General features: G+C 45.3%; 1 protein-coding gene across 1 annotated transcript; it reads left to right on the forward strand.

Moving 5' to 3' along the window:
- Positions 1–11,859: 11,859 nt before the first annotated feature.
- On the forward strand, positions 11,860–95,508 carry IGSF11 (immunoglobulin superfamily member 11). The gene is made up of 7 exons (XM_015876114.3): positions 11,860–12,125; positions 88,452–88,615; positions 89,429–89,636; positions 90,441–90,596; positions 91,557–91,679; positions 91,902–92,052; positions 92,705–95,508. Exons 1-7 carry the CDS (start codon positions 12,047–12,049, stop codon positions 93,153–93,155), a joined length of 1,332 nt encoding a protein of 443 aa, XP_015731600.1. The 5' UTR covers positions 11,860–12,046; the 3' UTR covers positions 93,156–95,508.
- Positions 95,509–110,702: the final 15,194 nt, after the last annotated feature.

The raw sequence follows: 110,702 nt of genomic DNA on the forward strand, positions 1-110,702 counted from the left end.
TGACTGGATGATCTTGAAAAGTGTCCAAAATACTCCCTGCTTGCTTAGAAAGCTCCAAGTGTTTTCAGCCTGAGCCAGTTATGCAGCTCTGTGTTATGTGAGTGGCAAATGTGGTAGGTAAATGCGGCTGATCTGGGAGTTGCTGGTATACCTCAGTGGTATGAGGAATTTGGCATGATTTCTTCCCTGCCCCAGCCAGATGTGGTGTTCATCCACGTGTCTGCTGCAGGTGAGATTTAAGAAAGAAAAGCTTCTCTTTTCCGCAAGCTACAGAGATTTTGCTCTGGGCACTTGGTGAACGCTCCTCTCCCAGACCAGCAGGCACTTTATGATGTATGGCTTGAATCTACCCAGCAGACTGGACAAGTTCTGCTTCCATGGTGCATTTAGTGAAGCAGTGCTGGGGAGGGTGAACCCACATGCTAGCTGGTTTGGGCAAGAAGAAAGCCACTGCTGATGAGAAATGAGCATAACATCCAGATGCCCAAGCAGACAGAGGGACACACAGGGTTTGGTATAGGTTGTGTAGAAATGAATTTTTACTCCTTTTGACCCGTGTACAGTGTTTGTCTGTCTGGCCACTCAGACTCCTTTATGTGTTATTCATAGCACTATTCGATGTATCGACAGCTACCTTCCTTGAAAGCTTCAGGGAAGGGATAACTCACTACCTTTGTATGTGGCAAATGCCAATAATGAAATCGGATTCGACAGGCTTCCCTTTCCAGAGAACTCTGTGGATTCACAAATATGTTATTAGCATGTTAGCTTTTGCCACTTGGAAGGGGTTTCAAAGTCAACATAAAAGCACAGTTTTTCAGCCCTTCCCATAGCTGATTTTTCTATAGGTGTCTGTGCAAATTCCAATCCACGTGTTAATGCGCATGCAAGGATGTTGCTAGGGAACTCGTGAGGGCTAAATGAGGAAATGCTGTTAATAGAGGCAGGCGAAAGAGCCTCAAAAGTCTTCCTTTGCAGCTTTCCTGCTGGTTGCTGTTATATAAATAAAGGTGATTGTGGAACTGGGTTGGGTCATCTCTGGTATCAATGGGTCTTCGTGAATAGAAGCCAAAAAAGCCTTAGTTTGGTTCCTGTGGTAAGGCCCTGCTGTAGCTCCAGCCCAGGCAAGGTACTGGGCACCGTCTGCTTTGGGAAGAGTTGGGCAAATGCTTTCTCTCTGGGTTAGTTTGTGGGGACTCTGTTCTGCCTCTTTGCACTGTGCATATTTGGCACTCAGCAGTGGGCAATTGCAGACCTTTCTGAGCCCCAGACTGGGGCAGCATTTTTCCATACTGAAAATACTGAGCAGTGTCTAGATCGAAAAAGGAGGTGACTTTCCGCCAGTGCCTTTGCATGTCTTAGTGTTCAATTCAGCTCTAATGTAATCTTGTGTGAGAGGTTTTTCTCCCTTCTTCTGTACTGTAGGAACTTTATAGAACCCAAAAGATGCAAAGCGAGTGCTTACATCATACATTTAGAAGAGGCCAAAAACTTTTGGCTCAGATTACATATACATACGTTTAATACATGATCTTCCCAAATGAAGTCTTCTTCTCTTCCCTTCCTAAAGGCACATGATTTCTGTAACAGGGATTGATCACATCGGGTTATGGAGTGCCGAGCTTGCCCTCTTTTGGAGGAACACGAAAATGTGTACATATATATTTCCCAAGCATGTGGCTATGTGGCTCATCCTGAAGGAGCTTTGATAACTCTGTAGCCCATCACATGCAAACAAACATAGGAAAAACTGGAATATTTTAGTGAAGTTAAAATGTTTGTTGAAACAATTCTCCGCTCCCCTGCTCCCTAGTGTTCAGCTCCAAAGATTTTGTTTTGAATCTTAAAAAAGGCTTTGCGTGCCCAAAAGATGCTCTGTTTTTTTCCATTTCTTAGCTGATCTAATAAAAAATCCCTTGCAAACTTTGTCTCATCTACAGCCTAAAGCCTTCACAACTGCAACAATAGTACCACTGTGAACACAGTTGCCTCCATTTCAATGAATCCAACTGTGGAGAACTCAAAGGGAATTAGCTGTGCAACCATTTAAAAATGACTCAAATGCATTTCTATGCACAAAAATGTCATAGCATTAAAATCACGAGTCTTTTCAGGACATGTGTCCCTTTAATGCAGCTGGGAATTGCCCTTCTGTAATAGCATGAACCTCTCAATTCTAACCCTTCACAACCATCAGGCATTAAAGATGAGAGAGTTTTTGTTGTACAGGGTTTTTGTGCCTAGAAAAGCACCAGTAGCCCAAGGCTCAATCTGAATCTTGTCTGTCCTGAGTGGGGATGATTTGGGGAGAAATGCCTTTGAAACCAAGGAGTTATTTGTAACACTAGAATACATCTCAGTGAGGAGGGATTAATGGATAGATAGAGTAGAGCTGAGCTGGTGAAATATACATGATTAATTCAGTTTTGACAGGATTATATAATTTATAGCCTGGATAACACCTCCAATTAGGCATATCACATTCTTTATTTGTATGACTGTAAAGTAGAGGAATGCTACACGTGAATGTCAGCTCCAGCACGCTTGTTGCTGCACAATCAGAAATAAAGATCCAGTGTGACAGACAGTACCTGAAATGTACTGAGACTGCTTTGGAAAGCAGTGAAATATTGGACCTGTGAAACTTTAGCGCAGAATGAATTCTTGATCAGTTCCCTACATTCCCCAGCTTTTGTCTTCACAGTTGTTCCCTCCCATCATGGAGGCCAGGTTTGGTCCCAGGAATGAGTAAGAAGAGGAAGGCTTTTTAAGAGGCCTCATTGCAGTCATGGTCAAGGGGATAAGGAAAACCAGCTGGCTGGAGCTTCTGGCTCCTAAGAGGGCATTAACTACTCTTGCCATTTGTCCGTATCTAGAGGCCCAGTGAAGGCACTGAGGGAAAGCAGGCTTAAGCTAAACTTCAGTCCATTCACACTCAACAAAATTGTTAAATGGATTTCAGCCCAAACTCCTCATTGCTGTCGCTGCACCGAAGACCTCACTTGTTATACTGGCGGGATATGCAAGGCTGCTGTGGGAGCTCCACTGTGCACCTCATGTCACGCCTCGGGGCTCCTGTTCACTGCACAGTTTGTACTCTCCGTGTTAGTGATTTAGGAAGTATCGCTGCATAAATCATCATGCAGGGAAATAACTTCACATCTCTGCCAAGTGTCTGTTTTCCTGTAGTCTTCCCCAGTATTTCAGGCTGGAATGGTAATGAGCAGAGAAGACCGCAGTGCTAAATTTGTGTGGAAGTGAGATGCCAACTCCTTAAGAATTCATTTATTGGGCTGCAGGCCAAGGCATATTCTGGCCTTTGGTTGCATGTTACATGCTGCATTTACTTAATCCATTGCAGAAGGGTTGAAATTTTGTCTCTAACATCATGAAAGCATAATTGCATAGCCCTCTAGTTTTAGTAGCAATACATAACAAGGAGTGGGGCGAACAACACTATCAAATAGTTGATAGTGTTATTTGTCTTGGGAGGATGAAGGTCTGCTCTGTGGCTCTGGAATCTTTCTGGGAGAGGTAAGATAAGGACTATGCACCTGTCTCTTCGCAACATCAAAGTCAGATTTATGATGTACTTCTGAAAAATCTGGTTTGCATCTGCTTGCTTTTGCCTTCCCAGAGAAAGCCAGCTGCCTTGTTCTCTATCAGGAGAAGGATTCATCCTTGGAGATGACACCGCCTTGAAACTGTTATAGAATATAGTATCCCTGGTAACTGAGGTTGATGAAGAAGAAATCTGTGGTGTGTTAAACCAGGAGTTGAGTGAGTGGGGGTGGATACTTCAGAAAAAGCATATGCCACACTGAGAAAACTTTAGTTGGTTAGCAAGCCCTGTGCCAGTATGAACTTGCTGTGATTCTCTATGGATTAAATCAGATTGAGATCAAGTACATTTGCATTGCTGTAGAGGTTTTGATTCTCTACCACATGCAAACAAGGAGAAGATGGGGGACTTGGGCTTCTTCAGCCTGGAGGAGAGAAGGGTCAGGGGACCAAGCAGCCGTATGTCCTTGCATACGTGGAGGTCGTCAAGAAGGCAGAGATGGGCTCTTTATTGAAGATAATTAATGGCTGGAACAGGTTGCCTGGAGAAGTTGTGAAGTCTCTGTCTTTGGGGTTCTGAAGAACTGACTGGTCTAAGCCCTGGGCAGCCTAGTCTGAGTTGAATGTTGACCCTGCTGAGATTGTTAATTTGCCAATTATTCTTTTTCTTCCCTTCAACTGAGTTGCCTTATAGCCAACACTCTTAATTCAAAGCTTTAAGAAAAAAATAAGCTTTTCAATCCCTTCTCTACTGGAGAAGCACTAGGACTAGAATATCTCCACAAAATGATGCAACCTGAATAAAAACACTTGCTCTAAAAATTCAGTTAAAAAAAACTTGAATACGATCTATGTAAAAGCTTAACTTTTAGACATATTTGTACACAGTGAATGGTACTGGGAGCAGTAACTAGGACTTTTCAGATTTTTTTTCATATTCATATTCCAATTGTACCCCAAGGGGCCACTGGTAATAAGACCCCCCCATAGATTGGTCCAGTGCATGCCTTTGAAGAACATACAGATGAAGAAAAAAGTGAATTTATTATTAAGGACTTAATTTAGCTAAATAGAGCGGAATCTATGCTACCAATCTAAAAACTCCAATTGGTTTCCAGAAAGCCTGATCCTCCGTAGTTCTTCAGCTGTATATGATGGACTGCATGTTCCCCCAGAAGAATACACAGTCTCTGGCTGACCAACACCCATTTGCTGTTATCTCCTGTCTTTTGAGAGCTCCCAGTTTTCAGAAGGATAGCCTTGGTGGAGGTCACACTTTCCCTGCTCCTGATGCAGCATAGGGAAATGCAGGCATGGTGTGATAACTGAGACCTTGAAAGAAGGGACAGTGGATGCAGCGTAGAGGAAAGCAGAAATGGTGTGATAAGATAGAGGGTGCAAGGTAATGCTGGGCACCCCAGCTTGCTAGAAATTAGATGAAGAAATGTGGGACTTGGAGCTGGGCAAAAACAGTCCTAGGGTTATCAAAAATAAAATAGAACAAATTCCAACATGTATAAAACTCTCTATAAGCAGTAAATTTGGATGCAGTGTGGACTTACAGACTGAAGAAGGAGTAAGGTATAAAAAATTGTATAAAAACATCTCCATATGGATCTTAGATGGAGGAGAAAGAACACATCAGCACCATCCTACTCTCTACAAAGAGAAAGAAAGGGTGTTTGACAGCAACAGTGTGTAAAATAATTCCAGATGAATTAGCACTCAGATTTTTTTTAGGTAATAATTTTCCTTTTTTTTTTTTTTTTTTTTTTCCCCTGCAATAATAAGATCTGGGAAAATCATAATTCTTTGATTAGACTGTTAAGATTTCAATTATGCTGACACTAAATTCTTGGATTTACATATAAGGTCCATTTCCATCGTGTCTATAATGAGATTTTGGATGCAATGACAGCAGTCAAACAGCTGAAAGATAGCTATGGGAAAACCAACAAAAACCAAACAAACAGAAAAGAAACAGTGATTGGAAGGGGTGATAACTTCCTTGGACTCTGGTTGTGCCCTCCAGCATGAAACATGTTCCCTGTCCTTCGGAAATGTGGTACCCACTAGGCCAAGCTCCTTTTGGGATGATGCTTTTTGGGAAAACCAGCAATTGGGAGGCACCAGAGACAGCCACCAGCTGCAAGTCAGATGGCACTTAGGGAAGTGCATGAGATGTAGCTCTCCTCTGAGGGTGGAGGTGAGCAAACATTTAAATTACTGATTGTATTAGTGAACTCAGGGCTCTGAGTGCTCTGTCTGGGACCCAGTTAAGATCCTCAAAACTTCTGTGTGCTCTTCTTAATCTATGGATATGCTCAGTCTTTGCTCTGTTGCAGCCAAAGGCCCAAAACTGAGAAATTCTTTTGCCAGTGTGACCCATTCAGTCCCAGAGCATTTTGCTGAGATAAGCAAAAAGGCAAGCCATGTAGTAGGTTTTGTACTGCTGAGCAAGGCACCTCGCTGAGACCACTGCTCTCATTTCTCATACTTTACCCGTTTTGTTGTCGAAAACATTCATTTCCATTCACCTTTAGGAGTTTCATTTGCATAATCATTTTTCTTGCAAGGCTTCAGAATTGGCTGATCTGGACTCTCCACTTTAAAATATCTTAACTGCGCTTTTCAATATGCACACAATGCGGTGAGATAGAACAAAACAATCTTGTTGTGTTACCATAGAGACGTGCAGGGTCCAAGAAGGGTTCCTGCTCAGAATCGGACTGTTAAAGGGACAAGAGGCTGTTAAAATTTGATGGAGGGTTTAATCCTTGACCAGGCACTGATATAAATCAGCTCAGTGTGGGTGAAATGAACTGGCAGTCCCTGTGGTTTGCCTTACAGACAGCACTCCTCGGTCCAGCTGGCCCAAAGGGGCTGTCGTCTCAGTAGTTACAGCAAAAAAAAAAAAAAGGGGGGGGGGGGGGGATGGAGGAAGGGGGGGAAAGGTCCAGGAAATTCACTTGAAAATGTTAAATCACTTTTAGCTTTTCCTTCATTTCTCTCCTCCTTTTTATTTGAGCGCTAATTAAGAGATTTCCCTTTGCACTTAGACAACCAAACTTTGCTTTTTAAGCATACATTTTTTAAGCAATGCTAAATGAGCTGCTGGGCTGACAGCTCCGCTCTGGAGACCCAAGTCCTGCGTTCCCAGTTGCAGGCATAATAGTTGGACTGTAGCTGCATTCCTGCACTGACCTGTGGAAACCACGCATCAGGCTGAGAGGATGCTGCAGTCTATGAGCCTGACAAGTTTCCAGTGTTGATGCTGTAGGTGCCAACTATAATGATGGTTCTGTGCAATGGAGGGAGAAGAAAGTGCCTCTCTATGTACATAAAGGAGAGCAAAAATTGGTTGAGAGTAAATTCAGCAAGAAAACCTTCTGGCAGTTAACACTCTTTTTGCTTGGGACTCAATGTCTGGGCTCTCTGTTTGAGCATGAGAAGGGTGCTCACAAGCTTTGCTAACCAGGCCCTAGTGCAATATGGAAAAGTGATGCTCTGTCCTATGGTAGCTAACTGTAATGGGCTCTGGAATCACAGTCCCCAAACTGGCCTTTGAAAGAGCACTGATGAACTTATGTCATAATTCACCTTCTACCTTGTGAAGCTGTGGTGGGTGATTGGGAAAGGCAAACCTGCCTCATGTTAGAACTGGAGCCAAAAGCTCCCCAAAAGCAGCCCTCAGTTCAGGCTCTTTGGAGACTCTGGCTCCAGGGTTGCCCTAAACTCTGTCATTAATGGAGCCACCTGCCCATGGCCTCATTACGCTGTGAAGATGATAAGGTCTCTAAGAGAAGGTGGTTCTGCTCTGTCTCTCTCCCTGAAACAAACCATTTCTGATGTAGGCTAATGGGAATCATGCACACCCTGAACTGCGCAGGGAGCCATGGAACACTGTGCCAAAGCAGTACGCTCAGCAGAGCTAAATTCACCCACATCCAAGACACTTTAACTCCTCAGGACAAATACCACACAGCCCGTGGCTACCGCTAAGCAACAGCAGGCGATGCTGTCAATAATAGCCTGGAAATTTGCATTCCTGTCAGCAGTGATTTACAGGGTGGTTCAAGAGTCCTTTCAGAACAGGTGAAAGGAAAGTCAGCTGGCATGGGGTCAGGACAGCTTCCTCACACCACAGCAGATGCCACTGTGAGGAGAGGTTTCATGAAACTGAAGCAGAGCACGGGCAGCTAGAGATGTTAGCCGGCAAGTTGTGTAGAAATGAAAGCTTACATTTTCATCTTACATTGCTTTATTCCTTACGTTGCTTCTAAAGAGGTTTGGTTTGTTCCCACGTTGTTCCCTAGAATTTGGAGGGGTTGCCCTTGGAGTGTGGTTGGCTCCCTGTGTTGGGGGATCAAGGTACCTCAGGTACCTCTGGCTTTTCTAGATAACTTGTAAAAGTAACTTCTAATCCAATATGTTACTGATAAAGCCACCATGAGCAAACCCAGGTTGGGTCATAAATTCACTGGCACAGACAGTTCAACCCCTTTTTCTTCCCAGGGCTCTCTGTTAATTTTTTATCCCCATGCAAGGAAAAGCAAGTAAGAGACTGAAAGTGTGTTTTGTATAGTTACTAACTGCCAACGACCATCAAGTAGTTAAGAACTGTAGGAAGCTGCAATATATTTTATTAGACCAGTGGATGCAATAAGGAAAAAAAAAAAAAAGCATGCTAAAGATGAGTTTTCAAGCATAGAAGCCCTTCTTCAGGTCAGTGTGCCCAGAAGCTCACTGCTGTTTTTCAGCTACATCAGCTGTTCTAGTAGAAGTTATTGCATCTCTATAGAAGTTATTGAGCCTCGCATATCTTGAGACCATCACAGCTACGGCAACACTGTTACTCAACAAGATTCTCTAAGATCCACTTTGTATCACAGCCACAAGGATATGTCCACGTGAGTCCTAAACTTCAATGTATTTCTTCTCAGTTTTGCCATCTATTTATTTACTGTCACGGCTGTGTGTAATAAATTCTTTCAGCAGTTCTGGAAGAAAAAAAAAAAAAGGAAGAGTGATTGATTTTCATTTTCTGAGCTTTATGGGGTATGCTACTTAGAAGACTTGTCATTACCACCATTTGCTGGCGTTTAGTGGAAGATTTAATTCACCTACTGTAATGATTTGGGGAAGTCTGTCGATGTACAATTTAGAAAGTTATTATGTAAATGGCAGCGTTATGAAATGCTTTTATGAGGGTGCAGCATCCACCGTTTGCTAACAGGGGTTGCAGTGTGTCTGACAAGAGGCAATGGGCGGTCATTAACCACAGCAAGAGCTGCACATCCAAGGAAGAGATTGAGTTGAAGTCTTGGGGACCAGTTTGTTCCAAACACATCTTTGTGGACTGGAAGGGGCAAGAGGGAGATGAAGAGCTTTAAAATGTTGTGTTGAATGACATGCTTTGGCTCTGTAGACATGCAGGGTCACTGGGAGGGAAGCAAGAAGGGAGGAGAGGATGATGTAGGTTTTGTAGAGTTAAGTTTTTGTTTTAACTGGTTTTATATTATTATTATTGAAAAGGTATGGAGATGGAGATGGTTGATTGCATATGTCTCTGAAGGTCTGTCACTTTTCTTTTTAGACAGGATTAAAACAGGTCAATCTGCAAACTCCATTTCCTCCGTCAAAAGGAGATAACCAATTCCACTCTCTGAAGTTATTAATGATCAACTGAGTAAATTTTATCCATCTCTTTATGTCTTGGAAGGACACTTCACTGAAGCTGATTTTGATCAATTTATAAGCAATGTCACCTTCAATAAATTCCTATCTGACAATAGATAATCCAATAACAAACTGGGAGACAGCAAAGGTGATGTAAGAGTTGGCACCTAATAGTGCTCTTGAACCCAACTGCATCCCCATTGGAGTTTTTAGAGCTATGTTAGGAGGGAAAGAAAAAAAACCAGAAGGACCTCCTTGAAAAAAAAGCCTTATTTTCAAATTTGTTTCAGAACGTTTTTCTCCAAGACATGAGAATTGCATTACTTATCATAATTCTTTCAAAAGAAAAGGGAGTGGTTTCATTTGTCTCTCCATGTCCTTGCCCAGCCTAGCATGTAAAGCCCTGGCAAGCATCTTGGCCATCCAATGTAAGGATCCCGTGGGCTTGGGAGTGATGCAACACAGCTAAACCTTCTGGTGGTCACCAGTCAGCGTCTGGTGCTTGGGATATTGCAAACATACCTCCTCTATCCACATCCACTATTCCATCAGTGTCATGGAGGAGATCTACTCTCATCGATGGGAGAACAGACCGATGGAGCAGCAAATACATCTGCTCATAGCTCTAGCATCCAACCAGCTGAGTATGCTGCACCCGCTAAATAAATGTTTGGCATAAGTCTAATACTTTGGAGAAGGCTCAAGGGCAGCTCAAGTAGAAATTCAGAGTTCCAGGAACAATTTTGCATCACCCATGTCCTTTCTGTACTATCTGCAAGCTATTTTTGGAAGTGGCTGCAAGGTGGAGAGTGGGCCAGGGTGAAAGGACTGGCTGGTGCATCTGAAGACTGCTATTCCCTAGGGCAGCTCCATCCTTCTGCAGCAGATTGTTCTTTCAGTTGCTGCAAGAAGCGGCTAAAGTCACTTGCTGTGTCACTGTGTTATTCAGGTATGACTTAGTATCTGTTGCGGCGACCAACACCTGAAGGTGATTAAAATACTTCCTATTTCTACCAGCTTGAGTCAGAAGGGAGTCATTTGGGTCCTCTCTGTGACCACCAGGCTCTTGATTCACATTACGTTCACTGAGCTCTTTAGGAAGCACATTAATTCAGCCACTGTACAGTGTACAGGGCAAACTGCTCTTTGCTGTTTACCTGCCAGCTGATGCACAGCGGGGTACAAGAACAGTCCAAGGCGAGCTGGGATGGCATTTGCCAAATGCTAAAATATATGCTTATTTCCATTAGATCAAGAGAGCTCCCAAGCCTTGGCAGATCAGAAAAGCAGTGCCGCACTCTGAGGGAGAATATGTGGCTTTTCTTCTTTTTGCTTAGTACATCCTTGCATCTCTTCATTCCTTGATGCTGTCTGATGGAGTAAGGATAGTGGCTCAATGCACTGTGTGACTTTTCTTGTGCACACAGTAAAGACTTTGGGGAAGAAGACTGTGTTTGAACAAGAAACCTTCATAGAATCCCACTGTAACTAGAAGTACAGCCATGGCCCTTCTTTCCTTCAGGCACTCAATGTGACACCCGCAAGGATGGGGGGCTCCTGTTGCCACAGCTGACCAATAAGAACAATGTATTCCTCTACTCTTTTTCTGGGTTAAAAATTCAGAGGGCTGTATGAAGGCAGAGCTCAACCTATTCCAACCTATTCCAGTTAGTTTCCCTTCCCCTCCTTCCACAGCCACCAGCTGCTCTGTTCCCTGTTACTTGAAATCATTTCTGCTCTTCTACACTCCCCCTTCTTGGTCACGAAGTGGCTGTATAAAAGGTCATTATGGCTTTATAGGGCAGCTGGGAAGAGAGAAACCTGAATAGGAGGGTCAGCTGGACATGAGGTTGTTGTCAGTGCCTCTAGCTGGAAAGGAGGTGTGGAGAAACTGCAGGAAGGAAACTTTGGATAGTGGAATGAAGCAGCCACATCCTGCGCTGAATTGTTGTTGGGTTTTCCTGCTTGTTTTCTCAATGCAAAATGAATGTGGTGAGACTCAGGCAGGGAGCTGGGCAAGGTGAGCTCTTTGCCTTGATCCTTTTCCCCAGATGGTGCCTAGGATGCCGCTTTTGATTGTCTGGTTTTCCACTTGGCCTCAAGGACTGAAATTACTTAAGCTTGTGACCCCGCGTGACACAACTTCTTGGTGGTTCTTGTGTTGTGCAGTGTTACCGGGCCCAAATACAACAACTGCCTCATTCCTTTTGGAAATAGCGTGGGTTCGTTTTTAGGGTTTTTTGAACGCTCGTGTCCTCCAGACTCTTGCAGACTGGTGTCGATGTGTCCCATACCTTTAAACAACAAGCCGGCAGCACAGACCATCCCAAAGCATTCTCAATTCTCTGCCTCTCTCCATCCCCGCAAGCAGCTCCTGGTGCGGAGAAGCCCCGCTCTGCAGCGCTGATCCGGAGGAGCCTCCGGGCCGCCACCGAGCAGCGGCCAGATGGCCGCGGGGCCCCGCATCATCCTCCGGCCGGGCGGGGCGATCCGTAGGCAGAGCCGGGGGGCGGCGGGATGCCTGGCGGCGCGGCGCTGCTCGGCGCGGTGCGGGGGGTGAGAGCCGCAGCCCCGGCTGCGGGGGCGGCTCGGGGCCGCCAGGCTGCGCTCTCGGGCCGGCCGCGGCGCCTGGCGCTGTCCCCGGGCGGCCGGGGCTGGGGCACGGCGGAGCCCGGCCGCGAGCGGGCGGTCCCGGGACGGCGGCGGCGGCGGCTGCACCTGCGGCGGCGGGGGAAGGCAGGGCTCGACGCCCGCCGTGCCCGGAGGCGGGAGCCCGCGGCCCGCTGCTCCCCTCGGCCGGCCCGGCATGACGCTGCGGCGGCGCCCCGGAGGCGGCGGCGGGCGCTGGGTGCCGGCCGCCCTGGCCGCGCTCCTGGCCCTGCGAGGTGAGTGCGGGAGCGGCGGGGAACACGGCGGGGAGCGGCGGCAACTCGCGGGGAGAGCGGGGAGCGGAGAAAGGAGCGTCGTTGCCCCAGCCCGGGGACGCGGGGTCTCGGGGGCCGTCAGTGAAGTTTTGGTGGCGGTCCCGCCGGTGATGCTCGGGAATGCGGCGGCGGGGAGCGCTCTGCGGGCTGGCTGCTCCGCTCCTCTCGCTGCCTCTGCCGCACCGTGGCTTTTACTACCGTCATTTAGTACTAGTGGGGTTTTTTTACGGTACTGTGAAACTTGCTGTAAACTGTCTGGGCTTCACAGGCACTCGGCTGGCAGGGCCTAGCTTGGCAGCAAGCTCACCTGGGTGCCAAACTCCGATCCATCTCTCAGGCCCCGAGGCAGCAGGGAACTTTGCACGGAGATGCCACCGAGCTGCCTGGGGAACCGAGTGCTCAGGGCTCGATGCCTCCCCGGCATCTGCTTCTTCAGCTCTGAGTGCCTGGCTGTAGGGATGTGGGGAGATCCAGCCCTCCCCATCCAACTCAGACCTTCTGCAGTGAGGTGTGTCTGGGTCCTGAGTGAGGAGAGGGGACGAATGGTGTGTGAGAGATATCCATCATATAGCTTGGTACATTGCTGAGTGCACCCAGAGGTGCTGCGGTAAGGGCATCAGGAGAACCTGCAAAGTGTGAAGCCTTCAGACTCATCTGTTAATGTCTTCTTCCAAGTAGTGCCAAACTTCAGAGCAGGCCTACACACCTATGTCCTATGGAAGTCTACAAAGTCATTATCTTAAGGTCTACTCAGGTCTGGTCAGTTACTTTCGGGAGGTCAGCCTGGCAGTGAGCAGAGCACAGGTTGGCAAGGCCAGCTGGGTGCTGCTGGCAGCCTGTGCAGCCAGAACAGCAGGCAACCTGCTGCAAGGGGCCCCGGGAGAGCGGGGAGGACAGGCAGGATCTCTTGCAAGAACACTGGGGACATCACAGCAAAGGCTGGGCAAAACTTCTGGCAGCCTGCGTTGAGTTGGAGCTGCCTGCTGGAGCTGCTGTGCCTGGCCCTGACAGCCCTGCGGGGAGCATCAATCAGGCTGTGTCCCTCTGGCCAGGTGCAGCAAGAAGTCAATCTGGTGGTCAGAAAGGTGGGTTTCTCACAAGTGCCTCAGCCCTGAAAACACGCTGAGTCCCACTGTCTGAAACCAGTTAGGAGTTGTATGTCTTAACTGGAAACGTCACCTGCTGACTTCAGTGGATGAATTATGGAAGAAAAAAAGAGTTTATTAGCTTTTAATTAAACCAAACAATCAGGTTTCTTTCACACTTCATCTGCTCTCTTTCTTTTTTTGTACTTTCCTGGGTTTGAAAGCACATATTCACTTTCAGGACCTCAATATTGCATGTCTTTTTTCTTTATCTGCAGGCATGGCATAGATTGAACTGAAAAGTTACTGTGCCTCTGCAATGACAGGTATATAAGTGAGAAAGTGTTACTGTTGATGTTCTGCCTCTGCAGGAACATCCAGCAGTAACCAGATTCGAGGTTGAAACTGCAGGGGCGTTTGATTATAGCTTCAGAAAAAAAAAAAAGAAGATTGACTAAATATTTAATTTTCTCTTTTTGGCAGAGGGCATGTGGGGACAATGGCACTAGAAGGGACTAAGCAGAGAAACATACCTTTCATAAAATAGTTATTTATGCCAGTATGATGCTTTTTTCTTGCACTTGCTTTTGAGACTTGAAAATGACTTGAGCGAACCACCTGTGTCTCGAGATTGTTTTTAATTTCTCTTGAAGGAAAAGTCTGCAGGAGATGGTGGTGGATGAAAATAACTGCGATACGCCGTCACTTCTGTGTTACACAACAGAAGTGTGGCTGTATTTTTGGGTTTGGATTTGAAAATAAAATCCTGACAGGCATAAGCAACAGACATAGACTGTGCAGGCTTGAAGAAAATTGGCAGAGATTCTTCTGAATAACATTTGTAGAAGATGAGTGTGTGTGTTTTTGCTCTATATACAGACTGGTTAGGAAGATCAATTTTCCTTTTTATTGAGGCTCTGTGTTGGTTTTGAGGATAGAGGAAGAAGCATATGACAGGATCATGTGCAAAGAGCTGCCCGAATCACAGGCGGAAGGCTTAGAAGTTAAAGTATCAGGAACTGTAAGAATGTATCAACGCAAGAAACACTTAACGCCAACAAGTGGCTGCAGGGGAAGGTCCTCGGAGGTCTTTCAGCCATTCTCACACAGTCAGGCTTTGTAGTGAAATGTCAGTCAAATATTATAACCCCATTTGCTTACGTTGTTTTGTAATTTGTAAAACAGCAATGATTCTTTTCAACTGAAACAGATGACATTGGGCTTATTACATTCATCTTTAAGGCTCCTGGGGCAGGGGTAGTGTCTTTGTTTTCACTCTAAAACATAATAACTTTTGTGAAAATAATACTTTTCAGGCTCCCCAGGGAAGTTTATGGATAGATAGGAGGGAACTCTCTTTAGGGCTTTGAAACCAATCCTGCTAGTGCACATCGATCCTGCTCCATCACCAGAAATAGCCTCCTGCACGTTTTCTGATGTGTTAGAAATCACACATTGGGTACAGCTGAGCTGCAAAAACAACTTTTTATTTATACTGTGCATGGCGTTTGGGTCCTTGTGATACAGTATCGCAACAGGTGGGATGTCAGCATGTTATGGCCTGTTGCAGCTGGATCTTGCACGTTTGGGGAGTGAGTAAATGAGCCTGGTAGCAATGCAGCAATGCAACAACAACTCTGCAGCTTCTCACACAGGCTGTTTTTTCTGGTCTCCATGTGAAGTCTCCTTCCTATGCACTGGGTTTATCCCAGCTTAAGCCATGCATTCAAGTTCTGGCTTTGCAGCACCGTTTTATCAGCCCATATATTCTCCTCAGCCCTAAACCAGGTCCTCAGCCCCAGCAAGGGAGGACCATGGCTGTGCCTTTCTTTTCCATGCTGATGCATTTTTTGGAACAGATTGCCATTGGTGTCAAGCTGTGTGGTTTTGTGACATGTAGATAAATCATTTTGCTCACGACCTGACCTTGGTCCCCAGCGGCAGGCACAGATGCATTAACTACTTCTTGCATCTCTAATGCAGGCATCTTGCCCTTATCTTGGAAACTATTAGCTGGTATTTTTTGTTGCTTGTAGTGTTGTTTGGTTTTCTTTTCAATCTCTATTTCTTCGGTATTGCCTAAAGTCCAATTTTCTTCTGTAAGATTCTGTTCTCTGAGGGATCTTGAAGTGTCTCAAGAATGGCTATATTTAGCTGCTCACTGGTAATACGGGTATGGAAAGTATGGTATAAACAACTCATTAAGAAACTTAGAAATCTTCTTTCCTGCCTCTATGGGGCAGATAAATTTGTGTTATGCTGCCAGCATCAGAGACAGACAAAGCAAGGCTCAGAGAGGCTTCATGACCTGCTGAAGGTCAAAGGATGCTGGTAGTCCCTTGGAGCCTTGGTCCAAAGGGTAACCACAGGAGAATGCTTATATTCATGCAGCAGGATAAGCCGTACTGTAATGGCACTCTTCAGGGATGCTCACTACTACACTGTGGTGAGTCACCTATATTTAGCAGGATGCTACTATCATTGTGCTTTTTAAGTAAAGTGCTTTTAACACAGTTTATTTCAAGGGGAAATGCATGCTCTGAAAATCTGTTCTTTGTAGTTTTCTCCTTGTCGAGCATTAATGCTACTTTCCCTTTGTGAATGTTCAGAGAGAAATTCAGCTCCTGGTTGTTTAGCAGACAGTAGTGTAACAAAGACTATTCCCTTGTTAATACTACCTTGTGTTTGCACAGTCATTTATAAGCATTAACTAATTGAGAGACTCCAAACGTATTCTGTTAGTGCAGTTGATTTGATTTATGGCTTGGAAAGGCTGAAATGTGCAGAGATGATGTTGCTTGTTTGCTGTCACGTAAGACATCTGCCCTGCTCTCCTTTAGAAAAGTCTCAGTTCTCCTGATCACAAACCACCCCACTTCTCTTCCACAAATGTTTTGCATCTTAAGCATTAGAGGGAGAGAACGCTTCTATTAATTATGCACAGCAATCTATTTTTTCCCCATATTTGCTGTCAGCTCTTTGGTTCTGGAGGTCACTTGTGTCCATTCTGGCTTCCACCTTCACTTTTTTGCTTTTGCTGCTTGATCAGGGCTAAGGACAAATGATCTGCTTCATCAGGATTGAGGGGTTAGGCTTCATTTTGGGTAGATATAAGAATTAAATGCTTTGACATTTCCGAAAGGAAATTTCCAAGAGAAATCCCATTTGGGGTCAACCAGCATTGTGCTTCTCTGTGGAACTGTATTGTGATAACACTAAAAACAACAAAACCCAACCCTAATCAAAAGATATTTTGATGTGAAAAGCCAGACTTTTTCATCTCAAAAAGACCTTGAGGTGGATGCTTGCGTATGTCTGGCAATTCTTCCTAGTCCTCTTTTGAAACACAGGTTTGATTTTACAGAGCATTGTGAGTGCAATATGGTTTGGTTTAGTGGAAGCATCCGCAGTAAAAATTGAAGTTGTTCCTATTTTTCATTTCATCAGCACATTTCTAAACAGTGGTGCCAAAACCCAACTTGCAGCTATTGGTGATATCTGTGTACAGTTCCTTCCCATCTATTTTTTACCTCCTTGGCACACACATGTGAAAAAACCACATGCATGTACATGACATTGCTGATGTTCTTCCCTTATCCAGCACACTGCAGGATACGATTTGCACCTAAAACAAATCATAGTGTGAGTATAATTTTGTATTTAGGAAACACAACCCCCTTGCTGATCAGGGCCAGCAGATCACACTCAGCCTCCTACGACTTGTGCATGCGCAGAGCCACAGCTCTCTTCCTGGCAGCACAGCAGCACTTGTGCCTCTGCATATCTGTGTGAAGTTACTTGCAAGACAGATTTCTGCAATAGAGAGATCTGATCATTTGTTTAGGGATAAAACCTTGTGCGTTTTTTTTCCCCCCTCTCGTATCCCTACAAGTCAGCCCGGCTACAGAAACGTGAACCAGATTGCATTTCACAAGCATCAGCAGGAGAAAGCCGATGTATGAACTCCACCGGGTTACATCCTGGCTTTGGTCTTCTTCAAAATGCAGAAGGCAGGAATGTAATTTCAGAGGGTGAACATTTCCAGTCTGTGTGCATTTCTGCAGGCAGCTCACAGCAGCTCTGGGTCAGGTCACACCACCGGTCTGCAGAGCCATGGCCAGCACTGGATGCTTCCAAGGGGATGCAGAGCCCCTGCAGCGAGTGGCTGGTGCCAGATGGGAATAAAACTCCTGTCTCCATTCCTCTTCCTCCTCCATGGGACCCCAGACCTGCCCCCTTGTGTGGAGCTGGGATAACCAGAGCTCAGCCCCCTGTCAGGCACAGGCTGTGGGTGGGCGATGGGGATCCAGCTCTTCCCCTGCCTGGCATCTATTGGCGGCCTCTGCCAGCAGTAAGTGGGTTGGGACGCACTCTCTGCATGCCTACTGGGGAGATTACTTCCTAATCCTCGTTAATTAGAAGTTGGCTAATGCCTGGGAGCTTGAGGGTGTAGTGCTGCTGTGAGCTTTTCTTTTCCTTTCTTTTTGTGTTTTGCTTTTCTTTTCCTCATTTCATTCTACCTGACATATCTGTGGGTACTCCCATAAGCCTTATAAATGGTCAGGCTTCTGTGATTTTTGCTAAGCTCTTGACTTTACTGATAACATGTGCTAATCATTCCCGGTGGTTAATTGTGGGCTGCGCTTGGCATAAGTAGGGGGAAAAAAGAAAAGGAAAGGAAAATCTTATTTTATTCCTCATACCTGGCCACATTCCCTGCTCTTCAGTTGTATTGAGCAACTTCTTGTTATTCTCTCAAAAAATAAAATAAAATAAAATAAAATAAAATAAAATAAAATAAAATAAAATAAAATAAAATAAAATAAAATAAAATAAAATAAAAACAAGGATAGAAACATGAGTTTCACCTTTGTTAAACTGCCTCAGTTTTAACTGTTCTTGATCAGCAGGTGTTATGTGCTGGTGAATGAGGAAACCTTTCTATATCTCCTCTGTGTTTCCAGGTGTGCCACCACAACTAACAACAGCGATCCCAGCATTTTAATGCTTCCATCACACTTTTCTTCCCATCCCCTTTGGTGGACGACTTGCTTTTTGACCACCACAGTCTGCTGAACAGATGTTTTCACTGAGCTGTTCACAGTGATACCAAAGATACTTTACTCAAGTGATTACAGTTGAATTAGAGCCCCTTGGTAGACAAGCAGTTCAGATTATTCTCCCAAGTTTGTATTACTGTCAGCTGGATAATGCTGAATTTCATCTCGCATCGTGCTGCCCACTTGCCTAGCTTTGTCAGATCCCTTGGAAGTCTCTCCCAATCTTCTTTCACTTCAGCCAACTCGCCGTCTCTCTTCCAGATATTAAGGAGTAGATTAAACCCATCCTGCAGCCTGAAGGAGACATGGGGGTAATCCCTTGTAATCAGGGCCAGGGCAGGGGCAGGGGGAGAGCCTGGCACCAGGCGGTAGGGCAGCAGCTTTGGATGAATGGAGAGTTTATCACTTAGTCCTCTCCTTTTCTTCTCACAGTATCATTGGTTTGAAGGATGTGAGTTCCTTTGTGCAGAGACCGAGCTGTTTGTGTCTCCTGTTGTGTGCTTTTAGGGTTTCTAGCCTCTAAGGGTCCTGGGACTGACTGTTCCTGATCCTAGCAATCTTCACAATCCTAGAATCATTAAGGTTGGAAAGACTGCTAAGATCAGTAAGTCCAAGCATCAAAGCATTCAAGAATTCCAGATGTTGCGAAATTGTAGCCTGCTATGACATTTGGCAAATTCCTGCATGTGTTGCTGATGTCACATTTTTGAGGTGTTTTTCTTTGACTTTATCATTTCTTTGCTTTTCCTCCACACTGTGAAGTAGATATCTGCTTCCTGATCAATGAATTCAGATCGCTGTGCTGTGGTTTATTCTTAAGGTAACATTTTTCCCTCTTCAGCCATGGCCATACAGATGGATCTGTGCCCTACACACCTTACTGTTTGATGCCACTGCCCTTTTGCCCATGCTGGGTTTCCAGTCAACAACATTACTTTGTGATGAATTCTGCAGACTGAGATGTGTTGAACTTTCTAACTATTGGTTAGTATAGTTATTTTAGTCTTTTACTGCACTGTATTAAGTATTTGTTGTGTTGTGTTGTAGGGAATCTAAAGTGCCTGCCTGCTTACATAGCTGAGTGTGTGCTTGAGCACTGTTATGTGATGGAGTCTGATGTCTGAATGCCTCCACTAGTTGTGGAGCTGCTGGGCTGCACGCCTGCTTGGCTTTAAGGCCGTATGTTGGGAGCTGGGAGCCAAGAGAGTTTGGGAGGACCTTGGCTACTTGGCAGGGTGACAGCATAGCCCCAGTCTGCCTGCAGAACTGCTGCGTCCTTGCCTTGTCAAGGGCAGCCCTTCCTCCTGCCCCTTGGACAGCTGGTGTGCCCCAGGCCCTATCACAGGACTCATCAACAGCATCCCTTCCCATGCAGTGCTCTGTGTTAGCTTACTAACTTTTGCTATGCTTTCTTCATCCCTTTATCGACAAAATGAGTACAAACTGGGAGGAATTTTCCTACCCACCTTGGTCCCCAGCCCTCTAGCACCCCATCCCCAAGCCAGGGGCCATTACAGGTAAGAATGGTATGCTTTGGAATCCCACTGACTCTCCTGTTAGCCTTCCGGGCAGCAGTCAGCAGTTTGTGGAACTAATTGCCAGGAGGTGCCAGTGAGGTGCTGAGTCAGAGCGAGATGTGCTTGCCAAGTCACTGCAGCAGAAGGAGCCCGCTCGCCTGGCGTGGAGTGAAGCCAATGGACGGTGGGTTTCCTGGCTGCTTTTTGGGCCTCTTTCTCTCATTTCCTGAGGCTGTGATTCAGCAGCAGCAGTGCTATGCAAGCAAGGGAGAACCTGAGTACTGATGGAAGGAGAGCTCTTCTGTTTGCTTTTTTTTTTTTGCCTTTTTCCTTGGTTTGGCTGTGAGCATTGGGGACCAGAGGATGTGGGCTCTATTCCTACCAGCCACCAAGTTTCTGCTGCTGTTTCCATGCTCTGTGCAGTGCTTTGTGTTAATGGAAAGACTAGCAAGCAAGTTGCTGTGCAGGGACAAGTGAACATGTGGCACCCTCAGATATATGAGGGTAACAGTACGGGATGCTGAAAGGACTGCAAAATAAAATGAGTAAGGGATGTTTTCTCTTGTCCACCTTGTGCTGCAACCTGTTTGTTGTTTGGGGTGTTGAAGGAAGATGTCAGACATGCAGGAAGATGAGAGCATGTCCTATATACATCCAGTACCTGATGGACCATACTTGTGAGAGCTTCGCCATTTGTGCTTGGCCTACATGAGCATTGCTAGCATTAGTGTTATACCGAGGATGAATCTGTTCTTAAGGCTCTTGGCCTCTCCTTTGCTGTAGGCTGACTTGGGTTGTCGTCCATCTCCCTGTCTGCAGCACAGGATACCATTCTCCTGCCTCAGACAAAAGTCAGTAATTGTTTGCACAATGGTCTAAATATACGTCTGGTGAATGCTGCCTTTGTAAGAATGGTGTATTATTTTTGCTTTGAATAACTACTTTGTAGAAGGAGATGAAGAGCACAAGGAAGGAGGCCGGCATGTTTTTCCGAACCTTTCATAGTTGCATTGCTCTCCACCCACTCACATTTTTACTGCTCAGTTTTGCATGACCTTCCTCTTCACTGATTTAAGCAGCCGCCATGCTGTTTAGGTCATCAAATCCTCAATGGGATAACCGAGGCCCAGAGACCTCACCCACCATCATGCAATGCTGCTGTGACCAGAACTGGTCTTCTGCCATTTTGAAGGTTATGTACATTGCTCAAGGGAACCTTGGTGTCTATCTGGCCAATTCCAGCCCTTCCTTTATATCCACTCTCTGCTGTAATTTCACTATGGAAATGGAAAATAAATAAATAAATAAGGCTTTGCCTGTTACAGCTGGGACTTTCTGAAATACCTGTGGGAATTAAGCCCTCAATTCCCTTAGGTTCCTTTCAAAAAGTGTAGCTGACATGGATTTATGTTGAACGTAAGCTGGAAGGGGAGGCATCCCCGTGATTTATCATGTCAGCAGTGCCATAGATATACTGGTACTGGAGGTAGTGAATGCCATGGCAAAACACATTTCGCTTTTAAGGTCTATGGATCAGGAGCTGCAGCTGGAGTCTTCAAGAGGAGTCTGATGAAAGTGGAGGCCATGCTCTGGCCTCCCCTTCCCCTTTGTTGAAGGTCTCTTAAAATGGAAAATACCAGTGTGCTGTGTGGGGACTTGGTAAATGCCCCTGACATCCACTGGGTCTGGGGCTGAGCACTCTACAAATCAGTGCAGGATGATGAAGAAGATTTAGATTAGATATTATGAAGAAATTCTTAACTCAGGAGGTGGTGAGATGCTGGAACCAGCTGCCCAGAGAAGCTGTGGATACCCCATCCCCAGAGGTTTTCAAGGCTGGGTGGAACCCTGGGCCGCCTGATCTAGTGTGTGGCAGCCATGCCCTCAGCAGGGGGCTGGAACTGGATGAGCTTTAAGGTCTCTTCCATCCCAAGACATTCTATGACTGTGTGAAGTAATGCAAGACCAACCTTGCTGGCATTTCAAAGGAGTAAACATGAATGAATGAGGCATGGTGTTTAACTGCAGTTAACTGCCAACAGCAGTGACAGTGTTGGCTTTGGAGACAATCAGGAGGTTATTTTGACAAGTGTAGGAACCCTTTTTCACTCTCTTCCTCCATAACCAAATAACCACAGTTTGCATCAGTTTTCTGCAAACACAGAAACTCAGTGACATTCATCACCATCTTAATTAAAAGCAAACAAATATGGTATTAAAGAAAAAATAAGACAACTGCTGAGAGACCAAAGAAGCAGCAGAGTATGACTGTCACTTAGAACAAGTCGTGACAAAAACAAGATGAAAAAACTGTCTTTATCCTCAGTTGTAAGTGAGAAACCCTCCTGGGAGGGTTTCTTTTTATGGCTAAAAATAATTGCAGGCTGTATTTGATGCCTCTTTCTGGAATGCCATGCTCTGTCTTGCAGTGCGTGCTATGATGCCTTGTGGATTCATTGCTCCCTCCTCCATTTGGCAGATAGGGAAGCTGAGGCAGAACCTGCAAAAGAGCATGATCTGTTCTCCTCTGTGAATTAACGTGAAATGGGCCCAAACTGTGGAAATCTCATTTAGCCAACTGTACAAGTTTTCCATTAATTTGGGTCTTGTTCTGAGGGCAGCTTGGATCTTTCTCTCATCTTTGGGAAAGTATTCAGCCTCGGTCAAGACCAAACCACAGTCTAAAATCAGACCAGGTTTCCTTTGCCAGGCTTTTAAGGCAAAAACGTATTACACTCAAACTACATTACAGACAAAAGGCTGTCTTAATGCAATAATATAACTGGACAGTCAAAATGGAGCAGCAGTGGGAGATGCATAAGTTAATGATGCCTTGTTACGTATCCTGTATCTTTTATGTCATGAATTTTATAGTCTGAGTGGTAGTTAGATTAGAGAGAGGTGAATAATTTATAGCCAATAATTTATTTAATGAATTCCTCTTCCATTTCTGTTTGCAAATTGTTTGTGAGCATCCTGTGGTTTCTTCCTCTTTTGCTTATTTGAAATTACTTACTGAATAGCTTCTGCAAGTAGTATTTCACACACCACATGCCTATGAGAAGGGTTTTTCCTCTCTTCTTTTGGGGGACAGCAGTATTACAGCTTCAGGTTAGGTTACTTGGCGCAGATCCACAGAAAAAGTTCATGCCATAGTGTTTCACCAACCTGACATCTTGGAAGTAGTAGTTAGAATTAAGCTTTTTGCAAAAGGTATGAAGAATTAGTTATTACTTTTTAATGGTTAGTCAGATTATCAGTGTGGATAATCAGGTTCAGACTTCACTTTTGCCAGCATGTGCTAAAATTGCTTAAAATGGGTTACTTCCTTTTACATTCACGTCACCAGATTAGAATAGTTGCAGAAACGAACAGGAAGATAAAGGGTCCGCAGTCAGCAGAGTGCTGTGCATATGCTTGACTTCAGGCATATTTTTGAGTAGATGCGTAAGTGGTAGAATGGTAAATGATGAACTTCAGCATATATTTAAGTGGCTCTCTGAATTAAGGTCCAAAAATACAGACCCGAGCAAATTTATCTTTCATGAAAGTGACTGAGAGAAATAATTTTGTTGTGTTTTGTTTTGTTTCTTCAGCTGCAGTTATGGGATAGTTGCATTTTTGGATAGTGGGAGGAGGTGAGAATATAAATATTTCTTCATCTCTCAAGATTTCTCAGATTTTACAGTCTTCTCCACATGCCTTTATTCAATTATTATCTCTCTCTCCAAAAAATAATGGACAAATGTTAAATAATGCCTAAGAAGTGACCCTCACCACAGAAAGGAGAACGTTCACCAGGTCTGTGAGGAATAGTTATGAGTTCCATTAGCATTTTAAAAGGCTGTCGGATGAATAGAAATCTGGAAAGCTTTGCATTTTTTTTTTCTGTGCATCTGTTGAAGGCTACACATTGTAGAAAAGCAGCTTCTGAAGGTATGTGACATACCCTTCAGCTCCGGAACGCAGGTGTTGTTTTGCGAGAGGTACGCTTAAATGATTCATTTTGTGGATTTGCAAACTAGTGAGGCCTCATATCTCTTGTCTGTGCTTCCAGGTTGACCTGTGTGAGGTCTCTTATGTCTAAAGGAAGGTTGAGCATGGCCCAGTCTTTTCCCTCCTGGCAGCAAATATCTCACGTTATGGAAAGGAAGGTGGCTCAGGTCGGTGTGGTCTGGGAAGCTGAGAAGAGAAAAAGCCATCTCTGGGTGGTGCGTGGGTGACGGCTGCAAAGGTCAGCAGTGACTTTGGGGTAGGGAAGGGCAACTGTTCCTGCTGACTTGCAATAGCTAAAATGAGCTCTTTGGAGCAGGCTTCAAGGAGCATGATGTTGTTTCTTGTGCTCAGACAGTGGGCTTAATCAGAAATGCAACCAATCCATGCTCTGCCCAAACCCCAAATGTTCTATATCCCAAGGACAATCTTGCAAAAAGCGGCCATTAGTGTCCATCAACTCCTTATGTGCAAGAGAATTACAGGACGTATTTGAAAAGGATTCTTTCCAAGGGCAAGTTTTCAGACCTCTGGACATACTTATTGCCAGTTAGGCGATGACTTCAGTCCCACTCTTGCACCCACGGAGATCAACAGGACAGCTTCATCTTACTAGGGCTGGGACGATAAGGGAGCATTTGCAGAGCAGAAAGGAGGAGCACCAGCAGTGCGTGCTGCAAGAAGCACTGAGCAGCCTCTGGGCTGGCCTGTTTCCCCATCCACATCCCTACTTACTAGTCTGTGCTCTTTGCTGCTTGTTATTATCTTGTGTGGTCCCAGCTCAAAATCTAGGGAGGACACTGCAAGGGAAAGCTGGAGATGCAATTCTGGGTTTTGTTCTGGCCTTCTTCTCTGATGCTTGTAGGGCTTTTAGCACATTCGTTGCATATGATTGCACCGTTGGTAACCCCAGTGATGCATGTATAAAATTAAAAAGCAATCACCTATACCAAATAAGATAAACAGCAGATGGTCCCAGAGGACTGCAACGTGTCCTTGCACTGTATGTGGATGCCTTTAGGAGCAAAGTTATTGGCACTGCACAAGGTGTACAGAGACAGAGACACTATGTCATAGAAGGGCAGTCATATCTATGACAGGAAAAGCATCAGGAGATTGTTGAAGGCTGCTGGATACTTGTTATTTGGGAACCAGAGCCAGATCAGCTGAGGAAGGTAGGAGATCAAAGGTCACTTTTGAATTTAGGTTGGGCTCACTTGTGGAGAATCTTGGAATGAGAATGGCAAAAGAAGAAGCTTGGAAAGGAAACATGGCCACATCTTCATCCAGTGACTAGTGCCACTGACAGGGAGTTAGCATCTCACAGGAGTTTGGCTTCATGTGGGGAGATCTCCCAAAAGAAGGATGCGTAGAGGGGAGGCCGCCTTCCTAAAATGACCTTAATGGAGGACTGAGGTGTGTCTTACCTTGTCTTCTGCCTCTCTGTGTTGCAGCGTTATGAACAGGGCTTAATAGTAACAATAAAATTATGTCAGTAGTAATTATTGTTATTAACTCTTTTACACTGCCTTGAGAAGGGTCCTGGTTGTGTGGACTCATTCTGCAGTGACTCCAATGGGAGGGTGCACAGTTTCAGACCGAACTGGCCGTGGCCACGCATCGGGCTCTTTGTGTGTCTGTCACAGTCAGCCAGGACAAGTCGAAACAGGCAAAAGGAAAGAAAATAGACAAATTTCCGCATTCACAGCAGCTGGAGTGAACGTCAAACAGATGGGCTCTTCCACCCCGATTATCCTAACCACCTAAATATAGAAATACGGGCTTTTTTTTTTTTTTTTCCCCCTCCTCTTTCTCTTCTTTTCTTTCTTTCTTTCTTTTTTTTTTCTTTCTTTTTTTATAAATAATTTTAAATTACCCGAGGGGGTGGTGTTAGCACACGCTAGGGCAGTGCTAACGAGTGCAAATAGAAGTCATCTGCTGACAGAGTCAGATCATGGCTTCTGCTCACGATTCTCTCCCCCCGCATCCTTGCCTGCTTGTGCTTTTACCAAGGGAAGCACATAGGCTGCCAGTGGCTGATGCTGTCCCCCTCTGTGGGGCTGGGGGACACTTCTCAGTGCATGAGCAGACTCTTATTTCAAATGCTGACTGTGGCTGTGCAAGCACAAAGAGCACCAAGGAAAATGGGTAGGGAATGCATGCCCTCATCTCCTCCTGCACGCAGTTTGCTGAGTAGATGGGGCAGAAATTCTGCAAGGAGGACTTCACAGCTATTTTTCTGGAGGTCCCCAGTGTAAGAGAGACATGGACGCACAGGAAAATAATCAAAGGGAGTGCTATCGAGATGATGAAGGGATTGGAGCTCCTGTCCTGTGGGGACAGGCTGAGAGAGCTGGGAATGTTTAGCTTGGAGAAGAGGAGGCTCAGGGGGAGTCCCATCATCACTGCAGAGAGATCGAAGGGATAACTGTTAGCAGCTGGCTGTGCCTGGGCGCTGTTGTCCTTTTTGTCCTGCAGTATTTGACACAGCTAAAGCAGCAGGAAGGCAGTGTGCTGTGTTATTTTTGGGTATCTTTTTCTCTACTGAGGGCTTGAGTAAGGAAACATTACTAAGGGGATTTCAAGTAGGGAAATACAGTATCTCGACAATACTGTGCTTTCTATTCATCTTCCAGGTTACTCTTCTTTTGCTTTTTCTTGTCTTGTGACTGAATTTCATAACTGTTCCCAGGGTTTTATTCCCTGGCTGGCCATGGGAACAAGAGGAAGGGAAGAACAGCAGGAGGCACTATCTAGAGAACATAGCAGAGCAGTGTGGGATGAGCACGAGGCCCCGTTTCTCATTTCTGCCCTGTTGGTTCCTGAGCATTGTTCTCTTCACCTCTAGGAAGGGAATAACAGTGGCTTGCTCCTAAGGATGCTGTCAGGGAAAAACATTATGCTGATGCTATGTTATAACTGCCACAGCCATGGCCTAAGATATACAACAAGAATAAAGGTTTGTAATGAAACTGCCCTGACCTGGGGCCCAGCCAAGCAGAACTGCAATGTTTTTCCCTTGTCATTGTGTACAAGGATGTGTTGTGCTCTGTGGATGTATCTACACCAGCATCAGTGCAGATATACAAACAGGCCATGAATAAAACTTCAGAGACTCTGCAAAGGAATTCTTTATCTTATGGGCTGCTCTCCATGTGAGGATAGTGCACGGTTTCTCAATGCTTCCAGGGCTCATTTTGCTTGTGTGCTCATGCTCTCCTGCAGAAACCCAAACAGTTGTAACCTTAATCCCAGGATCTGGTGCCATGTGTAACCTTGGCTCCCACAGCATTTACATCTTCCTTGGAGGTCTCTCTTGTGAGGAAGGATTGGCAGCCGTTGTAGGAGGCTGCCTGGGGAAGGTGTGGGGTTTCCACTTCGGAAACAGGCTTCCAAAGATGGGTTCAGCCAGCAGCTGGCAGGGTGGCAGGGCTGTAGGAAATCCTGCCTTGGGGCAGGAGGGTGGAGCTGATGAAATTCAGAAGGCTGCTGTGTGGAGAGGCATTACTTCTGGTGTTTCCAGGGTAAAGTGCATTCTCTTGTCACCTTGAGGTCATGTAGTTCAGTGGTGTCTAGTCCATGAAGCACCCAGATGCTATAAATACCGGGCAGCACAGCAGTTGCCTTCCATGTAATTGCTTAGGACTCAGGATAAGCTCTCCCAGATACGGCAAACGAGGGATCCCAGCGTAAATACACCTAATTAGCTTTGAAGGAGACGAGCTCTGGCAGGCTTTAGTCATTCTCATTCATGCTAGAAAGTATGGCACCTGGCTGGCACAGCATTGGGTCACTCAAGCATCCCTCATCTATGCACTTGAGTGCTCCTGGTGAGCAGCTGAAGGGTGCGGGAGAACCAGGCTGGCTCTGCATGCTGCTGCTTGGCAGAGCTGTCTTGCTTCGGCTTGCAGCCATGGTGCATCTGAGCAGCCTCTCATAGCTCCTTAGCTTCCTTCATGCTGCATGGAGCCAGATCTGTGGTAACCCTGACGGAAACCACTGTCATATTTCTGCACCGTGGTTAATCTGCAAGCAGGATAACAGCATTTTTGGATTTTAAAGGAATAATAATAATGCAATCAAGGAGGCTGGTTGTGCTGCTTGTTTTTAAGGATGCCTGGTATTTTCAGTTATCTTTTCCTCATCTCTGTTTCATGCTCAGCAAACAGGATAAACTACCCCCCTGACTACGGGGAGGAAGGGACTTCAAATGAGACTGGATGGACAGTGGAGCTCACTAGGGGGTGAGAGTCAAGGCTCTTTAGAGTTATCATAGACCTGCAGGAGGAATGCTGAGTTGGGCAGGGAATTGTGGAGATCAGAGCAGGCTGCCCAGGACCTTGAGAGGTTTGGAGGAGAGGGGTGAGTCTTGGACCAGTCAGCCAAACAGGCCAGTATTTCATCCCAGAGGTGCTAGAAAACCAAGGGAATTTGTTTATGAAGGGTGTGGGATGCTACAACACCGGGCACCCTAAACATGCCAAAAGGGACTCAGGAATTCTGTCTCCTGCCTGAGACTTGAAAACATGCCACTAATCTAAGCTGCAGTCACCCGATAAGTGTAAAGTCAGTAGAACAGTAGACTAAATATGTCCTCGGTGTCTGTGTGTCCTGGAGGTTGAGAGAAGCAGTAACAAAACAAAAGGATGTGATTTTTGCTTTTATTTTTAGTACACGTTCAGCTCTATTTTTGCAGTGCCAGGGGATGTGGCATCTGGCACTGCTGCTTTTCTGGCAGCATCTGGGCTGAATACCTGAGCTGTACTGATGCTCGGGTGATTCAACAGTTTGCCTTTAAATCTCTGTGGTGAAAGCTGAAAATCATAAGCAGGCATAAAAAAAGGAGATAATAGTTAATACATTATTGTTTTGTTAATTCATTTTTATATTAGTAACAACAAACAGCGATTTCTTTAAATCCTTAGGTTTTAAATCTCTGCAAAGTAGACTGCATCTTTCATCCATTTCCTGCAGATACATTATATTCCTGAAGTTTTGCCTGTCAGTTCATTGCAGAGTACTCACTATTCTGGTGGTCATTCGCTGCTTATTTGAGGCTTACTGGTGCTCCTATTAACAGAGTTTTGGTGCAGGGGCTGTCTAGCAAAACATACTATGGCACTTCTCCTGATTGCTATGGTATAAGCAGTTCATCATCATTGCTGGCAGCATGGCCAGAGTCTGTTCTCTACTTCAGGATGAAAAATGGGGAGAGAGCACTCTAGTGTAAAGAAAATGGCTTCAACTGATTTTGGAAATACGGGAAGATGTGTGGGTTCAAAAGGAATCAGTGTTAAATTCCTCAGGAGCAGCCCCTGATGGGCAGCAGCTGTTTATTACCTAAGTGGAGGGGTGTCACAGAGTCTTCAGCAGCAAGACTGGCCAAAACCAGTGGGCAAGCTGATGCATGATGTGCTACCAGTACTTCTGATCTGTATCTGAGGAAAAGGAGCCATTGAGTGAAGCAGGGAAGCCGCTTTCTTTTGCAGTGATCAAAAGATTCTCTATGGGCATAAGCAGTCTTCTTCCCTGCTTTTGTTTTTATTCAGAGGAGTGGAAACTAAAGACAAAATAGCTGGACGTGGTCTGCATTCTGCAGAACTTCTCTCACCCAGCCTTTTGCAAGGCCAGACAGTGTGACTCTTGCCAGTTCAATTAGGCCAAATGCACCACAGGTAGGTGCCTAATTCTGGACACCCATGTTCATACGGAGGGGTGTTGGGAAAGGCCCCCTCCTCTTTGAAGAGTGGAGCTGTTTTTTGGGATGCTGGCTAAAGCTTCCAGATGTGGAAGATGCTTGGTCCTACTTACGAAGAAACCAGAAGACCCCAAGGGGGGACCAGGATACCTTTCCTTATGCCCTCAAACATGTGGAAATGTTGGTGTGATTCACATAGAAATGACTCTCTGGGTTTCTGTCTCTGCCCTACAATAATTTAACAGACTTTTGCATATAAGCTTTATTCAGGCTGTCCTTGCTTGCCTTGTTGCTCATAACTCTTCTTACAGACAGGTTCAGTTGTGTAAGTGGGAGGTGGCTGCTCACTGCATGGGCGTTCCTGGGAGAAAGCAAGAAAAGCTTCTATTTAGTTTTCCCAGTCTGTTGCTCTCCAGTTATGTTGAGACCCAGCGCCCTATAATCAAGGTTATCAGTCTCAGCTAAGTGCAGATGCAAGCAATCTCTCTCAGGGGGAATTCAATTTTTTGCTTAAATCATTCACCAAGGGATTGTGACTCGAGAGTAAATCATCTTAAAATCAACTGTGAATGGAGAGTAAATAATTTTTTAAACCACGTATTATAAAAGAATCACAAACAGTAAAAAGGCTAAAATGGGCATTGGGCATTGCTTGGAAAATAACTGAATCACTCTTTCATACAGAAATCAATAGCAACAGGAGAGCATCCTACCGTCCCTGCCCTCCAGTCTCAGGTATTTTAGTTGTGTGAGGGTCACTGCTGAAAGTATGAAGAGGGGTGGGTGCTGTGAGGAACCCCCAGACAGTGACTCTTAATTTCTGGGTACAATATATATATGGAGAAAGGCTTCGTAGCTCTGCAGAGCACATTAATCTTTCCCATCACTGAAGTATAGTTTTTTAATCAATTTATGCTCCACCTTTCAGTGAGCTCCGGGAACACACATTTCTGTTTTGTCTGTCAGTGGTACTTTTTGCAGTATCTTATGGGTTAAAGAAAAGCCCTGCTAGCCCAGGCTACTGGGGGAGTTTGGAATCTGCCAGGTTGCAGGACACATGAAGCCTTGCCTGTGTTTCTATATATCTTTATTTCCAAATATATTTCCCATTGGCTATGAGGTAGTCAAGAAAGAGAAGCAATGGGAAATGTTGAGAACAATTGCTTTCTAAAGCAGAGGGTGAAGGTGGGCAGCACACACGCACATGCATTCAGTGGTTTCATTTCTGCCATTGATTCTTGCTTTCTACTTTCAAATACCTTTCCAGCTGATGACACTGGCAATTCCTGGCAAGCCTAGTTTAAAAGCACAATGTAATGTAGCATTTCCTTTTTTTCTTGTGGTACTGCAATAATTGAACTTTTGAGTAACACCTAGTGAATTACTCTGAAACTACCTCCGTGTTATCCCCTTACCAACACCAAAGGTGAATAAAACCTATTTTTTTTTTGCTTCTGGCTGAGAAAGGAGTGTGCAAAATAAAGGTCATTCTTAGACTCTGTCTTTTCCCAGATTCCTTCACAGAAAAAGTATGTCAGAAAGACCTACTGTCAGAAAGAGCCTATACCTATCTGGTGTAGGCTCTTTTAAGAGGAATTTGAGCTCTTGCTAGAACCTGTGGAAATTTGGAGTTGTATTTTTCCTCTCTCATGTGTTCTTGACCTATACCCTGTGTGTGGTTTGATGGTCACTTCAAGATATGGAGACTGGGGGGAAACTGTGTCCATTTAGCAAAGACTGCTCCTGGATGAAGACTAGGATGAGGAGAGAGATCTGAACCTCAGTCACTGGGCTCCATGGGGCAGCTGCTGTCTCCCAGGCTGTTGGGTGAGTACCTAGAATTAATTTAGACTGATGGCACCACAGGATAGCACAAGCACAGCTGTGAAATTAAAGCCACAGGTCGGCTTGTAGAATTTGCAGTGATTGAAGTCATAATGTCTTCTCTTAATTAATTTAATTCAGGTTTAATTTATTGAGGGTTTGTCTTGATTTATTCCTTCGCTGTACTGCTTGCTCAGATGGCTTGTGTGAAGAGCCACTGTGCTTTCTCACTGCCTGGAAAGGTGTGCTGTCATCAGTAGCCCATGCTCAATCATTACATGGGATTACTCCCATCTTCTCCTCTATGTTTTACCTCATAACCAGGGAAAACAAAACCAAAAGCAAGTGAGAAGGAAGCGACAGATTCACAGTTTCTGATGTTGGAAGAAGAGAGAAAAGTTTCTTAGGACTTGAAAACACCATGTGTTGCATGGGGTTATTTGCATGGGCCTAACTCCTTGGGGTTGTTATTTCTTCACATGCATTGTGCACTCAGCTTGGCCTTGTTTGTGTTTGTGATGTGCTTTTGTGATGAGATCCATTGGTATGTTGTGTACTTCTTACAGGGCTGGGCTGCCAAGCAATGCTCTATGTTACTGAATTTGTTTCTCATGGGGCACGTTGGCTAAGCAGTTACACCCAGTGCTTTACCTCATTAGGCTCTCTTTATCCCTCTGCAAAGAGGTCTCTCACCTTCTGTGTTCCAGGGTTGAGAGAAAGTGTCTGCTCATGAAGCACATGTGCTGAAGTGTGTCCTCTCCTCCTTCTCCTCTATCCTCCTTTCCCCGATCATTCCTCTTCTCTGAGGTTTCTTGTCACCCTTGTTGTGTGGGAGAAGGCCACACCACTCCTCCTTGCTGGGTGCAAGGCCTACATTTCCATTTCAATAGCCTTCTGCAGAGTCTTCCCAATATGAAGCCAGCAAACAAGGCGCCCACTGTTCACGGATGTGATGTTCAGCCAGCCCTGCCAGCCTCAATGCCGCTTTGTCAGCTCCTCCACTGAAAACCAGGGCACCGGGGACTCGCAGGGGGCTGGGGCTATGCTGCTTTCAGGCAGGCTCCATGCCCTGGGCAACATGCCACTCATTTTAAGCAGCCCCAGCCTGTCTGTGCCTGGATCTTTGTGCTCCAATCCAGGCTACTGTAGCTTGCATCTGGTTTTTGAGCTGCGCGTCAGTGCCTTTCAGCATGCTCCGCTTGGCTACTGTGTGGTTTTCAGGCCGCCAAGTGTGTGGGGATGCTGCCCTGAGTCTGAGGGAGAAGCTGCTCTTATTTCCCTCTCCCCTTCATTATTTCCCAGATTCTCTGGGGTAAACATGCAGTGTACCCAAGGTTCTTGCCTCCTGAGTTCATACTGATGCCTTGGGTCGGAGGCAGAGCTGTGCCACATCCCTGGCACTCTGTTTTTAGGTCTATGGGAAGTGTTAAGGGGCTTGGCGTGTGCTTTTGTTTTCCTCCAAATAGCTTCACAGTAGTGACATTTAAATAAATTCTGCAGAGCAGGCGCAGAAGGGGCAGCAGCAGAGCTGGCTTCTCTCTGCTACTTCAAGAAAGGCCAGCTGGAGCACAGGGATGGTGATGAGGCCAGGTAGGCCTCTGCCAAGGCTGGCAGCTGCTGAAGCTGCTGGAACCAGTTAGAAAGTGTTAAATCCCCAGTTCACGGGGGACAAAACTGAGAAGCCTCCCTCTTCTATCACTGCGGGTAAATTACTGATAAGGAAGGGTAATGCTTGCTTCTGGTCACTTCTTACAGTTTGATCTAACTGTGCCTCTATTCCTCTTTCATGGTTTTTCCACTCAGTGCTTCCCATTTGTCCTCTCGTGCTATATTCTTGCAGTCCTCCTTTAGCAGATGAAGACATTAATTCAGCTGAGATGAAACGTTCCACAGCAAGCCAATGGTGGAGAATGTGGAGAAGCCCACCTTGCCTTCACCTCTCTCCCCCCACCATCAGCAACAGAGCAGGACTGGGTGGTGAGAGGGTGGCCCTGGGGTCTGCAGATAGCATGGGACTTCTTTAGGTTGGTGAAGGAGGTCTGGAGCAGATTGATAACTGCTCATCTGCTGATTACAGAAGCACTGGAGATCCAGTGTTTCCTGTTCTCCTGGCTCTGGGGATATTCCTGCCACCTGGATGGACACAGATAGATGGAGACTCTGGGCAAATTGGTTGCAGTACCTTGGAGAGATACCAAGTCACCTTTCCAGCTGGTGGCATAGCTGTGTGATGGTCCTTCCTCTGGCTGCCCCTACCAGAGCTGGGAATCACATAGCCCCCAGATTTCATTAATACATGTGTTACTGAAAGGCTTTCTTATGGGGATGGCATCTGTATCACTATTCTCTGGAAAAAAAAAAAAAAAAAAATAGGAAGACGCTGTGGCTTTATTATGATATTTTGGAAGAGATTGTTTGTCACATGAGCAGGCCAACATTAAAGTATGTGGAAAATTACACTCAGCTTCCCATATGAGTAAAGCCCTTCTTTCTCTCTGCAATGAGGAAGAAAAATGGAGTAGAAAACAAGCTGAGTAAAAAATGTTCATGAATCGGTGTTTGTAGCAGCATGGGTTGAAGAAGCTGGGCAGTCAGTGCTGTCTGAGGCTATAGAGGCTGGTGCACTGTTATGCTCAGCCCTTCAGGGGAGTTATGATAGCTGTGGGCACATTCAGGGAGCTCTGTAGGTGCTCAGAGCCCTGCAGGATCTGCCTCTATATTACCTATGTATGAATACTGTCGTCTTATGAAGCACAAGAGGCCGAGAGGAAAGCAGCTGAATCCCACTGGAATTCCTAGGCTCATGATACTTTTCAGTATGAAAATTCTGGGTAAGCTTTAACACAGATTTTCCTTTGAAATGTTCATACCTCTATGTAGTGCATAAACCGCAGGAGGGAACCATCTTCCTATATAGTTGTGTTTAAACTCTACATTACCCCTTACTGAGTCTATGCTGGTGAAACTCATTCAAGCTGGGCAGCTCCAGCTATACATAACTGGTAATACATGATTGAGTCAGTCTTTTATCTTTTTTAATAACAGAGGTTGCGGGGAATCCAGGGAAAGAAAAATACAGATGCTTCTGTTACCTTAACATTAATGTCTCAGATGAATAGGTTTCTAAATTGTGACATTTGGGAAATGTTATCTTGTCTTTATTGCTCTTGGAGAAGATTGTATTTTTGGTGTGAATATTTCTTTGTGTGTGTGTTGCTTTTTTTAAAGTCCATTTTGCTGGGTGTTGGGTATGCAAAATGCTGAGATAATATTACTGTGAGAACCTTCAGCATTACATTTCTAGATTAGGTGTGTTTAGCTGTGAGGCTGTGATGATAGTTCAGCTTGTCGCATTCCAGTTTTATTAACCAATCTGCACATGGTTATCACCTGGATGACTCATAATTAAGTGTAGGGAAATGCAGAAGTCATCCTAAAAAAAAAACCAACAGGAGCTCTAAATATTGTATAAAAAACCCTCTAAATTCAGACATAAATATAGTCCTGGAAACATTTCCAAATATTCTCTGACAGCTGCAGTTTGCATTCTTAGGACCCTGAATTTGCACTTTTCTGGGAAGGGAGCATCCCTACATTGGCATTTCCAATTAATTCAGCAGGACACGTTCGCTAAGACAGGAAATGTTTCCCAAGAAGGACAGACTCTTCAGCTGCATAAGGATACTTGGACAAATAACTCAAGTTATTTCTTTTTCTCCTCTTTATTTTTATTTTTGTCACATTTGCATCTGACTTATTTCCCCCCCCCCCCCCACCCTTTTGCTAGCAGTCTTGTGGTTTCGGTGCCAGTGTGCCCCCTGTTTTAGATTCAGATACATTTATCTGAGCAGCTGAGGATGGAGGGGCAGGTTCCCACCGGCACAGCAGATGTATTTATATTTATGGCAGCATCTGCATGGGCTGGCTCCTGGCTCATGCTGCCTGCCTTGTGGGAGGGGGACCGGCACTTCCAAGCGTTCATCAGCAGAGAACATTATTCCAGCAGAAGCCACATCCATCCCCACGGCACCATCCTGTCTCTTTTGCAGAGGATGCTGTGGCAGCAGCCACTGCTGCAGCTTGGCAAGTCAAGGCTGCACAGATAATTTGCAGTGAGCCGCAGGGAAAATGCTTTCTTTCTGCGGGGGGTTAATTAGGCTGTGAATCGCAGCAGTGGAGAGGGCATACTTACTGTGCCATGTGGTGCATGTCACTCAAGCTCAGTGTGAACAGGAAGGCACTGCAGGATGTGGGGCAGGGACTCAGCCACTCCAACTTAACTATCCCAGACTTGCAAAGGCTTGGTAAATACATTGCTTTTACTGTAGTGCTCTGCTTGAAACTGGTCTCGGGATGCACTGTCAGAACACAACAAGACTTCTGGAGACAGAAATAATCTGGCAGAGAGTCCTTTTGGGGGAGATGCCATTTGGGCAACCCAAGATCCTGTAAGTACATGTGTTGTGCGCATGCTGTCCTAGTGTCAGGATGCACTTTACCATTGCACAGGGGAAGGTACTATTGAAAGGTTGCTTTGATGCTGTAAGTGTGCATCACATTGTTCCCCAAGCCCATGTTGGACCACTGAGGATTTGGTCATCTGTGCATTCTACTGGCTCACGGACAGAGCAGCAGGGATGCTGCAGAGCAGGACATTGGCTGAATGGAATGTCAGGAAATATTTTCATGTTCTTTGCTTGGTTATCCTTCATGAGGATGGAGAATTGAGTGATGAAGTAGGTAGCAAGTCCCCAAACAAAATGCCGCCCTCCAAAACAGAGGTGTTTGGAAGGAGGGGAACATGCAGTAAGTTGCATCAGGCAGGAAAGGGATTGGGCTGGTTTTATTGATGTGTCTGAAGCCAGAGCAAGCAGCTGATAAGTGAGATCTCATACGCACATACATATGTATGTGCATTCACACAAATGTAGAGCTTTGCATTTCTAGATAGTAGCGTAGTAGCATGACCGTTACATGTGAAAGATCATATCAGTACTAATGGGGCATCACCCAGGAAGAGCTGTGCTTTCAGGGATTGCACGGGAGAAAATCATTGATATGTATTCTTGGAAGACTAAAAAGGTTGCAGAAACAGATCTGACCATGCTGTTTAGGCTTCTTCTTTGCATTTTTATTTATTAAAACACTCTAGATGCAGAGGAGCTCTGCTTATTATTTATAAGTGTTGCTCCCGCCTTGAAATGGAGTCTGCAGGCACTTTGATAAATGTGGTGAAAGCTTGTCTGGTGTCACTGCCACTTCTCTAAAGTGCCTCCTGCATCCTCTGCTGAACTGCTGGTTCATCAGTTTGGACAGCAGCGTTCCTCAGTGAATTGCAGCAGAAGTCTGGTTGCATCATCCCGTGCTAATGGAAACAGAGCAGGAGGGAGCGGGCACCGAGTTTGTCCTGTGAGTGATGGGCAGAGCAGTGACAGAAGGAAGGAGAAAGCCCCACACATTGCTCCATCCTGGTGGGCAAAGCAAAAAGGAAGAAAGAAAGTTCAGCTTTAAAATAAGAAACAGAAATCTGAAAATAGGAATAAAAATATTGTCTCCTCCTTTGGGCTCAGGGAGATGCTCAGAGCTGATCTTGCTAAGGACAAGGTGCACCTGTGCTGAACCAATTGCCCATCAGGGCAATGGAAAGCTTGTCCTGTGCTGGCAGGTTGGCGAACTTAGATCATTTCACCTGAGTAAAAAGGCAGAGGAAGAGAGAGAGTGCTCTATGAATATATCAGCAAGTGAGCAGTGTGATGGGGTGAGGGCTTTTAAATACTAAGGGAAGGTGCTGGCAGAGGGATGGGCTCAATTGTAATAATCTAGTCTGGGAATTAAAGTGAAATTTCAAGCCATTAGTCCAGAGAAGTTAGGGGATAGGCTTCCAATCATAGTAACAGAAGTAAAACACCCATGCAGCCCTTAAGAGGAGTCTTGATCTGTCTGTGAAAGGGATTATATGAAGCGCCAGACTCCGTGTCCTAGTAGATTCTGTCCCGTGCTGCTTTCTATGTCTCTTAATTCCATGTTAACCAAGCATGTTTTGTGCGTTTGAGATGTAACTACGTAAAACATCACAGGCGAAGCTTCTAAGTGCTTTGCAACTTTGAACTTATGTCTTGAGTTTCCCTTTTCTGCCTAATGGCTCCTTTCAAGGTTTCCATTTCACCCAAATACGCAGTAGCAGCATTTCACCCAGCGCCCAGTTTCCACCCTCATTTCACTTTTTTGCAAGCTATTTCCACCAACAAACTGCACCTCATCACTTTTGAGGACTGAAAGCTATTTACCAGCTAAGAGGGCAAGAGTACAACACTATTTTCAGTACCGCAGCCAATTGGATTTTGTCTGGCAATCCTATTTGATGGGTGTGGGGTCATGTCACCTGAAATAGTTTCTGCTCTTTGCCTTCATCTCTGGCTCTCATGCCTGTGCTGCAGCCAAATTATGGTGCCTGGGCTCTGACAACTGTCTGTTTGTAATCAAAAGGGCTGTTTAGCCAAAGCCATGTGTTTTGAAAAGGATTTCGGGCTCTCAGGTTCTTCTTTGTTCTGTCAGTAAAGCGTGCACTTGCAGGATCCATCTTTAGCTCCATTGTGTTAAGAGACATGGTCCGCTTCACCTCTGTAGCTTTGGAGCTCAGTGGCCCATTTCAGCCCAGTTTGAAAGGAGTTTCCAAAATACTGCATTTGCCAGGATTCATCAAAATGGTTCAACTCAAATGTGGTTTCAGTTCAATTATCAGGCAGAGGAAAGCCCAAGCAAGCAGGATGCAATGTGCCAGGCTTCATTGCTGCTTCCAGGAGATTCCTCAGTTATTTGAGGGGCGGGGTAAGAATGGATAAGGGAAAGTTTAAAATCTCTCTCCGAGTTGGTAAAAGACAACAAAGAAGAATGTCACTGTGTGTTGTAGTACCAGCTACAGGTCAGGTCACCGACTGCAGGCTAATCCCTGGGGCAGCCCAATGGCAATGAGAGATATTCTTTTCTTCTTTGGGGTGTAAGCTGAGATCCTGTCTCTGGCCCTAGCGTGGGTCCTTGCCAGCCCCTCTGTGCAGCAGTAGCAGCTACTGCATGGGAAAAAAGGGCTTTTACTTCTATGCCGATATCCAACACAGCAAAATTAGGTTGGAATTTCTCTCTTCCTCCAAACCTCTGTGTTCTTGTGGGAAGGTGAGAGCTCTCCCAGCGATATTCAGCAGTAGCACATGATTTATTGTGATTTCTTTTTCCTGTCTTCTTGCTAAGTAAAACCTTCCTCTTGTTTCAGTATTGGCAACAGTAGGGGTATTGGATTTGGATCCAGCAAGAAGATGAGCAGCCAGTATAAATCCTGAGCAGGTTTTTGGAATAAGTAATACCCCCAATTCATCTCACTGTGTCATATGCACTAGGTGTCTTGGAAACCAGAGATGCGGCTAAAGGAAAACTGCACCAACTGGAGATGAAAGGATTTCCCAACTTGGGTGCTGGAATCCCAGGAGGGATTTCCTCTTGGGCTTTCTCAGTTCATCTGGACATGATACATAGCCTGACCCTTTCTTGCACGTGCTTTGATCTCACGTTTCAGGCTGCCTCTTGGTCAGCTGCAGGGTCAGGAAGGCAGACCCAGCTCTCCCACTTGAGTCTTTTTGTTCACCTCATTTAGTTCTTAATTGCAGCAGCCCAGGAATAAAATAATAAACAAATCTATCAGTAATCTGGATTTAGAAACAGACCTCCAGGGTGTTTGATTAAGCTCAGTGTGACAGAGGCAGCCTGCTCCTCCAAAGAAGGGGCTGTGTTGGGTTTGCGCACAGCGCACAGCTCCTGGCTGGCACTGGTACAGTGCACGGGTGTTGCGGTCGCATGCCACTGCCCGTGTCACTCTGATGTGCGTGACACCCGCCTGAAAACAAGGGGGAAAAACTGGCTTTTTGTTTCCCAGCTGAAATAGCTCTGGCAAGGCGCAGGCACCACCTCTGTGAATGGAAGCCTTGTGTGCAGCCTTGTGATAACCGGTGCCATTGTGCTCATCTCAGTGCTGCCGGTGGCTCTTCCGATAACTTCCACGCAGCAGCAGATGACAGGGGTTCTCACTGGCTTCAATTAGTGCTCCTGGCAGTGATGACAAGCGGCCCATGGAAGTGTGAATCTACTTTATAGAGACTAAGAAGCCAAAACCAAATAACAACAAAAAAGCCTTCTAATCTGATCGTTACACTCAGGCCAAGGGATCAGCAAAATGATCAAGCGAGGAAGAGAAACAACTTCTGGCTACTAGATTCTGTGTCTCTATCCAGGCCGAGTGCTGCACCACAGTGAACATCAATCTTGTAACAAGCTTGGATAATACCCAGTGGTGAATTAACAGGGACCACTGATATCTAAGTGCTTTTCAGCTTCACGTTGCCAGGAATAAGTCTCAGTTCTGGGGGGCCAGCATCCCTTCTCAATCAGGGTTTAATTCCCTCCCATCTGCTGTCTGCACTGCCTGCCTATCCTCTCCCAAGTAGGGCACCATGTGGGTCTGGAGAGAAGCAGGGATGTACTGGGCTCTCTGTTGGCTGTGATATCCCTCAAGGGAGGAATGAGGGGGATCCTATCCCCACACTAGACAACCATAGGAGGATGGTAATGGAGGAGATGTGTGTAGTGGAGATTAGGTGGATCCAGCAGAAGGAGGTGACTTTGGAAGAACCTTCTGTGAGTTGAGATGCCTGCAAAAAGTAGTGCCTGAGATGCTGACCACATCCCTTTCCTTCACACAGCTGTGCCAGGCTGAGGTGGTGACTCCATGCTCCAAAGGGGCTTGTGCTCAGAAGGAGACATTCTGGAGGATGCAAACAGGCATCCACATGCACAACCAGGCACTACCCCCATAGAAACTGAGAGCCTCCACAGTATTTGTGCTGTGGGATAACACAGACAGAGCTGGTGCCATCAAGGACAAAAGCAGCCTCTTTCCCACCATTGCTGGGAATAATAGGAATAATTGCCTCATTATTCCCACAGCCTCCACAGCTCCCAGAGAAAGAGTAACTGGTGTGCAACAATGCCTCTGTTGTACACAATGCCTGCAGCACGTTCCACTGAAGCAGAAGATGGAGATACAATTCACCACTGTGGGTTTGGTCCACTGAACTTTGGGTGTTTTCTTGGTTGGTTGGTTGCTGTGGTTTTTTGAATGAGTGTGGTGGTGGTGCGTGGGCTCCGTACAGTTTATTTACTTATTATTTTCTTCATTTATATTTTTAAATTGAGGTCATGGGTACATGTTCAGTTTTCAGATGCCCGGAGATGTGCAGAAAGCCTGTGCCACCCCAGAACTGGATATGACCAACAGTGTCACAGGGCAGGCAGAAAGGGGAGCTCTGGCCATGCTGCTGCAAAATGAGAAGGTGCCACTTGTTCTTCCCTGCTCTGGACCTATCAGAATGCATGCTCATCTATAGGTCTCAAATATGGCTCAGGAAGGGGACGTCCTTGTCTAGCAGCAGGTGAGATTATGGGGTAGGAAAGGGAAGGGCTTTGCCAAGATCTGCACAGCCTGGAGGGAGCCAAGTGCTGTGACTCATGTTTGTTCAGTTTACCTTGTTTTAGAGGTGTCTCAGAGAAAGAAAAATGTGCTGCCATTAGAAGCAGAGATGTTCCTTTTGTTACCTTTCTGCGCTCTCCACAGATCCATTGCTGGTTTGTGAAGCTTGCTGCAGTGCTACCGCTGATTGTGTTATTATCCAGGGGCACCTGAAATCTTTTGGAGTAGGGTTTATCTTTGTAGCTTAGTTATTCTCTGCTACTTCTTAACGTGAGAAATATCAGGAAACTGTCTCTCAGGCTTTGCTTGAGGGCTTCCAGAAAGCTGTACCATGAAGTCTGTCCATCTTTATCTGAAAATTGCATTTGCTTTCTGAAAATGCTCAGCATTTGTCAGGCAAATGGTTTAAGTAAGTGTTTACATAAACTGAAGAGTTGAATTTCCGGTGGTTCTTACAGTGTTCTGACTTAGCCCTCAGGTTTTCTCCTCGTGACATCTCTGTTTCATTAACTCACACACAGTGTCCTTGGCAAAAAATAGGAAGTTTAGACCTAATGTTTCTAGTCTGTCTTAATAATAATAATAATAAAGCAGTTAAAAAAACCAAACAACAACAACAACAAAACCCCACCAACGCATACATGAATAATTTTTTACCTGAGCCCCAGACCGCTGCAAACTCATGAAATTGAAAACCCCTCCCTTGCAAGAGCAAAGCAAGCCCTGGGTGACACGTAACCTCGGGAAACACAGACTATAGCCAAGCAATAAGACTTCTCTGCCTTTGCGTTGCCATCTGTCTCCTCTAATGTGCTGTAATCCCTTGGATGTTGGATTAGAAATTATCACTGGGCAGGGCTGGACTGAAGCCAAAGTGGGGCTCCTCCTTCAAGTTGCTGGGAAGAGGAAGGCTTTGCTGCAACCTGCTTCCTTTCTGCTCCTCTGCAAGATGCCGCAGCATCCCAGCATTGGGCATCCTGCTGTCGTGGAGCTGGATTTCTTCTTGTGGCTTGGCATCTTCCACCCCTGCCTAATGAGGTGTAGAGGGGAAGGTACTTATGGGTTGGCAGGACCGGTGAGCACAGCCACTTGTTTCTCCTCTGGCCTCTGCTCCCCAAAAAGGATGCTGGATGCTGGTATGCACATGGAAGAAGATCTGGGTCTACCATTGCTTGTTATTAGACTGACTCCCTGGATGTAAATGAAAAATTGATCTTTCCTATGCCTTTTTGCAAAACCAAATATTTTGAGGAAGGAGACAAATTGCTTCCTTCCCACATACCATCTGTTTCCAGCATCCATGTTGTCACTGCAACATGCTTACTGTTAGAATCTTTCTCCTATTCCAGCACTGATGGTAGTACTAGTTCTGGCAGAAGGAATGCTGGTGTTTGACAGTGCCATCCTGAAGATAACTTAGGGATGTATAGGCATTATTTTAAGAAGTGTTTCATTTACATTAAATTCTGAACCAGAGAACGAGGGGTCTTTGCCACTGTGCATTTGCTTCTCTGTGTTAGTGGCCATAGTTGTCATTCAGTGTCATCCATTGCCACCTCCTGGAAGAACTTGCACTACAGAAAAGGGACAGAGAGGATAAAAGGAAAGAAGGAGGACATTTATGGCCTTGAAGGCAGGTGACGTGAGCTATGACTGCATCATGTGCTGCAGGTAGAAGCAAGCTTCCTTGACCTTCCCTTTGTGCCAGTGGATGCAGGCCAGCTGTGAGACTGCTTCAGTGCAGCACTTAGTGTGAGCTAGTTCATTGTGCATCTCAGCACACTAACCACAGCTATGCAGCCTTATCAGTTTAAAGCTTCGGGGCTTGCTTCTACTTGCACTGCACAAGGTGAATATATCCATGGCTTTGACGATACCATCTTATTCTAACCCCTTATTTTCCCAGAGTGCGCCTTACCTACAGCATGTTTAAGGGGAGGCTGCTCATCCTGTCCCTTAAATAAATAAAATGGCTCTAAGGTGCAACATCTGGTCCCATCTCCTCCAGATATCATTCATTAATGTATGGTTGCACGTCAGTCTCAGCATAGAGACTCAGTAGTTACGTTGTGGTTTGATCCCGTGTTGGGTTCACAGTGAGATCTTGAATGTCACAAGGCAGCATTGCAACATGACCATTAATTTTGAAAGGTGCCCTTAAAATAAGATTGATGTCTGGTCTGCTGAGTATCAGGGTTTGGGAAATCGCTTGGTACAGATGAAGGATTAAGCCAGGATGGGGCAGCTTTGGCCTAAGAAATTATACATTAAATGGGTAGTTTGGAGAGTCCATATCATTTTGTGACATAACTGCATTCCACAACTTCTCTGGGCAACCTGTTCCAGTGACTCACCACCCTCATAGTAAAGAATGTCTCCTTAATGTCCCATCTAAATCTGCTCTGTTCAAATCTTTTAAAGTTTTCCATCTCTGGAGGCTCTCAAGTCTAGGTTGGATGGGGCTGTGGGCAGCCTGATCTAGTGGGTGGCAGCCCTGCCCATGACAAGGGTTTGGAACTAAGTGGGTTTTAAGGTGTCTTCCAACCCAAGCCATTCTATGATTCTATCTGTTATGGATATGGCATTGATCTTTATTGTTTAACCAGCCCATTTTGGCCAGCCTGCAAGACCCATTTTTAAGCGCCTCCCATTCCCTACCCCTCTCTGTTCTCAGTGTCAGTGATCACTTGAATCAGAAAATAGTAAAAGCGGAGTCTGCTGGCTCTGTGCTTGCTTTTCTGGATTGCTTTGTCATCTATAGGTGCAAAGAAAAGCTGTTTGCAGTGAAAGGAGTGGGATGGGGATGCCCAGTGTTAGGGTCCTGCCTGATCCTACATGGGGTGAATGGGAGCTGCTTCTCTGTCCCTCTTTTCCCTGCAGTGAGCTGACCATCTGCTCACCTTAATGGGCTGGAGATTAGCCCGGGGGTTAAGTTATCAACATAATTAACCTAGATTTCTCCTCAGTGGCTGAGGCTATTTTGCTTTACCTACTATTCAGGTGGTATGGTGGAATTCAGACTGCTCTCTAGGAACAAGAGAAACCAAAACAAGTGGAAGGGAAGACTTTCAAAGTTCAAAATTAGCCTGAAGGCCCCAAGGCACAGAGATGTGAGATGATTAAACTTGTGCAGGGTCACATATGTTCTTAGCTATGAGAAAGGTATTGCAGAGAATTCAAATACATTATTAATACTGCCTGATCCTTATGCGGAGGGCTTTTCAGCTCTGTGTCTCAAACCAGGCAAGAATCATTAGCTCAGTTTTACAGAAACTTGTTCTTGGAAACTAACATACTGAAAATATATGATGTTCTTGCATGTTTGCCCAAGGAAGACTAAGACAGGTGATATTTGCCTGCAGGATATTTCCCAGCCTGGGTTCTGGGCACAAGGCATGGAGCTGTGGGAGCAGGTCTGACCCAGCCCTGTGGCACTTCCCGTGCCAAAGGATGTGCTTCATGGAGCTGAAGGATGTCTGGCATGCTCTCAGGCTTCAGAGCTGGTACACAAACAATCGCTGTAATTACCATCCCAAAAGCTTTTAATCCCCTGGTTAAATAAAACGAACAAATGATAGTAGGAGCAGGAATCTGCAGGCAGCTTGAGGATGGCAGTGTCATGAGCAGTGAGACGTGCAGGCAAACAAACACATGAATGAAACCAACACGCGCTTCCTGCCACAGACACCTAATCTTGCTAATGATAAAATTAGCCCACAGCTTTGATCAGATCCCACCCAAAACCCGCCGTGCTCAACTCCAGCCTCGCTGTCACAGCGGCAGGCAAGTCAGAAGGAGTTCAAAGAGCAACAGTGATGAGGGTGCTGGAGGGGAGCTGTGGTACGAGGAAAGATTAAAGCGGCTAAGTGTGTTTATCATGGGTAATTGATGATTAAAAGGGGAAACCTAGCTGTCTTGCTGTAATTTGAAGGGTGTGAACTTCAGAAAGAGAGCTGCTCAGGAGGGTAGCAGGAGGTGTTTAACTGGGAGTGATGTGATAAAGCTCAGGGAGAGAAATGTAGGTGGAATACCAATAAAAGCTTCTAATGGATGTGACTTCTAGTCAAGCTTGTGAGTGACCACTGTAAGAGTGTCACTGTTTGTGGGGCTTATGTACAGGCAGGAAAATGTTGGAGTAGAGACCCTCACAGAAGCAAATCATAGAAACATAGAATGTCCTGAGTTGGAGGGGACCTATAAGGATCACTCAGTCCAGCTCTATGTGCCACCAAAGAAAATCCACACGCTATCGCTGAGAGCAGTGTCCAAACACTCCTTGGCCTCTGGCAGCTTGGGGGGTGCCCACTGCCCTTTGGTGAAGAACCTTTCCCTGTTATCCTATCTGAACCACTCCTAACCACCCTCCCTGATGCCTGCATGTTTGCCAGAGGACTTGCAAAGTTGTTTGTTTGTTTCTGACGGAAAACATTGCCTAGAATAGGTTCCTACTGCAAGAATCTCACCTCCATTAATCTCCAGAACATAATGCATTTAACAAGCTCACAACCGCTTGTGGAAATCTATCTATAATGCACAGAAATTCCTCACCTCATACCTCGTATTTTCTCCTGCTCCTTTTTTTCCTGATCCAGATGAACCTACCGTTGGTTTGTGCAGCAGGTGTCCTGAGGCCATGGACAAAGCAGCAATGTGTTGAGCACTGTCCCTGCTCCTACCTGGGGCGGTTGCTTCCCCATCCCCATCATCCTAACACAAAGTGACTCCACTGCGGTGTCCCTGCGGTAACCTGTCTGATGTAAATTGGAGACCTTTAGGGCTGAAGGTCTGCCTCTAGTGTTGGTTTTTAGCTTGCCCAGTTTAATTCTCTGCTGTGGGACTGTTTGCAAATGTTGTTGCAGGTTTTATTTCTGAAGCAGGCTGTGCTGTAATTAAGAGGCCTCAAAATGAATTCAGCCTAGCACTAACAAGATATATAATAAAGTGAGCTTCTAACAGGGCTGATAAGAGAGCTGCGCTGGCCTGGGATGTTTCAGCACTGACACAGACATTTTACCTGACAGAATAATAGCAAGTTTCTTTGAACTGTTTCATTCTCCTCTGTAAGGGGCTGACAGCTTCTGGCACCTCAGAAATTACCATTGAAGGGCTGTGTCATATCTTTCCAGGGAGGTAACAGCACCAATAAAGCCTTAGAAGCTTTTGTCCTCAAAAATTACTTGGCACTTCTGGGGAGGAAATCCAAGAACCAGTGACTACATATAATAGTGCAATCTATTGTAGTATTGATCCTTCTTCCCATGGGCAGGACACACTTGACTTACTGCAGCCAATTGCAGAAAGCAGAAAATCAGGGTCTGTACCAAAATGCTGACTCAGACATCCAATTTTTGAGATCTGGTAGCCTGAGGAAATGAAAGGATCTCTTTCTCAAGTAGAGCTGCACATGATGCTTGGTGACTTGCAACAAGCCTAAGGGGCTGAGGAGGCTCCACCTCTGCACAGAGAGCAGCTTCTGGTGCAATCTGATTTTGTATAGCTTCAGGACATGCAATTAAGCTGCAAGTCCTTGCTCCAGCAGTGCTCCATGAAACTCAATCAACAGGCCTGGGTAAAACTAAAGCGGGTCTCATTACTGTCTCTTTCCTCCCCTGTCTGGCAAGGTCTAGTGTAAAGCATCTTGTTCATCAGCCATGGTCACAACATTTCCATGAGACAGCCAGATGGCTGCCTAGAGGGCAAAGGATCTTAGCATCCCTACAAAGTTATAAAATGCTTGATGGAATTGATGGTCTTTAAGGTCTATTTTAATCTAAGCCATTCTGTGGTTATATGATCATAGAATGATCCCAAACCTACAAGACCTTACAGAACAGTGGCAAGAAGTGGCTTGCTGGCAGGCTGTGGTGGTGGGCAGAAGGGTTGTGTTGTGGGGTGGTTCTGTTGCATGAGAGTTGTGTCATGGTGTGATTGTGTGTGTGGCTGTCCATCTCTCAGGACTTCCAATGGGCTTGACAGCCGTGCAAACAGTACAAGTGGATTTATCCGAGAGGAAGTGACAGTGAGGAAATGGAAATGTCTGAAAACATACCATCAAGTGAAGCCTCGTCATAATATGTCCCCAGGCCAGATCAGAATTACTTTAGTGCAATGATACATTGTTTTGTGCTTTTTTTCCCCCTTCTGTTTTGCTCTCAGGGGAGTGCTGCTGCAGGTCTTGATTGGTATGGCTGGATATGTGGAATGTCATGTGGCCTGGTTGAAAGAGATGCTGGCCAAGGAAATATTAGCCTGCACAGAACAGCGAGCTTGAATGTGCATTTTCAGGATGAGAATGCTTTGGCGTTTTGTAGTAGGCATGTTTTAGAGTTCTCTTCGTTTTCTAAAGAAACTCCAGCTCTCTGGGGCTGGTATTCCACAAAGCCTGCTTTGGGAGAAGTGTTTTTCTCTAGGTTAGATGAAATGTTTTGGGGGCTTCTTTTTGTAGGGTATAGGACTGACTTTGGTCTTTCACCTCAAGACAACTGTACTGTCCAAGAGGCTGGACCGTGATTAAATCTCAGCTCCCTTCTCCCTACAGCTTGTTGGTTATTCATTTCTGGCTCTGTACAAGCTACTCAGTGGTTACTGAACCATGGTAGCACATAGGTGTAAAGAAAAGCACATAGTAGTGAGCTAGGAGACCAGCATGGACATTTTATAGATGTAGTGACTGAAAGCCTCCTGAACTGTATGTGATGGGGCTCCCTGACCCTGATTCTCCTCCTTGATGAAGTAGCGCTGCATCCTGCCCATCCCATGTGCACATCTCCCTCAATGCCTTACTCCTCACCTGACCCTCCCTTCATGTTGTGTCTGGGAACCGATTTTTGCATACGGTGGGGCTGTGACCACCAAACTTGTTTCATTATTTTATTTTCTTTTTCCTTTGCATCGTGATCAACATAAACCTTGGAGATTGAAAGGTGATTATGATTGTTTTATCATTTCATGAGCTTCAGCTTTGTCTTTGCCATGTACTAATAGAGAAAACGTCATCCAAACCCAGGCAGCCTTCAGCTGGAGTTAAATTACAGCACCACTGAAGAGCAACAGATTTGGGAGAGAAAATAATAACAGGTGGGCAGATTAGTAAAATACAATGCAGACAGTACCTGGAGGGTAAATATAATCAGCTTGAAGATGGCAATGAAATCTAGGGATTGTTCTGAAAGCAGAGAAGGCTGGTATACATGTGTCTTCACAGTGAGGACCCCTGGTTACACAGCTGGAGAGCCAATACCTTCATTTTAGTAGCTTGTTTTCCACCGTGCAGGCAGGCCTGTTTGTACCTGACAACTCACAGGCAGCCTGTATGCATCTTATCATTCGGTGCTTTGCAGCAGGCTTACTGTGTCATCCCAAAAACCAGAAGCATCTAGCTGCAAATGGAACTGATTTGAGAGGCATTGCAGAGAGCAGCAAAAAGCTAGTCATGGGTCAAGCAATGTCAATGATGTCCAGCCCTGCCCTCAGAGGAACAGTCTCATGGTTCTCCTTTGGGTACAGGTGACATTGGTATCCTTGTTCTGCTCATACATGCTTTCTTCTCAAGCTGGTGCACAGGCTCCATCTCCCTCTGCCAGCCTCCTGCCCCATACATCATGCAAGCTTTCTGCTCTGTCTGTCCTGCATTCTTTTGGATTTGTTCAACCATATGTTTACTTCAGAGGTCTGTCTGGGGAAGACATATCCACGCCAATAAAACTGATAAACAGCCAGAGAGCAAGATACAGTTTTAGTAACTGGCATAACAGTGTATTTGCTGACCTGGCACCGGGAGGGGAAAGGGAAAGGCCAGAGAATTAATTATGGTGCTGAAGCAGTGTTGCAGAGAGCCTGGCTTGCCTTGAAAGTGGTTCAGTTCTTTGGCTTGAAATAGATGTCCAACTGTTGTACACCTGAGGAGATAACAAATGCATGAAGCCGAGTGTTAGGGCTGAGCGAGGCACAGGGCTGTGGCTGATATAAACTGGTGTGAGACCTCCTCACCAAAAGGAAGGAGTTTGAACACAATTTGAATGCAAGTGTTCTGCTTACGGATCACCTTATCTGTGATGTATAAGTGATGACTTGGCCAAATAAAGTCTGCTGCAAGAAATGGACTTGACCTTTTAAGCATACAGCGGTGATTTGCAGTGATAGTGAACACTGAGCTTTCTAAATGAATGTGTTGGCAGGAAATGAAAGCAGAGTGCACCTGATTAGAAATCTATGTCCAAGAAAATAAGGTTAAAAAAAAAAAGGTAAACAAGCATCAGAGAAGATAAACATGTTTCCACAACAGAAGTTGTAGCTGGCCAGAGTATGGGCAAAGATCCTGTACGACACAGAAGCAGCCATTCTGAGTGCTGTGTATAGCACTAAATTGCAGAGGAATACGAAAATAAAATATGGTTATGACTATACAGCTTGAGGACAAAGCTATTATGATAATGCAGAGCCATCAGCTACTGTATGATGAGAAAATGCAAAAGTCTTTCTGTCATTTGGTAAAGTCCAGTCCTTACATAGTAATGGGACCTCATGTGCAGTACATATAGCAAGGCTTCATACTCAGCAATATTTTAAAGTTAGGTTTCTAGCAATATAATGTATGATTAGAAATGAAATCAAATGCACCCAGGTTTCCGAATTCCTAACTTTTTAAGCAAGTATCCTGAATGACAACCATTTCAAACCATTTCTGGGACTTGTCAATGTCTCCTCCAAGAGTCTCCCCAAAGCCTGACTTGCTGATTTGGTTCCTCAGTGGAATGAGTGCAAGATATTGAGCAAATATTGGTTTGCTGTTACTCCACCCAGTCAGATCCATGGAGGCTGGGGGATTAAGGTAGGAAACGTCATTGCCTGTGCTGGAATTCAGTCGTGACACTGTGTTTGTCTCATGAAAAAAATGGCCACGCTACCACTAATGGCTAGCAATGGTCTTAGTCCTTAGCTTTGAAAGCCTGGGTCTCCTGTGGAAGGGTGTGCAATCTCATCTTGTCTCAGCAGAGGTAACAATCTGACTTATTTTTTCCAACAGATCTTATTGCTTTGTTGTAGGCTTTTGCCTGCCCAAGCTCAGGCCGATCAGAGCCAGCAAGAATTCTGGCTTTTAGTGAAGGGCGGCTGCACGTTCCTTGTGTTTCTATAGATGATTGCTTCTGACATCCTTTTTGGTGTCTCTCTGTTTGGGGAAGGCTGAAGGAAGATACAGAGCCAAAGAAAAGAAGACAAAGAAGAGGTTAGAGTGAAGAAACTGAATAAGCTTGGATGTGGGATTATTCTTCCAGTTGTCATGTAAGAGGTTTGGGGCAAAAAGGAGAGGATTTCAGTCTCAGCAGCTGGCTGTCTCCCAGTGAGATGCCCATTCAGGAACATGTGATTCTCTAACATGGTCTGATCTTAAGCCTTCCATCCACGGGGACCTGCTTTGTGCCTCAGTAAGTGCCCTGGACACAGAGTAGGTTGAAGCCTTTCACTGCTGTGCCAGCAACGCACCGTGGGCCCAGGAGGAAGATGAGCTAACAGTTCTAGTTCATGCGGCTGTCTTACTTTACTACCTGTGTAGATCCATAGGCAGGGTTGCCTGAGGAAAGATGAAAATTTAATGGGGACATTTTCACCCTGCCTGGCTCACATGCCATTTTAATCCTGCTGCCAACATGATGGGTGTTTCTGCCTTAGAAGAAGTGCCTGAGTGAAATCCAAATTGTTTGACAAGGAGCAAAAACCTCCACTGATGGGGCCTGGGGCAAGAAATCAGTTTGTAAACACTGCATCGTGAGGAAGGTCTGTGCACGGATCTTGTTTCTGAGATGGGTCACACCGAGATCTGAGCAGCTCTGAAGTGTGGGCTGCCTTCAGCAGACAGCTGTCATTGCTGCACATGGGGGACAATGGAGTGGTGGTGAGGAACAGGTATAATGTAGTTGGGAAGTCTGTATTGTTCCAGGTGCTTAGCACTTGGTCTATACCACTAGCTATCAGGGATCTCTAGCTAAAGCTGTGGGGTGAATAGGCAGGGAGAGTACCCCAATGCTGGGCATGAGGGAGAACCCTGTATAACCCTCCAGCAGTCCCTGCTTCATCAAACTCGTTCTTTGTAAGCCGGGCGAAAGGACTCATCCTCTTTCCAGAGAGATCAAGCCTGAAATGTAAAAATAGTCCGATTTGAACTGGAGCTTAAACCTAAAGTGATTACATGACTTCTATTAAAGCAAAAAAAAAAGCCACCAACCAAACAACAAACAAACCACACAACCCTGTTTTCCTCCCGCTATTACATAAGTCATAAATCAGATGAATGGGCAGCCCTCGCAGCAATCACCAGAGCAAGGCACCTGTGCAGCTTGCATCAAGCAGGATTTCACTGCAAAAATCCTTGTGTGAATCAGTACTTGCCAAAGTCCTGCTGTGGAAATTTGCCTTAATACAGAGAATGAAGCTCTCATCATCATCCCTAATGATGGTTTTCCTAAGTCAAAGAAGTTGAGAGATGGCTGCATGGGGGGGACTGTGCTCTGGGGGATTGCTCACGTGCCTTTGTCCTCATTGCAGGTCATCAGTCAGCATCTCAGCTGCAACTAACTGCCGAGTGTTATGCACATTTTGGGAGCCACCGAGGATGAGGAACGTGATCTTTCAGCTTTTTGATACATGGCTTGAGAGCTTTGAATTTTCCTTAGACTGAAATCCTGCTGGAAAGCTTCTTTGCATGAGGCCATCATGCAGCAGCAAATCAGAGTGCAAAGCTTCAAAATCAGCATCCTCCTGGCCAGTCCAGGAGCGCAGTGGGTCCCTGACTTTAGCACATTTTGTGACAGCCTAAGAGAGGCAGCAACAAATTACTGAGGAGTTTGCTCTACTCTTCCCCTCCTTATCTCCTCTCAGATCAGCTATCCCCCCCTTTCTTCCCCCTCCCACTGAGCCATTACCTTATCCAAGTCTCCTCTCTTGCAATACTGAGCCATCCTCATAGCCCTAGCTGCTGCCAAGCTCACTGAATTTCAGCAATATTAACTAATACCAGCTTCTTTTAGTTGTTTTCCTTTCGGGTGTACCTCAAAACCTGCACCAGATGCTCAAGGATGCAGTGAGGGGATCCTGAGGGGCAAGCAGGCTTGCTTATTCAGAGAGGGGAGGTCTAAACCCCAAAACATAACTGTTGCCAAAGTTAACTCTGTAATCACTAGCAATAGTATCCCGCAAACGCATGAATACCCCAACACTTAACGTACTGCTAAACTGTGGAGAACCCTGTTGTCTCACACTCAGCTGCTACAGCCTACGTTTCAGAGGCACTTTGAAAAGTCATTACACAGAGGGAGATGAATTACAGTGGGTTCTATATAAAAGCAGCATATATAGATCCTGCAGGCCTGAGCATGTGACTTGTGTTGCATTCAATTTGCTAAAATCTTGCATACAAGTGACAGGGCCACTGCAGCACAACAGTGTGTGGATGGTACTTCTAAACCCTAAGTCTCCAGATCCTAAGACTTGAAGCAGTCCCTCAGTCTCAAAGATTTAAGCTTTAAAGCAGGCTGGGGAGGGGAAGAGAAGCTGCCTGGTAAAATGGAGACATAATCCTGCTTCCAGTGAAGTTGTCTGTGGAAAGGAGAGTACTTGTCCAAATCAGTGTTGTCCCAGCAAGTCAAGAGATTCACTCTAGGCACTAAAATTTCTTGTTCTCAAGGTATTTAATGAATTCTGCATTATCGATCCTGATCTCTGTAGCTATTGGTTTCTCTAGACAGCTTGATTGCTCCAGCAGTCTTGTATTGATTGCATTTATTGCCACATTAGCAAAGATTTTCTTTTTCTTGAGCAGCCCTTCCCACAGATATACCTTATTTTACAGAACCACGTCTCAGAGATGCACTGAACAGGTGACACTTTGGTTGTGCTGCTCCAGGTTTCAGCAGGCTTTTTTTTTCTCTCACTGCATCTGCGTGCTTCTCCCATTACCCCGTGTTTCTTGATAACTCTATTACACATTTGAAAGTGCTTTCTGTTATATTAGATCTGCACTAGTCACTGAATAGTGGAGCAGCTCCAGTGCTCTGCTGAGTCTGGTACACTGAACACGTTATGGATAGAATTACCTCCTTATAACTTTATAGCTCTTTATTGCTTTTGTTGTTGTCTTGGTGTTTTCTTTATGTGCCTTGCATACTGTGCTACCATCCTGACTGCTCTGTGTGCCTTGCCAGCCACAATGGCTGCACTGTATAGTGAGAAATGTATGGAGCAGACATTTTGTATGAAGGTCCATGTATTTTTATCTCCCCTTGGCTGTCGAATTCCATGTCTTTATTTGGCTTGACGTCTTTGCCCCTCTGCAAGGGTCCTCTACTTGTACCTGGCTATATCCAGCCCTTTGGCATGCATGCCAAGATTCTTGTGAGGCTGGTGGCCACCCCCTCCTTTTCCACCTGTTATCAAGATTTGGGGACAGGGTGGGGAGGGCTCTGGCAGCAGTTGTGCCTGCAGAGTTTATCCCTGCAGTCTTGAGTATCTCCTGTGTTACTGACCCGCAGCCCCTGCCTGGTTGGGTAGGGTTACTGAAGACACATTGGGATGAGAACGGGGGGTGGGGTGGTGAGAATATCTATTCTGAGGGACCGTGTTTGGTTTCTGCTCCAAGCCCACAGCATGCCAGAGACACTTGGATATCACTGTGGGGGCAGGAGCTGCAAGATGGGAGACCAACGATTGCCAAGGGACCTGTGTTCAGAACGCTTCATAAGGTCCTGATTAACTCAGTTTGCAAGTAGAGACAAGAGCCTTTATGACCTCATGGACTCATGTGATGGCACCCAGCTTTCTATGTTCTCCTCAGCCAGTACCACCGAGGTCCTTCTTATGTCTCTTGTAATCTTTGGAAAAAACCCTTGTTTTTCTCTAATTTTTATCAACAATATAGACAGTAGGATTGAGTGCATCCTCAGCACATTTGCTGATGACACCAAGCTGTGTGATATAGCTGGTGCAACAGAAGGAAGGGATGCTATCCAGAGGGACCTGAACAAACTTGAAAAGTGGGACCATGTGAACCTAATGAGATTCAACAAGGCCAAGTACAAGGTGTTGCACTTGGGTCGAGGCAATCCCAGATATGAATATGGTATGGGAGATGAACACTGAGAGAAAAGGACTTGGGGGTCCTGATAGACAAAAAGCTTGACATGAGTTAATAGCGTGTGCTTGCAGCCCAGAATGCCAATGGTGAGGGGTGATGAGCAAGGCAAGGGATGGGGTATTCCCCCTCTGCTCTGCCCTTGTTAGACTCCGTCTGGAGTACTGTCCTGGTATCCCCAGCACAAGAATGATGCAGAACTGTTGGAGCAGGTCCAGAGGAGGGTCACAAAGATGTTCAAAGGGCTGGAGCATCTCTCCTGTGAAGAAAGGTTGAGGAAGATAGGCTTGTTTAGCTTGAAGAAGGTTGCAGGGAGACCTTATTTCTGCCTTCCAGTATTTGAAGGAGGCCTATAAATAAATGGACCAACTTTTTACATGGTCTGATAGTGACAGGACAAGGGGGAATAGTTTTGAACTAAAAGAGATAGATTTAGATTAGATGTTAGGAAGATTTTTTTTTTACTCAGAGGGTCATGAAGCCCTGAAACAGGCTGCCCAGAGAAGCTGTGGTTGCCCTATCCCTGGAGGTGTTCAAGGCCAGGCTGGATGGGGCCATGGGCAGCCTGGTCTGGTGAATGACAGCCTTGCCCATGGCAGTGGAGTTGGAACTGGTCGACCTTTAAGGCTCTTTTCAACCTAAGCCTTTCTATGATAATACAGTTCTTCTCTCCTTTGCTTTGACCTGGTGAGAAGGTGCCTGCCAAGTACGTAGCTTTGTATGTACTGTATGTGGTGATGGACTGTCTGGAAGGAGAACCAGGCAGTTCTCTGGTGAGCAGCTTGTCACATCACCGATTTACTCATCTCTTCAATGTCACAAAACTTAGAGGAACCTAAATCCCAGAGGTTTCTTTGTTAAATTTTCTCACCAGCACATTCAAAAGCTGTGTGGGTGACAAACTACTGATGTACACCCACATAAACTCAAAATGTGCTCACAATAAATGACATAAGTGTTGTATACACAGACAGTAATCATATCTTTCCAGCATAAAAGCAAGTCAACCTCTCTAATTTCATTACCAATCAAGTTTGGTCATTCTGCCTTCTTCATAATCTGTAAAAAAAATCTCTTGATCTTTTCTGATGATGTGGATATTTAGTGAGTAATTTTGCTTGGAGTTCTGGGTCCAGGCAATGCAATGGCCTGGAGAAGACCCCAGGCATCGTGTCTGTGTGCATCTTGTCCCAATGGTCCAGCCAAAGCCTATTTCCCAGGCGTGTACCTCCAAGTCCATGGCACAGTATCTATGCCTGTCTGTCTTTGTTCCCCGCTTGGCTTGGCATGTGAAATTCCTGTTTGTGAGGGATGTAGGGGAAACAGGAAAACATAGCACTATTTCATGAATAAAAGGGTATTTACAAAACAACAGCGTTTGTTACAGCTGCTTGCAGACTTCATACCAGACAGCAATGCCAGCATTCCTGAGAATCAGCAGGCAGAAAGAGTATTCACAGGCACAGGCAGCTAATGAATGTCTTCACTGATGGTAATTCTTATGGACAAGCATTCAGGTAAAATATTATTTAGGGTATGAAATCAGTGGTCCTTTGTAAGAATTCCAGAGTTACTAGGGAAGGAAAGGGAAGTAATTTCCTACCTTTCATTGTGTGATGCTTAATAAAGCACAGAGGAGACATATTCTCTCAGTTGGATCATTTTTGCATATATTGCTGCAATAACCCAGACCAGCCTGCTGTCTTGCAGCTATTGCTGATTGTGTTGCTTCAGCTGATAGATTCTGCTTTTCTTGTAGGTTTTTCCTGCAGTCTACCCAAGTTTCATATTATTTGCCTCCAGATTTGCACCAACGACTCTATACTTTTACCTTCAGTAGAGCTCTTGTTCTTTAGGATGTTCCTCTGGTGTCCCCCCTGTTCTCTCAGACTTCTGTCCTTAGTTTTAAAACCTTCTTCCTTCAGTCCTTACTTCAAACTTTTCCTGGTTTTCGCTTCCCTCTCCATCTCTGCACCACAACGTAATTTATCACAGCCTCAACCACCTGCTTGGCCATAGACACCTCTCTTTACAGTTCTGTGCTACAGCTTACACTAACTTGTTGTGCCCCATTTCAGATGGTTTAGGACTGTCTTTTACTCTTAACATTACCAAAAACAATGGTTCCCTTGGGTCTCCCAGTAGTACAACTTCATATGTAAAATTCATCACCCAGCTAGGGCACGTTCCTGATGTCCAATCCTAGCAACTTCCTTGCTCTTAGTGCACAGGTTTTTAAAACAATGTGATTGAGAAAGATACTGTAGTCACTTAGCAACCAGAACTGGCTTTTGAAAGCAAAAATCTTGGGTTTGTTTTGTAATTTTGCTTTCTAGGACCTTAAAATTAACATTTGTGTGCTCAGGATGTTGATGAAGTGTTTATAGGGATGGAGAGCAAAGATGCTCTGTTTGTTGGCGTGCACTTACACACAAGTGCTCTCCCCAGCTCGTGATGGGACAGTGCATTTTCTCATCCTCTTCTTTTGCACATGATTTCCCCGTAAGGTCAGTGGGAACTTTGATGCTCAAAAAGCTGAAAGATCTGTTCCTGTGCTGACATATCCGCAGCTGTGTGAAGTTCCACTGCCCGTTAGTCCCCAGCCAGTCCTTCCAGCCTCATCCCTGGCAAATTCTGCAATGCAGCTCCGAGTGATCAATGCAAAACTCTTTGGCATGTGAAAACCAAAAGCGTGGGGCCAGCAGAAAATAAATTGAATTGCAAAAGAAAAGAGCGCAGGCAATTCTCCTGATTGCATGATTCAGCTTTGCATTTATTTAATTAAAACCCGGCATTTTCTAATTAAAAAGCAGCTCCTACAGAATTTCCTGCTGGGAAAGATCTGGGGGGCAACGAGCAGTACTCCTGGAAGCAACCACAGCGGGGTCCCTGGGCCAGGGGGTATCCCTTTGCTATCTGGAAGGGCCCTGCTTGAGGTCCTTCTGCCCGCAGCTCCAGCCCTATGGGGGTACGGGCTGTTGGCGAGGCAGCGCACTGCCCTCTAATGCTGCTTGCTGGTAGTGGAGTGGCGGTGGTGGGGGGCTGCCAGAAAGTGCCCCGAACCCCCTTCCTTTGGGGACCTGCTGTGTCCTGGGGGAGGGGGGGTGCTTTCTAGGACCAGGGCAGTGATAGAGGATGGGTATCCCAACCTCATGCCTTTAGTATATTGTAGGAGTGCTTTATGTAGGGCTTCTGTGATGGCTGCTGTACACAGGTGACTGGTGCTTGGGCTTTTGGAAGCAAAGCTCTCCTAAAGTGTGCTGTGCTTCTGGCTAGAAATGCTACCCAGGCGTTTCTTTTTAGCTGAGACCTCGCTTAGGTGAGAGGCAGAGTCACGCTGCCCTTTGCCAGCACTATCCTTTTGCCTTTCCCTGTGCTTTGGAGAGACGTGTCTGAGCCACGTGCTGCAGCAGTGTCAGAGCTGCCCAGAATCCAGATGCCAGTGGGGATCCTCTGCTCAAGCCTTCATCTGAGGAGAGGAGTGAGAGTTGCTTGTTCTGCATCCTGGAAATGAGTGCCTGGAGGTGGATCAACTTTTGTTTTCTCAGCGTGGCCATGGTTCTGGTAGGCAGCTGTGGAATGAAGTGCATAGGGCGTCTCTTGCATAGGGCAACCTCTCTGTGCCCAATTACAGAGGCTGGTGTGGGGTGGAAAGCTGCCCGATAATGGAGTTCACTGTTTTCCTGACCTGAGGGTAGTTGAATAGGAAGCTTGGCTGGGAATGGCTTATCATAAGACTGTCATCAGTTGGTTTAAGTCAATACCAATTACAAGGTTATTAATTAAAAAAAAAAAAAAAGTGACTGGTGTGAATAATGATTGTAACCCTTTATTTCCCAGGTAGCTGCACTGCATTCAGCCAGCATAGGCTAGAGCTGCCTGCATACACCAACGAGCAGAGGCTGTGCTCCTTTTCAAGTGCCTTTTAAGTGTATTAACAACATCTTTTGAAGCGTTAGGGCTATTTTTTCTCCAGACTTGGCATTCTCCTGCCTCCAGGAATATTCTCTGACTTGAGACTCCCGATTCATTCATCTTCTGCCGTCTGAGAAAACATTAAAAGCCTCTTAAATGCAGCCCATCATGAAAGGGTGGGTGTTCAGTCAGGCATAGAAATCTGTCTGATGTCATCTCTCGTTCCCAAGAAAGTTTTCTGGTGCTCTGCTAAATGTTCCCATGCTTTTATCTGTGGGAAAAAGATACTGGAGTAGTCACCCTCCATTGCTGGCACCAAGATAAGAGCTTTGGTGCTAACATTAGCACATGAGAATTGTCTCTAGAGTCAGTCACCTGACTGGATGGTTGCTGTGTCCCTGAGGACAGTGCTTAGAGCTGGCTGGACTGTAGTGGGGGAAGCTTTTACTTAGACAGTTTCTATGTTAGAGCCACACCACAGATGGGTCACTAGAGTGACCTGGTGAATCCATTTTCATTCCCACTGAAGGGTACAAAGAGGTGGTGTAAAGATACATGGACACATGTAGCATCACTTTCATTTAGAGGTGTCTTATTTCTATTCTGCACCCCACAGGAGCAATGAGCTGCCTACCTGCAGGTTATGGTTCAGCAGCCAAATATCACCATCCAGCTCCATAATGACAGTACTCCAGCCTGCCTCCGCAGCCTGCCTCTCTATACCTCTAAGATAAACTGGGCAGCCCTGGTGCGCCATTCAGCCCAGGAAAAGTGCAATCCCTACCTCACTGGTACACAACTTGCTGTGTTCGGGGGCATGAATCCTCCCTGGGGATGCACATAAGCCCAGCTCCATCACTGCTGGGCAAGACAGATGTGGATACACATGCATCAGTGACGCAGGCAAACTGGATTTGGCCAGCTGCCGGGGCTTTGACTGCTCATTCTGGGGGAGGGAGGGAGGGCAAAAGAGGGGAAAACCTGCCTTCTCCCTGCTGCTGGTGTGGAGGAGTTGGGACAGGGCTGCTGCTTTGCCAGGAGATCTGTCTCTTGTTGGTGGCAGAGACATAAGAATACAGGGCCAGTGCCTGGGAGCTCTTTGTCCTTTTGCTGAATCCATCAGATCTGTGCACATCATGTGTGGGAGCACGCATGTGTGTGTCGCTTTGTTTCTCCACCCTGTGTTTTTTAGTAATAATCCCCTCCAAGGTTACAGAGATATCATTTGTCAGGGAAGCCGACAGAGCTCTTTCTTACTATGGGATTACATAAGAGAACACAGGCTTTATTACCATTTTAGGACGTATTAGCATTGTGGATTATTTCCATAGAGACTGAGCGCAGAGGCAGCCTTCACTTCAGGTTCCCTCATCCTTCCTCCCCCACACCTCTTACTGTTTAAAAACAAGCAGGAAGCATCCTGGGGAAATGGTTTTAAGTTAAAAGAGGGAAGATTTAGGTTGGATGTTAGGGGGAAGTTCTTCACTAGGAGAGTGGTTAGGCCCTGGAACAGGCTGCCCAGCGAGGTTGTGGATGCCCCGTCCTTGGAGGTGTTCAAGACCAGGTTGGACGAGGCCCTGGGCAACATGATCTAGTAAATGTGTATGTTTGGTGGCCCTGCCAGGCAGGGGGGTTGGAACTACATGATCCTTGAGGTCCCTTCCAACCCGGGTCATTCTGTGATTCTGTGATTCTGTGATCCTGTGAAGCCTGGTCCATGATCAGTGGTGTATGTGGAGGCGTAGCACAAGTGCCAAGAGCACATCACAAGCCTGCAGGTGGAAGAAGGGATTCCTAATAGATGATGCAGAATGGCAGAAAAGCAGATGAGCCTTCTTTATTCCTGCCCATCACGTGCCATTTGTGAGAGCAGGAAGAGCCATCGCCTTGACCATTCATTACCTAGGAAAGCCACTATGTTGGCTGTTCAATGCTTTTAGGATCACATGATGAACAAGGTCAAGGCTCTGTCTCTCCATTTAACAGTCTATGGAAAGGGTGACTTGATCATACTGTGGTGTCCTGCTGGCCAGGGTGACTCATGAGTGCATGATTTACTCACAGCATCTTTCCTGTGACAAAGGACAACTCTGAAATGGCTTTCTTCTACTGGCTGTTCATCTTGGTGCCAGTAATGTAGGGAAGGATTGTGGAGCATCACTGTAAATAAGTAAAATTGCGCATTCCTCACTCGGAAAAGCATCTTGTTGGACATATAAGTCCTGCATTTATGACATGGGCTGTAACTGAGTTGTAGTGGAATCTTCTCTGTGAATGGACTAGCAGGGAATATTTTAGGTTTTCCCCCTTTCCATCAAAGCTTGCAGAGAGCAGAGGTGCTCTTATGGCATTTTGCAGGGAGCAGCATGGGAAATTTCTGAGGCTGATCCCCATTCTCCCATCAGGGTCTGGGCTCCAATCAGTGCTGTCAGCTGGGAGGGAATTCTTTTGTTTCACCTTTTGCCCATCTTTTCAGGGCTCATAAGTCATCTAATTAGTGTTTCTTCTCCTGACGCAGCTCATATGTTACCTATAACATGCAAATTGTGCTAGATCTGGAGCAACTCCCTGCTTAGGGAACACCTGCAATGTTTTTCTCTGCCATCATATGTCACAGCTATCCCTGAGGGCCAGTCTTACAAGAGAGCAATCAGACAGCAAACTGCATCCAAGAAAGAGCCTGCTGCTCTGCTCCTTGAGCGCTTCTGTTTGGGAGCAGGTGTGCTCCAGGAGTGAAAACAGCCTCTGCAAAAGAGATGTTTCCTACAAGAAGAGCAAGAGCTGGCCAAAAAGTCACTGAGGATCAGTCATGCATGAGTAACACATTTCAGAAAGACATGTGCGATGGAAAGGGCTTATGCAGTTCTGTAATGGCTATGGGGCAGAATTCTGCTGGGTGCTTGTGCACCTGGGAAGCCACAAAGCAAGCAGCTCTAAGAAATGAAGTTTCAGATAGTCTGTTGCTTAGGAAATGTTCTATTCCTCTTTGAAAGAATAAGTTTAGCCAGGACACTGAGGATGTAGTAGTCCTGTTGTGGCCATGACAATTGCATTACTTTTGTGATTTACCAGCTCAGTGTGTGATCACTGATAGCATAATTACCTGGGATGTTAAACTGAAAGCCTTGGAGCTTTACCTGTAGGCTGGCTGCGTCTCAGTTTAGGCTTCTTTGCTGCTGTGTGAAAAAATCAGATATATTCATTACCCATGAAGGAAATAGACTCTCTGCTGCTCTAGACAAGTGGGTACAAGAGGGATAAAAGATAAACCATAGCACAACAGTGGAGCTCTCATCTTTGTGACCTGCCAGGATTTGTCGTCTTTGTGTTCTTTCCCATGCCATCCTCGCAATTCCTTGTTCCCAAAAAGGCTCCAAAGTCTTCAAAGCCTCTGAGAAATGCAAGTTGCTGGTTAATGTTTTGTAGCTATATAGGTAATAGAAGATTTGCTTACATGTGTGAATGTTTAGACCTGCTCCATAGGGCTCACAGTGAACATCTTTCTTCCTGGTAACTACACTAGCATCCCTCCTCTACAATACCTTGGTTAGGTTTGGAATAAATATGGGTGGATAGCAGTCAGACTGATGGCTGGAAATCTGCAAGCAGTGAGACTGGCTGTATTTCTCATGTTAACACACACGTGTTCTTCTAGGAGCCTCGGGGAAGGGCACACATTGAACACTAGGCTGTCTGTGGCAATGGTTAGTATCTGTTAATTATAGCCACTGTGTGAGCAATGCAATGGAGAAGAAGGACCTTCATTTTGCCACATCAATTCCAGCAGTGTTCTCACCTCAGACCTGCTCACTCATATGGCACAAATCCATTTTCCTTGATACTTAGCTTTTCTGCGTATTGCATCTGCAAAAATACAGGGAGATAATCAGGCACCATTTCACTTTCCTGTGGATCTTGACCCACCATGTGCTGGTTTCTGACTGCAGACTTTAGAGCATCTGCACCTACTGGCAGATTATCAGCTCATTATCAGAGAACTGTATCTGTGCTTGGTGCCCCAAGTAGGCAGTGTAACTGCTCCTCCAAGTGACTTCTACGGTTACAAGTATTGGCTGGAGCACAGAAAGGAGGATCCAGAGCCTTCAGCCTTAGAAAATCATCCTTATCAGAGAGCTCTCCTCTCTTGCCTGCCAAACTGATGTCAACATATCCACCCATGGAATCTAGTTTGTCCTGCAGCAAGAAGAAAAATACCTTTTGACTTATAAATTGAGCACATTTAATGGGGAACAGCACAGGAGGAGTCATTATTAATAATTATTTGCATAACAATAGTTTTTCTTCCACAGATCTCACAAAGCTGGGCAAACACGAATTAATTCAACCTTAAACTACCCACATGGGAGGACGCAAAGTATCATTATCCACATGAGCAGTTTCTCTGCATGATTTTACTAATTATAGTATAGCACTTAGGTGTTGTCACATGTGCTGTATAAGGCGGTAAATAACATTTTACAGGACGGAAAAAAAGACTCTTTCTTATCTCTTCCGACTCTCTCCAGCACTTGCACTGTACTGACAATGAAGCTGGGGAGACCTCATTGCGGCCTTCCAGTACCTGAAGGGACCTTACAAGCAGGAGAGGGACTGTCTTTTTGCAGAGTCTGATAGTGATATGACACAGAGAGGTTGTGGGTGCCCCATCCCTGGAGGCATTCAAGGCCAGGTTGGACGGGGCCCTGGGCAGCCTGATTTGGTAGCTGGCAACCCTGCCTATGGCAGGAGGTTTGAAACTAGATGATCTTTAAGGTCTCCAACCTACGCCATTCTATGATTCTATGACTTCAACAATGGAGAGCATTATTACAGCTGGTGGAGGAAGCGTGCTATTGATGGGCAGCACAACCAGAGCTATCCATAGGAGAAATGCCTTGCCTAAATCCTCTGAAAAATGGCCTGCTGAAGAACTGCATCAAGGTAAAAATTCAAGTTGTTCACTCTTCACTAGTTCATAGAATCATGGAATCGTAGAAACATTAAGGTTGGAAAATACCTCTTGAGATCATGAAGTCCAAATATCAATCCATCCCACCATCCCCACTAGACCATGTCCCTTGGTGCCACAATTACATGTTTCTTGAACACCTCCAGGAATGGTGATTTCGCCACAGGCAGCCTGTGCCAGTGTCTGACCATTCTTGAGTGAGAATTTTTTCCTAATATCTAACCTGAACCTCCCCTGGTACAACTTGAGTCCAGTTCCTCTCATCCTGTTGCTGTTACCTGCAAGAAGAAGCCAACCCCCACCTGACTACAGCCCTCACGAGCCTTCTCTTCTCCAGACTAAACAACCCCAATTCCCTCAGCTTCTCTATTCATAGCAGTTTTCACCTTTCTCTGTTGCATACAGGAATCTCATTCCTGATTCTAGCACAACAGCATAACACAACCTTCCCAAAAAAGCAGGATCTCAAGTATAAATCTGCTAAGAGAGACCGCAATTGCTTGGTCTTTAAGCTCTATTTAGGAAAGCTCATGCATCAGGTCACCTCTGAGGACCCCACATCCAGGCATCTTGAGCAAGGCCTTTGCAATCCTTTTCCCCTTCTAAGCCCATGGAAACAAGCTGGCTCCAGGTCTTAGTGAGGACAGCCCAGCAACCGGGCAAGGCGGTGTCTGAAATAAATATAGTTTTAGAGGAGAGTTCATTTCCCCTGAATTAATGCAGCCTGACATGGAGTGCAGGAGCATGTGCCATCTGGTCAGATCTGCCTTGGTTTTGTGAACAAGGGGGAGGGTAACCGATACTTTCATGAACTGCGGTTGCTGTACAGGCGAAAACAGGAATCCCCTGGGTACCAAAAATGCAAGATGCTAATCTGAAATTAAAATGGGTAAATGCACACAGGCCCAGTAAGGTCGAGAAGGTCGAAACCTTACTCTCTAAGGAAACGAACCTTTTTGTCTGGAGAAGCCCTGGGCACAACCATGTAGTAGTCCATCAGTTTAATGGGAGGCAGTGGGGTAGCATGCTGCTCCTTTATTTCTGAGCCAAGCTTCTTCTCTGTACGTGTAGAGTGTAATGTAATTTTCATCTTTCATCCCATAACTTATTTATGTCCTCTGCAGAGAGTTCACTCCTACATTACATTTCCATGCCCCCTACCCCACCTTGGGTCCTGTGGTGCCATTTCCTTCTGACATAAACGGGCCTGGAGGGTTTCCCTCTCCCTCTGCTAGTGAGCATGCAGTTATTTTCACTCTCTCATACAGTCCTGCCGAGCACGTAATGAAATGGCCAAATTCTGGCAGTTCTCTTTGGGAGGGAGCTGGAAACCATTCAGTAGGATGTCATGATGTGAGCTGTAATAGTGGGGAACCTGGAGGAGATCCTCATCCATCTCCTTGTGCTGCAGAGTTTGGCGGTGGCTTTGGGACAGGACAGGATCTGAATTTAGAAGTAATGACTGGGTAACACAGGCCTTTGCATGACAGAGAAAAAAGAGTTTGTCATGTCTTCCAAACAAAATTGCTTCCAGAATGAGTGCCCTGTGGATATTCAGCCCTTGTCCAATCATACAAAATAGCAACGAGGGTTCTGAAACTTCTGTGCAGGTCAGTTGAGGCATATCCTGAACTTTGTGTGCTGCCATTAGGTATTCCCTTCCCATAGTGGGTGGGCAGTGGTCACTCACACCAAGCTGGCATGAATCACTTGGCGTAAGGGTGTGCAGTGATTCACAGGGGTGTGAGGACTCCAGGACTCTAAAACTGGGAGGCACATGTTCTGCACAGTCATTTCAATACGGATCTTTTTTGGCCAAGGAGGGTAGTCAGGAAGAGGATGTTTCCTTATGGGTTGGTTTCTTTTTCTTAATGCAAAGCAAGAGCAGTCCCTTAATATGTTTCTCTCGTTCTTGGATTTAGTCAATCTTGCCCTGCTTTTTAGGGGAAGGCACATTACAATGCTTGAGTGAAAGATGCCATAAGGAAGGAGGAAGATTTATCTGGGCTCCAAAACCCAGATAAAGGGTAAAGGTTTGGGTTTAATTCATGAGTTTAATTCATGGTAGGGAGATTCTGGCTCAGAAATTTCCATCATTTTTATGAGCACTGAGCTCTGATCATCTGTGCAAGGGGCCCATTTCTGCAAAGATCTGCATATACTCCCCTCTGCTCCCACCTCTTAGCCTTTTCTATGGGAAAGGAAATAACATACCTCAAAACAGGGAACTATAAATACCTCTTTTGCCTTTTTTTTTTTCTTCTTTCTTTTACATTTTCATCTCTGTACCAGCATGCCCAATAAAATCATGCAAAGGTCTTTTATTTATGTTTGGCTAGGAGCTGACCAGATGCCCCGGCCTGTGAAATAATCACCATCTGTTGATTGTAATTGCAAGGCAAAAGCCAAAAGCCTGGAAGGTTTTTTCACTGATGTATTCAAAGAACTGCAGCTTGACTTTTCTGAATAAAAACTGAAGCTCTTGCTTTTGGTCAGTTTTTTTTTTTATTATTATTATTTTCTTTTTTTAATACCTCCCCATGTGCTGAATGCCTATGAATAGCTCTGCTACCCATTCTCTCCTTATCAGGAGCAGTTTGGCTTGGCACTTCCTTGTTCTCTGGCTGAGAAGGTGGCCCTGAGGCTGAGCTGAGGCACGTGGCCTCCTGCCTCTGCAGCTCAGCATCTCGGTCGGGAATACGTTTGACCAAGGTCCTGCAACACCACGAGTTTCTTCCCTCCCTCTTTTTCTCTCTGACATCTTGTCGTTCTCCCGTCAGTCAAAGATATCTCCAAGGGAGAAGGACAATGGTGAATACTGCAGGTGCTGTGACGATCAATAATTCATTTAATCATAAATTAATAAATGATGATACTGCTTGGGGAGAAGGGGAAGGAAAGAAAGAACATTAATGAAGTCATTTCCAGATCAATTCCACAAGCGTGTGACTGAAGAAAGTCAGGCCTGAACTTGATAACAGCCAAGGTCTGGAGGGCTGCAAATCCTCAACATTCACACAGCCTTGACCAAAATGCCTATGGCTGGGGCAGGTGAGCTGCAGAGGAGTCTTTATTGCTGGATAGAAGCATTGCAGGGCTGAAGTGCTTCTGTCAGGTTCTGAGAGGAAAGAAGGTCTCCTGACCTGTTGGCACAACAGCTGAGCTTGCTTCTTCTGGGGTGCAGCTGAATATTGCAGCCACTGGGTGACCTGGGAATGCTGCTGCATCTGGCCCTGCCCAAAATGCATAGTGAGTAATGCACATCCATCCCATCTGCTGGGGACTGTGGCATATGAAGGCAGGGCAAGCCAGGATTTAGCCATCAGAAAATGAGGAGAGAGTATCATAAGGATATTAAGTGTATTAACCTCCAGGAGACACCTCTCAGGCTGGCTGTGCCTATTTATTTCCATAAGTAGACAAAGATACAGGATACCCATAACGCAGCCATCCTTTCTCCAGACTAATGGATGGTCAAATTTGTCAAATGAGTTGCCACCAAGCAGCAGTGCTTTCCAGTCCTTATTTCTCCAGTGAGCTCTGGCCCTCCTTGCACATATAGCAACCTTTCACAGCAGCTTAGATGAAGGAGGTTAGATTTGTTTCTGAAAATATGTAGGACACCAAGTGTGTCTTTCCATGGTTTTCATGCTCTGTGGGACTATCTGGAGTTCATTTTCCTCACTGTTTAGGAGATGAGGTCAGGTCTGTTTGTGCAGCATGGCACTTAGAAGAATTTGGAAGCTGTGCCCCTCTCACAGCTCTGCATAAAGTCGGCATCTGGAAGCATGACCTCCCTAGGGACATGAGGTCTTTATTATGGATTTGTATGTCACTGTATTAATAATGGTAATGAGTAGTGGTTTTAGAGCCTTAGTGTCTCTTATGTAACCATATATGTTGCCAAGAGGCAGGAGGTGAGCCAGAGCTTCTGGAACACCCAACAGGGCTCTTTGCATCAGCAAGGATTGAATTGTGCCAGCACCCATATAATGGGAAAAGCCTCTGTATTACCTGACAGGAAAGGAAAAGTCCCTGCAACCAAGAACACTGCTGGGGTTTGGGAGCTGAAATCTCAGGAGATGAAGGACTGGGAGTGATGAAAAGAGTCTCCTAAATGCTCTCTCCTGGTGCACCCACAGTATCCATTTTCTGTGGACCTTCTTTCCTTCTTCTAATTTGCGCTGGTGTAAAAGCAGAACCAGGTCAACTTATTTCCTCATAGAAGGCCTATTCTTTTTCTTTTCATTTCCTGTTTAATGTCATAACTCGTAGTTAACTACCTCCTCCCACTCTGCAATATTCACATGCATCAAGTATATTATATAGCTTACTTCCTTGGGGTTGTTCCTTACTCAGCTGTACACTTTTAACCCTTTTTGGCCTTTAGCATAAATTCCTCTGGGTCTGATTTTCAGTCACTTCTGATTTCTTTTTTCCTAGTTTGCTGCTCTTTTATTGCTGATGAGGAAAAACTGATGGGATGAACAAAATTGAAACCGTGGGCAAGTTGCAACGAAACGGTGCTTGCAGTAATGGGATACCCCTCTGTTCACCACCCCAAACTATAAAAGCCTGTTTTGCTAATACACCACATCAAGATTTTTTATTTGCTATATTCTCTGTCCTCTAATCTCAGTACAAAATAGCTTCCACGCTTTCTCCCTCCTGCTGAGTATCCATCTTTTAGATCATTGCTCTCCAGGGACATTACCCACATTTTTCTGTTTCATTTGTGTGTAGATTCAGTCAAGTCCAACCCATACTACTTTCTGCTTTAAGTCTCAGACCATTGCCCACACATGCTTAATTTTAGGGAGCTCTGTGTTCAAGAGCTTGTTTCTTCTGTTACATTTGCAGTTTCTCTGTAGGGCATCAACTGCCAATGTAATGGACATTTAGTGTCGTCTCCCTGAGACCCTGGTTTAATAAGACCAACACGGATGCTGCCCCTTTGCCGCATCATTTGTCACCACTTAGTCCAACTGAGCACATTTTGTTTTGATACCTCTGTCCAGTTGGCTCTTGGATCTGGTCAGACGGATGCCTTGAGGTTTCCATGTATGTATCGTATATGATTTAATTCATTAGATTCTTAATGACTCTTAATATTTGGTTCTTTATTTCACTAGGGGTAGACATCAATTTGGAATCAAACATTGCCAGCTCTATTCTTTATTGAAAATCCTTGCATTTTGGTTGGTTTTGTGGAATCTCCCCAGCTCAATGGAAATCGTCAGATTTGTCACCAGGATAATATGTTTGTCAATGGCTTGCCGTAACAAATTAGGCTCCTGATTCTGCATACATTTGTGCATGTGCCTACATCTATAGACTGCTTAACATTCGACCCTGCAATCATTCTGCAAAAGTGAAAAGTGTTCAAAAAAAAATCTCTGTCATTTCTGGATTAAGTTTCAGGATGTATTGTTCTTCAAATTCTTCTTGTTTCTTCTACCTGCTTTCCTCCCCCAGCCCTTTCCTAGTCACAGCTTCCCTTCTCATTCTTCTGGCTAAGGTTAGTTTTTAAAAGGCTTCTCAGCCATTTCTGAACCATTAATTTCATCCTCATCCTCATTTATTAATGAACCTACTTTCTTTCTGGTGCTTCTTTTCCTCTGGATGAATTTGTAAATCCCTTCTTATTCCCTTCAGTGCCTCAGGCAACATAAATTCATTTGCTTTTTTCCCCTTGCCCTTATCTTTTCCAACAGCCTTAAGTGACTCTGTATATTCTTCTTCAGTCACAATCTTCCCTTCCATTTTCAGCATGGAACTTTTCTTATAATTTTCTTAATGAAGAGGCATCAGCAGGAAAGCACTGTGCTGTACAGTGTTGTAAGACCTGAAGCGTTTCATTTAAAAGTTGCATGTGGTAGAGCCTTCTCAGAAAGAATTTATATTAGAAAGAGTCTCTGTGTGGCAAAGCCAGCATCTTAGTTCTAGCATGTCTCTGATTTCATTTTTAAAGCTCTCGTTGTGACTTGAGCAGGACAAGATGGGCAGCTGAGCTAATGGTAAATCCTGTTCTTTACTGTGTCGGATGCCCATTACTAGAGCAGCTCTCCTTCCCTCATAGGAGATAAAGAAAAAAACTCTAATTCTGTGTGTAGTTCTTCTCAGCCAAAGAAGGTGGAGAGGTCTGTGAGTGCTACAACCACTTGTTGCTCATATGAGGGCACAGTGCCAGGAGGAAACCTGGACTAACAAAACAAGAAGTTGAAATAGAACTGAGGGGATAGGAGGGCTCTCTAGCCTCCTAGGCTAAGACATGTTGGTGAAGCTGCTGTTCTTGAAAGCTACAGGAGCTTGGTAGAAGTGTCCCATGACCACCATGGCTGATGCTAGCAGAGATGTCAGACCTGCCCATGAGAAGCAGAGCTGGAGACTGGCCAGCAGAAGAGTTGCTTCACAGGGTCCAGAAGCATAAACTTGGAGGCTAAATTTGGAGGCTCAGTAGAGAAGACCTATTCAGTCATGGCTGATCTTGTGACCTAGAAAGATGCCTAGATCTTGTGACCTACAAAAATGTGACCTAGAAAGTGGCTCTGCCACTGATCTGCCCTGTGATCCCAGAGAATTCTCTTCTGTTCCCACATCCATAAAATGGGGGCAGTGATGTAGGGTTGTGAGAATTTTCCAGCTAGTGACTGTGAAAGGCTCTGTCAACTTGGGTTGAAAAAGCAATGTTTCTGTCTTGTAGGGAGTCAGTGTGAAGGTGTTGGTGGGGCAGAGCAGAAGAAGGCAGGCTGTGCTCACTAGTTCGCATCACCTCTATTGGAGATGTTCTCACTCACCTTTTCCCTCTCTCCTCCCCATATGTGTGCCATGGAATGTAGGTATGGCTAAGCAAAGCATAACAAAATCACAAGTTTCCCCACACCTATGGGGCCAGAATATCTCCATCCATCACCTCTTCATCATCCCACATCACCCACATCCATCCACGCTTCCTGAAGATGGACAAGTCAAGAGTTGTGCAAAGTCCGGAGGAGGCAGGAGAAAGCATTAACTGTGCTTAAAAATAACAAGGTTACCATGGATCTCAGAAGACACACACCTCCCCGCTTTCTCCCCAGAGTGTTGCACTATATGCAGGCAGGGGGCCTGCCAGAGCTCTAGTCAATATGCTGCATGTTTGCTCGGAGGAAATGCCTTTTTGTTTACACGGGAGAGAGAGAAGCTTAGAGAAGAAACCTGGCACAGAGCAGTTGGGATTCGGTTAATCTGCTTAGAAATACATTAATCGGAGGATCAGATGTTGTCAACAATACTCTTTCTCCCTCACCCTTCTCTCTTGCAGTACCATGCTCATCACTGTTCCCATTGGGTCTTATTCCTCACCCTCCTCCACACATCCCTCTTCTCCCCTGCTGTGAAAGTCAGGGAGTAATGAAGCACAAGGAGATTACAGCAAAATTAACAAACAAAATATAAATCCTAGATCTAAATGAAAATTAAAAATGGATCTTCTGCTGTTTATTTGCATCCCTAAAAATAACCTTCTGCCTAAGCTTAACTGAATGTAGCCAGGATTTCCCTGGAAAACTTGGAAAAATCCTAAAAGATGGCCTAGTAGTGGAAATAGTGTCTGCCTGTTTCCCTCCGAGACTTCATCCATCTCACCCAAATACAACAGGAGGCTGCAGGACAAGCTGTGGCCCCACCCTGAGATGCAGCATTATCATGGCATTAACATAGTGACTGAGTAAAAGACAGCTCCAAGCCACCAGCCTTTATTGCCTTCAGCAGGATCTGTGGTACTTGGCTTCTGGTTAACATCTCTTGCCTAAAGATGGAGAACTGTAGTTGCCAGCAGTCACAATTTTGTGGATGCTCTGATTAGAAATGGAACCGGTTTCTGCTCCTCTTTTTAATGCAGTAAGGACATTACCTGTATGGAGAGAGAGTTCTGAGAGGAGGGTTTGCTACTACTGGCGTATTCCTCAACACCTTGCTGCTTTCAGAGAATCACAGAATCACAGAACTGCAGGGGCTGGAAGGGACCTCACAAGATCACCAACTCCAACCCCCTGCTAAAGCAGGTACCCTGCGTGCACAGGTAGTTGTTCAAACAGGTCTTGAATATCTCCATAGAAGGAGAATCCACAACCTCTCTGGTTAACCTGTTCCAGTATTCCATCACCCTTACCATAAAGAAGTTCTTCCACATGTTTGTGTGGACCTTTCTATGTTCAAGTTTTAGTCCATCGCTCCTTGTCCAATTGCTATGCACCACTGAGAAGAGCCTGGCTCATCCATTTGCCTCCCACCTCACTTCACCTTCACCTCACTTATGTATAAACATTGATAAGATCCCCCTTCAGTCTTCCTTTCCCTATGCGGAACAGACCCAGGTTACTCAGTCTTTCCTCATAGGTGAGATACTCCAGGCCCTTCATCATCTTTGTGTCCCTTTGCTGGACTCCTTCTAGGAGATCTCTGTGTTTTTGAACTGAGGAGCCCAGAACTGGGCACAGCATTCTAAATGTGGCCTCACCGGTGCAGAGTAGAGGGAGAATCACCCCCCTTTGACCTGCTGGCCATGCCCTTTTTAATATAACCCAGAATTTTCCTGCCAGGGTTTTCGTATCTGGCCTCTGGTGAATTTACAAGGAAACACAGGTATCATCCTGCACCTGCATGGAGCGGAGGTTGAGGCCAGGTTTGCTGTTTTCTGAGCACCGTTGTTGTAGAATAACTGTTGTCACAGGAGTATTTGTTCTACATGTTCTGTTTTCTTCTAACATTGTTTTTCTATATTAATTTTTCAAGAAAAGCACCAAAACAAAAAGCATTGCAGTGAACAAGATATCAGTACCAACCGGGGGATAAAGAAGGAGGCGGACAACTACTGCTTTGTATTCATAATGTTTACTTTGCATATGTGCTGTTTGATATTCCTGGGCTTTGTCCTCAGATGTGCAGCGTCCTCTTTCATTCTCATTACAAAGGTATAATCATAGGCAATGCAGGATGTTCAGTGTGGCTTACTTAATTTCAGATGAAACCTTTAACTTCAGGAACATCCGACCTTTGAGCCATTGTTTTAACAGCATTACAGTTGCATTCATTTTGGAGATTTTGCAATCCCGTATTAATCCAAATTCCATTGAAGTCAATACACAGACACCCATTGTCTTAAGCTGGGGTTGGTTCAGGTCATTACTCTTTAGCTGAGAAAAGGATAGGGACAAAGGAGGGGATGCAGCTTCAGAGCTCAGCTTCTTTTTGTTCTTTTGAGGGTGAAGTAAAGGCCAGCTAGGAGAGAAATTGGGATGGGTAGAAACGTGTTGTTGTTGGGGTGCAGGCAGCATGAAGGAACTGCAGGAGTGATTGCCTCAAACAGGAATTAAGGAGCAATCTGGACAGGGTATACATCTTCTCTTCCACAGTAAAATGTGCCCTTGTGCCTGCTTCCCCCCTTGTGACACAGACAGCCATGGAAGTCTCGATGCAATAACTTCAGAAGACCTTGGCTTAGGCATTGGTCCCACAACCAGCAAGTGGACATAAGACTTCCCAGAAGGTTCTGTCCATACGTTGTGCCAAGAAGACAGAAATGCTGAGTTAGCAAGGTCACAAATACCTGCATCTTGGCTGTCTCCCAGCAGATGGGAGGTAGAGAGCCAATAAACCTCATGGAGACAAGTGCCTTTGATGGCAGCTCTGTGTGTTAACTGCTCTATTGCTCCTGGACTGGAGCTAGGGTTCTGCTACCTGCTGGACTAGTTCACAGAGCTGAATCTGTGCATTGGGTTGTAAGGAGGATCAGGGGAATTACAGGCATGTCAGCCTGACCTTGGTGCCAGGGAAGGTTATAGAACAGAATGTGGGGGAAAACTGGAGGATCAGGCCCAGCCAGCATGGGTTCATGAAAGGCAGGTCCTTCTTGACCAACCTGATTTCCTTTTATGATCGAGTGACCTACCTGTTGGATAAGGGAAAGGCTGTTAATGTGGTCTGTCTAAGCTTCAGCAAAGCTTTTGACACTGTTTCCCACAGCATTCTTCTGGAGAAGCTGGCAGCCTGTGATTTGGACAGGTACTTTCTTTTGCTGGGTAAAGAACTGGCTGAATGGCCGAGCCCAGAGAGTGATGGTGAACAGAGTTAAATCCAGCTGGCAACCGGTCACAAGTGGTGTTCCCCAAGGGTCAGTACTGGGATCTGTCCTCTTCAATATCTCTATTGATGACCTGTGGAAATAGTGTTGCTAGCAGGAGAAGGGAAGTGATCATCTCTATGTACTCAGCACTGGTGAGGCTGCACTTTGAGTACTGTGTTCAGTTTTGGGTCTCTCACTACAAGATATTCAGGCCCTAGAGAGTGTTCAAAGAAAGGCAGCAGAGCTGGTGAGAGGTCTGGAGCACAGGCTTTATGAGGAACAGCTGAAGGAGATGGGATTGTTTAGTCTGTGGAAGAAGAAGCTCTTGGGTGACCTTATCATTCTCTACAACTACCTATAGGAAGGCTGTGATGAGGTGTAGGTTGGCATCTTCTCCCATGTTACTAGCAGCAGAACTAGAGGGAATGACCTCAAATTATGCCAGGGGAGATTCAGGTTGGATGTTAGGAAATAATTCTTCAAGTGAGCAGTCAGGCAGTGGAATGGGCTGCCCAGAGAGGTGGTGGAGTCACTGTTCTTGGAGGTGTTGGAGAAACATTTAGATATTGTACTGAGGGGCATGTTTTAGTGGCCAGTATTGGTGATAGACTGGATGATCTTTTAGAACTTTGGTGGTTCTATGATTCTGTTCTATTTAAGGGATTTGTTTGCCTGAGTAAAGGAGGGTGTGATGGCATTGCTGCATCCACTCTGTTCATGGTCAGTAAGAAGCAGAGAGAGGACACAAGAGCATAGATTTCAGTGTGAGCTGCTATAAGAAAGTACACAGTGTCCTTTCCAGCATGGTGTCCCTGCTGTTTTTAACCATGCTAGTTAGATTAAACCTGGTAGAGGCACATGTTCTCAGCTTGGGCAGAGTTTTACTTGTACCGAGGACAAATACACATAGACTTGGGGCTGGCCTGTATCTCCAGCATGTCACATAGATCCAGTCTGAGCTTTCCCTTCAGCTGTATGTGTTGATGAAAAATTGCTTTTTTAAATCAAAGACTGTTTTTCACTGAAGTGTCCCTTGCATTCTTTTCTTCATTTCCTTCTTCCTGTAGAAAGTGGTCAGGGTAGAAGAAATAAATGGGAAAGAAGGTTTTTAATTTCTTCTGACATTGGTTTTGATTTTGCCATAAGAAAAAAGAGTAGGAAACAAATGGAGAGAAGACAAGGAAGGAAATGAAAAGAAACCCTTTCGGTTGCTTTTTTATTTAAGTTCAGTCTAGAAAACTATCAATTGCTTTTCTGCTTTTTTTTCCTCTTCATCTCTCTGTTTCTTGTATTCCTTTCTCATACTTTACTTCCTCCAAGGCCACTGCTCTTCCAAGAACAGAAAAAGCCAGAAGTGCTGATATTTGCATGGGGGGTAGGAAGGAGCCTTGCAGGGAGGCATTGCCTCAGGTGGAAGCACTCCCCTGAGCAGTGTTTCTTAGAACTCTGCTGCTGTTATAGTTAGAAAGCCAGTCTGTGATCCAGCAGTGAGTTTTATTGCTAATAATGACGATCGATGGGCTAAAGAGAAATATTTTTCTCGTACAGTTTAATAGCATTTTACTGTTCCTCTGCTTCTTTTCCTTGGATATGTCTGTTTCATTCTGTACCTTCCTCCCTCCACAATGATGGCTTTCTTTTTCTGCAGGAAAGTGTGTTTTATGGGTTCTCACTTAATCATGCCTGATCCAGTATTGTTACTGGGGTCCTTCTCCTTTTATACCTTTTTTTCTGATACAGTTGAGTATGGCAGATCCCTGCAGAGAGGGATGTACTTTTTGGAGGTATCCAGCAAGCCAGACATTATCTCTGTCCCCGTCTCCCTCCCTCTTAATCCAAACAGTTCTTGCTTAGATGCTAGCGTCATCATTTTTAATGACACATGTTGATACCTGAAGCTTTCAGTATGTTCATTAATTAAGGCTCCTGGGGTGTATTCCCTGCTGGCCACTCTGAGTGCATACACACACACTGCAGAGGGGTTCACCTGGTGCTGGAGCATACGCTGTGCTTCCTGTTGGTGTCCGCCTTTAACACTTGGCCATTCCTCAAAGCCTCACCCCCCCATTTAAAAGGGAAGGGGGCCTGGGATGCCTTGGAGGGGCAAAGAGACACAACAGGGTTTGACAGGATTTGCACTGCAAATTAAGTGCTGAGTGCTAACATTTGACACTCTACCTTGGTGGAGGTTTTGGGTAGCCCCTCACAGAGAAACCTGTCAGAAACCCAAGCATCCAGAAAAAGGGGGGAAAAAACACCCTGCCACCTCTTGTTTTTCGCTTCTCAAAGGATGCAAAACACCAAATGGGTGCTCTGTGGCCTTGTCAGCTCCAGCAAGCACACCTACTCCATTGCCTGAAGGAGGAAGGTGCTCTCATGGCGGAGAGCTTCCCTGCTTCCCCTCCCTCCCCACAACCTTTATTTGCTGTCCAAAGCTGGAGGTACGTCCAACACTGCACATTCCCATGAACGGAGGTGCATACAATGCCCTTCAGCTTGAGGATGCTATTTTCCCCCCTCACAGGGTCTTTTCATAGCCCTGACTAGACGTACTGTCAGCAGGCACAACCACTCCTCTTCAGACCACCTCTTCTTGTATCTTGCTGGCACTATCAGCACTGCAGAGGAAATCTGTGCAATGTGTCACTAAGAGGGCTGCAGGAAAGAGGGTAAGTGAGAAGATGAACAAGAATCTTCTCTCACCACTAGGCACCCATCCTCTTAGGCAAGAGCTGTGTACCAAACCCATTAATTACTTTCAGCCAGGGATGTTCATGCCAAAAGACTAATGGAATCTTGTTTTCATTTGTTAGACTTCCTCTACCTGAAAAGGGCTTTATTTTCTTTGTCCGTCCTCTAAGCTTATGCATTATTGCTGCATGTGCAGAAAGGATGCTGTCTCCCAGCCTAGCAGAAGTGCTTCCTTTGCTGCTGTATCTCCTGCTTCCTAGAGTATGGAAAAGATTTTAACATATTGTGACACGAGTGCGGAAATACATATTAGTAGATCCTCCAATAATGACATCTGGGCAGGAAATTGGAAAAAGCTTTGCTAAATGTGATCTCTGGATGGGCAGCACCCTGTGCCAGCCTCCACAGAGCACAGTCTCACAACACCACTTTGTCTTTAGAGCTGAATTCTTTACCTGTGGTATGTGTTTACAGGGGACATAAATAACATCTCTGCAACAGCCTCAAAATACAATACCTTCTGAGCTTTTGTGTTTTTAGGATTTATCCTTTATAATGCTAATCTTTTGCAAACTCTTGGTTCCTCATGCTTGGAGATCACCCCTCTCTTGCTAGATTTTTGCTTTAGCTATTCCATGCTCTCCTTAGAAAGGGACTAAACACCTGTGGGCTCTTGCACCCATACTACAGAACAGTGGACATCCCTTCCATTCATCTCTATGGGTCGGCAGTCAGGCCTTCCTGATTCAACTCCACAAGTCTCCCTCTGGTCAGGATGGGGGTTAGGGAAAGGTTCTTCACCAGTGGGCAGTGGGGTCCTGGGAGAACCTTCTCCCCCACCCACTGATATAATCTCCATGCTTATGTTCATGTTACAGCAGTCCCTCATGCGGTCATGTCTTTGAGCAGGGGAGAGCTGGTGTGAGCGCTCACAGAAGGCAAGGAAAGCAGGTCGGGCAAACACTGTTGAAGCAAATTCAGGCTTATTATTCAAACAGATGTTCATGAATATATTTTGCCATATTTGCAGAGTCTTAATTGTAATCTGACCTGATGGGCACATGAGTTAAAAAGTAGAAGACTGAATTTATAGAGGGAGAGATGAGCTGAGAGGTGACCTACTGATCTGGGCTCTGAAGAGTAAGAGTTCTCCTTTAATTCTGCACAAGTCACCTGGGGTGAGTCCTTGTCACCTAGCAAGTCACTCGGGTTATTGCTCCTTCCCTTCCCTGAGGTGCTCAGACCCTGCTGGGAAAAGGCATCCATGCCCAGAGCAGGACGGCTGGATTCCACGTTCATTCTTAACTGTTGCTTTCTTTACTTTCCACTCTTGGCAAACACAGAAGGGTTTTGCTGCTTCTTTTCCCTCCCAAGTTACTCTTCTGTTTTTAACCCACACGTCTTCCGTAAGGATCTGTGAAAACTTTACCTGGCAAGACACCTCCTGTGAAGTTTTGGTGTCACCAGATGAGTAACACAACAACTTCCTTGCCTGATGAACAACAAAGAATCTGGGAAGAATCCCAAGCCTATTTTTATTATTTTCCTCTGGAAACTATTATTAACATTTCTTAAGAAGATAATTTTATCCCTGCAGGCTCTAGTGATGTTTCTAACATCTAAGCAACCTGATCAAGCTGTAGATGTCCCTGTTCAATACAGGGGAGTTGGACTAGATGACCTTTAATGGTCCATTCCAACTCACATGATTCTTTGATTCTTTGCAGCAAGATGGCACACTGCAGTTTGGGAATGATTCTTCTTCCCATTATGAAAACGAGTTTGATGAATCTTTTGGAAAAGATGGAGAAACATCATTGAGTTGTGGCAGCCTGGGCTGTGTCTTGCATAGATGCTTCCTTTCTTTGAGGTGTTACCTCACCTTTGAGGTGAGTGTCTGTGCACTCCACATCACTTGGCTAAAATTAGGGGTGTTTGCATGCACCAGCAAACTGAGCGCCACTGTGTGCTGGAATGGGGAAGTATTGTTTTGAAGAAGCCCGCTTGCTCCCATCAGGATGGGGTCCATCAGGACTGCAGGGTGAGTGACAGCACATTGAAATGGGACTCTGAGGCCACCAGCATGAACTTTTTCAAGATCCTTGGAATCCCAACAAGGCTTCTCTGGGCCAGAAGGATAAATGAGGAAAACAGTGAGTACCTGCTCTGGCTTACAGAGAAGGGAAAGAATTTGGAGAGACTTTGTTATGTGGAGTACCACTGATCTGAGCTTTTAATAATGCAATGGACTTGTAAGTGTTCCAAACGATGAGATTTGTGAATGAATTTTTAATCCGGGGGTTTAACATTAAAGATTAAAGTGTGTGTTTTGAATTTCAAAAAGAGAATTTACCCTCAAAAGGCTAAAAAAGGCTAAGACTTGCTTCAGTGGCTTCTTATGGTTTTATTTCTTTTTCTTTTTTTTTTTTTTTTTTCCCCTTGGGTATACATGAAAGCAAAAAAAAAAGCAAAGAAAAGGGAAAACACAGCATCCGGACTGAGCCTGGGGAATCTTCAACTCGTTGTTAAGCCAGTGTCCAATTGGGCTCTTTCATATTAATGTTGCTTTGTGTGCTCTTAGACCTGGCAGGAGTGACAACATCTGTGTGAAAAACTGAGCCAGCTGTGCAGAAGAAAATCTTCCTTAGTTCAGAGCAGTTGTGTGCTTTGCTGCTTGGGCGTAAGCAACTTCTTGCATCTGTTGTGGAGGGAAAATGTGCAAAGTGTTTTCCTGAGACTCTAACTCTAAAAGACAAGAGAAGCCCATAGCAGCTCCTGTAAAAGAGAATTTAGGACATTGGGGAAGGGAAGAAGAGAGGGGAGGCATTAAATAAGACAGCACTGTGGGGTTTGGTCACCCAGGGTTAACACTGAGGACCTGGCATCAGAAAAGAAGGTGGTAAGGAGAGAGACACGTTGTCTTGTATGGTAACAGCAATGGCTGTACTAACTGAAAACCCCTTCAAGCATGTTATGACAGTGCTTTGTGTCTTTTGAAAACACCCATAAGAATTTTGGGAGCATTTGAGATCCTGGCCTGGAGTACTGTGGAGCAGAGCCGCTTGCAGAAAGCATTTACCCCTACCATCGTGTGGGTCTGCAGCAGAGTTGAACACAGTGAACCTTCCTGGCTGTTTTTTTCCCTCTCTGATAAGAAATGTGTGTGTTAATTTGAAATCAATACTAATACTTGGCACAGTGGCAGAGAGTGTGATTAATAGTCAGAGCGAGGCCCATGAATCAGGTGACAAAGCCCTGTTCGTGTCTCCCCATTGACCTGAAGCGTGGTGCTGAGGTGAGTTATAGCCTTTCTCCACCTCGGTTTTCCTCACTGCAAAATGGAGGCTTTCCGCATTGCCCCACTGCCTTACCTGCTGCCGTATGTTAGAACAACCAGTGAGACTTCCTACAGTTGTAAGTGGATGGACATATGTTCTTTAATATGGCTGTGCACGTTTTAATGTATTGGTCCTGTTTCCACCAGGAAACAAGGTGGGAGGGGGTTGTCCAAACAACTGGGAAAGGGGGAGTTCATGTAGAAGGCCAGAAATGCATGCAACAAAGCTTTGGGTTTGGGGGCAAAACCTGGCACGTCAACAACTTCAGCACCAGACTTCACAAGAAAAACAACTATAGCTCCTGGTGTTCCCATGTGAAGAGTGGGCTGGAGGTGTGTGGGGAAAACCCAGTGTATCCTCTCCATTTCATCTCATAGCGTAGTGATAGTGCAGACTTTTTAGTGGATGGAACGAAAGCCAGAGGAAATTTCCATTGTCGAAAGACTGTTCTCATGGAAGGGCGTAGTGTATTGAGTATGTGCTCACAGTACTGTAGCGTTACTGAATAAAATAATACAAAGTCAGAATTTATATCATATCTAAATACGTGGCAAAAGTTTAAATGGAGTGTTTCCACCTTATTGAATTGAAGTGTGCCAATATTGCCGTAATTAAATGAGAAAGTCGAAGCAATTCATTTTGTCTTCACTCGCTGAAAATGTCATCAAAGTTGATATTCTTACATCCTATTTTGATTTTAATGAAAACTCTTTTCCCAGTGGAAAATTGTCCTTTTACAACCTCTTTCAGACTCATAATCCGATGCATTCAATTACTGACCTGGCATTTGCCAGATCAGAAGACATCTTTTTTTTTTTTTTTCCTTTTCAATTTAAATGAAATGCATTTTATTTTATTTTATTTTATTTTATTTTATTTTATTTTATTTATTTTATTTTATTTTATAATTTTATTTTATTTTATTTATTTTATTTTATTTTATTTTATTTTTTTCCTGTTTATTCATAATAATTTTATATCCAGAGTAGCTTGGGATTAATGAAGTATAAAATACGGAGGTCTAATATCGCCGAACATCCTCGAGGATACCAGGTTCAATCTTGACTGCTTTTGGAAACTGAAAATGATGCTTTCCTGCCTTTATGAGGCCTGTTTTCAGCATCAGGTACGAGGCAGAGCAGTTGCACTGTGGCACGCTCTCACTTTAAAGGCTCTCCTCTCTCTCCTACCAGCCGGCCGCAGGAGTTTTGTTATCAAAATGGATGCAAATGCGATTAGACCCTTAAGCCCTGATTTGGCAAGATACTTAAACATGTGCTTGGTTTTTAAACATTAAGTTTATTTCCAGTGAGTTAACTGCCTTTAGAGCAATGGCTGGAATGGATCAAACCAGCCTAAGCGGAGCTGCCCCAGCCACATGTGGGCAGCAAGATGGGTGAACAAGGATTCATAGTTGGGTCATGGAGCAGCTTCACCCTGCCCTCCTGCTGTTCCCCACCACACAAAGTGCCATTATACAGCTTGCCCACCCATCTATCCTGCCCTCCCCTGTGCCACTTCTGTGTGCTAGGCTTTTGTCTTATTCATTATGGGCTGTATCCATCCTACTCAATATGCTATTGAACATATTTAAACCTTAAGTTGGTTTCCCTTATTAAGCAGTTCATCACTATGTTGTGCCTTTCTTTTTCATTTTCTTTTCTTTTTTGGGGGGGGGGGGGAGTCCTTTTTTTTTTTTTTTAACCACAAGAGGAGGAAGAAATTTATTCTTTTGACCATAAATCATTTACAAAGCTGCTGGGCCGTTAATGTATTTTTTATGGCTCGGCAAACAGAAAATAGGAGCGAGTGCCTTAGTGCTGTTCCGACCTGTTTTAATTTCGGCTTCCCAGCCCTGACTCTGTTCCCCTGTCTCGAGAGCAGATCCATTTCCCTTGCAGAGGCACTGGTGGATACCTTCTCCCAAAGGAGGCACTTTGCTGTGTCAGCAATGTCACGTGCTGTTGCCAGCACTTGGCACCAATCCGCAGCGCGTCACATCTCTGCTGACTGGGCTGTGCTGGGAGAATATTAGCAGGGAAAAGGGATGGGTTGGAGGGGACTCAAGGCTATTTTTGCTTTTAGATCCAGGGGAGAGCTCTAATTAGACTCTCGCTCAGGGATAAACAAGTTATGTATGTCTCTCATCCTATCCCATGCAGCCTTACCCTGCACTTTGCATGCTGTGGGCTCAGCCAGCCTCAGGTGTGGTGTAGATATCCATGGGGATGTTTTGGAGGGGCGTTCAGCACAGTGACTGGCTGTTGCAGCTTCTCAAACGTTAAAGACAGGCTCCTATAAGGTTTTGCAACCTGCTTTATGAGAATGAAGCCAATTTAAGCTGCTCTCAGTCACCTCTGTGCCTTCTCTCCTTTTTAGGAAACACAGATGCAAGTATTTGCTGTAAAAGGTCCATTTTTCTTTCTGATGCACTGTGGCAAGCAGCAAGATGATGAAAACAAGGGATGTGGAAGGTTTATGTTGGCATCTGAACTAGGTGAATGAGATGATCTGCAGCTCAGAGCTATTGTTGCTGGCTCCCTTCAAATTCAAGCACAGCCTCCCAGCTTAGATGTGTTTGAGTGGACTCTTGACAAGTTTTTGTTCCCAAGTCTCTTCTGCTAAAGGCTGAAGGCAGACAGTCCATTGAGTAACTGGCCATGGTCACTGAAATTGCTCCCATCCCTTAGACATCCGTTACCATTGAATAATGCCTCCACTGTAGCAGTCAGCAGAACAGGACAGTGCATCTGCAACACAGCTTTTCCCTTTCACAGCAAAGCAAGCTGTCCTGTCCTTCCACCTTCCTCAGCAGATTATGCTAATTAATGCCTGGCTGTGAGATGGAGGCACAGCTTCCTTTCTGCTTTCGCTGCTTTTTGGACAATAACCTTGTTCTGAGGGGCAAGGCAGACTGTGTAGGATGATGATATCCTGAGTTAATGCAACAGGATTTGCTGTCAGAGAACTAGGGATGAAGATAGAGGGACCAGGAATGGTGAAGCACGTTTCTGTGCCCAGCTGGAACTTCACTTTCCTCCCTGCCTGTGTCTGTGGTTTGGAAAACGTCTCTCTAGGCATCTCTGGATGACTTCAAGAGGGAAAGAAATGCCTCGCTCCCTGTTGCAAGGATATAACAACCATGTTTTTACCTCTGCTGTGCTGCTTAACTGTGGCTTTCAGCCATCTGTAAGCAGATTGCAGGCTCCTGGTTTGCCCACCTGAGTCCTGTGGGGGTGAGTCGATGAGTCATAGATGCCTCCAGTGCTGGGTATAGCTGGCAGTGGGCTAATCTGGCACCAAATAGTTCCACAGAGCAAGCTGAATTAAACTTTCCCACCCCTCCCCTTTTGCAAGTCAAGGGGGAAATGAATGAGCACTTGAGTGAGTTCCTGATCCCTTCTGGGTCCCCTCTGGTCTTGCTCATCTGCTAAGGCAAAAAATTCCCCAACCTCAGTAGTGCAGCTGCTCCTTGAGTCCTCAGCAAATGCTGTGGATTCAAGGACTGCCAGCTCAGATCACAGCAGTCTCCGTTTCCAGCCAATGCCGCATGCATCGGAGGGAACTGTTAAACCTTCCGTAATGTACCTAATTGTGCAACACTATACCACGGAGAGGGGATTAACATATGCCCCAGAGCACAACGATTGATTAGTTTTATCCTAGCTAATGTCATTGTAGATGCTATTTTTGTTCCTATCAATGTCCCTTCCTATTTTTATAATCTTCCAATAATATGGTGCAGGGGTTTTGTTGCTGCTGTTGTTTTTTTTTTTTAAGGCTAACTTGCATGCATCTGCATCCTTGTCAGCAGAGATGCAGGGCAGCCATCCCAGTTAGCAGGAGTTGCAGAATTGGTTCTCCCAGCAGCTCCAGGTGGGCTGGATGCCGGCACAGAAGTAAAGGCAGTACTGGAAGCACAGCAGGAGCCCAGAACTGGAATGGATTATTTGGGTCATTGGGATCCCACTATATCCCTGTTAGCTGTCTGTTCTAGCGCTATGCTCTTCTCACAGTTCAACAACCTCTGCCAGATTTCAGGTACTAGGATCTGCTGGAAGAGCACCTGAAGAGCACCATTCACTTACACAAGGACCTTAATGTAATGCAATCCCTATGAAATGGAGGGCGCAGACGCTTTTGATCTCCTTGGTAGGTTTGCATGCTCAGCAGTTCAGCATATCCATCTAAGGTCTAAATCTGGGCAAACAGGGATCTCAGACTAACAGCAGTCCTCTGAAGATACGTGGAGCTGAGCAACAGGGATTCTGTGGCACAAATGAGGAAGCAATCAAATTCCTCAGTGATTATCATCTACATGTTATGAGAGTCTCTTTTTTTCCCCATTAAAGCTAACCCGGCTCCTCTGACAAAGACATGGGAGCAAAGTGACAGTGTTCTTTAAGTATGCATTGCGGAAGGCTTTCCTGCCCTTTTTGGTCTTGTCCAACTTTCATCTTCGCTTTATGGCTGCAGGTTGGGGAGGTCAGGGGCAGGGAGATGTGCTCCATGCTATATCAATCAGACAGCTGTTTGAAATCCTCCTCCCAGCTGGCCTGCAGAGAAAGACTTATTTCTCAAAGAGAGATGGCAGAGGTGGTAGAGATTGCTGTTTGCAAGGCTAACAGCTGAGACCAGAGCAGGGTGGGTCAGCAGCACATCTCACTGTCATCTTTTTGTCTGCCACAGATGAGATTATAAATGATAAGGGAGAGGGGTCAGTGTAATCAGCACAGATTTACAGGTAGCCAGTGTCCCTGATCAGCTGGTGGAATGCTCAGCGAGAAACACTACAGGGCTCAAGTTCAAGACCTTGACACTGTGATTTCTCCCTGGGTTAGTTCCCACTTGCCCGTATATTCTGCGAGCTGAGCAACAAAACTAAGATTCCTCTTTCTTGAGTAAATTGGATCTCTTTACCTGGGAAGCTCTGTGCCAGAGAGATGGTGAGATACCACCAATTGTGTCTGATGGTTTTTCTAGTGATAAAGGAGCTTAGAGGTGTACTTGGCTTTTGACTTGCATTTAACACTGTATAAACCTAAGAGGAAATGTTGGTCCCAGTGTAAGTTTAACACGTGTTGCAGGACTTTTGCTCTAAAACGATGCTAGATGGAATAGTTTTTGTTCCAGGCTGTCCTGTAGAGCCAGCAAAGCTAAGGAGGGAAAGAGATGGAATTTATTTTGCATCATGTGCTGTTGGTTTACTATCCACCATGAGCCAGAAAGAACCAGCAGGAGCCTTGGTTTGGGATATTCCCTCTGTCCACATAAAGGGAATAAGCTTAATGTCAATAGATTCTTAGTCTGGTGGCTGAAAAGACTCTGGACTCATCATAAAATGCCCACCTTCTTTTCTTTGTATTATCTATGAAGTTCCACACTAGTACTGGGGTGCCCTTTTCCAGCCCTGGGGAGTCTTGTGGAGCTGAAACGTTTCCATCTTTGGAAGGACCACCATTTCCTTTCCAGAGATCTCTTCTGGTCAATGCAATTGCTTCCTCACAAGATAGAAGAGATCCTCAGAAGGCAAAATGTCTCTTTTATTTCTTTGCTGTCCCACAATATTATCAGTACTTGCAACTGTGGGTTAAATGGCTGCTACACAAGAAGGTCCTATGATAGAAGCGCTCTCTGCAGCACTCTGTTACTGTCCCTCCAACAGCGAGTCACACCTTCCTGGGCTGGGGCTTTTGCTTCTGCTCAGCATGTTGAGTCATCGATGTTCTTTGAGGTGGGAGTCATTCCTTCAGCACAGCAGGAGGCTTTGGTCCCAAACTCAAAGATGTGAGGTAGGCCAAAGGCACAATGACTCGTGTCTTCCTTTCATCTCAGGAAAAAGACTGCTCTGCAGTTTTTCCTTCTGTTTCCTGCAGTTGCCAGATTGAACGTAGTGTTCCTACCCGGCTCTTCCAACTTTTGAGCGACCTCATCTTTGCCTCTCTAACAAGGGACCCAAAATGTCATACTGCCATAGGCATCTTTCCCATCACACAACAGGACTGCTAATTGCACAGGGATAGGGAGTGCCATTCCTGGCTTTTGCATGCGAGCTGATAGCTTGAAGCTTTATTCTCCTTCTCCCCCACAGCCACATGCATTTCAGCACATCTTCCCTGGAGGTTTGGAGATGTTGAGTGCATGAAGGTGAGACATTTCTTCATCTCTTTCACACCTCTTTTTCCCTTCTGGCCATTTGCTTTCTTGGCTTGCCAGCCCTGCGGAGTAAACCTGTCCCTTGTCCTTTGTGTATGCAAAGTCATCCCAGCCCAGCCTCCCACATCTCTGGGTTTCATGAGGTTCCTGCTAGCAGGTTACAAATACTACTGACTTGCCAACAGTTCTTGGGGGTAGGTACAAAGCAAACAGAGTTCTCTAGAAGGCAAGGAAGCATCTTGACTTTCACTGTATGAATGACCTTCCAAAGGAACCACCATTTTTCTGTAGTCTTAAATTAAAGCAGGAAAAAGCCCTCTCTCTACACCATACTCCAACCGTACACCAACCCATCCACAGGTACCCAGTTATCATGGTCTTCACTCTATCTGGTATGTGCTGAAGCAGGCTTGCAGCTGTTCTATGGGAGGTAGCAAATGGGGAGCATCTGTCTTCTCACACATTTCCTTAGGGAAGGACACACTGGTTGTGTCTGGGCCCTACACTCTTGTGTCATGCTATATGAACCGCCTACATGAACTCTTTCATGGATACTGAGGAATTGTGCTACTTGGGAAAACAATGTAACCCCATCAAAAATGAAATCAGAGTTATCTGTTGCCAGAATAATTACTTGATCCTAGGAAAAATGAAGAAACTCTAAGAGCCTCTGCAGCCAAAACATCGTTCTTCTGGCTGACTACCTGATAGATGGGGGTCACAAAGATGGAGCATCTGTTTGAATTAATGATGGGAGCTCAGATACCCAGGGGAATTTAAGCCTTCATTCCTTAGGCTACACTGGGGAACCTTTGTCCTAATACTTACACCAAACTTGGAATCTCTTCCTCCCTCTCTCCCTTGCCTCCTTCCTTATGTATTAGTGCAAAACCACAGTTTCGCAACTCGTAATTCTGCAATGTTTAAATATGTAATGTTTGGTTCACTTTTCATCCTAGGTGTGTTCCTGGGCATAGTGGCTGATGTGTATGTGCCTTTATGTGCAGCCACCTGTGTTTTGGGCCATGAGTATTGGTGCGGAAGGACGCTGTCACGCAGATCCGTGCATAGATGGACAAGTGCATGTGTAACCACATTACATTTTCTAGTAGTCTGAGCTGTAAAGAAAGACGCTGTAGCCCCTGAAGAGGATTTGATCTTTGCTCTTTTAGCTGTCTTCCTGGGAGAGGAGCTGTGCTGCAGTAATGCCCCTCCGGTGCTGTGTTAACGCACCAGCCTACCTCCCTGTTTATGCTGGTGGAAGAAGACATTGCCTGCATTTGGTCTCCTGCTTCCCCTGTCGCCTTGGTTAAGCGTACTTGTCAGAAGCGGTTGTGTATGTTTTCCCCAGCTGTAGCCCTGCAGGTGCCACTTAGCTTAACAAAATGAGTCCTTGTCTTTAAGTGCTGTGTGCCTTGTGTGCATCCTGGGCCAAAGAGCAGCTGACAGGCAAAAGGCAAGTCTACAGTGCTGGCTTGCCCAATGCTTTAATAAGGCAGAGACAGGAGAGTGTGATGTGTTGCAGGAGCGCACATCTTGCATGCCCAGCCTCAAAGCCATTCCTTGGAAGGAGAAATGGACAGAAACCTCAGCTGTTTCTTACTGCCCTTTCACTCCAAGGCAATCGGATTGAAAGGGTTGCTGTAGTGCTTTGACAGGGTGAGAAAATTATGGTGACTGAAGGTTGCTACAAAGCGAGAGTGGAGCCCTGGAAGAGTAAAGGGTTCATAAGCAGATTTGGATATTCTCAAACGTATTGAGAATTGTTTTGGCAGTGAATAAATTATGCATGCTCTATTTTAGTATTTTCATTATTCTGTTTGCAATCAACTAATCACAAATATTTGGAACGCTGGGAGAGTGGTTAGGTATGAAAATCACATCATCTTGGTGATTGAGTGATTGATGAAACTAAGCCTGCAGTGCAAATTGTAAAATCAAGCTTCTCCAGAATATTCGCCATTAGTGAATACTCACACTGAAGTATTGCTTTCCCTGACTTACAAGAATTGGAATATATGAGTATTTCTTGGAGGAGAATAAGTTATGGGGCTGAAGAACACATTTTGCTATGCCAAATCAGATGAGAAGTTGAGGGCAGACCTTCATAAAATCTACACTGAAGGTGACAGAAGAGATTTCAACTCCATGTTAAGAGTCTTTAATCCAATTGAATGTCCAAATTAGTGTGTCTCTCTGCCATGGATGATGGCAGGAATGGATGAGTAGTCATGCCAAGATAACCTTCGGTGTCAGGCTTGTAGAAAAGAAGATCTCTTGTCAAACTCATATTCATTAAGACTCCTGGTCTTTGGGCTACTGCAACTGCCTGGCCAACCATTGTAGGGAACTCAAGAGCCCCAAACCATTCCCACACAACTGGCTACAGAAGCAACTGGAAGGCAGATGCTTTGTAATAAAGGTCATGTTTATTACTGGTGGCCCTTCAAATTATTTACTTCCGCTTGCTGCTGACAGCCCTTCATAGGAGATTGATGGATTAAACTTTCACCAGCTGTTCTGCATCCAGGCACATCATTCTGTCAGATTTTAGGACTCAAGCTAAACCGTTTCACTGAGATTTTCCAAAGTTCTCCATGTTTTTAAACGTGTTCCAAGCTTGTGAGAAAAATCAGTCTTTATTTTTTCCTGACAAGTAAGGAGCTTGTGAATCAGTTTAAAGTGGAGTTTTGTTTAGCTTAGTTTTAAAGCATTTCTGAGCCTCCCAGAACTACCTGCAATATTGGAGAAAGCAGTCAGGGAGGAAGGAAATTGTATAGGAGTTGGGAAGTGTGGAGGAGGCTACTGACAGTATAGATGATCCTTGTGTATTGCAGCTCCCAAGCAGTCAGTCCAAGCTGAGGAACTCATCATAGGCTGCTCAAGTGCTACTGACTCTGGATTTATAGAGCCTGAAGCTCGGTGTATCCAGGTTCTGAGGTCCCCACCGCTCCATTAGGCAGGCTGGGAAGAATCCCAGTAGATATGTGTCTGAGAGACCTCTCAGCTTTTTCTCAGCCTGTTCAGTTTCTTTCCCTGTCTCCAAAACAAAGTCTGATGTTCTCAAAGGTTCTGAAATGAGAATGCTCTTACTTAAAAGCAACTCCTAGCTCCAACTGCCTCTGGAAGATGTCTGCATTTGGGGGAGGAAAATAATTCTCTAGCTTACAGTAATTGGTAAGGCTATGTAACAACAGAATGCTGCTGTCATAACCTGCATATACATAGGGCCAACTGAAATGTTTGAACTGGGATTCCTTCTCCTGAAATGCTTGAACTGGTTCTTCTTCTCTTTCCAGGCATGGTGTGCCCTCTGGAGGTGTCCGTCAGTTCAGGGAGTATCCAAGTTGCCCGAGGCCAGACAGCAGTATTGCCCTGCACCTTCACCACTAATGCTGCTCTCACTAACCTTAATGTCATATGGATGGTCACTCCTCTTTCTAACGCCAACCAGCCTGAACAGGTAGGTCTTTTCTCACCAAAATATGAATTTTCTTGGGGTTTTCCTTTTCTTCACCCTTTCAACACTGATCTATGTGTAGCCTGCCTCTTAGTTTTGCAAGGCCATTCTTATGAATATTAGCAAATGAGAGTCTGCCATGGTGGGCACTAGAATCATAACCTGAGAGCTGTTGGCCTGAATTCTATCCATGTACGTAGAGGCCAGAAGAAATCCATTCTGATTGTCAATCAATCTGTAGATTCCACTTCTACTAGAAGTATATCCACTCCGAAGTGGATCTATCTTGGGTCACACCACCTCTGTAACATTTGTTGTTCAGCTGTGTGATTCAGAATCCTGCACCAAAGAGAATTTCTTGGGTTGACAGAAGGTGTACAGCCTCAATGGTTGTATTGCCCAGTATTCAGTATCAAATCACGGCAGGACATTACTTGTTGACACCCAAAATTTCAGGTGAATTGTTTTTTGAAGTACTTACGGACCTGCAGAGAGTCCGTACCTCTCTACACTGGGTGTCCAGATGGGTAATGATTGTTACATGAATTGAGCTGCTTTTACAAATATAGCTGTGCCAGAAGACTTGGATATTTGGTCTGTTCCCTTTGTGAGCATTTTTAATGTAGTAATCTCCTTTGTAGAAAATACTTCTCCTAGGATCAGTCTTTCTGGGGCAACTGTTGTATATTGATGTTTGGTTATTCAGAGAGCCTTTAAGAAGTAATCCTTTTATCTTTTGAAGCCCATATTTGCTGCCCTTCTCCCTCCTTGCTCGGTCCATTCAGAGTATTGCTTGAACCTTCCTTTCTTTTCCAGGTTATTCTCTACCAAGGAGGTCAGATCTTTGGTGGTGCACCCCAATTCTATGGGCGAGTGGGGTTTGCTGTGACAATGCCAACCACCAGTGCCTCCATCTTCATCAACAACACCCAGCTATCGGACACTGGCACGTACCAGTGTTTGGTCAACAATCTTCCTGATCGAGGCAGCAGGAATATTGGAGTCATCGGACTCACCGTCTTGGGTGTGTTTATTGGGATTGTGGGGGAAGAGGGAGGAACTGGGGTATGGGAATCCTCTGTATGATGGTGCTCAGAGCAGAAAAATATGGTGGTGTGTACATTGGGTCCCGTGGACATATTGTGATGAGGGACAGGGTTGGTTGTGGGTATTGTGGGAGTTTATAGGCACACAGTCCTCATATGCAGATGTTGTATCAGAGAGTTTTAAAATATGGTGGAGAGAAAACATTGTGGCAAGTTTGTGATGTGGAGTTGCAAAGAAGCATGAATAAAGGGTGGGTGCATTTATGAGATCTAAGGGGTTATAACAGGCTTGCACAAAGCAACAGGAGAAAAGAATGGACTTTCAGAAATTTGCTTCCTTCTCATAAAAGCAAGTAATATTGGATGCTACCTAGAGTGTTAAATAGCACAGAGTGTGTGCAATTATAAGGCAGTGAAAACAAAACCAAATCACAGGAAATTCATTTTGCAGCCCTCTTAGTTATTGCCACTCTTGATGTCCCAAGAGTTGAAGTCTTCACCTGTTTGTCTCTAGAGATTTGTTTAAGACAAGTGGGTCCTGGGAAACCAGCTGTCCATTACCTTGATGGGCTTTTCAGTCAGGAATCTTTGTGTATTGTCATCCCTCAAATCTCAATGGGTTCTTGTCTGCTACCTCCTTTCTGGGCTTTGTCTGCTTCTCATTCCCATTCAGCTCATGCCATGCTTTTTGATTTCCCCTGCAGTGCGTCCAAGAAAGAGCCCGTACTCTACTGCTTGATATTTTTCCTGATCTGCTGTCACTTTCCCCTCTTCTCTCGTAGTTCCTCCTTCTGCCCCGCTTTGCAGAATCCAAGGGTCCTTGGAAGTGGGCAGCGATATCACACTGACCTGCAGCTCAGAAGAAGGCATCCCCCGGCCAACATACCTCTGGGAGAAACTGGACAATGTTCCCAAGTTGCCCCCGACTGCCACACAAGGTGCTTGTTCTGTTGATTATCCTCTTATTTCCCAGGTGGCAGCCTGGTCTTTCCTTTATATGAGCTGCCAGAGATGACATGGTTCTCTGAGTGTCTGCCATCACTTACATGATCACTTGTTTGGAATGAAGATTCCTGGAGTGCTTGGAGGCTGTGCTGGACTAGGTACTCACCAGCAACCAGTTAAAGTTTCATCTTACTTTGGTATGGAACCAGTGTTCCCAGTTGAGGAACAAGTATCTTTATGAATGGGAGCGAAAGAATATGGTTGCCAGACATTTGCACGTCTGGAGATTTCAGCTGCCACCTCACCTGCACAAGGCTCATAGATTGGAAGATATAAGGAAGGCAGAATCATTCCACGAAAATCCTTTTCACACTGAGTATGTTGTGAGTGGAGCTATCTTTCACATGCATGTAAAAGCAAGGCTCTGATCCGATTGAATATTGCCCAGCCACTAAAGTATTATCCGTGAGGTTTCTTAGCCTACATGTCCTGACCAAATGGAGACAACAGTACTTTTGTCTTGCTGTATTTTCAAAATGCACAAGAATTTTAGTATTAGGTAATTCAGGAATAAGGAAAATTGGAAGAGCAAGGAGTTGGAGAACTCAGGGATGGGAAAGCAGGGTGCTGCAGGGTAGAGCTCAGTATAACAGGTAGATCTGGGTATAGGCAATTACACGTCTCTTCTTTCCTCCTTTCTCTCGCATAGTAATATGAGCCCCAAGCTTTCATTTGCAGAAATTCATCTGTAAGAAGAAAAAGAAACATCTAGTGTAAGCTCCTTAAGACCTAATCTTGTGTATGTGCGCAGTGCTTCCATCTCAGGGTTACTTCCTAATTTATTTATCTCTTAAGAGTCTCACACATCAATTCTCTATTTGCTGGATTTGCCTTTTCATGGTTTTCCTCAAGCCCGGGGGAGGGATTTAAATCCTTCTTTTCTCTCTAACTAGACCAAGTCCAGGGCACTGTCACTCTCCGAAATATCAGCACTGTGTCCTCAGGTCTTTACCAATGCGTGGCTTCAAATGCCATTGGAACCAGCACTTGCCTTCTGGACCTGCAAGTCATTGCACGTAAGTATTTTGCCAAGGGAGACTTGGTCAACTGCTTCTGTCTTCTGACAGTAACACGTGTAACCGTGTTTGCTGTGAACCAACTTGTGCTTCTCTATCAGAATATCATTGTACTCTGGAATGGGGATATTGCCTTTCTCTGCTTCTAAGCTTCAAATGCTCACAGGTGGCCACAGCCCAGCCCTGATTTCTTCTTCATTCTCTGTTCACTCCTCCCCACAGCCCACCCCTGGAGCATCGGCCTGATTGCTGGAGCAGTGGCCACAGGTGCTGTCGTGCTTATTGTCTGCGTTGTGTTGGTGGCCATAGCACTGTTTTACTGGAAAAATAAACACAAAGAAGAAGAAGAAGAGGAGATTCCCAATGAGATAAGGTAGGGGTCAGCAAAATCTGGTGGCTGGAAACCCCCATTCAGCCAGCAAAAGCAGCAGCCAGCAGGAAGGCAAGCATGCTTTTCATAATCCTCAGATGTGTTCCCTGGGTTAGGGAAATACCTCTGTATTTGTCCAAAAAATAGCAGAAGCAAATGAATAATAGCAACTACAGATTTTTCTTTCCAAATTGCCTTTATTGGGAGCTTCAACTTGGTATTACCTATGTAGGAGAGTGACTGTACACGTGGTGGGGATCTGGACCCACAATATCAGATATTAATAACTAAAAAGCTCTATAGGTAAAGCTGTGATGTTCTCTGGTGTTACAAATGCAATGTTTCCCTCTGGTAGTTTCCTGAAGCTTCGATTAATTGGCTGTACAGACATAGCTGTACTGACTGGCTGTGACAGCCACTGGTTTGGCCTGTTACAAACCTGAGTATGCTTTGCTTCCCTCAGTGGTAGGCACATGAAGCAGTGAATGTGTACAGATGTGGGTCCCATAAAAAGGGATGAGTGAACAGGCCAAGGAGTGATGCCAGTTCATGCTGGTGCCTTGACCTTTTATTTGACGGTATTGCCTCCTGTGGGGGAGGATTTGTCAAAGCAAAGCAGCATCCTTCCTGTGCCCTCACGCTCTCTCTTTCCCAGAGAGGATGACCTGCCACCCAAATGCTCCTCCACCACCAAGACATTCCACGCTGATGCATCTTCATCGGAGAACGACACCCTCACTTCCTCCAACACCTACAACAGCCGCTATTGGAATGATCCCAAGGCCAATCATGCCACAGACTCCTTCACCCGCTTTAACAACAGTAACGACGCCCGCCAGCCACCCTTCTCCCGCTCAGGGAGTACAAGCGCTCGTCCTGTCTATGCCAATGGCGGCCACCCCTCCCCGGCTGCCCCTAAGACGCTGGTGGTGACAGCCAGCACAGCACCATCCCCACAGGAGGTGGCCCGGAGCAATGGCTCAGTTAGCAGGAAGCCTCGGCTTCCGCACACCCGCTCCTATGCTGTCAGCCAGGCCACGCTGGAGCGGATTGGGGCAGTTCCTGTCATGGTGCCCGCCCAGAGCCGGGCTGGCTCACTTGTGTAGGGGCACACTGGCGGCTGAGAGCTGAGCAAGGGCCTCGTGTACCAGAGGAGCGAAAACATGGCTGAGAGACCCTACTCCTTCCTGAAAGGCAGTGAGGCAGAGGTTGACCTCCCAAGACCACTGCCAATCACTGGGACAGCTTCAGCCATGCTGCAATGCCCCCCAGCTGTCGGGGCTCCACCATGGACACCACAGATGTGCCAAGGCCACAGGGCATTGGGTGCCCTCCCTGCCTGCTGGGCCCTGGCTGGGACCCCCTCCCAGCCTAGCCTCAGGGCTTTCGCTTTTGTTTCCAGTTTGTTTTGTTGGGGGTCATTTCTGTTCATTTGGGTCTTTCAGGGAGGTTTTGGGAAGATATATATATATATTTTTTTTCTGTTGTTGTTGCTGTTTTATTTCTAAGAGGAAAACGACCAGTGTGCAGCAGGGAAGGCCAAAAGGGGAGGGGTGCCAGGCAAGGTATACCTTGTCATGGAGGCTGTGACTCCCTCTTTGCCTGCCCGGCCCTACTGTTGGATGAAAAAGATTGTTGGGATGGGGACAGCCATGAAGAGGCCGAGCTGGAGGGGCAAGTTGGCAGCACAGCTACCAGCCAAACTGGGGGTAAGGCTGGACAAGGATGCGGGCCAGGGAGTGTTTCTCATTATTTATTTTTTTGCTGTTCTTCCCCTCAACTCTGACACAAACACACACACACACACACACACTCATGCACGCACAGGTATTCCTCAGGCTGGGTGTTTTTCAGCTGCTGTCAGAGCTCTGTTCATGGCTGTGGAGAGTGCTGCTGTCTCAGCCTCTGTCCCTGAGCAGCTCTGTGCAAAGCAAAGCTGGTACAGGCCCTGTGGCTTTTATTTGGTGTTGCTGGAGTTATCCTGGAGGCAGAGTCCTGAGCAGAGCCTGCTGCACCTGGGCTGCTCTCATGTGGGGTGAGGGGCTCTGGACCTCACAGCTCTGGTGTTTGCATGGTGTGCTTTCCTTATTGGGCTGCCTAGAGGGCTTCCCTGCACAGCAGGGCACGTGTTTGCTTGCGGCTCTCACACAGAGACACCATAGTTTTTGTTCCCCTTCTCCCACACATGTGAACTTCCCGGATGCTGAGTTTGGCAGAGTTTATTTCCAAAACCTTTTCCTTAGAAAGAGTGAAAGCAGGGACTCAGTGGAAGATGTAACTCTGTGGAAGCCCATGTGCTGTCGCTCTGCCTCCCCTACTTCCCGCACTGGTACTTATGGCACCTGCTGATGGCTCTGCCATCTCCTTACAGCCAGGGGGTGACTGTGGCTGGCACCTGTCCTTTTACTTCTTCTATTGCAACTAAATAGCCTTAATCAAAGCCAAGAGTTGAAATCACTCAAGGGACCTGATGCCGTTGGAGGGATGGATTAAGGGCTTGGATTTTTCCTCCTGAGAGAGCCCTGGCTCAGCAGAGCCATGCCTGGATGGGTATCCCCAGACTCCTGTGTAACACCAAGCCTTGCATTTACAAAGGCAGTGGTCACCTCCAAAAGTACCGGAGACCTCCCAGATCTGATCTGCTCTTGGAAAAAGCAATGTGAGTGTTCACAGGTACATTTCTGTAGCTCTCACACTGAAAAAAGGGTCACTTTAAGCCAAGAGACTTCCTCATCCCCTTTTCCTTATCCCGGCACGGCTTTACTTTCCTTAGCAGTGCACAAATCTTGGGCAGGGCCTTCTGCCTGAGCTGTACCTTTCAAATGCAAGCACATGCTCTGAGAAGGAGGGGGAAGAGTTGAAAGTTGGGTTCTCACACAAACACACTTGCTTTTGAGGAGGTTGTGTGCTCCTGGGCAGCAGTAGGCTTGAAGCTTGGCTGAGATTTTGTGCCTTCTTTGCTTAAAATAAAGAAAAAAGAAAAAGGAAAAAAAAAAAAAAAAAAAAAGAAAAGAAAAAAAAAAGAGAGAAAAAGAAAAAAAAACAAATCCCAGCCTCCCTTCCTTCCCTGTCCTACACAACTCCATCCAAGAATGAGTGCAGACCACTGTGGTGGCACAGACAGGGAGTTGCTGTGTGTGTACACACGTTCCAGAGGAGCAGTCCTCTTCCCTACCTCTCTTTGCTGCTGCATAGTAGGACTGATTAGGGAAAGAAGGGTTGCTTTTGAAACCCTAATGTGGGAAGGGAAGAAAAAGCATTCAAAGAAAAGCCCGTACACGTTCTCTCTGCTTTGGAAACAATCCCTGTGTGACTTTTACAGGAACACTGCCCTCAGCAGGCCCTCTCCTCTAGTAGGAAAGCTCTTCTTGTTCCTACCTTCCATCAGACTGTTCGCTCCTCTTTCTTTGTTCTTTCTAATTGTATAAAATTCAATAAAACTTTATTCATATAAAAAAAGGACTTTTTACTGCTTGCTGCTGCTTCCCCTTTCCCCCCTGTTCCATAGCTACAATGAATTTGACTGTTGGTACTCATCCTCAATATGACTGTCAGTAAGCAGTGACCGTGCAACCATGAACTTGGGACAGCCAGTTTGGTAGTGCTATTATAGCCCGTATATTATAGCCCTGTTTTGCTCATTCATAATAACAACACCTTGCCCTTGAAGGTACCATTTCCCAGGCTTGCAAGATCTCTGCTTCCCTAGACAAAGATGAGTTCTATTTTTTGCCATTCAGAAGATGGGGATCCTTTGCGCTGCTTTGAGTGATATGGGAAAATGTTTTTGTCACATTTGCTTTCCAGTCTGAGACAAGGCATGTTCAACCCTGATGCAAAAGTCTATGGCGGTCACCAGGAAGGCCCTCTCTGACTTTCGTGGGCTTCTGAATAGATTTGATGGGGGAAACTATCAGGAGGTTAACTGATGTTCTGAGCACCATGGGTAGAGCATTAGGCTTCCAGGGCATAAGGGGACTGGGAAGCACATACCTCTTGGTATCAACAGCTGCTAGCAGAAAGTTACAAGGCCATTCTGATGTTTTGCTATTTTTTCTTCTAGGCATTTTTTTTTTTCTCATTTTCCTTTCTTCTTCTCTAAACTCCTCCAGATAGTCTGAGAATGATTATTTAAACCAGAAAACTGCAGATCCACCAGCGGTGTTAATTCAGCCCTGCTGCCCTGCTGCACACATATCTTGCTCTCATTCCATGGTATTTTTCAACACCTAATTTAAAATACTCCTTTGAATGTATTTTCAGCTGCCGGCTTTACAGTAGATGAAATGACTGCATTGCCATTATGGGAAAGTTGCTGTAGGTATCTTAATGTTTGCATTTTTCATCTTTTGATTGTGCAACCTTGATGTGACATTAATAGTGTCTTTGCATTTGATTCCCATGATAGTCCTGTCAGTATTCTGCTCTCCTATCCATTCCTTGCCACTGGCTTGCCCTTCACATCATTTTTTTTTTTTTCCTGTGCATCTCCGTCTATTGATCTATAGCAGAATTCCCCAAGATACAAGACAGTTTACTATGTTTGTTCAGCACCTACTGTGCTGGTGTTTGAGCTGTAAGTTGTACCAAATGAGGCATTGCTGTAATACAAATTCCTAGCTAAAAATAATACTGGTTAGAGGTCTTGATAGTGAGCGGCTATCATTAAAAAAACAAGCAGAGGCTCAAGCTGTTACAGTTGTAAGTGGAAGTCCCTACTGAAATGCTTGAGTTTTCCAGCAGCCTTCAACCACAGTTGTGTGGTGGGGATTGCCCCACATTGTGAATGCCACAGATGTTATTTATGATGTTACCCATCATGCCCAGATGCACACACTTCAGCAAACCCTTGCTAGAACTCAGACAACTTGCCTTGAACATTTCCAAGGCAGAGAGCAAGGAAAACTGGGAGAACAGGTACCTTGCACCTGTTGACCTCAGAGCAAACTCAAGAGAGAGGTAATACATGACAAGAGCTTTGGGCTTGGAGTGGGGAATACTGTTCTTTGGGCAGCAGAAACTCGGTAGACTTTTGATTCCCCAAATCCAACATGTTTTCTTTGATGAATTTCTCTGACAGCAACTGCTAATAAAGCACTTTTCATTTCCCTTTGGTAGAGGCTCCCTGGCTTTAGACAGCACTGCTTATATGTAGAAATGGGACCAGGCTCCTACTAAGCCTCCCAATGCCTTTTCTGCTAGTTGTTTTTTCTTTTTCTTTTTTTTCCCCCTTCTTCCTGCTTCCTCATGTTTGAATGAGAAATTGGGTTGGCAGGAAGTTTAATTTATCCGTGTTAAAAACACACACACAGAACCCCCCCACCAAAATCCCAAAACAAATAGCAGCAAAGAAGAGAGGAGATTAAGACGCAGCTTGCATGGATGTCTGGCAAGCAATTCTTTAGCAGTGGATGTGGCCTGGATGAGCTCCTGGATTTGGACTTACTAAAATATGTTTGTAAAGGGGATGATGACTTGCCTCCTGTTGATATACTTACATGGGAGAACTGATGTGGTGCACGCAGAGAAACGTTGGCTGAAGGGCTTGATACAGCAAAACACAGAGGCTCTGCTCTTTTGCTCACCTGTACTTAAATCCCCCCTTGGTAGAGGGGTTTCTTGTGCATTCTGGGACAAATATGCCCAAAACCAAATAGTGCCTTTTGTGATCCAAACTACAGAAATGGGTGAACAGGGTGAACACACAGACCTCCACCCAGGAGAGACCTGGGGGTCCCTCTTGGCTGTGCTTTCCCAGTGGCTGCAGAACAGAACACAGCCTTTTCCTGCTGTCTGCGAACACAGCCTCTGTCTTCATGATTTTACCTGCTTGTCTTCGTTGTTTGTGGGTGAATCCTCCACACACCCATCCATGCTCAGGGACACCAAATGAGGATGAATGCAGGCATGACCATAAAGCGTGTGAACACCACATACCTGAGCTCAGCCCTCTTCATCTAAAGCATGCATCCCAGTCATGTCCCAGGCTAACCTGTTGCACATCTCCCAAATAACGATGGATTTTGCTGCCCCTCCTGGCCCTCCACGAGGTGCTGACTGGTCTAGGGAAAGCTGGTTCCTTCTGAGAAAGTAAACAGGGAGGTCTGAGATTATTGCCCGAAGAGCCTTGTCCAAACACGAGGCATTTACTCACTCTCCAGATTCGGGTCACAAAGCTCGCCTTTTTCGGTGGCTCTGCGATGACATCCTCTGGAGGGATGAAGAACTACAGCTACTCCTATTGCCCACTTGTTACAGCTCGGTTGCACCAGAATTGACCTTACTAGCTGGTAGGTAGGTTTCTTTTCCTTGTGGTCCTGCAGAAAAAACAGTGCTCTGTGCCTCTGTGCCTGAAGCGTGAGTGCCTTTTCTCTTTCTTTTCACCAACAAGTGTTATTTAGCATCTGCTCACTGTACTGCGCTGTCTGTCATGCAGTGGTAGTGGGGCTTGAGCACTGTGCCAGCCTCTCAGAAGCAACTGGTTTACCCACAGCCTGCCTGTAGCTTCCCAGCTATAAGCTTCTTGCTATAATGTGCTATGAATCAAAGACACAGGGAATGGGCCAGTACGTGTGTGCGGCTGGGGAACAGATGTGTCACAAATAGTGTAAGAACTCCTGTGCCTTTATGACATGTTCTGTGGACTCACAGCTGACTTGAATACATCCTTCTGCACTGCTGGTGAGGTTGAGAGTGGCTGCCTGGCTGATATTTTTCTAGCTTTTCCACACTAGAGCAATGCTCCAGAGCCTAAGACAGCATGCAATGGAAGCGCAACTGCAAACCAAGTCTTCTTTGTCTGCCAACCACCCCTGGGGATCCTCAGGGACCTTGTGAAACCAGCTCTCAGGTCCATGATCAGCAATGTGCTCAGATTAGTTGCAACTGATAGTTGGGTTTGGATCTGTTAGCAATGTATGTGCTCAGAAAAGCCTGGTGAGGTTTTTCTTCAGAAGACAAGATGGTTATATGCTAACCTCCAAAGTCTGATTTTCTTTTCAGTGATGCATGGATTGAAAATAGCAAATAAAACTCCAACAGCCTTCGGATATGGCCAAGCTACCAAAACATTTCATGTTACACAGGGCCATCTCCAGATGCTGGTTATAAACTTCTGGAACGTCAGAAATCACAGCCTCATTCCACATCAGCTCATTCATGAAATGAACCCAGTGACAGTTCTAAGACAAGATGCTCAACAAACGCCGTTCATCTTCGAGATGCAGTTTACAATTAGTTTTTTTTGTGTCATGCCCTTATTTCTGTTCTTGTCGGTCAAGTCAAGAGCATACAACCCAAGGGGCTCCTCTGGTATATTTTCAACTGGACTTTACTATAAACATTGTGCTCCCATCTGTTCCCAGCACACACCAGATATACAGTAGGTGAAGCTCCTCAGCCACTGGCTGGGAAGGAGCTGCAGTGCCTGACAGCTCTGTCATATTTCTGAGCAGGGAGTTCAAGGTTTGCATTGAAATGGATCACATCAGTCTCTGGTAATGTTAAATTATTCTTGCTGGCCCCAAGAGATATGTAGATTGGGGTGGTAGATTTCTGTTTTGGTTTGTTCTATTTTACAAAGGTTTTTGGAAGTTTATCAGTGGCTGCCTTTTAGATGTAATATCTGTGCACCTTTGCGTCATATTTTAGCCATCGTAAATTTCTGACTTAGCATTAGGTTTGTGTTACTCTGAGCTGCTGCAAAGCACAGACCATGATGTGGCTTAGAGAACTAATGAGAAACTTCTGTTTCTTCATGTCCATCTGAGAGAGAAAAGTTGATTGAATTAACTTGGGGCAACACCTAATGTCTGCGTTTGGGGTTTAGAAGAGTATAGTTCAATTCAGGTGAAATGGATGAAGGGAGAGTGAAATTAACATGCAGCAAGGGTATTCACTCACAGTAGCACCCCAGTGTACCGAACACTGGTTTGTAGGCCAGCTGGTGTTAAAACCATTAAGCATCTCCATTTAGTGAAGTCTTTGGCCAAGTTATATTCACCATCCAGTCACATCTTAACCACTAGAGAGTTAACTTCAAATTCCTTTTTGAGCAAATGTTCTTTAAATAATTCTTTACTTTGTAGGTATGTGATTTATATCTGTTAAGGAAAGGAAATTACTCAAGAGGATAAGAAAAAAGCACATTAAATGAAGATAAATACACTGGGTGCTTATGATCCAGCAAATGTGCTGCAGAGGTACAAGACAGAGCTGGGCTTCACTTTCAGATTGCCATTGACTTGCTGCATGACCTGAGGTGAGTCAGGGATACAAACATCCTGGGATCCACAGCTGGGTGCTTGGAGTGCATGTCAAGGACAGACCAGTTGGTGAGCATAGGAGTCTGAGAATGGAAACGTTACCTTGGTCTCTGAAACTTCTGTTTCCCACATAGAAAACTGGTATGATCATAAGGAGTAGACTTGAGATGGGCTCCAAAACATCACTAGGCATGGAGACAGAAGGGAATGCTTCCAGTATTGTTTCTGACAATAAGTAAGGTGTGAGTGAAGCAAGTGCCAACTAGCCACTAGCCAACTAGCTCCTCCTGGTTGCAGGAAGGAAAGGATGGCTTTCCAGGTAGGAAAGACATCAAGGGTTGGTTTTATTCAGCATCAAGCAAACTCAGACTCTGGGGCTGATTTCTAAGCCAAGGAGAGATGTGTATTACTTTCATGGGCAGAGTCATGGTTGGTGTACATGTGGCTAGGAGCCTTTTCACTCCCAGACATGGCTGAAGGTTCCCACTTAACCCCAGAGCTATCCTCAGGCTTGGGTGAAAAGACAAACCTTATTACTAATTGGAAAAAAGAAGGAAGTGGGGGATTTCATGCTTTTGGTTGGTACTCCTGGTGGGAAACAGAGAGCCTTGGTTGCCATGTTGCTGGTCCAGGGCAGGTCCTTTCCTCCCCCATGGCCTACATATGTGGCTGTGAATGGCAGACAACCCCTGGGTTTTTGGAACAGGATGTGGGATTTTAACCTTTGCCCTACTGACTGAAGGTGCATCGCTGCTCTGTGAACTGGCACGAGAGCCACCCTTCCCTGTAAGCTGGTGTCAGGCCTTGTCCACGCTGTGCTTTGCTGTGGTAGCTTTCTTTGCAGACATTGTGGAAGCACAAGATCTGTCACCTGGGCCACTCTTGACAGGACAGCTATAGCATTAATGGCTCAGAGTCAGCAGCATCTTCCTCTGAGTGTCCCTCCTCATAGGCCTCATCCCCAAGGTGGCTGTCCTTTCAAGACAAATCCCAAAGGCACAGAGTCCTTCTCCCTCAGCCTCCTGCTCCCGGGCCTGGGCCTATTTCTTTTCCTCATGCCCCAGCCTCTCAGGTCCTCCAGTCTCTCAGAGCACCCTACCAGCTCTTTACATGCAGTTATCTTGTCTCACTCTCTGACTTTCTCCTCTGTGGTTTCTTCTTGTCCTCCCTGTGGGCTTTCACTCATTCTTTCTCCCTTTTCTGCCCCATCCCAGTCACTTCTGGCTCTTTCAGTTTTCCCAGCTTTGTGGTGAGGCCCTGGTGTGAGGCTCTTAGGGCATCCAGCTTTACTAGCAGGCCGTGGAAGTGGAATATCCAACAGCTTCACCTGCACCTAGGAACTCAATTCTGCCTTCTCTTAAGAGAACAACCGTGTGTTACCTGTTGCTTCATAAATCAATGGTTCTGGCCCCATATAATAGGTGGCATTTTGTGCATTTGCCCTGCCTCTAAGGTGCAAAGCTTCTGTGTGAATGCTGAGAACAACCCCTGATATCTCAAATTGTGAATGTACATGCACCTTCACCCACCCCTCCCCTACAGAGATGTAAATGAAGAACAGATCTGAAGGGGAGTAAGGAAAGGAGTAATGAAAGTAGCCAGCCCATCTATAGCCAAGCAAGCATAGCAGGGAGCTCAGATAGGCCGTGGAGATAAGTAAGTTGTATGTCTGCAAAGGGGATTGTTCCTAGATTCAGAGTGTGAGGTGTACTGGCAGGAGCCAGTGTCAGAGAGAAGCTGGTTGTGGTGCTATTCCACTGTGTCTTTGGTTCTGCAAATGTAGCAGCTTCAGCGACCAGCACATCTCTGTATTGCAGGGCATTGAAACAAGAGCTTGATGTTCAGCTGCCAGATGGAGCCAGCAGTGGCTTTGGTTTGGAAAACAACAACAACAACTTATTTGGGCAGAAAATAAATCTCAGTGACAGGGAATAAATAGAAAGCATAGAGTCGTCATTTTTAATAGACTGCTTTTTTTCCTAACCGTGACTGCATGTAAAACAGCCAGGGCCGTCGGGGGGCAGCAGCAGCAAGCGCTTGGAAAACTGCGCTCTCAGAAAGCTTCCAGCAACCTCCTCCTGACTGACAGAGTGCTGCACCTCATCTTCGGGACCCGGCATCTTTCCAAATCCCAGTCGCAGAGGGCTGCGTGGCAGTGACACTTTAACATGCAGCATATGCATCTCATTTCCCTATTCACTGGGCTATTTGTAAACCTAATTTAAGCTAAGTCTCTCCCTACTCTTACAGTTTTACATCGCTCTGAAGGAGAGTGAGGGAGGGGAAAATGAAATGAGTTGCTAGCAATGCACCTCTTTTTCTCTTCCTTCCATTCTAGTGGTGTAGCCTGGTAATGGTTTCTTTGCAGCATGGGAAGGACCTGGCACTTTTCATTCATACAACCTTGTGTTCAACCTTGATGTCTTCTGGGGCCAGTATTCAGAGAGGAAAACTCCTATGGTTGTGTGGGAATGGAGGGAGGAGGGTGAGTGGCAAATGTTGTTTTGGCTGGAATCCATTACCCTCCTGCTCTCTCATGAAGAAGGGACTGTCTGCTTGCATGTAGTTTTGTTCTGATCGTGCTTAAAAATGGAAGCAGTGGCCCACACCACTCTCAAGGTGTCCCAACAAGTAAAAAAAAAAAACAAACCCAAATGCCCTGAAATTCAATTAAATTCTACGGATAGAAAAGCAAATTACTTTACCTCCATAAATTCCTACTGAAGTAGTTTTAAGCAGCTCCGGGATTTTCCCTCTCATTCCTCCCTGCTGAGATGCAGCTCTGCTGTTCCCCATTGAACAGATGCTGCTGCTGCACACCAAAGGAGGATTTCATCTCTGTCCTATGTGAAGCAAAGCTCATTTTTTCTCCTTGCTGCTTTTTTGTTTGTTTGTTATCGTGATAAACGTGGGAGGAACTTTTAAACATAGGAAAAGGCCACAGTGGTTATTCCAAGGACTTTAGAGTCTACTCTCCTGAAGAAGACTGACAGAGAGACAAACGAGCAGATACATCATATGTTCCTTTGTAGTTTCCTATGTGTTTCAGCATGTGCATTTGGAGGAGCAGAGGAACACTTGGAGACTGCTGAGATAAGATCCTGGAGAGCCAATTCTTGTGAAGGGAGAGATTTGGTGAACAGAAGGAACCACACACGCAACCTTGGCTGTAGGACCCATTGGAAGTTTGAGAGTTAGAAGCTCAGGAGGCTTCAGCAAAGCTGCTGTGTGAAGGGCTGAGGGAAGACAGCTGCAAAGATGAGGGTGAAAGATAAGCTGTCTGTGTAAGGGTGAAATCCTTTGAATAGCCTACAGAGGGCAGAGACCTGGGGAAGAAAGGGTCTGGAGATGTTTTGAGTAGGTGCTGGAGAGGCAGCACTGTTTCGAATAGATGGAAGCTCAACAGATTTCATGGGCAGAGTTTGAGGTAATATAGGTCCAAAGATGGTTCTGTTGTCATGTGTACGTTGTGCAGGTTCTATGACTGTGATTTTCTCATACAAGGGCTGCAGATGCCTTTCAAATGGCACTCTGGAGATATATATATAACACTGTTACTCACTTTGTACCGTACCTCCATCAAAACTGTCAAGAAAATAAAGTCGGTATAAAGTCCATATGAAATTCCTCTGAAATATTTTCACAGCCAATGTGTGCTCTTTGTAGGAATGAGTAGAAATGTTTTTCATCACAAAATGAAAAGCTTTCAGGTTTGACAGTTGTTTACTGACTTCGGGTAATTGTTTTTCCTTTCTCCTCCTTCCTCCTTCTCCCTTCTACTTTGTTTAGTTTCTTGTGGCTTTAAGTTTCTCAAAATGAAGTCAATGTTTTCTTCGACTGGGGAAATTTACCATTCTCTCCCAGTGATTCTATCTGAAATCTCAACTGGGAAGGCCATTATACTTTACTTCCATGTCATGAGGTGGCTACATGGAGCAACTACAACCTCAGAAATAAGAAAATAAGCCCTTGTGATGTTACACAAGCCAGTGAAATCTGATCCTAAAAGGGCACACCAGTAGTGCAGTAAGCCACACATAGCCCCTGTTGTTGCTTGCCTGAGATTTCCTGGATGTCTCTGACCCTGCTTTCTGCTGATGGGGAAGCTGGGATGGGCAAGGATCAGCAGGCACAGCTCAATGGCTTTTCAGAGCCTCCGTGTGAGTAGCAGCAGGATTTGGCAGTGCTGGCAGCACCAGGGACTGCAACACAGCGATCTGATGCGAGGAACATCTGCTGGAGACAGATAACAGGACGAGAGAAGCCTGCAGGCTTGTTCAACGGTAACTCAAACTTCAAACTAGTGTTTACGATAAATTATGTTCTACAATATCTACTTTCTTCTCTAGAGAGGGGAGGGATGCTTACAAACACCCTAGAAGCATCCTGGATGGATGAACCCTCAGGGAAACAGGTTAACAAGAGGGAACTAGGTCTGAGTATTCCTCAGAACTCACCCATGCCGCTTATTGTTGAGAATGGTGAGTAAGAAGGAGGCATCCATCTTTCTTCATTGTAGCAGAACAGATATCTTTGTGCTACCCCAAGAGATGTTGCACTACAGCTGTGGCCGTCTTCTCGTTTATTCAGCGGTCAAGTGTTAGTGAGGGCATTGACTTAGAGTATTTCTATCCAACCTTAATACAGAATAATTCATACAGTGGGTTGCTTTCTTCCCTTTCTAGCTCATTGTGCTGGTTTGGACAGCTAACCTTTCCAGTTGGACTGGAGAGGCTGATTCCTATCAGGAATGAGAAAACAGGGAGAAATTCAGTGTGAATGTCAGTCCATATTTGAAAGTGAATTTTCATTGAGAACAGAGACACGTCCACATGACTGCTGCAGCTAAACCAACCAAGCATTGAATTGAGGCTATTCATAACAAACTGCCCACAAATGGCCTGCAGGGTGAAAACTATCTGCAGAAGAAATTCATGGGCAATTTTGACTAATGAATGAATTTGGGAATTCAGCTTTCATTTTGCAGACAGTTCACAAACAGAAGGGAACAAAAAAAATCATAAGAAATTTATTGAATAAATGATTTATAGTGAAATATTTGTTCAGCCCTAATCTCTGTAACATATACAGTTTATGGTTTTAGAAAGCACTTTAGGATTAGCTGTGGGAGCTATATGTCAACAAATAGCCTGTGGAAAAAAAACATTCCTTTATAAACAGCTACATGGAGAAGTGTTAATGTCGCCTGCCGCACAGGGAGCCTAGCAAAGGGCTTGTGCTTGGGAAAGGACTGTTGGATTCCAGCTGTGCTCTCGGGCTCTCCAGAGCAAAAGCGAAGACTTGAAACTTTTGTTGGATAAGCCCTCCTTGCTGACTGCAGGAACAGAGAGGGTGAATATTAAGGCTTATGCATGGGAAGGTTTGGCAGCTGTTTGAGAGAGTCATTTCACCTCTGCAATGATGCTCGCTAAAAGACTGAGCTGTGATCGATTTTTACCAAGGCTGTAAAAAAACATAACTCAAACCTTGTTATATAACAAGGGTATTTATATATTCGAGGCGCTAAATGTTCATCTGCCTGGAAGTGCCTCGCAGCTAGGCACAGCATGCCTTTATGAAGAATTCTGTAGCGCTTTACATCGTGCTAATACTAACAAGTCCTCCTGGGAAAGCCTAACTACACCTTGAGTGAATACACTTTCAAGTCCAGGTGGAGGTGTTTTTAATCATCCCCTTTTTGACAGTCATCTAGATGCTGTCCAACACTATGTTGTCCCATACTAGGACCGGCTTGTCCCTTCTATGGGTGCCCTTTGCTATTGAATCATAGAATTATTTAGGCTGGATAGGGCCTAAAAAGCAACTCATTATCCTTCTGTGGATGCACTCAATCCCTTCCCTCATCAACATCACTGATAAAAATACTAAACAGAACTCAACCCAATACTAAGCATCAGGGAGCACCTGGCATCCAACCAGGTATAGCTCCATTCACAACAATCCCTTGGGCCTGACCATCCAGCCAGTTTTTGCCCAGTGAATGGTAACATTTGCAGCCAATTTCTCCAGGAAATATATACTCATCTACCCAAATGCTTATCAGCAGCCTGAAGTGCCTGCTTTTCTATGCTGAAGTAGCATAGAGTAGGCCCAGCTTAATGCTTCTACTCTGATGTAGGCAACTGAATGTTCTCAGTACCACTCCATTGCAGCAGCAGAAACTGGCTTAGCTTTGTCATAACTGGAAGTGGATCTGCCTTCTGGAACTTGGTCATCACTCAACTTCAACACTGGGCTACAAATACATTTCCAAATGCACAGTGATTTTAAAGCATTACAAGGCAGAGCAAAGCAGCTTTTCCAGAACTAACCATCTTGCAAATGTTGCTCTTCCAATTCTGACTTATGAAGAGAGACAGGGACTGGAGAAAACTATGCTGCCGCCACCATGGAGAATTCTTAGGTTCAGTGTGATATTAATAACATCATTCTATCTTTTTATGACCTGCTTTCACTATTGCAAGTCTGTTTTCTTTAAGCAAACATATTCTTTTATCCTTAAATCTTGCCTGGTGATGAAAAGAGTTCTGAGTAATAAGACACACATTCAGACACTGCAATCATTCACACCTTCTGCACTACCTACTATCCGGTGTGTAGCACTGCAAAGCCATGGGGAAATCCACCTGCAAGGAACAGGGCCTAAGCAGGCAGCAGAGGCTACTGCACTGAGTCACCATCCCTGGATGTGTTTAAAAACCATTTGGATGTGCTCAGGGACGTGATTTAGCAGAGGGTAGTTAGAGTTAGGGTAGAACGGTTAGGTTGTGGTTGGATTTGATGATCCTTAAGGTCTTTTCCAACATGAGCAATTCTATGATTACTGTGAATGTCTTTGGGAAGCAACCAAACTCTAATAGAAAAGAAACTTAAATAATCCCATGAAAATGTATTGGAGACTTACAATCAGTAGAAATGCAATGAACCCAAAAACCTGTTTTAGCTAATATGTGAACATGTCCTTTTTTTTCTCTCTTTTCTTTCTTATTTTTTCATGTTTTCTTTCTTTCTATCTATCTTTCTTTTTTGTTCCACAGCATGATGCTTAAAGGAAGCAGGAACAGGAAGAGAGAGCCCAGAGAACAGTAATGAGTGTAATCAGCGTTCTGGCAAATATGACCCATGAAAAAAGATTGAATTAATTGGGGTTAATTAGCCTACAGAAAAGGAGGCTGAAGGGGGAAGGTGTGAACAGTCTTCTAGTATATAAAAGACTGCTGCAAGGAAAAAGACTATAAACTTTTCTCCTCACTCATGGTGGATAGGACAGGAAATAATGGACTTAAATTACAGCAGGATTTGAGTTAGAAATAAAAAGGCCTTGGTAGTGGAGAACTACAGTGGATTGCCTGAGGAGAGCATGGAGACTCCATCATTCGAAAGCATTTTAAGAACAGATTAGCTTGCATTTTTCGGGCATGGTTTAGTTCTAGTTCATCTTATCTCAAAGCAAGGGGTGAGCCAAGTGATGTCCTGAGGTTTCTCCATATCTTGTTTCTATGTGGTACCAGGTGTGCTTGAGATTCAATGAACTTTGCACATGGGTGGGAGCACTGGACAAGAAGAATCTTCATGGACAAGAAGAATGATCTAATCATACCTAGTGTGACGTGAGAGTTAGTTCAGTACTCCCTAGAGCTGTGCTGAATAATACTCTCAAATACCTGTTGAACATACAATCTACTGGGCTCTCTCCCACTTCTGGTGGGAGTTACATATTAGGGGGAGAGCTGGAAGCAAAGAGTGTTGAAACAAGAAATGTTCTCTGCATTTCATATTATAGGATTTATTTTATTTTCTTTTATTTTATTTTATTTTATTTTATTTTATTTTATTTATTTTATTTTATTTATTTTATTTTATTTATTTTATTTATTTTATTTTTTCTCCCTGAAATGGTTCAAGATAGTTTGGATAAACTACAAAGTTTGTTAAAATGTTAAAGCTGTGTTAGGGATTCAAATTGGTTTTCAGAGCGGTTCTCGAAACTATCTTTGCATTGGTCCTTATTAGTGTTGTAGTCACTCCTGGAAGTCCTTTTCCTTGTTCTGGTTACTGCTGTTCCCGATCTTTCTCTTTTTAACCCCAGAAAAATTAAGCAACCAGCCCATCTGAAAGGCACACATTTCCTTCTCCTCTTTCACCCTCCCCCTGTCCTTTCAGCCTGGTAAAGACCATGCAATTCTTATGCTGTCAAAACCTGATAAAACCAAGAAGAAAAAATACTCATTGCAGTGCTTTCCCATGTCACCAGTTGCCTTTCCCCTCAGAGGAGGTGAACTGGGTGTCTCTGATTGCTTCTTTGACCATATGGTGACACCATCTCTGTCTTTGTCATTTCATAACATTCAGAAATGTTCACTCCCAGCCCCCAAGGTCTCTCCTGTGCTGTCCCAGATGTTATGCAAAATACAGCAGGCATTTATCACCCCAGGCATATTTAGATGATTTATAAGGCACTACCACCTGCCCTTCAGTCTCCCAGAAACATGTGCTGCTGACATTCGACAAGGTAAAGCTTGTTCCTCAGGCTTAAAGACCTGGTGACAGGTTTTGCAAACCAGGTGGGCTGGCTTTCCTGCACTCTACGAAAAAAAATAGTGAAAAAGGGAAGGAAGAAGGCAAGTAGTTTGCCAAAGGCTGTTACATCAGACCAGCCCCTGTTCCTAATGTTCATGAAAGCATGGGTCGTGTTTTCTTGATGCTGTTACACGGAGGTGCAGATCACACACACTTTCCTAGCTGGGCTGTGCCAGATGAAGAGTGTACAGACTCCAACTTTTGGCACAGGGTCTCTGCCTCAGGCAAGATGCTTTTCATACCTGCCTCCTGAGGGGTTTTTCTCTCTGCACCCTGCAGCTTGCTTTAGCTATCTGAATGGGGTTAGAAATGACCTGTTATAAAAGCTGAGCTTGAAATGAGGAAGGGGGTGTTGACAGGAGGATCTCAGCAGATCTAACCAAGCAATAATGTCTTCTTGGCTGCCACTGGAAGACAACATGGCACTAAACCTTGATGTCTGTGATTATGGATATGCCATTGAACCCACACAAAGAGAGCCACAAAACCTCACATTATTACCCAGAAATCCAATAATGTTTTTGCCTGATATGTGACAGACAGGAGATAAAGACAGGGAGACATTAGGCTGGTTCTACGTAGATTGGGAACATCTTTTGTGCAAAGCTATCTGCAGACTCTTAATACAGTCAGCTTCACTGGTCTCCTGAATAGACTGGGTTGGTCATCTCTACCTTGTATAGCTGTCTTAGCCCCACAGTTATTTCAGGTAGGGGCCGTGTTCTCCCAAGAAAAGCTGATCTAGTAAGTGTCTAGAAGTTGCTTGTAAGTACTGCTCTTCACTCCCACTGCCTAATCAAACCCTGATTTATAATACCTGTGTGCATTCACAGTCATATTCTGCCCCTCCTGATCACAGCACCTGTTCTCAAGCCTTGAATGTCTTGTGACATGGGTCTCACTGTGTGTTAAAACAAAGAAGGCAGCAGAATCCAGCATCGTTCATTCAAAATACCTGAAGGTTACTCAGTAGGTGAGGTAGGTGCGAGTAGCGCACTTGGTTCCTGTGAGCACAAAGCCCGGACCATTTGTTTTGGATGCATTCAGCAGTAGAAGGTGACTTGCAAAGTACTGGAGCGAGCTAAACCTGTGCTCACTGAGCCTCTTTTGTACGCTGACAGGTCGACATGCCCTCTTCTCATAACGGCTATATTTTTCCCTGCTTACAGATAGCATCACCCTGAGCCCTGTGGCCAGGACGTTTTTACACCATCTGCAATATTTCCTTACTGATAAGAAATGCTAGATTTTGGTCCCGCAGCTTTCTGACAAAAGGAACAATGGTTCTTCCTCTAGAGCAAAGGGCTGGAGGCGTTGTCTATTATCACGGTGGCTTTGTGTTTCTGAAGGCAGATGTTTGGTTAGATACAGATTCTCCAGGTATCCCTTAGGCTGTCACCAGAATTTATAAAACAAAAATCCAGCTGACCCCTAGCGACAAGATACAGAGGCAGGTAAACCTCTGTTAGTCTGCACATACCAAGTAAATGGGGCTGGAAAAACCTCCAGAGTCCACTGCAGTACTGGAGAAGGATTGTCTCCCAGACAGCTCTGCATGAGTGAAGCAACAGGCTTTCCACTGGGAGACAGGGCAGTGTCTCCATTATCGAGTGTGCCCATCAGAGGCTGCATCTCCACCCTTTTAATTTCACCCTATTCTTCATAGCTGTAAGACCTCTATGCCTCTCAGGACGATTATTCTTCCATCCAATACTTGTAGTGGGTTAAGTATGCTCCTCTGGGCATAGCTAGGCAGCTATACATATTTAGCTCACTTTTCCTCCCCGG

The sequence above is a fragment of the Coturnix japonica genome, chromosome 1, assembly GCF_054131305.1.
Source record: "Coturnix japonica strain WE chromosome 1, WE-NBRP24, whole genome shotgun sequence".
NCBI lineage: Eukaryota > Metazoa > Chordata > Aves > Galliformes > Phasianidae > Coturnix > Coturnix japonica.

What these genes read in the sequence shown, in the direction of transcription:
- IGSF11 (XM_015876114.3), top strand. Translation starts at nt 12,047, where the DNA reads ATGACGCTGCGGCGGCGCCCCGGAGGCGGCGGCGGGCGCTGGGTGCCG. An exon ending in ACGCCAACCAGCCTGAACAG is followed by an intron (nt 88,616 to 89,428) that starts GTAGGTCTTTTC and finishes TTTCTTTTCCAG; the next exon opens with GTTATTCTCTACCAAGGAGG. An exon ending in GAGATTCCCAATGAGATAAG is followed by an intron (nt 92,053 to 92,704) that starts GTAGGGGTCAGC and finishes TCTCTTTCCCAG; the next exon opens with AGAGGATGACCTGCCACCCA.